This window comes from Sorex araneus, chromosome 1 (assembly GCF_027595985.1).
Source record: "Sorex araneus isolate mSorAra2 chromosome 1, mSorAra2.pri, whole genome shotgun sequence".
Lineage (NCBI taxonomy): Eukaryota > Metazoa > Chordata > Mammalia > Eulipotyphla > Soricidae > Sorex > Sorex araneus.
Genome location: NC_073302.1, coordinates 117,356,818 through 117,500,996, shown reverse-complemented (window position 1 = coordinate 117,500,996; position 144,179 = coordinate 117,356,818).

Here is a 144,179-nt window from a genome sequence, read left to right as displayed (position 1 = left end):
TTTTTTACGTTTTGGGTCACACCCGGCAATGCTCAGGGGTTACTCTAAGTTCTATACTCGGGAATGAGTCTTGGAGGGTCTTGGAAACCATCTGGGATGCTGTGGATAGAATCATGCTCAGCCAAGTGCAAGGCAAACACCCTAGCAGCTGTACTCTAACTCTGTCCTTCAATGTCCATTTTCAAGAGGCTTAGATATATCACTAATTCAGTGTGTCTTTATTCCCTTTTGTACTTGAACAAACTTGAGCTCATCCTATCCTATTACTTTGTTCTGGCTCTTTATATTAATTGCAGTTATTTCCTTCCATTCGCTACAGTCTTATACAAACCCCCCCACCCCGCCTCTTGACAGATATCTAAAATCAATTGCATTTTGTTCCTATTCTTACAATTTTACTGAGTTTATAAGAAGTTTTAGGCATGAATTGCTCTTATATGTCAGGAGCTTAAATATCTCTCACCACATTTCTTATTATAACTATCCACAGACATTTAACTCATAGCACTGTCACACTGTCCTCATCGATTTCATCAATTTGCTGGAGTGGGCACCAGTGACGTCTCCATTGTGATACTTGTTGTTACTATTTTTGGCATATCGAATACTGTCCGGGTAGCTTGTCAGGCTCTGCCGTTTGGATGGAACACTCTCAGTAGCTTGCCAGGAGAGGGAAGGAGGAATAGAACCTAGGTCGGCCACATGCAATGCAAACACCCAACCCTCTGTGCTATCACTCCAGTCCAAGGTTATATAAACAATATTCAAAAATAAAATGATTTTTGGGGGTGTTTTGGGCCACAGCCAGCTGTGCTCTGGGCTTATTCCTGGCAGGCTCTGGGAACCCTGGCGGTGCCAGGGATTGAAACTGAACCCACCTGTGCAAGGCAAACGCCCTTTCTGCTGCATTATTTCTCTGGCCCTGATGATTATTTTTTTTTTAAGAGTCAAATTGAGTTGAGGGGAAGGATACAAAAAGCTGGGCCATGTGCTTTTCAAGCAGGAGCCCCGGGTGGGATATCCAACACCAACATGTATAAAAGGACCATGGTAGTGACCTGGCACTGAAGCAGGACAGTTTCTGAGTCTAAGTGACCACATGAAGTACATAAAAGAAACTTAAATAACAGCTACAAAGCATCAGTGTTGGACACATTGAAGAAATAAAGTTCAGTTTAGCAAGAGGAGTTAATTTTTGTGTTTAGTAAAGAGGTTCTCAGAAGGGCAGGAGGGATAGGATAGTGGGGTGGTCTTTGCCTTGCACATAGATGGCCAGGATTCAATCCTCGGCATCCCGTAGGGTCCCCCGAGCTCTCCCAGGAGTAAATCCTGAATGTAGAGTGTACTTCCGGGTGTGACCCCCAAATAAATCATCACAGCCACCCCCCTGAAAAGAAAAGAAAAAAGAAGAAAGAAAGAAAGAAAGAAAGAAAGAAAGAAAGAAAGAAAGAAAGAAAGAAAGAAAGGAAGGAAGGAAAGATGGAAGGAAGGAAGGAAGGAAGGAAGGAAGGAAGGAAGGAAGGAAGGAAGGAAGGAAGGAAGGGAAGGACGGAAGGACAGAAAGAAGGAAGGGAAGGACGGAAGGACAGAAAGAAGGAAGGAAAGGAAGGAAGGAAGAAAGGAAAAGAAAGGAAGAAAGGAAGGAATGAAGGAAGGAAGGAAGGAAGGAAGAAGGAAGGATGGAAGGAAGGAAAGGAAGAAAGGAAGGAAGGAAGGAAGGAAAGAAGGAAGGAAGGAAGGAAAGAAGGAAGGAAGGAAAGAAGGAAGGAAGGGAGGGAGGAAGGAAGGAAAGAAGGAAGGAAGGGAAGGACAGAAGGACAGAAAGAAGGAAGGAAAGGAAGGAAGGAAGAAAGGAAAAGAAAGGAAGAAAGAAAGGAAGGAAGGAAAGACAGAAAGAAAGAAAGAAAGAAAGAAAGAAAGAAAGAAAGAAAGAAAGAAAGAAAGAAAGAAAGAAAGAAAGAAAGAAAGAAAGAAAGAAGAAAGAAAGAAAGAAAGAAAGGAAGGAAGGAAAGATGGAAGGAAGGAAGGAAGGAAGGAAGGAAGGAAGGAAGGAAGGAAGGAAGGAAGGAAGGAAGGAAGGAAAGAAGGAAGGAAGGGAGGGAGGAAAGGAAGGAAGGAAGGAAGGAAGGAAGGAAGGAAGGAAGGAAGGAAGGAAGGAAGGAAGGAAGGAAGAAAGGAACGAAAGAAGGAAGGGAGGGAGGGAGGAAAGGAAGGAAGGAAGGAAGGAAGGAAGGAAGGAAGGAAGGAAGGAAGGAAGGAAGGAAGGAAGGAAGGAAGGGAAGGACGGAAGGACAGAAAGAAGGAAGGAAAGGAAGGAAGGAAGAAAGGAAAAGAAAGGAAGAAAGGAAGGAAGGAAGGAAGGAAGGAAGGAAGGAAGGAAGGAAGGAAGGAAGGAAGGAAGGAAGGAAGGAAGGAAGGAAGAAGGATGGAAGGAAGGAAAGGAAGAAAGGAAGGAAGGAAGGAAGGAAGGAAGGAAGGAAGGAAGGAAGGAAGGAAGGAAGGAAGGAAGGAAAGAAGGAAGGAAGGGAGGGAGGAAGGAAGGAAAGAAGGAAGGAAGGGAAGGACAGAAGGACAGAAAGAAGGAAGGAAAGGAAGGAAGGAAGAAAGGAAAAGAAAGGAAGAAAGAAAGGAAGGAAGGAAAGACAGAAAGAAAGAAAGAAAGAAAGAAAGAAAGAAAAGAAAGAAAGAAAGAAAGAAAGAAAGAAAGAAAGAAAGAAAGAAAGAAAGAAAGAAAGAAAGAAAGAAAGAAAGAAAGAAAGAAAGAAAGAAAGAAAGAAAGAAAGAAGTAGTCAGGGAAATAGCCACACAGCTGTCAAACTTCTGGCCAATTAAAATCACGAACCCTCTGAACAGACAGCCCCAGCCCGGTCTTGTGGAGCCCCCTTGGGTCTGTCCCAGGTGAGGCAGTGGCCCCCAGGCCTCTCACCTACAGCCTGCAGGTGCTGGTAGGTCTAGAGCATCACGTCCCTGTAGAGCTTCCGCTGAGAGGCATAAAGGCTCATTCTGGACGCCTCTGGGATAAAGCTCATATCCATGTCAAGGAAGGTCACCGTGTCTCCAACAGCTGTTGGGGACACATTTAACTCATAGGCAATAATAAATGAAAAGTTCATAATTCAACTATTTAATCACATTTATAATGTACAATGAGAAATGTACATTTCTTAATGTCTTTACTGAAACTATAAATGAATCAGAGAACAGATATAAACATTTTACTTGGATTGAAGCATCAGAGTCAGGAAATAATCTGTCTTTCAGGACTTGGTCAAAGAGTAACTACCATTATGTTATAAATTGGAGTTCACTAATTTCATAGGATTGCAAATGCGAGGTTAAATTATGTCTAGGTTCTAAATAATCTTTCTTCCCTGGTAGTGGACCTGAAACCAGCCCAAAGTAAATTAAGAGCTACAGTTAAAATAAATAATGACAAAAATAAGACCAACATATTCTTCTGGACAAGGACAGTGGTATTTACCTTGATTGTCCTTCAAAAGTCTGAAATAAGGTCAACCTGCCCTTACTGAAAATACTGTGTCATTTTTCAGAAAACACTGAAAATGAATCAGGGGATCAAACTACAAGGTATTTACTAATCACTCTGGCACCCCTATTCAATACCTACCCTTCCTAAAATGTATTTCCTTGTTCTCTTTTACTAAATTAAAAAGGGAAAAAGAAAAAGAAAAAAGAAAAACACTTCCTATAACTCACTATCAGTGAAAAATGGGTTGATTCCTAAGTGCGTACTTAAGGATAAATGAAGGATTTATATCCCAAAATCTAGATGTTTATGAAGTTACATATGTACAGTTTTAAGGTAGTTTTACATTCCTACTTTTCTTTGTTATGGTCTCAAATTGGCACCTTCCATGCTCCTCACTGGTACCCAAGTATTCCATCTTTAGTTTGAGCTGATCTCTCATTGGTTTTGTCCCAATTAAGTTCTATCCTCCTGTTCTGAGGGTGATGCTTTATGAGTCTATTGCTAGGTACCGTGGCCTAATAATGCTAATGGTCAGTAGTCCAAGGGCTTTTAGTCCCTTTGGTTTTCCTTGGTTCTCCAGCCTCTTGCATGTATGAAAATTGTTGCTTTAATGCAATATACCCCGGCACAGACAAGGGGTTAGGCAGAAACTGCTGTCTTGTTTCACTACAAGATGTTCTCCAAAATCAAGTTAATCTTTGTTCTATCTTACTATTTCCCAACCCCTGAAATTGTTTTATCTATTTCACCGGCTAGCTTTTTTTTTCAAGTAAAATATAAAAGAACCCATTAAATAAACACATTACCTCATACCCTTCTCCTATCTTTTACACCCACAATCTCAAAAATTGTACAAACAAGATAGTTTTATTTCTCTTCGTTTTTTGACAAATCTTTCATTTTCTCAAATGGGCAACACTTGTGTAAATCTGCTTTTTTGCACCAACTCTTGTCTCCTGACTATTAGCTGGTTAATGACCTGGTTTTGAATTTAGCAACCCTGGAAATGTGGAAGGCATGAAGAACTTGAAAACAGCATGACCAAATTCAACCCTTCCCAGATGAGCTGGGAACCACTAAGTACAGGAACTCACATTTTTCTCTCATAACTTCTATTCTCTAGTAAGAAATTAAAATGAGATTTATAATTTACAAGAGAACATTATACTCTATGTATCTCATTGTTCCTTGAAATTGAAGAATCTTCATAAAGGGGCCTGGTGGATCTGAAGAAATTCACTTCCAGATGCTACTCTAAGGACAGGTACAACTTAGAAGAACTGAGGTACAGAAGTTACCAGTTAACAACAGTGTGAGCAGAATGGTTTAAAGTGTACAGGAACTGAGCTTCAATCACATTTCTATGCTGTATTTTCCCCATCCTAAATCCTGTGCAAAATTCCCTTGTAACCTAATGAAGCATCATTTTTTTTGCTAAATTTCCCTCTAACCATGCTAGATATGGCACAAGAATATTGTTCAGGAAACTAAAGTTACAGTAGTGAATTTTCTGTGTGTTATACAATCTGGGAAATGCTTCTTTTCAAAATTTGGGCTCTGGTGCAATCTTTATCAGTGGTAGCATATTGTTATTTTCCTGGAATTATTGTTGGAGCAATAGCACAGCGGTTGGGTGTTCGCCTTTCACGTGGCTGACCCGAGTTCCATTCCATTGCCCCTCTCAGAGAGCCCGGCAAGCTACCGAGAGTATCTAGCCCTTTGAGGCAGAGCCTGGCAAACCACCTGTGTGTATTGGATATGCCAAAAACAGTAACAATAAGTCTCCCAATGAGAGACCTTACTGGTGCCTACTCGAACAGATTGATGAGCAACGGGATGACAGTGTGTTACATATGATATTGTTGTCCTTTTTGACTTGAAAACTGGAAGAACACAGCTTTGTTTATACATTCCCTTTTAAGCTTCCTCTTTGTGTTGTCCTCCAGATGATTATAGTTTATATTGATTTTTGGATGCAGCATTTTCAGTCTCAGTTAGATATTATCTCTTCATTAGTTTTTACTGTAATAGAATGTGCTATATTTATTTGCCAGTTCACATTTAGTTGTACTCAGATATTTATTCTCTGAGTAAATCAGTGACTGAATTATTTCCTTTTCTTTCTTTTTTTTTTGGAGTTAAATATTTGCATCTTAAAACACTATGCATTTTTAGTTGCATGCAGCTATTACCAACACAATAAAAATTAAAAACCTAATTCAGAATTTGAAAAAAAAAGAAAACAAACAACACTTCTGAGCAGAATCATTTGTCCTTGCTCTTTATTTAGAAATCCAAGATAAAATCAGACTGCACATATCTCAGTCATCTTTCCTGTAGTGTGTGGCTAGGTGGGAAGCAACCTGTTAGAGTACCTGTTTTTCATATTTGTGTTTGTGGGGCCAACCCAGGCAGTGCTAAAGGCTCATGAGTGATTCTGTGCTCAGGGAGCATGTCTAGTGGGACTCGGGCAACCATGTTTGGTGACAAGGATCAAATCCAGGTTAGCTGTGTTCATGGCAAGCCCCCTACACACTGTACTATACTATTCCCCATGCCCTCCATTAGTCAATTTGGTGACCAAAAGTTTGAAACCAATCCTTTCAAAAAAGTCTTTCACAGTTATTTTTTTTTAATAAAACAGTTTTATGTTCTTGTGGGCTGGAGTGATAGCACAGAGGTAGGGCATTCACCTTTCACGAAGCTGACCCATGTTCGATTCCTCCGCCCCTCTCGGAGAGGCCGGCAAGCTACTGAGTGTATCGCGCCCACATGGCAGAGCCTGACAAGCTACCCGTGGCGTATTGGATATGCCAAAAGCAGTAACAATAAGTCTCACATTGAGAGACGTTACTGGTGCCCGATCAAACAAATTGATGAACAACGGGATGAAAGTGACAGTGACAGTGACAATATGTTATTGTGCATAAAATAGGACTGGAATTCAGTCAAAGTAAAGAGAAAGTAAAGTGAAATTTATCAGCTACACAGGCGGGGTGGGGGGTTCGGTGTTAGGTACTGTGTTTCTTGGTGGTGGAATATGTGCACTGGTGAAGGGATGGTTATTCGAGCATTGTATAACTGAGACTTAAACCTGAAAGCATTGTAACTTTCCACATGGTGATTCAATAAAAAAACAAAAATAAATAAATAAATAAAAATAAATTTCACTTCATAGTAAAAAAAAAGGACTGGAGTGATAGCACAGTGGGCAGAGCATTTGCCTTGCATCCAGCTGACCTCTGTCCCTCTCGGAGAGCCCGGCAAGCTTCTAAGAGTATCCTGCCCACAGGACATAGCCTGGCCAGCTACCTGTGGCATATTCAATATACCAAAAACAGTAACAACAAGTCTTAATGGTGCCTGCTCAAGCAAATTAATGAACAACAGGACAACAGAGCTTCAGTGCTACAGTCTGAGGATATGATTTATTCAAATTTTAATCTGCTGAAATGTGCTGCCTATAAAACTTGCTCTTGACCAATCATGTTATATTTAGAATGATAGGCAATGAGTGTTAATGCATCCAGACTGTCGTTGTTACACAATTGTGAATTAAATATACTAAGTTTCCATCCTATTATTGTCTACTAATATAGCACAGAGATTACTTTTGCTGTAAACTAATTTCATCTTATTAATGATTAAATAATATATCTGGAATAATTTAAATGGAAATATAAATTTGTTTGTATGGTTAATAGAATCATTCTTATTGTTAAAGCAAACTATAGACACCTTAAGTTATTATTCAGATATCTGTTTTCAACCCTTTTTATTCTTTCTAGGTAACTTCTTGGGTTCCAACTTTTATGCAATTTTAAATGATTTCGAACATATCAAATTTTGGCTTATAACCACAATTCTGTTTTCTAAAAATTAAATTTAAGCTATAATTTCTTGTCATGATTATGCACATTTAATTGTCTATATTGGAAAAGAAAATATGCTACTATGCATTTTTTCTTGAGTATATCAAATGCAAAACTTCTGATTAACTTAATGCAAGTGTTTTTTCTTTCTTTGTAGCATTGATGTCAAACACTTAGCAGCTTAAACTATACTTTTGGTAAACTTTAGTTGGAGGGTGCAGAGAGTTAGTACAGCGGGTAAGTTTCTTGAATTTCATACAGCCGATTCAGGTCATGAAACCTGCTAGGAGCGATCCCTGAGCACAGATCAGGTGTACACCACGAGTACCACTTCACTATTGCACTGTAGCACTATCGTCCTGTTGTTCATCAATTTGCTTAAGAAGGCACAGATTACGTCTCCATTGTGGGACTTGTTGTTACTGTTTTTGACATATCGAATACGTCATAGGTAACTTGCCAGGCTCTGCCATGGGGATGGGATACTCTTGGTAGCTTGCTGGGCTCTCCAAGAGGGATGGAACAATCAATTCTGGGTCGTCTTCGTGCAAGGCAAATGCCTTACCTGCTGTGCTATCACTCCAGCAGAGTACTGCGGCACGTATCACTTCATTTGTCACTTGCCATCCTGATGATCTTCAATTTGCTCGAGCGGGCTCCAGTAACATCTCCATTTGTCCCTGTCACATGGTAGTGTAGCCCAATGATATCTGCTCACTCCAGGAATATGAAAAGCCTGAACCATTTGTTCAGGGTTTTGATGAAGAGCAGCCATGGGGGCTTTTGACGTCCTGTTTATTCAAGTCACTAACAGCTCTAGTCCAGCGGCTGTCTCTAAATCACATTTTGTGTCTGGCCCATATGATTTTTGATGCCTTGGGAAATGAAACAGTGTCCTTGATTCTTGATCATCTACGGATGTCGGGACTCCTGATTCCATCTCTCACTTGAGTGAAATGTGATATTCCAAGCATAGCTTGAAGAGGAACAGAGGAATCGAATCCAGGTTGTCCACATGCAAGGCAAATGCCCTACCAGCTGTACTATCGTTCCAGCCCTCATATTTGTTTAATTTTTCTAGTTTCTAAAACACCTCTTCCAAATCACTTCAAATATTTCTCATACAATGGGAACTTTAACTCAGAAAGTGCATAGAAATAATCCAATCTGTTGACTGGTAGGTTTGTTTACATTTTATCTTCTCTATTATTTTGGAATTTTATTTCTGAACAAATTCATAGATGTAGTTATGAATGAATTGGTACCTAAAATATACCAATATTAGACAATATTGAAAAGTTCTAGTTTTGAATGTGCAGTTTTAAGAGGATTTTGTTAATAATTACTACTATTATTTTCCTCAGGCACATTTCTTCACTTAACATTGAAGATGGCCTTAGTTACTCATATTTACAAAAAGCATATTGACCAAGACTTCATCTTTATGGTTGTAAGAGTAACAAATGAATTCATAGGGAATCAGGTGCTTTACAGAGTGTAGAGCAAAGGAAGTGCTCTGAATAGCCAATTCAACAGTATCCTTATGATCCTCAGTATATAAAAGTAGAGGCTTAAATAAAAACTTAAATCTTGTCTTGATAGATTGAATACATACATAAAACATACTACAAATAACAAAATGAAGTGATTAATTAACAGTTAAATGTTAAGTTGTATCACTTGTTTTCCCGTCATTCATCGATTTGCTCGAGTGGTCGCCAATATTGTGTCCACCTGTCCTGTCGAGTGCTAGTGTAGCCCAATGGCATCTGCTCGCTCCAGGAACACGAAGAAACTCAAACCATTCATTCAGGGTTTTGATGAAAAAGTCTAACCATCTTGTAGGTGGGTGGCCAGGTGGTCTTTTGACATCCCGTGGAACATAGGTCAGGCAAAACCATTGACTGAATATGATGTGGTCAATTTTGTTGTGGAAATGTCCACCAGGAGATGCCTATGTCCAACATTTAGATTCACCCTTCTGGAACTGCGAGTTACATGGATGATCTTGGTCGATACAATTAACTCAGACAGTCTCTCACCCTGTTCATTCCATTCTAGGCTGTGGGTCTCAATGTGAAGTTCTTCAGGTGACATTCTAGGTCCTATTTTGGGGTTAAAATCACTGACAGTGACCTTGTAGAAGGTGTAGTCTTCTTTATAGAACTTCTCCAGCTCCACGTAGAACTTCTCAATTTCATCTTCTTCATAGTTTGATGTTGGTGCATAGATGACGAAAATAGAAACTGCCGGCAGTCAGCCACATCTATTCAAACGTAAGCTTCTGATTAGGGTTGTTGGACATTCGACCGAATCAATGCTCATGGCCAAGTTCATTTTGACAAGGACACTGACACCACTGACACTTCTACTGTTGCATGTTCTGAGGAACAGTTTTTCTCTAGTGTTAAAAATGGCATGATGTGTTCAATGCCTTCTTGTCTCAGTCAATCCAATGAAATGTATTTGATCTTTTGCACTTGCACCATCAGGTCCTCGATGGATGCTTCTGATGCCAGCGTACGTGTGTTAAAAGTGAGAACAGTCATTTTAGTCCTTCTTCGTTTTGGCAGCCTCGTTTGGCCCTGAGATTGTATCAAGTTCTCCTTGTTCATCCTTCTTAACACTGCTGTATTTGGGCTTGTTTCAGGGTCAGGGGAATGAGGCCCATTGTTGTTACTGTTTTTGGCATATTGAATACGCCATGGGTAGCTTGCCATACTCTGCTGTGTGGGCTGGATACTCTTGGTAGCTTGCCAGGCTCTCCCAGAGGGATGGAGGCTTTTAGGGTGGCCTCTACTTACCATTAATATTAAAGAGATATAAATGCTGGTTTTAGAACATGCAGAAAATATTTCACTTATAAAACTGTATGATTAAGAAAAAAGTGAGAAATTGAGAATAAAACTATATAAAATCATAAATATATAATTCAATTCTTTTATAAATCTTCGTGATTCTGCTAAGTACTGAAAATGAAAAATAATGGATATTTACTAGACTTTATTAATGTTGTAGTAAGAAAATTAGTATATTAAGTATATTAGTAAATTTATATATTAAGAGATCTCAGTAACTAGATGATTTAGGGAAAAATGAGGTAAATTATTACTACAATGTAGCAATTCTGTTTCAAAAACATATAAATATCCCAAATGCATATATGTGCATACACACATATACCCCATGTATATAAACACCAAATATGATATGTATATATACATATATACCCCAAATATCTGCTTCTGCACACACATATGTATGTGTGTATATAAAAAATGTGTGTATATATGTGTGTACACACGCACATATATATTATGTATACATACAGATATACCCCCAAAATTGAAAGCAGAGGACTCTATATACATTTGTATTTGCTTGGTATAGAAGAGTTATGTACAATAGCTAATAAAATATTATTTGTTCTTTAATAAATTAGATAATTGTTATACCTGGATGAAACTAGAGGACATCATTGTAAGTAAAATTAGGTAGTTGCATTAAAAACGTACTGTATGTTACAACAAACACATTGTTCCTAAATTCAAGAGTCAAATTAATATGCACAGAAAATAAAATTGTATTAACAAAGGATTGGGAAGATGGAAAGTGGAGTATTGGTTATGGTAAATGATTTAATAATGGTTTCGTCAAGATGCCTTTCTTAGACAATGGTTAAAAATATTATAAGAAAAATATACTTGGTATGCTATAAGAGAAAATAAAAAATGTATAATATAATCAAATTAATCAAAGTTCATTAAACAATCTATTATCAATAAAGAACACATCTGGCCTGTATATGTATGTAGGTATGCACACAGATGTGCATATATTTACCAATTGCATACGTATCTTACCATCAATAAATATAAATGGTTTAATGATACTAACTTAAAAGCAAAGGCTATTGGTTTTAATCAAATTGAGACAACTATAAGATTTATAATAATCATATTTATAATAATAAATCTGTATCACTCTATCACTGTCATCCTGTTGCTCATCTATTTGCTCGAGCAGGCACCAGTAACATCTCCATTGTGAGACTTGTTGTTACTGTTTTTGGCATACCGAATATGCCACGGGTAGCTTGCCAGGCTCTGCTGTGCGGGTGAGATACTCTTGGTAGCTTACCGGGCTCTCTGAGAGGAACAGATGAATCAAACCTGGGTCAGCTGCATGCAAGGCAAATGCCTTACCTACTGTGCTATCTGTCCAACACATAATAAATCTATTTAAAATAAATCTATAGAATGACATATTTTCAAAAGATATGTAATTTAAGTCATTTTAATTTGTTCAATTCAGGGAATAGTGTTTGAAACTTTAATCATTTAATAAAATACAGGCTGACTAGACATTCCAAGATACATTAGAACAAATTGTGATTATTTAACCACAATTCAGAATAAAGAAAAGAGATTTTGTTATTTTATTTGCAGGACAAATTATGAAATAATTAATAACACTGTTTGCAGATAAAGCAAAGAAAGATTTGAGAAAAATCTCAAATAAGATTTGAGAAAAATACATGATTTAGCAGTCAACTTTCTATAGGAAACAAATAAGTAAAAATAAAATGATGATTGATTTGTTGGTGACTAATCATGACAGAATTAGCGTTATGTCATTGCATATACATTTCAGAAGAGCCAAAATACAGCTGTTTCATAGAACACCCACTCAACTTAATCAGAGACATATTAGCTCAGGCAAAAACACAATTCTGTATCAAGTTACAAATCTTTTACAATTTTCTCATTAAAAGCAATAGAAAATAGTAAAAACAATTTTTTAAATAGAATATCTCTGTGTCTTTGCTAGTCACTTTAATTTTTTCAAATAAAGTGACATTTAAAGAATATAAATCTCTAGTAAGTTTCAAAAAAATTATATGGCTCCTAAACATAGATTCTATTCTCATTGTAAATTGGATATTAAAACTTGCTGTGAAGCTGCACATGTTGGGGAACTGCCAAAGTCTTTCAATTAATTGAATCACACTATATTTGGCTCTGTCTCTGGTGGGTCTTATGCTTATTCTGAGCAGGTGTTGATGGATTAGGACATTTCTTTTTGATTGATTCCTGAGTAAATTTGGACAGAGATCCTGACAGCTGTCATATCTGTTTCTCATAACTCCTAAAATCTAAAAGCACCTAAACTATCCTATGTGAAAATACGGAGAACCATCTCGTGTAGACAGTTTTAAAGTTAGTAAGAAGCAGGAAAAAGTACATACTTTTACTTATCTCTATTATAATGCCCATTCTTTAAGAATGAGAAGTGGAGAATTGCCATTTTGACAATATTAATTCTTCCAATCCATGAGCAGGGGATGTCTTTCCATTTCCTTGTGTCCTCTTTTATTTCCTGAAGTAGTGTTTTATAGGTTTCATTATACAAGTCCTTTACCTCCTTTGTTAAGCTGATTCCGAGGTACTTGATTTTTTGAGGCGCAATTGTGAACGGGATTACTTTTCTCAGGTCACTTTCTTCTCTCTCATTATTTGCATATAGGAAATCAATGGACTTTTGGGTATTGATTCTATAGCCTGCAACTTTACTATACGACTCTATTGTTTCTAGGAGTTTCTTGGTAGAGATTTTAGTGTTCTCTAGGTATAGTATCATATCATCTGCGAATAGTGAGAGCTTGATTTCTTCCTTTCCTACCTGAATGCCCTTAATATCTTTTTCTTGCTTAATTGCTATTGCAAGTACTTCCAGTACTATATTGAACAGAAGTGGAGAGAGTGGGCATCCTTGTCTCGTCCCTGTTCTCAGAGGGAAGGCTCTTAGTTTTTCCCCATTGAGGACAATGTTTGCCATAGGCTTGTGATAAATGGCTTTGACTATATTGAGGAAGGTCCCTTCTATACCCATTTTGGCGAGTGTTTTCATCATAAACGGATGCCGGATCTTGTCAAATGCTTTCTCTGCATCTATTGATATGATTATATGATTTTTATCTTTTCTTTTGTTGATATGATGGATTATGTTGATTGATTTCCGGATGTTAAACCATCCTTGCATCCCCGGGATGACTCCCACTTGGTCATGGTGTATGATCTTTTTGATGAGTTGTTGAATTCTATTTGCTAATATTTTGTTGAGGATCTTCACATCTGTGTTCATCAGGGATATTGGCCTGTAGTTTTCGTTTTTTGTGGTGTCTTTGTTTGCTTTTGGTATTAGGGAGATATGAGCCTCATAGAAACTATTTGGGAGGGTTTCTATTTCTTCAATTTCCTGGAAAAGCTTGAGAAGAACTGGCAAAAGGTCCACTTTAAATGTTTGGAAGAACTCGCTAGTGAATCTGTCTGTATCAGGGCTTTTGTTTTTGGGAAGACTTTTGATTACCATTTCAATTTCCTTGATGTTAATTGGACTATTCAGGTACTCCAGGTCTTCTTGATTCAGCCTTGGGAGATTATAGGAGTCAAGGAATTTATCCATTTCTTCCAGGTTCTCTTGTTTCGTGGCATAGAGATTCTCCCCAAAGCATTGTACAAATTCAATGCAATCCCTATAGGGATACCCTTGACATTCTTCAAAGAAATGGAGCAAGCTCTCCTGAAATTCATATGGAACAATAAACCTCCACGAATAGCTAAAGCAATCCTTGGGAAAAAGAAAATGGGAGGAATCAACCTCCCCAACTTCCAACTCTACTAAAAAGTGGTAGTCATTAAAACAGCATGGTATTGGAACAAAGGCAGAGCTGCAGACCAATGGAATAGGGTTGAATACTCTGACATACACCCCCGAATATATGATCATCTAATCTTTGATAAGGGAGCAAGAAATGTGAAGTGGAGCAAGGAAAGCATGTTTAACAATTTGTGCTGGCAAAACTGGACAGCTACATGCAAAACAATGGGCTTAGACCTCCATCTATCACCATGTAAAAAATCAGATCAAAATGGATTAAAAACCTCAACATCAGACCAGAATCCCTAAGGTACATTGAAGATAAGGTCAGCAAAACCCTCCTCGACATTGAAGCCAAAGGTATCTTCAAAGCTGAAACGCCACTGGCCAAGCAGGTGAAAAAAAAGATAAATAAATGGGACTATCTCAAACTAAGAAGCTTCTGCAACTCAAAAGAAACAGTGACCAAAATGCAAAGGCAATCTACAGAATGGGAAAGGATATTTATGCAGTACCCATCTGATAAAGGGTTGATAACAAGGGTATACAATGCACTGGTTGAACTCCACAAGAAGAAAACTGCCAACCCAATCAAAAAATGGGGTGATGAAATGAACAGAAACTTTTCCAAAGAAGAAATCCTAATGGCTGAGAGGCACATGAGAAAATGTTCAACACCACTAATTATCAGGGAGATGCAGATCAAAACAACAATGAGATATCATCTCACACCACAGAGACTGGCCCACATCCCAAAAAACAAAAGCAACCGGTGTTGGCATGGATGTGGGGAGAAAGGGACCCTCCTTCACTGCTGGTGGGAATGCCGTCTGGTTGAGCCCTTTTGGAAAACAATATGGACGATTCTCAAAAAGTTAGAAATTGAGCTCCCATTTGACCCAGCAATACCACTCCTGGGAATATATCCCGGAGAGGCAAAAAGGTATAGTAGAGATGACATCTGCATTTCCATGTTCATTGCCGCTCTGTCTACAATAGCCACAATATGGAAAAAACCAGAGTGCCCGAAAACAGATGATTGGCTAAAGAAACTCTGGTATATTTACACAATGGAATACTACATAGCTGTCAGAAAACATGAAGTCATAAAATTTGCATATAAGTTGATCAACATGGAGAGTATCATGCTGAGTGAAATGAGTCAGAAAGAAAGAGACAGACATAGAAAGATTGCACTCATATGTGGAATATAAAGTAGCTGAGAGGTACAAGCTTGCAATGTTGCGATTCCTGGCAGATATTTCTCTGGACTTAATTACTAGATACTAAAATACAGAAATCCAAAACTATGCTGCTGCTAGTGTGGCCTCCTGACTTCATATCTCTTCATTCTCAGCAATGGAAAACAACTTACCAAATGCTTTCTTTTCAGCAGATCGACTTTAGGGGGGAGAAACTCCAAATCAATAATAGTGATTTTTTTTGTTTAAATATTGAATGTAATCAAAGTAAAGTGAAAGTAAAGTGAAATTTACCAGTTACACATGCGGGGTGGGGGGCTGGGGAGGTGGGGGGAAGGGGGGAGGCATATCGTGATTCTTGGTGGTGGAACATGTGCACTGGTGAAGGGATGGATGTTTTAGCATTGTATAACTGAGATTTAACCTGAAGTCTCAGGTTAAAGTCTCAGTTATACAAAGCTTTGTAACTTTCCACATGGTGAATTAATAAAAGAATTAAAAAAAAAGAATGAGAAGTGGTCATTTTCTTCTAAATGTAACTTAAATATAACTTCTTCTAAATGAACACAATTAAAAACAAGTACAGTGTTTAATTTGCCATTTCCTATCATTTCAACTCACTGGAAGGACAAACTCTTCTCATGGACTGATATTTTCCTTTAAGATAAATATGATGGAGACAATTATATTTAATTCACAAATTATTATTGACTTTGACATGCATAATTCCTTCAAAGAGCTTCTTCTCCTGAAACTATCAAGTGCAACCAAAAAAAAAATACATGCATACCTTTCCTGCTATTAGCACGGCACTTGTCTCATGTTTGTTTGTGATATTCTCTGTAATTGTAACACTGTCATCTCGTTGTTCATTGATTTTTTTTCTTGAGAGGACACCAGTAACGTCTCCATTGTGAGACTTGTTGTTACTATTTTTGGCATATCAAATATACCACGGGGAGCCTTGCCAGGCTCTACCATGTGGGTGATATACTCTTTGTAGCTTGACAGGCTCTCTTTGTAGCTTGGAGATCCTGGTAAGAGGGATGGAGGAATCAAACCTGGGTCAGCTGCGTGCAAGACAAGTGCCCTACCCGCTGTGCTATTGCTCAGGTATTCTCTGAGGGCTGCATAATTCAATTATGACTCTCACAGACACTTTGACTATGGTTCTCTCTGGAGACCTCTGAGGTGCTCACATACAGGCCCGCTTAGGGACGTGCAAATGGCCACAGTGCTTGCACACAGCGGCAGTACTCAAAGGAAGCATGAACATTGCACACTTTTAGTTGTGAACATACACTGCAAGAAATTACATTGTTGGCTGCCATAGAAGCTGCCATATTGGGGCCGGAGTGATAGCACAGCAGGTAGGGTGTTTGCTTTGCATGCAGCAGGCCAGGGTTCAATCTCTGACATCCCATATGGTCCCCCCACCCACCCACAGGAGTAATTCCTGAGTGAAGAGCCAGGAGTAACCCCTGAGCATTGCTGGGTGCGACACAAAAAGAGAAAGAAAGAAAGAAAGAAAGAAAGAAAGAAAGAAAGAAAGAAAGAAAGAAAGAAAGAAAGAAAGAAAGAAAGAAAGAAAGAAAGAAAGAAAGAAAGAAAGAAAGAAAGAAAGAAAGAAAGAAAGAAAGAAAGAAAGAAAGAAAGAAAGAAAGAAAGAAAGAAAGAAAGAAAGAAAGAAAGAAAGAAAGAAAGAAAGAAAGAAAGAAAGAAAGAAAGAAAGGAAGGAAGAAAGGAAGGAAGAAGGAAAGAAAGAAAGAAAGAAAGAAAGAAAGAAAGAAAGAAAGAAAGAAAGAAAGAAAGAAAGAAAGAAAGAAAGAAAGAAAGAAAGAAAGAAAGAAGGAAGGAAAGAAAGAAAGAAAGAAAGAAAGAAAGAAAGAAAGAAAGAAAGAAAGAAAGAAAGAAAGAAAGAAAGAAAGAAAGAAAGAAGGAAAGAAAGAAGGAAGGAAAGAAAGAAGGAAAGAAAGAAGGAAAGAAAGAAGGAAAGAAAGAAAGAAAGAAAGAAAGAAAGAAAGAAAGAAAGAAAGAAAGAAAGAAAGAAAGAAAGAAAGAAAGAAAGAAAGAAAGAAAGAAAGAAAGAAAGAAAGAAAGAAAGAAAGAAAGAAAGGTGCCCAGAAATGCAGGCAGGTGCATGTTTTTCAGCGTGCAGATTGTTACAAAATGCCAACTGTCCAAAACCTTGCTCTCAGCAGACTGGAAACACCTGTAAGGACGATTAGAGGCTGCCCCAAAAGCCTCCATCCCTCTTGGAGATCCTGGTAAGCTACCGAGGATATCCTGCCCGCACGGCAGAGCCTGGCAAACTACCCATGACATATTTGATATGCCAAAACCAGTAACAGTAACAATAACGTGGTCTTCTTGTTCTGGAGCGAGCAGACGCCATTGGCCTACACTAGCATGTGACAGGGAGGAGTGGAGACATTACTGGTGCCCGCTGGAGAAATCAATGAACAACGGGATGACAGTGACAGTGACAGTGAAACACAGAGTCAATCAGTTTTGGTCATTGAGTCTACTAAAATCTTTATATCCAGATATTACTGAAGGTGTCAGATCTCAGATTATCATCAAAGCACAGTTCTTGTTTGGACATTGATCTCTTTTTTATATGCAATCTGTTTTTAGACCTTTGCAAACAAATTAATTTAGAAAAAATATTCTTGAATTTGTTTTTTACCCACAGATTTATTTTTCATTTTTAATTTTAATGTGGAGTGTTTAAAGGACTACAGGCAATGCTCAGAGCTTGTTTTTGACTCTCTATAAGGAATCATTCCTGGAGGTGCTTGTGGAACCATATGCAGTGATGGGAATAGAATAAGAGCTGGTTACATGCAAGAGAAACAACTAAACTCTTGTACTATCATGTCTCCGGTCTCATTTCTTTATTTTTAGTGGGTAAAAATTATGTCAGTCATTGGGGGGGGGCATAAAGAACCTTCCCTTGTGATTCTCAGGAGGACTGAAAACACTCTTGCATAAGTGAGACAACAAAGCTAGTATTCCAATGTGAGAGGCCAAGGGACAATACTGCTTGCTTCTTGTGTATAGTACTAAGGCTCATTTAGGTCACTCTTGCAGTATCCAGGGTCTCCATAGCTACACCCCAGGATGTTCAGGGGACCACTGAGTGTCTAGGATTCATCTTGGGTAGGCACATCTGAAACCAGTTGTTGGGAAACTTAAAAATTCCACCATGCAGTCATTTCATCTAGTATATTGCTTTAGTTTCAAAGATCGGTAGTATGTATTCTCTGTAGCAATGAGAATCAAAATCAATTCATCCACATTCCTCCCTCATGTTTTCTCATACTGGAGAACTGTACCATGGAATGATGTAGGAAACATGAGATAAACTGTTCTGAACATATAATCCAACATTCTTTGGCTTTATTTTCCTCACTTATGTCCTGTTGCTTTGTTGTTCTCTCTTGATTGGGTAAGCTATGGGCCACTGCAAAAATCCAGTTGGTTCTTTCATCCAAAATCAGCCAGATAGAGATTTAACTTACTAAATATTATTAAACATAAGTCCAGGGATTCTGGCTTATTCAGCAGCTGTCAAAATGACTAGAATTTTCTCTATGAAATGATGACTAGCTTTAATGGAGAAACTTAGAAACAAAAAACAAAATTGAAATAATCAGAGATAAGATTTATTTTTGATTTCTTCAGTGGTCAATTTGTTTTGTTTTGTTTTTTCAGTAGGGTCTTTGGGAAGACATCCACCTTATAAAGAGAAATGTTTTTGCGGCAACACACTAATTACCCACAGATAATAATTCCGATACGTGTATTTTCTTCTCATCTTTCTCAATCTTTATTGATCTCTGTCTTCATTCTTTATCTCTACAAATCCTCCACTCAACAATTAATTTTACCTTAAGTCTTGCTCACATCCAACTTCACAGAAACAGGATGTAAAGCAACAGGACAAGGGGTCAATCCTCATTGATAAACCATTTAAAAGAGTTATTCATCTATGGTAATGGAAAGAAGATTCTTAGATGAAGTATCAGGCCAAAGTTTGGGATACATATCCAGTTGCGTTTTTAATGTCTGAGTTAATTATTAATAGTATAATTATTTTTTGTTTATGTGATATCCAGAGATTCATGAATACATATCATTTCATTTTATTTCATTTACAATGAGCCTTTGAAAAAAATCCCATCGCAATGAATGAAGAAAAGCAGAAAAATAATTAGCTCACATATATCATCTATTCCACAAACTTTGAAATAAGAATGATCTAAATTCAACTTCCTTGGATTCTCCAATTTGTTGAATTCTCAGAGCCTCAATTTCAAGTTTATGATTGTTTGAAATTAATATTTAAATACTTTAGGGGGTGAAAATAAATTAAATGATTTGTAAAATTGTATCAAATGGGTTGATATTACAAAAACAAATTTCCACGTACTTTCCTGATATTTGTGTTTTTATCTAAAATTTCTTAGCCATTTTTTACCAAACTGCTTTTTTATCTAGTTTTATTGATTTATTTTTTGTGTTTTATTCATTCAGCAGTTTTTATTTACTAACAATTCATGTGAATTAGTAAATCAAAACAATAGGACTCATGCTCTAAAATACAGGTATCTTCTTGCTCCATTAATCTCTTCCAAACTACCGGGTTACTTTTCTCTATTCCAAAACATGTTACATTGCCAACCATAAGTAAAACAAAAACACGAAGCCCTCTGTTCTACTCTAGTAATTCAACACGACTTGTTTTATAGCCAAGTTTTAATAGTTTGCAAATATTGTCATTTTCCTGACCTCCCATTAGCTTTTCAACCTATTATAATAGAGCCTCTATCCACTACATTCTAATGAAACTGCTTTCTCTGGTTCAAAATTGCCTCTTAGTTTCTAAACATAATGAGATCTTTTTACTTCTTGTCTCTCTTGACCTTGCTGAACTCTTAAATTTGTTGTCCATTAACTTATTCTTGAAATGGTCTGAATCTCTGTGATATATTCTTTACTAGAATTTTTCTCAATTTCCCTAAGCAATCCAGCTAAATATTGACTTTCTTTGACTTTGCCTTTTATGTTTTTTTGAAGAGAGTATTCAGGCTGCATGCCAGCTTACCTTTTATCATTATACTAGTCTTGCTCAATAAGTCCTTCATGTCCCACCAATAGGCATCCTTTGACCTGACTCATGCTATTCCAACACCGCCCCATCACTTCATCCCCAGGACTGTCTATATCTGTTCTCTTTATGTGCTTTATACCTAGCACTGTAGAGGCTGATAGGCAAAAATAGAAATTTCATTAAGTTACCTTTAAGTGTCAAGAGAAGTAACATATATTCACGAAAGTATAATTAAATTTAAATAAACTTTCCAACCATTTCTAATTATTTGGTCCACAGAGACCTTGATGCCCTTTCTGTTCTTAGAATCACCATTTTTTCTCTATTCATTGATGATATTATGCTAGTTGGACTTAGAACGCAGAATGTAGCAATAGACTTAAGACATGATCGTAAGATGTTTGTGTATGAGAAAGCAAGAAATCACTGTATCACTGTTGGCCCATTCATCAATTTGCTCGAACGGGCACCAGTAACATCTCCATTGTGAGACTTGTTAATGTTTTGGGCATATCAAATACACCACAGGTAGATTGCCAGGCTCTGCCGTGCGGGAGAGATGCTCTTCGTAGCTTGCTAGGCTCTCAAAGAGGGTCAGAGGAATCGAACCTGGGTCGGCTACATGAAAGGTAACTGCCCTACACTCTGTGCTATCGCTCCAGCCCAAAGCAAGAAATAACCTATAAAAATTCATCATCTTTTAACCTCTGATATTTGTTGGAGTCCACACCCCTAAGACAATGAATAAAGTTCTGAATACCTAGAGATCGTCTTTGGATTTTGGAGCTAACATACACCTCAGTATTTAGTCTAAGAAGATCCATTTATTGAATGCCTGAAAGAATCTGATTCTGGATGAGATTGTTGATAGTCAAAATGGTTTTCTTGGACCACACAAACCAGCAGTCTCAGTAATGCTTAAATGTCAGTAACATAGAAGTTCTGTCTGGTGAATCTTCAGACTATAATAGTTGGATCATAATGAAGAATACTAGAATTAGGAGGCTAGAAGCCAAAACATGCATTTAAGAAGTAATGGTTCTTTGAGAAACAGGATTCTTTTTTTGCTTTTTTTTCAGATTTCAAGCCTTTATTTCCACTCAAAGCAGAATATAGCAGAATTATATATGAGTGTATAAATGTATAAAGATTATAAAAAGACAAGAAAAAGTTTTCTTTGATCTTCAAGAAATCCTGAATATGAAATAATTGAAAATTCATTATAGTTTCTAATATATTCCACATAAAATACCTTCAATAGCAATGAAATAAGATAACTAAGCTATATTTATATTAAAACTTTTAAAAATAGTCTTTACCTTTGATCAACACTTAAAATTTTTAAATGATAAATTAAAATTACATAAAGTCTACAACTATGAATTTTATAACCTGGGATTTTTTTCACAATAAACCTTAATTTTTTTGTTTTGTTTTATTTTTTTATGGGTCACACTGGTGATGCAAGGGGTTATTCCTGGCTATGCACTCAGGGATTACTTCTGGCAGTGCTCAGGGGACCATATGGGATGCTGGGAATTGAACCCAGGTGGGCCAAGTGCAAGGCAAATGCTCTACTTGCTGTGCTATCACTCCAGCATCTAATTTATTTGTTTGGCTGATTCTTTTTTTTTATTAGTGAATCACCATGAGGCAAAGTTACAGACTTACAGGTTTTCATACTTACATTTCAGCCATATAATGATCGAGTGTCCATCCCTCCACCAGTGCCCATTTTCCACCACCAATGGTCCCATCATTCTTCGCACCACCTCCACCCTGTCCCCTCCACCTCACCATACCTCTGTGGCAGGGCATTCCCATTTGCTCACTCTCTCTTTTTGGGTGTTGTGGTTTGCTACAGACGTATTAAGTAGGCATCTTGTTCGGTCTATAGTCTATTTTAAGCCTGTATCTCCCATCCCTAGTGGGTCCGCCTAGCACCCTTTGCTTGGTGATCCCTTCTCTATCAGAGTTGCTTCTTCACCTAGCATGTGATGTCAGCTTCGAAGTTGTGGAGTACTCTTTTTGGTACTTATCTCTACTATTCTTGGGTGTTAGTCTCCCATTCTGATACTTTATATTCCACAAATGAGTGCAATCTGAGAAACAGGATTTGGCTTGCAAATAGGTCTTAATAGAATTGCTCATCACTAACCGGATTGTATAGAAAGAGTCAAAAGATACTCACAAATGAGCATGGATACCAAAAATGTTATGCAAAGTGGAAGTCTTACCCATTGCAAAAGAGTTGAGTCAACTTCAAAGGCATGAGGAATTTGCATTTTGTAAGTGCACTTTTAAAAATTGACACATATTTCTGCCACATAGTATTTTTTAGTTTATTTATTTACTTGTATTGAACCAGTGTAAGATGCAGTTACAAAATGTTCATGATTGAGTTTCAGTCATACAGTGGTTGATTACCCATTCCTCCACCAGTGTGTATTTTCCACCACCAATATCCACAGTATCCCTCCTGTCACCTTCACCCCATTCCACCCGCTGGCTCTGTGGCAGACACCTCAATTCTTACTCTCTCTACTTTGGGGCATCATGTTTTGCAATACAGATACAAAGAGGCCATCATGTTTGGTTCTTAGTCTACTTTCAGCACACATCTCCCATCCTGACATACCTCCAACCATCATTGACTAAGTGGTCCCTTCTTTATCCTAACTGCATTCTCCTCCAGCACATGAGGGAGGCTTCCAAAGCATGGAGCGTCCCCCCTGGCCTTGGTCTCTACTTCCATAAGGTTATAGTCTCATATTATACATTATATATATATGTGTATATATATATTGTATTATATCCCTTTCATTTCTGACCCATTTCACTTAGCGTGATACTTTCCATATTCATCCACTTATAACCAAATTTCATGACTTCATTTTCTCTCACAGCTTCATACTATTCCATTGTGTAGATGTACCAGGGTTTCCTTAAACAGTTGTCTGTTCTCAGGCACTCAGATTGTTTCCAGATTCTGGCTATTGTGAACAGTGCTGCAATAAACATACAAGTACAGATGTTATTTTTACTGTGCTTTGAATCCTTGGATATATTTGCATCTACTTTGCATCCCTGGGACATATTTCCAGAATTGGCATCACTAGTTCATATGGAACCTCATTTTCTAGGTTTTGGAGGCATGTACCATTATTTTCCAAAAAGGCTAGGCCAGTTGGTATTCCCACCAACAATAAATGAGAGTCCCTTTTTCCCTGCATCATCACCAGCACTGGTTGTTCTTGCTCTTTTTGATGTGTGCCAGTTTTTATGTCTTGTAAGATGATACCTTAGTGTTATTTTGATTTGTATCTCCCTGATGATTAAGAATGTAGAGCTTTTACTGAGCATGCTTGGCATGCGCCAGACCCTGGTTTTGAATTCTGCCGACACAGGATCCATTGAGAAACAGGGTATGTCTCTGCCATCACCACGGGGCCCTGCAGGGGTACCCTGCTGGCTCTCAGAATTGTGTATCCTTACCAGATCCACATCCTCAAGCTGAAACATTGAATTTTCACACCTAGTAGGCCTTGCCTTGAATGTCCCTGAGCCCCCTGTTTAATGCTTGGGGGTCTCCCTTGTCACTCCAGAAATCAAGTCGTGTGAGCCAGTCACTAGTTAATTAAATTTTGTTGAAACATTTGACTCACATAGAAAGCTTAAAGAGCTGCTATACCGCATTCTTATTCAAACACTTTGATTAAATTGGTTATTAAAGTATGCTATTAAACTATTAAAGTATTGGTTATTAAAGTATGTTATTTGGGTGTGGTGGAGATGTTTGAAATCTCCACATGTGATTAAAAGCAAGTGATATCAGAGATGCTGCAGTTAACTGTACCCACCGAGAGAAATGAAAAACACATTCTGGTTGAGTCTTCTTAATGTTTAGAAGAATGAACTTGACCTATTTTTGGTGTATTCTTAAATAATGCTTTTATTTAGGCATTGCGATTTACAACACTGTTAATAGTAAGGTTTCAGACATGCCATATTCTAGCACACACTGCCTACCAGTGTTTGCTTCCCTACACATCTCCTAGTGTCCTGTTACTTCTCCTACCCCTTTTTTCTTTCTCCCTTCATATCAATTTACTTTTATAGACCCATTCTCAGGTTCTGTTCCTTTAGGGAATTTATTTCCTTACTGTGTTTCTTTGTATCCCATATATAAGATAGATTATTCTGTGTCTTTCCCTCTTCTTTTGATTAACTTTGCTCAGCACGAAACTTTCTAGATCCATCCATGTCGCAGATATTTGCAGGATTGTTCTTTCTTATGGCAGAGTACAATTCCTTTGTGTATATGTACCAGAGTTTTTAAAAATTAAAGACAAAATTTTTATCCAAAATAAAAGAATGTAGGGGCTGGAGTGATAGCACAGCGGGTAGGGCGTTTGCCTTGCACGCGGCCAACCCGGGTTCGAATCCCAGCATCCCATATGGTCCCCTGAGCACCGCCAGGGGTAATTCCTGAGTGCAGAGCCAGGAGTAACCCCTGTGCATCGCCAGGTGTGACCCAAAAAGCAAAAAAAAAAAAAAAAAAAAAAAAAATAAAAGAATGTAGAGCTTTTTATTCATATTTCTTTTGGCCATTTTTATTTCTTTTTAGAGGAAGTTTCTGTTCATTATTTTCCCATTTCTGATGTGGTTGGAGATTTTTTTCTTGTAAAGTTTTACCAGTGTCTTGGATATTAATCTCATATCTGATGGATATTGAGTAAATAATTTGTCTCATTCCATGGGCTCTCTCTGTATTTGGTTACTGTTTTTTTTCAAGTGCAGAAGCTTCCTAGTTTAATGTAGTCCCATTTGTTTACGTCTGTTTCAACTTAGTGGTGCTTCATCCTTAACAATACTTTTAGATGTGATATTATGGAGGGTTCTGCCTACATTTTCCTCCATGTACCTTATGGATTCATGTCTGATATTGAGGTCTTTAATCTCAATTTTGAACTTACATTTGTGCTTTCTGCCACATTGTATTTGCCTCCCTATGGGGCCAGAGATATTACACAAGTGATAGGGCGCTTACAAAGCATGTAGTTGACCAAATTCACTCCCTGACACCCCATGGTCTCTCAAACATTGCCTGGCATAGATGAAGAAGAGATTAACTGAGCTTGATTTACAGGTAACTCAGTAATATATTAGGAATCATCTGGAAGTGAACACTTGCAAAACTAGAGCTTCTTAGAGAGTATTTCTGCAAAGCACGCTAGACATAGGCAATCCTCCCAGTGAGCAAAACTGTGCATTACTAAAGAAGTCAGTAATGACATTTTATGTAAGTTTCCTCATTTGTGTATTGTGTGAAATATTGGGGAATGATTATTTGAGTTATATTCAAAACATTTAGCATAGATTCTGCTTTATAAGCATATAATAATTTGTTATTATTACCTATTATTTGTCCATAATATCCCTTGATTCTTCCTATTAAAAATATTTACTGAAAGCTACTTAGAGGGACTAGAACAAGTGTACAGTAGAGAGGGATATTTCTTTGCCTGTGTCCTACCCAGGATCAATCCTTGACATGCTATAGTGACCCCTGAGCACAAGGCCAGGTGTAAGGACTGACTACATCCAGCTGTAGTCAACAAACAAAAAAAACAAAAAATACATGAAAAGTACATAGATATTGAGAAGAAAGTTGTAAATTGGTATTCAGAATTGGTCACTCAAGTTTCATGCTATTAACTTGAAACATTATTTAAATTTGTATGATTCATAGTCAGCTACTATCTTTCAAAGAGTTATCAAATATCATATCATTTTATTTAAAATTATAATTACAATGTCTAATTTTGAAATATTTAACATCTAAAATGATAAATGAATTGTCAGGTTTTTTGTTGTTTTGAGTGAACAAAAGCATATCAATATCAGCATAAAGTGTCATACAGAAAAGGAGAAAAACAAATATGAAAAAGAAGCACCTGAGAATTTGAATTAAATTTACAAAGGATAACTTAAAACTGACATCCTTTTAAAATACCATTATGAAATAAGAATTCACAACAGGAGTTAGAAATGTCAACTGCAAAGAATGAATTTCTTTGCTCTTGTCAAGGTAACAAAAGGCCTAAAATATTGTTTTGAGTACATTCAATCTTTCCACATTTAAAAATATCTCAATGGCTTAAAATTACTATTATCCTAATTTAAAAGAATATTACACTTATACCTTTTATGCTCTCATATTATGGGAAAGCTACAAGCATTTAGCATCTCTAAACTTTTGACAGGCATTGTTACAAATTGAAATAATCTGCCGGGGTGTGAGAAACTCCTTAAAAAGTTTTCTCTTGAAAGGGACATGTGGAAAGAACATTTTCTCTTCCCCTATGGATTTAGAATTTTCTGTGTGAGAACTTTGTCAATTTTACAAACATGAAAGGCCAGTGCTGGAAATAAGAACGAAGTCTGGCAAGGGGGGGAATTGGTATAATCCGTTCTTGATATCAGTGTTCCTTAGTTAATTAAATGTGAAGCCATTCTCAATATTGATATGAATGACAATAATAAATTTTATGGTTTAAGACATTTTTATGAAATTTTAGTTTTCTTTTCAGTTTTCTCATTACCTGGACAAAAGTATCCTAAAGGGCACATAGGCTACGAGACATAAAAATTGTGCATGGTCTAGTTTCAGGGATATAGGACATAAGTAAGGTGCTCTCCTAGCATGGGGCAAGCCTTGGCTTCAATTCTGAAACTGAATGTGTTCTCTTGAGAATTCCAGGAGTGACCATTAAGCCCAGAGTCAAGGGTACCACCAGAACAAAGCTAGGTGTGGTTAAAAACTAATAATCTGTATCTATATTTATATCCCTCTTTATGTATATGTATTTACATATACATCCATATAGAGAGAGTAAAAATATATGAATCCAGAGAGAGAGAGAGAAAGACATTAATTCATCTTCAAAATATCTTTATTTTTAAAATTTAGGGCCTAATACCCTAAAAAGCTACAACCCAATAGCAATATCTGCCACCAGTGCAGAAGAGAAAGGGGAGCTGGGGGACAGATTGTCAGAGAGGATATGAGGTTCTAGATTCAGCTTCCCAGCCCACATGGTTCTCAAGCAGGGCGAGGGTCTGAGCCCTGAGCTCAAGGACATCATCATTCTCAGCAGCAGCAGCAGCGGCGGCAACAACAACAAAACCTATATTTTGAGAAATCACTAGAAAACTTAGCGGAGTTAGAAAAAGTAAGGGGCAAATATTTTGTGTGGACATCCGTAATGCCATGTTCATATAAGAAACATTTCATTTAAATTCCCACAAATAAGTGCAGTCATTCTGTGTCTGTCTTTCTCTTCGGACTCATTTCACTTAACATGATTCTCTCCATGTCGATCCACTTATATGGAAATTTCATGGCTTCATTTTTTCTAACGACTGCTTAGTGACATAATGGGAGACTAACATCCAAGGATAGTAGAGATAAGGGCCAGGAGGATTGCTCCACCACTTAGATGCCGGCATCACATGCTGGGGGGAAAGGCAGCTCAGATAGAGAAGGAACCTCTCAGGAAAGGGTGCTTGGAGGGCTCGCTTGGGATGGGAGATGCGTGCTAAAAGTAGACTATAGACTGAACATGGTCACTTATTACCTGCATTACAAACCACGACACCCTAAAGAAGAGAAAGAGTAAACGGGAATGTGCCTGCCATAGAGGTGGGGTTTGGTTTGGGTGGGGGCTGGCAGGAGGGACACTGGGAACATTGGTGGTGGAGAATGGGCACTGGTGGAGGGATGGAATCTCGATCATTGTATGACTGAGACATAATCACAAAAGTGTACAAGTCTATAATTGTGTCTCATGGTGTTTCATTAATTTTGTTTAAATAAACATTAACTTTTAAACAAAAATGTAATCCTGAAGACAATGCAACACTAAATAAACGTTATTAAAATCATTATGTCCAAAATTTCTTTCCTACTAAGAAAAACGAAATGAGATATTACTGAGCCCGCCCAAGAAATTGGTGATTAATGGGATACTGTGATACTAAGAAAAATTAAATTTACTTCCTAAAATTAAAATGGGTCTAAAATAGTTAAATAAAAATTATAAGGTCCTGGAAGATGCATGCAATTATAAACAAAGTGAAACTAGCTCTGCTTATAGAAAGTATAACCCTAGCATGATAAGACTCTCATGTTTTAGTATCAGAGCATAGTTATGCATAAAACTATAACTTATGGGGTCAGAGCAAGAGCACAGCGGTAGAACAGTTGCTTTGCCAGAAGGTCACCCAGGATCAATCCCAAATACCCCGTAAGGTCTCCCAAGACATTTCAGGAGGGATTCCTGAGTGCAGTTAAGAGTAAGCCCTGAGCACTTCTAGGTGTTGCCAAAAAACATACATATATATATATACATACACGCATGAGTATATTATACTATATTTTATATTATTTATTATATAAATAATTATATATTAATATATAATATATTACATGTGTACATGTATTTGTACATATATTATGTATATGCGTATGTACATGCACATAAGATATAATATATAAGGCCCCAGTCTGCTTTTCCTCTATGATATCTTGACTATTTTTTATCTTGTGTACAGTACTATTGAGGTCATAGTTTATTTCATTATAAATAGTTGTCAATGGAACCTGTTTACCATATACTTGCATATTTAACTTTACTAAAGTGTAGAACTTAGCCTTCACACGTTAATTATATCCTTAGTATTTTTAGTAGTTTAATTATTTTAACTATTAATTTAATTAATACAGAAGTCCCTTTGTATCTTCTGACAAGGGAAATGATAAGGTAAATTTATTTTTCTGTCTGGCTAGGCTAGGTCATTCAGGTTTTGTTTATTTACTTCTTCACTAGTTATTTATATTCAAAATAGTCTCAATAGCTTAGTCTTATAAGTAATTCTTTTAAAAATGATTCTTGAAAATAGTGATTCAGTGATACATTAAATATTCTGTTATCTTCTCTTTTACCCTTTCAGTCTGCAATTTGACATAATCCTGGAGTACACTTGTACATAGTTTCTATTTAGTAGTTAAAAAAAAAACTAAAGACTGAGAGAACTATTTTGAAAGCTAAATATAACTCAATGAAATATAAGGAGTTTAGTTTATATTTATGTTAGAGTTTCTACTAAGCAATTATTAAAGGACTGTCCTGGTACTCCTATTCATTTACCTGGTCAGTTATGATGTCTTTAAATTTGTTTTCTATGAATAAGTGAGTTATAGAGTATATTTAAAGTTGCTAACAAAAGTCATATTTTTAAATAAGTAAGCAGTTAAGGTGTCAAGAAATGTATGTGTCTGCTGTCCTTTCCTATACCCCCAGAGGTCACTGAGGTTCTATGCATTTGTGACATCCAGCAGTAACGAGCTTTTGGCCACTTGAAAGATTCTGTGATCTTCCACTTACACATACAAAATGATAACCCATTTATTGTCAGAAGTTGTATATTATGATTGATTCTATTTCACAGATTCTAGATCTTTCTACTTATTCCAGACACAGCTGAAATAAATTTCTATTGGTTATTTTTCTATTTCTTCTGTTTCTATTTTTTCTATTTCCTCACTCTTTGTTACATACAACAAAGGCTTCGTACAGATTTTAGTATTGGAGACAATATGGCTTAGTTTCCTGTAGCACTTTACACAGGATTGAGTCCAATTAAATATTCCATAGATTGTTTTTTTAAATTTTATTTTTTTTTTATTGAATCACCATGTGGAAAGTTACAAAGCTTTTCAGGCTTAAGTCTCAGTTACATAATGCTCAAACACCCATTCCTTCAACAGTGCATATATTCCACCACCAAGAACCATGGTAAACCTCCCCCTTACCCTCCTGCCACCCAGCTCCCCACCCCACCTGTGTAGCTGATAAATTTCACTTTACTTTCTCTTTACTTTGATTACATACAAACAAAAAAACTCACTATTATTGTCTATTATTATTTGGAGTTCCCCCCTCCAGAGTCGGACCATAGATTCTTAATCAAGAATTCTAGAAAAGCTTTACATCTTCCACAATAATTAAATTATTTGCTGCAGTTTCTTGAAAGGATAAATAATTTGTCATTTTTCAACATTTCGTTTCAAAGTCAAGAATATTGGTCATTAGGCACTGTTTTTCTGATGAACTTCGGAAAGTTTCTGATCCTGTTACTTTCCTGAACAATTCACAAGTGGTGCTGACCTCAAGTTCATTCCAGGCAATTCTAGGTCGACCGGGCCAGTGGTTAAATGCTAGGTTCCAAAGGCATATATTAGGCCCTGCTTTTCCCTTTGGCTCCCAAGTGTTTCTGTCTTTTAGGTGTGTCCCTGATATGTTTATCTCTAAGCACATACAGTGCCATCAGATTTGCAAGGATATTTCATCATAGTAATACATTTTTGTAGGCTATGATATTGATCCTGCCAGTATTTCTACCCTAAAAGTCATAATTTACATACTGTGGTAAATTATGGTTCCCTATATTGTTTCACTTCTGACTTCGTGTCCAATATAGTAAGGTCATACAATATAATAAATTCCTTCAAACTTCTCTGAAATCTAGTTTCTGTAAATTGTTGTAATTTAAAATGCAGTACATATTCATTGATTCCTATATAGTGTACTTAACTAACTTATTGAACAGAAGAAATCTGCTATATTTTTTTTTTCTAAACTCATTCTTCAGCAGGTAGGACGTTTGCCTTGCATGTGACCAATACAGGTTTGATTCCTCCATCCTTCTTGGAGAGCACGACAAGCTACTGAGAGTATTCTGTTCGCATGCCAGAGCCTGGAAAGCTCCACATGACATAGTATTTGATATGCCAAAAACAGGAACAACAAGTCTCACAATGGAGACATTACTGGTGCCCACTCTAGCAATTGATGAACAAAGGGATGACAGTGCTACACTGCTATTCTTAAATTATATCAAACATAGTAAATGTTTAAAGAGCATAACTTGTTTGAATAATGATATTATACACTTTTTTGCATATTGTCTGTATGCTTCATATTACTTTTATTATTTGCTGATGTGAAGCCATATGTGATTCTAAATAAGACTATTATGTTCAAAATATAAATAATATATTTACATATCAAAAGATATATTTTAAAAGATAAAATTTCTCTTTATGGTGTATATATGAATTATATACATATATTGCACAATTACATTGAAACATAATTATGTAAACATAAATAGAATCTAGTTATCTGGATGCATAGTGTAAATATATAGTTATAAATAGAGATGCATGATAAAATAGCTATCTGATTACATGAACTAGAGAAGCCTATATGTTTAGATTTTAAATGTGATTTTCATATTTACTCAGATTTTATTTTAAGTTAGAAAAATCAAAGAAAACATAAATATCCACATCTCTGAAAAATTGTGTTTATAGGAGTATAAGTAGTAATAGTCATAGTGCTTGCAAATTTTGAAAATTGCCTAAATCCCTAAAGACAAGTATATGATCACTGTTCTTTGCAAATGAACCCTAAGATTTTAAGTTTTCAGTCATGAAGATATACACTGAGGGCTCAAGTAAATTTATTAATTACTGTACAAAAAATAGTTCAGTCTTCAATAATGATTAGGATCACAATTAATTACACATAATAATTTATTTTTTGTATCTCTATATGATGTCACCAATCTCTAAAGAACAGGAAAAAGGCTAAACTGATTATTATCACAATACTTTGGTAATAGTTGTCAGCTAATTTTTGGTGGGAAGATATCTTTGGACACAATCTCAAATAAAGACATTATCTATCTTGGTATTAAGGCATTGCTAGATATTGACTTGATTTTATTTTCCCCAAACACTATCATGTCTTCATTAGAATTGCCTTTTTCCTATGTTCTACCATTTACAATAGTGCTCCTAATATTATTTTCATAAAATAAGAATTATTTCAAGGTATAAATCAATGTCCTTGGAATTAACTAAATTTACTAGTATGATTCAAAAGCTGCTGGCTGTACAGAATATTGTGAGTCTTATGAAATAACATTTATAAAATTAAGTTAAATTAGTGACGACTAAAAATCCATGTAGCAATAGCTCAAAGGCACAATTTTACTTTGAAATTTTTGTGATGTTAGCCATAGGAGCCAATAGAACTTATTTTTTGTTTTTTTTTTTCATATAATACACTCAATGTGAAGAGATAGGATAGCAAGAAGGACTCTTGCCTTGGACACAGCTTAGCTAGGTTTGATTCCTGGCACCCATTCTGGTTTGTCAAGTCAGCCAGGATTTATCCCTGAGCATAGAATTAAGAGTAAGCCCTACACATTGCTTTTGTGGCCCCAAAACAAGAAAAAAGAAAACAGAAAACACACACACAAACACACACACATGTAGTGTATTCACAAAAATTTCTTCCAGTTGTTTTAAGAGTGGCCTCAATTAGTTTTAAATTCTTTGTTTCCAAGAAGGGGATATTTCAATCACATTACAAGGCAGTGGTTTCTAATGTCTTGAAGTTGGTTTTAATTATAACTGGTTAATTATAACTTCACACCAGTGCCCCAAAGAAGCAATTGTAGTTTACCTGTTTTGTGACCTTAAGTACTGTAAAGAAACCTTTACTACTACACAATAGAAACAATGAAATATTCATCTGGATCATTGGTAATTGTCCGTGGTCCTTATCTCTAAGCATGACTCCTATTTATAGAAAAATTAAGACTATAACAATCCCCTATAAAATATATTGTCATGTGTTTAATTTGTCATTTAATGTTTAGTATGCATTGTAACTGTAACTATAACTGCCATCCCATTGCTCATTGATTTGCTTGAGTGGGCACCAGGAACGTCTCTATTGTGAGACTTGTTACTCTTTTTGGCATATCGAAAACACCACAGGTAGCTTGCCAGGATCTGCATACGGGTGAGATACTCTCAGTAGCTCGCCGGCTCTCTGAGATGGGCAGAGGAATCGAACCCAGGTTGGCTGTGTGCAAGTCAAACGCCCTACCCACTGTACTATCACTTCAGCCCGTAAAATACTAGACAAAATTCCATGTGTTTGTGCATTTTAGTTTATAAAATAAGCATTAAATTTGTGTCCAGATGTTAGACACTTTGGAAATTATTTATTATAATTTATTCAATAATAAATCATAACGAATAATTCTATATAATAATAAAATTATTATTTTATTATAAATATAAATTAATAAATATAAAATAATGAAATCAATAAAATTCTATATAATAATAAAACTATACTAATTCATTTATTATAACTTAAGTATTTTAGATATCTATCAAGTACTCACATGATTTTATAAATTATGTAGATATCTTCATTCTTTTTTACAGATACACACATTCACTGAATTTTATATGAAAAACTCTTTGAAAAGTATTGAAATGATCTACAACAGAAACTCAAATTCAGCATTTAATGTTATTAAGTGGTAAATGGCTAACCACCTTGATGAAAGTCAGAATTCTAGTAATTGCCTTTAATATGTTTCATAAATGCCCTCTCAATTGGCTTTTGGGACCTCTGAACTTGCCACAGTAACAGGTCACCTTTGTTTACTGCCTCCTAGTATTGAATGACCTTGCTTAGTTTCACTTCATTGAAACTAAAATTGGACAATTCTCTGAAATTTTCTCTCCTATATATTTTTTTGTTTTTCTCTCAAGTACCTGTAATTTTTTTCGATATTTTGCTTTTCCACTTGCTAGGTAACCTACTTACGTAAATAATTGATGCCGTTTTATTTTTTAATCGTCAATATCTAGAATAGGTATTTGGTATTTAATACTGTGATTGTATCAAAGATTATAAATAAAATATAATCGAAAAGGACATAGATATCTTAATATATATTCGTGGCTACAGAATATTTTCTTCTACATATTTCTAGCAAAATTTAATCATATTCTCATAACTTATTTATAATAATATAATTTATCTATGAAACAATTATTTTAGACAGTAAATATTAATTCATATTCTATTTACATGTGACTTTACTATGCTGAAACCAGCTTTCATAAAAGTCGAGTAAAGTAACATACATTACATATTTTTATGAATATTTAATGCTTCTAAATAAATATCTAGTACTTAATTGATATTCTCAACTGATATTAAAACTCAACAGCACAAAATGTAGTAAAAAATTTAAAGGTAAATTTTTCCTGCAATTAGTAATTTTGATTGAATAAATTTCAGAATTATTCAAATCTAACTTAAAATTGAAACGTAAAATCAAAAGCATGCAATCTTTTCTCTCTCTCTGCAAATTCCCACTAACAGTAGGATCAGAAGTATCCAAGTATCCAATTGCTTTTAAAATTCAGATTGTCAAAATTGCCCAATCCACCTCTAAGAATATGTACACAATATTTTTACTTTATTGCTTGCTTTAAAATGTTTTCATTGAAATATCAGATATAATAACATTATAAGTTTCAACCATACACCTTTTAAAATGAATGTGTTTCCCCTTTAATCTTGATCTATGATTTTCCCTTAATCTTGATTTCCCCTTCCTTTATGATAAATTCTCATAGATTCTACAATGCAAAAGGCTACTCTTGTATTATTAAGTTCAAATTTTTTACCTGTATGTGCCAAATATGAATGAAGTCATATGGCATTATTCTTCCATGTGGAGTTTGTCTTTTTTCATCTGGCTTAATTCGCCCAGCAAAATAAAATCAAGCTTCACATGCATTTTCAAATGGTAGGATTCCATTGTTCTTTATCTTATATTATTTATTGGATTAGATTCAACATCTTTATTATACATATGTCAGTAAGTAGTCTCTTGATTTTTTGTTTTTGACTATTACAATTAATGATGCAGATATAATGTCAGCATCATATCCAATTATTTTTTTATTATTTTAGTCAAGACACAGAAATAGTGTAATTAGAATATGTATATTTTCTATGCTTTTATGCTTTCTATAGTAGTTATGCCAATTTAGTTCACACCAACAGTGATAATGATTCTCTGTGAATTCTATTCAACACTCGCTATTTCTCATCGTTTGGATAATACCTATTCTCACAAATATGTGGAGAAAAATTTTGGTTTAAATTTGGATGTCTATATTAAGAAGAGATGATGATCTTTTCATGTGTCTACTCACCATCTGTATCACTTGTTTGGTGAAGTATATACTCTACCCATCTTAATTGAATTCTTTGTATTCATTGACAACTTTTACAGTGCTTTGTAAATTACCCCTTATCAGTTGTTTATGGTGCCTTAAAAGAGTTTTAAATATAATTGAATAAAATGACTTAAAGATAATGAGTAAATGTTCATTTTTACAGAGAATTATAGTTGTATATGGATATGATGAAGAAAAAATAAATCTAAGTTCTTAAAAATGTTCTACAAAGAAAAAACTAAAAGAATCAGACAGGTAATACATGCGGTAAGGCACTTGCCTTGAAAGTGTCAAGGGTATCTGTGACCCTTAATGAGTATCCAGCAGCACATATGGTTACCCAAGTGTCACCAGCATTGACTCCTATGCCCCAAATTCAAGAGTAGCCCATGAGCACTGCCAGATGTGACTCAAAAAAATAATAATAATAATAATAAAGAAAAGTAAGGTAATGAAACCCCACAAATGATACATTTGAATAAGTTTTCATAATGATTCAAATATCTTTTTAATGTATCAGTGTCAGTTTACCTGTCCCATTCACTAGACTATCTTTTGTTTGAGATTTTATTTTAATCAGGCAGAGGCTACTTAGATATAATCACATAAAATATTTTATTTTTCTTCCATGATATTAGGTATAAGTTTCTAAACACCTTTATAAAAAAACTGCAAAATTAAAGTGATTGAAACTGCCTTTGACTTTCACATATCTAGGGTTACCATCTACAGATGAAATTCAATTTGTTCTTGTCCTGTTGATTGTATTATGTAAATTCACATTTTGGGAATATCAAAGAACCTACAATGGAGGAAGGAAATATTTTATATTACTACAACCCCAAGATCTTTTAAAATGGAAATATGCATAAAGATAATGATTAAAACTAATAAAAACCCTCCAGGGTAAACTTTCAATATGTATTCATATATATATGAATATATAGATTCATGGAAATCTATATATCCCCATGAACAGAAAATATATAGAGAAAAAATCAATATTAAAACAAAGAAAATATACATGAGTGGTGAGAGAAATGGTAAACTGGTAGGGTACTTGCTATGCACGCATCTATGGTGGGTTGGAGGATCAGAGTCCAACATTTCCCTGGGTCTGCAAGGAGTGAACCTGGAGTGTAACTGCGAGTGGCCCCAAACTAAACAATAACAACAAAATCAACCAACACTTGAGAATTTTCTTTTAGAACATTATTAATGAACTGTCGTGAGTGAATACCTAAGAGAAGAGTTAGCCAATAGCAAAAACTGTATTTTTTATACATATAAATGATACTTTTATATTTCCCATTTTCCAATAGCTAGGTGGTCACACCCAGGGACTGGCCCCGGCACAGTGTAATTCCACCCATGGCCAACATCCAGAAACTTAAATTGAAGCTCCTGGAAGAGAGCAACACAGAGAGTCTCTTGCCTGTGCACTGTCTTTCCCGGGGCCTCTTGAAGGGGATGGGTTCAAGCTTCCCTCCCCACCCTGAGCAGAGCTCCCGCTGCCTTAGAGACAACCATGTTCAAGGCCCCTCTCCACATGTCCGGACAAGCCTCACACATGAAGGTACCGGCAGAGGAACCCAGGTGTATGGGACCCGGGGCTGAGACCTCGAAGCCTGCTCGGATCGGGACTGGGCCTCTTCCACCCAGACTTCCCATTTTCCAGTAGCTAGGCGGTCACATCCAGGGACTGACCCCAGACTTGCCCCTGGAAAGCTAACGAGAGTTTCCTGCCCACATGGGAGAGCCTTGCAAATTCCCCATGGTGTTTTCATGTCAAAACCAGTAACAATGCTGGGGTCTCATTCCCCTGAACTTGAAAGAGCCTCCAATGTGGCATCATTTGGAAGGATGAGTAAAGAGAAGCTTCTGAAATCTCAGGGCTAAGACTAATGGAGATGTTATAGAGACCGCTCAAGATATTTGATGATCAATAGGATGATGATGATGATGATAATGATGATGATGATGATGATAAATGATACATATCAAAATGAAGCAAATATAAACTATAAGACACTTATTCGCTCCAAAAGGTAAAGAGAATGCAGGTAGTAATGTGTAAGAATGTACATGGTTGTGGGGTTATAATTATGTCCATGAAAAATGGACATAATTATAACCAATAATTATTATTATTGGACATAATTATTACCAATAATATGGCAAACTAGAAAAATGAAATAATAATAACATATTTAAGAAAAAGAAGTGTGTAAGAATGTCTACTTTGTGACTTGTGCACATAGAGCTCCTCTGCTTTCCAGTCACAGAAACCTTCCTATTGGACCCACCATATAGTACTATATCCAGTTTTAAAGGATAATATATATGGGAAGTTTATGCCTTTGTCTTTAAGGTCTGGGGAAAGAAAAACATTAAAATCTTAAGGTTCTATGGATCAAGTACAATATAAAATACATAATCAATCAAGCACATTCTCTAGAGATGTATAGGTAAACCTCAGACTCAGTAAAAAGATTTGAAAAAAGTTCCCAAAAAATGATGTTGAGAATATATATGGTGAGAGCTTGTTGACTGCTTTTTGCTTAACAAGCCTTAACAAAAAACCTGATTGCTTATTTCCATGGATGTAGATTAAATAATTATAATAAGAAAAGAAATGAGATGGCATGACCATCAATATAAAAAAACCTTCAGTTGATATTATATTTTCAAAAGCAGATATACCATAAAGTATTAATTATCAGGACACTAATTAGAATGAGTATAAAAAAGTAAATTCAGTAAATTTATAACTTTCAACTACTTTATAAGAGCAATGTAAACATGTTCAGTGGAAAAAAATGGTTGATAAATTAGAGAACTAAATATACATGTAACTTCTTTCTATGACACATCCACACTTGCACTTTGCCTGAAGTGGTGTTAATAAGACCACTAGAGAAATACTGTGCATAGAATTTTCTTTTTTAAGTATCAAGTGAATTTGCATTTAATCTTTTTGATTTAATCAAGTCTCTGTTCTTTTCACAACATAAATCAATTTGCTTCAAATAAAGTTTAATCTATGTTTATAGAGTGAAAATCTACTTTGGATTAGGCATCTCCTTCTCTGTCCTTTAGAATATATTAAATAGGAATATTCATTTTCTTTCCTATTTTCCATATCAAACCATATATTTAGAAGAAATTTAGGTGTTCTATATCATTTACCAATTTCTTACAGGAATGTAAAGGTAGCTCATTGCACAAAAATTAATTAGTGTTTTACAGATAAGTGCTCTGAAGAGAATATCTCTCTTATCAAAAGGAAATAAGCTGCTCTTTTCTGAAAAAAAAAAAACAAGTGATTCTTTTATCATTATTGAATCAAATTACTAGTAGTAAAGACGGAGCTTAAACTTCTCATGCTTGAACTCCTCTACTCTTCATTTGTAAATTCCTTCACATCTATGTTAGATTTGGTACATTTTCTGTATGACATATTCTCTTTCTTTCTTTTCTTTGCTTGCAGCTTTATTGTATTTTATTTTAATTTTTAAAATGAGTAACTGTGATTTACAGTTATAGACTTACAAACTTCCGTGCTTACATTTTAGTCATACAATGATCTAGTACCCACCCCTCCACCAGTGCCCATTCTCACCACCAATGTTCCCAGTATACCTCCCCCCACCCCCTGCCTCTGTGGCAGGCTCATTCCTTGACTCCCTCTCTCACTTTGGGTATTGTGGTTTTCAATACAGGCATTAAGTGGCCATCATGTTCGGTCTGTAGTCTACCTTCAGCACGTGTCTCCCATCACGAGCAAGCCCTCCTACAATCCTTTACTTGGTGTTCCTTTCTCTATCTGAGCTGCCTTTTCCCCCAGCATGTGAAGCTGGCTTCCAAGTCGTAGAGCAATCCTCTTGGTCCTTATTTCTACTATTCTTGGGTGTTAGTCTCCCGTAATAACACTTTTTTTTTTTTTTGCTTTTTGGGTCACACCCAGCGATTCAGAGGGGTTACTCCTGGCTTTGCACTCAGGAATTACTCCTGGCGGTGCTTGGGGGACCATATGGGATGCTGGAGATCGAACCCAGGTTGGCTGCGTGCAAGGCAAACCCCGTACCCACTGTGCTATCGCTACAGCCCCCATAATATCACTTTTTATTCCACAAATGAGTGTAGTTCTCTATGTCAGTTCCTTTCTTTCTGACTCCTTTCACTTAGCATGATACTCTCTATGTTCATCCATTGATATGCAAATTTCATTACTTCATCTTTTCTAAAAGCTGCATAGTACTTCATTGTGTTGTTGTACCAAAGGTCCTTTTCTATCTTTTTTTAAGTATAAGAGCACTGCTATTTATTCAGCCATTGAGTAAGCCTATTGAATTGGTCATGAACTCCACCCAGAGTTTCTTTAACCAGTGTATAACATATTTTCAATTTTATATATTCTATACCTAAGTTATTTTAGAAATGTTTTCTCTTTATTTAGAATGCCCTATTTCACAGACTATGATGATTTCAGAATTTCATTTTAAAATTGTTATTTTGTGTCTTTCTACACTTCTATTATTTCTTTCAACAAAATTAAAATATCATACTCATTAAAAACATGTATATAGGAATATAAAAAATTAATTTATACGATAGTTAAATATCACATTTGTTATTGTTTCATCCCATATATTAAAGTCTGTAATACTGGTTGCTCTTTGCTAAAATTATTTTTATATTCAATGATTGAATATAAAATAATTATATGATATATTATAATTATGATATAATATAATATAAACATTCAGATGAGCCTCACGCATAGGGGAGCTGGCAGAGGAACCCAGGTGTGCGGGACCCAGGGCCGAGATCTCCAAGGCTGCTCAGATGGGGACAGGGCCTCTTCCACCCAGATCTCCTATTTTCCAGTAGCTAGGCAGTAACACACAGAGACTGCCCCCAGCGCTGTGTAATCCCATCAATGCCCAACATCCAGAGACTATTAAACCAAGCTCCTGGAAGAGAGCGATGCAGTCTCTAGCCCCCGCACCTAGCTGTCTTCACTGGGGCCCCTCAGAGGGGACGGGTTGTGTTTCCCTCCGCTGCCCCTGAGCAGAGCCGTGAGAGTTGAGGACCCCTGGAATCCAGCCACAGCCATGCTCAGGCCACTCTCCACACATTTGGATGAGCTTCACGCATTGGGGAGCTGCCAGAGGAACCCAGATGTGCTGGACCCAAGGCCGAGATCTCCAAGGCTGCTCAGATCAGGACTGGGCCTCTTCCACCCAGATCCCCCATATTCCAGTCGTTAGGCAGTCACACACAGAAACTGCCCCTGGCGAGGTGTTATCCCATCAACGACCAACATCCAGAGACTATAAAACCAAACTCTTGGAAGCATGCGGCCACTGGACATCTAATAGCCTAGTTCTCCCTATTAGAGAACCTGACAAGCTACCAAGAGTCTATTGTCCACTTGGGAGAGCCTGGCAAAATCCCTGTGGGATATTCATATTCAAAATACAGTAACAGGTATATACATACCTCTCGGAGAGCCCGGCAAGCTACTGAGAGTATTCCACTACTATGGCATAGCCTGGCAAGCTATATGTGGCATATTTGATATGCAAAAAACAGTAATGATAGGTATCATTCCCCTGACCCTGAAAGAGCCTCCAACCATTGGGAAAGACGAGTAAGGAGATGCCACTAAAATCTCAGGGCTGAGTTTAATAGAGATGCTACTGGTGCCTGCAATAGTAAATTGTAACAACGGGATGACGGTGATACAGTGATACAATGATTGAATATAAATCAATATAAAACATGGAATTGCAACATTAAAGCAGCTTAACTCTTGGACTTGAATTATAATATTTATTAACAAACAGCATAAAGAGGGCTAGGGCTAGGGCAAAGATTGAACCAAAAATGACATCACAACGGTAGGGGAGGGTCATGAATACTTAGGTGTTATTTTGGGTAATACTTTGTACACCAAAACCATTAAGTTTAGCACTGTTTTAACTATATTACCAAAATAATCACTTGTATCACTTGTTCTCCCATTGATCTTCAATTTGTCCCAGTGGGCACGAGTAACGTCGCCATTTGTCCCTGTTGCACTCTAGTGCAGCCCAATGATATCTGTTTGCTTCAGGAACAGGAAAAGCCTCAGATCATTCATTCAGGTATTTGACAAAGAAATCTGACTATCTAGTTGGTAGGCAGCTGTAAAAAACGAAGGCTCGCTGATGGGCGCGTGCACTCGCGGGCTCTCCGGGCAGCTCTGTCTCACCGCCCACGTTCGGTGCCCCGGAACCCCTGTGTGTGCTGTCGGTCAAAGGCAGGCGACAGAAGGAAGAAGGCCAAACTGGTTGCTCGATCAGTTTATTTTATTCTCTCTCTCCGCTTTTCTCCAGCTCTCGGTCTCTCTCAGGATCTCTGGATCTGGCCCCCGTGGATCTGGCCCCCGTGGATCTCGCCACCAACCCACTCTTACAGCCTCGTTAAATCTCCACCTCATGAGGGGGTTGGGGCGTACGCATAGCTGTGGTCACCATCAATAGGGTAAGTCCTTTCCCTTAGGGGATGCTTCTCCTAGGACTGATTATCTTTCAGCAGGAGGATCCACCCAAGGGCGGAGTCCCATGAATGTGTTTCTCTTCTCCTCAGCCAGCAAACATATAAGAATTCATAATATTAATTATTTTGTATGGACACAATAAGAGATGCATTAAAGCTTATAGAATTGCTCTTCTGGGGCCATCTCAATCTCAGACTACAGTGCTCAGCCCAGATCAGTCTTTCCTATCCCTGGCAGGGTCCTAGTCTCATAATTACTATTGGATAATGACAGCATTTGTCTATGATCAAGCTCTTAACTTATAGTTAAGAATTAGGCACTTTGGCCAGGCCCATCTCGATGCCAGGGTAGCACATAACTCACCGCTTGCCCTGGATCTTTCCCATCCCACGTCGGGGACCCTGCTTTGGGGTGCTAGGAACTGAGGGCAACTGAGGCTTAAGTGGAGAAAGCAGATGCCCGGGAGGGAATAATATTTGAGGCCAATTAATTCCCAAGTTATAAAAATGTAATATTGTCTTCTTGTGTCTATACAAAACAGACATAGCTTTAAAGTAAATTATTCAAAAGGCACAAGAAGAGGAGAAAGGCAATATTAACTTATATAATATAAATTCCGTATCCTAGGACGTTCTGACCTTACAAATTAGCAGAGTCAGATTAAGGGAAAGCCACGGATTAACTCTTTGGGGAAGAGAGCATGGAGAAGTGATTATAGCTAAACAAAGGGATGGGAGAGATTCGGGAACACCTTGATGGGTGTGACTGGAATAAGCCTAAACTCCGGTGAAAACCGGGACAAGCTACTTGTGGCAAGGAGGGAAAGGACAAAGTAATGTCATCCTACAGGCAGCCACACGGTCTTCTGATGTGCCGTGGAATCTAGTCGGTAACAGCTCTAGTCCAGCGGTCATCTGTGAATCCTATTACATGACCAGCCCATCTGATTTTTGATGCCTTGGCAAATGAGACAGCATCCCTGATTCTTGACCGTCGATGGAGGTCAGAACTCCGAATTCCTTCTCTCACTTGAGCGAGATGTGATACTCCTAGCATAACTCTTTTGATTCCTCTTTGAGATACCCGAATAGTGTTCTCATCCTGTTTGTGTAGGGACCAGGTCTCTGAGGCATATGTTTGTACAGGAAGAACGGTGGAATCGAAAAGATAAGCCCACAGTTGGAGGTTCTTTGTCCTCTTAACCACTTATTCGACACTCTTCAAGGCATTCCACGCTGCTCTCTTCCTCCTGTGCAGTTCTGTTGCCAAGTCATTCCTCATGTTGATTTCTCAACCCACGTATACATAGCTGCTGCATTTGGAGATGTTCGTTCCATAGAAAGTAAATCGAGCTTCAGGGACTAGTTTGTTTTTCATGAGCATCGTCTTGTTGAGATTCATCTGCAATCTGACCTTTCCACATTTGTGGTCGAAGTCGGCCAGCATTTGTGCCACTTGGATAATGTTTGGCGTTATGAGAACGATGTCATCAGTGAAGAGGAGGTGGTTTAATTGCCGACCGTCTATCTTCACTCCCATTCCTTCCCATTCTAAGCATCACATGATGTTCTCGAGGGCAGCACTGAAGAGTTTCGGTGAAATGGTAACACCCTGCCACACACCTCTCTTTACATCAGTGATCACTTCCTTGTAGAATGGTGAGATTCTGTTGGTGAATCTGCAATACAGCTCGAAGAGGATTTTGATATACTAAGTTTGAATGCCCTGTTTGGCTAGGGCTTCGATGACTGCTTCAGTCTCAACAGAATTGAAGGTCTTCATTAAGTCAATGAACATTAGACAGAGCAGCATCTTGAACTCTCGGGAAACTTCAATGAGTTTGGTTACTGTGTGGATATGGTCTATCTTGCTGAATCCCCTTCGGAACCCAGCTTGCTCGAATGTTTGTCCTTCCTCTAGTGTTCTGCCTATTCTATTCAGGATGACATGAGTGAACAACTTGTAGACAACAGACAGCAGGCAGATTGGGGATAGTTGTCGATGTCGTGGATGTCTTCCTTCTTGTACAACAGAACGGTCCTAATGGTTTTCCACTGAGATGGAACCTTGCATTTAGACAGGTAGCATGTAAAGAGTCGAGCCAGTGTATTGATGAGTACTGTTTGCAGATTCTTCAGGTGTTCGGGTCTAACACCTGAACCAGACCAGTTGCTGTACGCGTCTTTACCAACAAAATGGTGTGTCGGATTTTGGAAGGAAGGATCTTGGGAAGACATATCCATCCTGCGGAATTGGTACATGGGCAGGTGGACATGTCTGTCAAGGAGATCTGAGTAGAAGCCGTGAATAATCCTCTCCATTGCCTTTCTGGAAGATGTGATAGATCTATCAGGACATCGAAAGGCAGTCATCTTGGTCTAGTAGTTGGCAAAGGACAGGCGAGCGTTGTGAATACTTTTCCCAGCTTCTGCCGCACTGCTGCTCTTCTCTCTTTGAGGTCTTCCTTTATCGCATCTCTGCACAGCTTTGTGAGCTTGAATGTTAGCTCGTTCCCTGAGGCTCACACCAAACCACTTTGCTGAATGAGCTTGAGAGTTTCCGAAGACAGGAGACTGTTTGTGGCTTTCTCACTCTCGTCATTCTTCTCACAGTCATGGAGGTGCTGAACCAGTCAATCATATTCCTCATCAATGTTATCAAGGACGACATCTTCCCAGGTTGCTGCAATATTGTCAAAGACCTCCCAGTTGGTGGTCATTTTGGGAGTTGCATTCTTAGATTTAAATTTTGCAGACCTTTCTCCCTGCTCTGTGAAGTAGAATTTTGCACAAAGGAGACGGTGGTCCGATCCCATTTAGAATTTTAGGGCAACAGCGACATCAGTCAGGCAAAATCTTCCATTGAATATAATGTGGTCAATTTAATTGTGGAACTGTCCACTGGGAGACTCACATGTCCAGCGTTTGGCCTTATTCACCTGACAGCCAAAGAGCCCCCAATATGGCAGCATTAAGAACGATGAGCAAGGAGAGGCTGAAAAAATCTCAGGAACGAAGTAGACTGCCAAAATGAAGAAAGACTAAAATGATTGTCTGTACTTTCAATGCACAGACACTGGCATCAGAAGCATCCATTGAGGACCTGATGGTGCAAGCACAGAAGATCAAGTTCAACATCACTGGTCTGACTGTAAGGAGAAGACATCAATCACATCACGCCATTTTCGACACTGGAGAAGAATTGTTCCTCGAAACATGCGACAACAGAGGTGTCGGTGGTGTCAGTGTCCTTGTCAACACGAACTTGGCCATGAGCATTGATTCATTCAAATGCCTAACAACCTGAATCGGACGTTTACGCTTGTATAGATGTGGCTCACTGCCTGCAGTTTCTATCTTTGTTTTCTACGCACGAACTTCCAACTACGATGAAGAATTAATTGAGAGGTTCTACATGGAGCTAGAGAAGTTCTATAAAGACCACACCTTCTACAAGATCATTGCTGGTGATTTTATTGCAAAGATAGGTCCAAGAAGGTCACCCAAGAACTCCACATTGGGATCCATGGCCTAGAATGGAACGATCAGGGTGAGAGACTGTCTGAATTCATCATGCCGACCAAGACCATCCATGGAAACTCACAGTTACAGAAGGCCAAATTACCTAAAAAAAATAAATAATAATAATAATAAAATGATGATGATAATAATAATAATAATAATAATGTAAAAAAAACTAATAGATATTTGAAACTTAGAAGCTGAGGAAGTAACAGAGAGTCCTTGATATCCCATCACCTCTTTCCATCACAGAAATACAAAGTTTAGACCTGGGAGCAATCAGCATTACAGTTTTGGCTTCTGTGGCCCATGAGCACTGCAAGGGTGGCTGACATTGATGGTCCCCAGAACCACAGGTCCCAGCAGTAGTATGGTCAAACCTTGCATTCAATTGCATGGTTTAACTGACTCAGCATCGAAGTGACCTTTGAGTCCCCTGAAAACTGTGGTCTGCATTCCAATGTTTTTTAAATACAGTTGAATAATAATAAAATAAGTATATGTATAGCAACTCTTTCAAAATATCTCTAACACAAAGGCTTGCATTCCTGTAGACAACACAGATTTTTAAGAAGCTTGATTGAGATCTTAAATGTGACATGTGGATGAGAGAAGAAATGTTTGCTCTTAAATTTCCCTTGACCTTGGGAAAATATATGATTTATGGAAGAATAAAAGAGATAAATGAATCTAAACATAACAGTAAAAAACATCATAGAAGAAACTTTATCACTGCTATCACCTATGTATGAATGTTCATATTCTGCATTAATAACCATATTACCATTGAATTGCTTTGTTAATTTTTTAAAGCACCTAAACTGATAGAACAGGGGCTTGGAGCGATAGCGCAGCGGGTTGGGTTTGCACGTGGATGACCCGAGTTAGATTCCTCCGTCCCTCTCAGAGAGCCCAGCAAGCTACCAAGTGTATCTTGCCCACACGACATAGCCTGACAAACTGCCCGTGGTGTATTGGATATGCCAAAAACAGTAGCAACAAGTCTCACAAGAGAGATATTACTGGTGCTTTCTAGAGCAAATCGAAGTACAAGGGGATGACAGTGATACAATGTTACAGGATACAGAAACTGAAAAGGTAAAAGCATTGACTCTTACTTATTGTTTGAATTAATCATATGAATCATTTGAACGGGGCATTTGTATTCAGTAGATGATAAAAAGATAATGTTGGTATTTTATTTAAATGCTTGGACAACTCAGTATGCACATAATATAAATCACACAAACTAGATTCTCCTGTATTATATTTAAACATCTGATTTGGGGATCTTGGAAATGTTACTTTGCGGACCAGGGATTTTTCTTATATATTTTATCTGGTGGTGGAGTGAATTAATATGCATATAGTGTCGGAATTTTCTTATTATTTTCCATTTTATTTTTTCCATTAAAAAATTTAAAGAAATGATACATTTTTAATCTTTGCATTTTTATCTAACTCGTCAATAATATTATAAATAAAAGTATTTAGTCTGTTGGATGATAAAAATCACTGCTTTAAAAATTAAAATTTTAAATTTCTAAGTATTTATTACAAATATCAAGACTGGTGTAAACATTTCCTTCATAATAAAGATGGTATAATTGTATTACAGTAAACAGGACAATCGAACCCAGAGTATCATCAACTCAAGACATCCCTGGCCATATCCTAGACAACTAGTTGTAGTTTTAAATGCCTAATTTGTATTGCAACACAACAAAAAAGTTTAACATTAATTAAAATTTTCATTTAAAATTAAGAGTATTTTTTAATGTTTCTCAACTTTAATCACAAAGTTATGGATGGCATATTTTAACTAACTACAGTTTTTATCATCCCAATAATCTTTCTCATATTCCTGGGAAGTCATGTCTGATTTTGATAAAAGCTATGTGTTCAGTTGACCAGTTTTGGTGGAGTAGATATTTGAAGTGAGTGGGAAGGAGATGCTCACAAGCTTACTCATTAGAATTGATCTTCAACTATAATATAGGAAAGAGAAGGCTATCAAGTTGAGAAACAGTACTGGTGGATAAATGAGACTTAGGGACAAAAGATCAGTTGAACCAACTGAGTGAATACCAACTTGTCAACAAAATCATTAGGTGATCTTGAATGTGTAGTCCGGTCTAAGTCAAGTTTTTCCAAACAAGGGTAAATTGAGTAGAGATGAACACTCTTTCACCAAGTTCAACAGGACTTGCAAAGCCAGTAACAATTACTAAATACTTAATTATCAAGATTTAGTATTAGTCATGGGCTGGACTGATAGCACAGCGCTAGGGCATTCGCCTTTCACGCAGCTAACCCATGTTTGATTCCTCTGCCACTCGTGGAGAGCCCGGCAAGCTACCGAGAATATTGCACCCACACGGCAGAGCCTGGCAAGCTACCCGTGGTGTATTCGATATGCCAAAAACAGTAACAATAAGTCTCACAATGAGAGACATTACTGGTGCCTGCTCAAACAAATCAATGAGCAACGGGATGACAGTGACAATGATAATATTAGTGATTATTATTATTACTAATAATAATATAATAATTAAATCATTGCAATGATTATGTAATAATCCATAACTGCTAATAAATTGATACTTAGTTATAATAATTTTGATAATTATTTATTTATAATAATATAATGATACAAATTATCAATAATAGTGTTATATAAAAGAAAATATTCAACTGAACGTGTGTATTAATACAATTGCGTAGGGAATTGGTCATCTTGAGACTAATGAACTTGAATGTGTGTCCCAGAGGGAAAAGGTTCTTCTGGTAATTTAGTCCTGTCTTTTATTTTTTAAATGTATTTAGTCTCCATTACCTATTACATAATTAATTCTAACTTAGGCCTTTGTTTAAAATACAATTTTTATGTATTTTGTTGTACATTAAATAAGATTTCTTATCACTGTGTGCTATATTTAATTTTTTCCCTTGTCATCTATTCATATAAATCCTTTCAGAAATCTCTACCTTCTTTGACATCCTTGGCATTCACTTAAATCACAAGTTGGGCACATTAATAAAGACAGTAATTACCTTTGTCATATAATTCTGTTGCTGAAAATGATTTTGTTTGGTTTTAAATTTTATATCCAGCTGTGTGTAGCTTCAATAACTCTGCATCATAGAAATGATTATTAGAAGCCATTTGAATTATTTCTAACAAGTGGCAAAAGATGAATTAACAGTTTCTAAATACCAATGTTTGCTCCTGTGTTGTTAAAGAATAGATGTATCTCTAAATCAAAAATTGACAGCTTTGGCACTAAATTAAACTAATCACTGTTCACATTTACACTGGTTTCTGTCACCTCGGGCTCTATTAAGTCATTAAGATGCCAAGACAATCTTCTCCACAGGTGAGCCAAACCATATCCTTGCCCATGGCAGACTTAATTAAGATAGCAGCTGGATAGTTACACATAAAAAGGAGAAACTCAAGGGATGATAATATTTCTCCAAGAGCACCAGAAATGTTAAACAGGATTTGGGATGAGATTTCTATTAGGTCCATGGGAAAAAAATGACAAAGGCAAATTGATTTTCTACTTCTGTTATGGAGATAATATTTAAATAATCTTACACCGGGATACTATTTTTCCACCAACAGTCACAGGAAAGAAATTGCTATTGGTTTTGTTTTCCTCTTCCAATGAGTATTATTTTCTCTCTTACTATGCCTTGACATATCCGTTGCCAGACCAAGAATTTGGGAATTTTCTGGTAATAGGAGAGGAGGAAACACTAGGTTGTATGAATTGTGTTGTGGCCTCAAAGCTATCACTGGCTCATAATAAGTTGTGTGATTCACAATAGCTTCACTGTCCTCAGGAAGTTAATTGCTCTGACATTTTCTTGAACTCCACAGATACGATAGATATTGTTATAAACCTATAAAGTACAAGAAATCAGATCACTTATAAACAGTTTGACTTTTTGGTTTGAATATAGAGTTAGCCTTTGGAAGCAGACTGTTCTTGATTCATAATCTAATTTTACTCTTGACCTTATTAAATGTCTGCTTTCTATCACATAGGAAATGTTCTGACTCATGGCAGAATTTTCTTTCTTACACAAAATCAAAGAACACCAGAGAAAAAAAAAGCACATATATTTCAAATATTTCTGACACTTGCAACCTTTTATCACTACTCCATTGATGTGGATAAAATTTAGTGTCTGAACTATCTGAACAATAGTCTAACATGTAGAAAATTGTCAACAAATCTATATGGTGATTTCATATAGGCACTGCTTTGAAACAAAATTTCTAGGACACTAATGAAAACAATTGAGAACCCCCTAGGTTCTACAAACACAGACATACAATCAAACTACTGCCATTAAGATGGTGTGATGCTTACTAATAGCATCTACATGGGAGAAATTGAGAAGAGGTAGTCACACTTCCTTAGAGGCTTTGTTAAAGTAGATTCTTTAAAAAAGAAGGTGTTGTAGAAGAATAAAAGGAATTGAAATTCATCAAAGAAAGAAGAAGACAGTAAACAATGCATAAGAATTCATGCCTGTTTCCTCTGAAAACAGGAGAGTGAGACTTCTGAGAAGATGCCATTAAAAGTTCTGCATGTTGAGATACTTTTCAATAGTGTCTTCCACCCAACCATTTGATGCCTTCTCAGGATTTAGTGCTTTTTGGCAAAGAGCTATTTTGGAGTGGTAGATGTTTGCTCACCTACTGAACTTTTTCCAGCTGTTTATCTGTTCCTCTCATTAAACATAATTGGGTTTATGTTACCCTACTATTTGAAACTAAGGTCAATCAAATGTGTGTGATTTAGGGAGAAATCTTTATTGTAACCTTAAAATATGATGACTTAGAAGTATCTCCAGAAACAGGTTTTAGCTTTTGTTAAAAAAAAAACTATATTGTCAGATAAAACGTCCAGAATCAAACCTCTGAAAATTCATTTTATTCATAAGACCCATGATTTTAAAAGAATTAGTGTGTACTTTGTACTAGTTAATTAATTTAGGATCATGTCCTAAGATCTTAAGATGAAGAGTTTCTTTTATAGATACACATTTACACACAAAATATACTATTTATTAATGAATATCACATAATGTTAGTTCAGTTTGCCCTTGACCAAATGCCATCTGGCTTATGAGAGAGTGATATTCCTGGAATCAAAGATTACCATGTCCCCAGCACTGAGTATAGGACTTATGGTTCATTTGGCACCAGGAAACTACCAGACTACGTTGCATGCTTTCTCATGTTTATACGCTACAGAAAACAAAAGGCCAGACCAACCTCATGGGTCCTATTTTGTTCCCTTTCCCTGCACAAGACAACTGAAAATCCCTTTAGCTACTTCCAGGCATGGATCTTCAGTTCAATTGGAAATAGATTTTTTATGTGTACTCTTTTATACATCTATTTCCAATTGAACTGTTTTGTAGGAAGAAACTTATCTATCACCTATTGACCATAAATAGATAAGAAACTTATCTATCATCTATCAGTATTAATCATCTGTTCAACCATTCACAGAGAAACTAGACAGAACATAACACTTTCTTTCATTATAAACTAGAACTTTTTTAGTTCTGTATCTGATTGACTATTCTCTTTTCTTCTAAGATAACAAAGTCTCAGCAAAGTTAATACATGTATAATAAAGAAAAATAAGATTACTATGTATGTAAAATTATAAATAGGATAAAATATGTTTTATTCACACTAAATATTTTCCAAATGCAGCTGAATCTTAACAAAACAATGTTTATGAAAAACAAACTAGTCCATGATGCTCCATTTGCTCTCAACCGAACAAACATCTCCAAATGTGTACCTGGGTCGAGAACTCAACATGAGGAATGATTTGGCACCAGAACTGCACAGGAGGAAGAGAGCAGCATGAATCGCCTTCAAGAGCATCGAAGAAGTGGTTAAGAGGACGAAGAACCAACGGCTCTGGGCACATCTTTTCAACTCCACTGTTCTTCCTGCACCAACATGAATTTGTAGAAAGAAGACAACACAAAATTTGAGAACTCGGGTGTTAACATTTCATTTATTGTTTCAGGGAGGGCCCTCTAAAGTGCTAGAAAAAAAATGAAAAGTTTCAGAATTCAGTATTTCTCCATGGGCTATTAAGTTATAGACAATAATACAAGATTCAGATATTTTTGAATTATCTTACAGAATGGCAATTTATCACTAAAATCCATCGAAACTGAACTACAGTGTTTATAGGAAGACTACTATGAAATCAATGATCCCATGAGGGAGTTCAGCTCTATAAACTTCCTGGAATAGAGTGGGGAGTGAATGAAATTGAAAGAATCACACAATGTGAATTAAAAGTAATAGACTTTGAGAACTAAAAGGAAAAGGGAAAGAATAAAACACTTATTCAGGTAGATTAAAAGAACTTCACATAGAGGAAACAATCAATGAAAATATTTGTGAAATTCTCATGCAAAAGAAATCAGAGAACATAAGAGAATAGAACAAAATGCTAACAATGCTAACAATGCAAGTATCATGCTATACTGGCATGATAAATGCTATTTTACTAACAGAATAGGATATTAGATAAATACGTTGAATAGTCAGGCACATATTAAATCAGCCAAATACTGTCAAATAGTGACAAAATAATAAAAGACTAACAAAATAGATGACACTAAATTTTGATAAAACAGGTCACAAATAATAAGGAAAAGGGAACAGAGGAAAGAAAATGGGAAAAAATTAAAAAAAAAAACAAAAAGACTAGTTTCTATTTAAAAGTTTAAGGAACTTAGAAGTCGCTACTTCATTGTAAAGATAAGCAAAATACTGAACTGAAAAATCAACAAGTCTTCCTAGATTTTTATGAAAGTCAGGTCACATGAATAACCAACACTTCCAATTGGAGATGCACATAACAAGCTACAGAAGTGCCCCAGCTTACTAAAGCAGAAATCCACAAGAAACTTTCAGAAAAGCCATTACCTGGTAGGTCAGCATGAATCCATATGATTTATAGGAGGAAAATAAACAATTCTGTAAATCTAGGCTTCTACTTGGAGTAAGGGAAATTCCTAATTTTGACTCCTCAAATTTGCTTGCCCCATCAGAAAACAAAAATCCAACACTAAATGTTGAGTACAGTCTAAAAAAAATAACTTTTGAATGATTTTGAGTAAGTTTTTCATGCAAAAAAAAGAGCAAGATTATGTTTTGTAAACTTTTATTCTAAAAAAAATTACCCTTTGAGCAATGTGCTGCTGATGAATTTGAAAGCTTATAGAGGGAAATTTAATGTTATGATCGTACTTGAACTGTGAAATAATAGAAATAATCTGTCAACTAAGATATTAACCTTTCATTTAATACCAATTTTGCAATAATATTATGGGTTGAAAACTCCTTTGGATTTTCAAAAGTTGTGAAGAATTTTAGCAACATTGGTATCACAGTAATGGCATAAAAATTTGCTTCAATGCATCAAATGAGTGTCATTTATGTTAATTTAACATTCAAAATAATGGTGATATAAATATCATAATATATGATCTAATTATATAAATCCGGTCACATTTTTATGTGAGCTTATTAAATTGAAGTGATATTCATATGAAAAAAAATTATGTAGAAATAGAATATTAATTATAATGCAAATAAGTGAAGATAAAGCTTGTTTAAATTGTCTTGATCTTCAAGTTTAGAAATTTGTTAGCATATGTGAAGTCATTTATGATTATTATGTACATTTTTATGAACTACATACATTACTATGTACTTCATAGATTACTATGTTCATTTTTATTGGCATAATCAAGGAAAAGTAGAAAATGTTTACTATAAAAAAACAAAATATGATCCTAAACAAACAAACAAAAATACCGTGTTCAAATTGGAAAGATAAAGTCAATTCTTAGTCATATTGAAGTAACCAGAAAAATAAAGAGGGACCTTCAATATGAGCTTGTGCCAATAAAAAAAGGTGAAGCTTTTTAAGTAGATTGCAGTGCTGTAAAACTTTCCAGATAAAATACAAATAAACAAAATGAATTATTTACTGCCTCAAATAGAAGAACAAGCATAAATTGCCTCAAGCTAAAGAATGAAATCTTTAATTTAGACTTTAAGAGTTCTTCACTCAAAGGTCAATGGGTTCAAATTATACTTCCAAAAAGCTATACCGAAGGCTATGTTACTATACACATTTAAAAACTGAAGCTCTAAAAGGAATCCTGTAACGAATAAACTGCACAATAGACAATAGTTGGATGGTTTCTAAAACTCTTAATCCCATGAAGATAAAATAGCATATATTTCTAGCATATATTGATAAGAGAGATGTTTAGATGCAAAGCTGATTGCAAGGTCCCTGAAATTATAATAATATATTATGTAAACTCCATTTGCAACAAAATTATTTACAAGGGATATTTTTTAGCACCCATGAGGTAGGTATACTTTAAAATAATCTTTAAAAGAAATTGCTACTCATAGTCTGATAACAACAATGCTGTTATTTTTATTTTTATTCAACTATTGGTAATTATGTAGTATTAGAGGACTAGGTGGCCATAGTGAAATGTTGAAAATAAAATTATTTTAATCCCTAGCTCCTTTTCTCTATTTAAGACATCTATATTCATGTCAGTATGAGAAGACATCCATGTGAGTTGTGGTTATGTTTAATATTTGATCTGTCTTAAGGTTCTTTTTATTTATAGTTTCTTTTAATTTTTTAAATTTTTTTAAATTTTTGTGAATCACCATAAGATCCAGTTACAGAATTACAAATTTTCATAATTATGGTTCAATCAAACAACGTTCAAGTATCCATCTCTCCGCCAGTGCCCTTTCTCCACCACTGATATTCCCAGTGTTCCACCTGCCACACACCCCCCTTGAGGTTTTTCTTTTCCTTTTTTTTTGCCTCATACCCTGGGTTATAATTTTATAATAAAATAAATTAATTTTTAAATAAAATTGTTATACATGCTTAACATATTTCCAAGGAAATATTTTTGATCTTTTCTAATGATTTATAACAAACAATATAAAATACATTATTCAGGGCATGCTATAGGGGCAGGTTTGAGAAAATTGTAAATAATAGTGATGGGAAGGTGCAATGGTGGTGAAATTGGTGTTAGAATATTGAATGTAATACATCATGAATAACTTGATAAAAATGAAATAAATTTTAAAATAAAATAAACACTATCATGTTTGGAAATTAATTTGGTGTCATGTTTTATTTCCCTGGACTTATATTTCAGTATATTCAGAAAGAAATTTTCTGTCTTTTTTGCATTTTGGGTCATAGCCAGAGATGCACAGGGGTTACTCCTGGCTCATGCACTCAGGAATTACTCCTGGCGATGCTCGGGGGACCGTATGGGATGCTGGGAATCGAATCCGGGTCGGCTGCATGCAAGGCGAATGCCCTACCTGCTGTGCTATTGCTTCATCCCCAGAAATGTTCTGTCTTTAAGGCTACATTAAGAATATTTATATACCAAATCTGAGGGATCAGAATAAATCATATTTGATTAGTGTTTCATGATTTAATTTGAAAACCTGTTCTGGAAATTCTAGTCTATAATTCCTAACATTATAGCCAGCATTTATTTAATTAGTTAGTTAGTTAGTTTTAAACAATCAATACCTAAAGTATCACATCTGATATGTACAGTTCTCAAAAGATTGGCGCCAAGTCAGTGTTCCCAGGTTATACAGATCAGGCAAAACCCAGAGGGGATCTGATGATTGCTTGAGTCTGGGAAGATTGAGTGACCTCAGGCTTAAGAATTCATACTGGTGTGTACATCTCTCCCCCTGTTCTTGATCTCCTCAGGAATTATACACCAGAAATGCTCGTTCAGTTTGACAATTCTTTTTCACTTATGAAAGAGTTCAATTTCTTCCCAGTCAAGAATCTGTAGGTCTTTGAATCCTCATAGAAATCACAGTGACATGGGGATAATTCTCAAGTTATGTAGATCATGAAGGTGCAGTCACTTTGTAGAAAGATGTAGTAATTAACCACAAGAGCAAAAATTACACAACTTGTTCATGCTTTGATTACTTCCCTGAATCTTATCTGTGATTTGTAAATACACAGGCTGTTGTTTAAGAACTAAAGGAAAGAAGGTGATGGGTGGAGAGAGAGTAAAGGTCAAGCCTTGCATGTGGCTGGTCCTAGTTTGATAGCCATAAACACATAAACAGCATTTATGGGAAAGGCACCCAAACACCACTAGGTGGAGCCCTATTGGCTCCTGAGCACTATCGGGATCTGTGCAATTTGTGGCGTGTCAGGACTTTGTAGCCCAGGATCGTCAGCCCCTTGCACTGATCTGCTAATTCAGTAGACTGAGAACCCAGTAGACGGAGAACATCAGTGGGATCCTGGAGATGTTTGAGCATCAATGGAAGCACAACACCCCTCACCACCCCCAACTGTTCCCCCAAAAAACAAAAAGGAAGTTTTAAATCATTAGCACCAATGGGAGAAAGGTTTTGCTAAGAAACTTTTTTATTATTTGCTATAGACTAATTATTTGCTAGGAAAGTAACTGTGCTTCTCTTCTAGATTATATATCTTGTACTGAATATTTCTTCAAATATTCAGGAGGTTATCAGGGGGAAAAAAAAGTCTATACATATTTAGTGGAAACTTCTCATACACATCAATTATAATGACCATTACTTCCACTCTAATTGTGACTGTGCTCTTTATCCTGAATGTTTTTGACAAAAAAAATAAAAGGCATCTGATACTTTACATTGTAGTACTATAGCACTGTTGTCCCTTTGTTCATGAATTTGCTTGAACAGGCACCAGTAATGTCTCAATTGTGAGACTTGTTGTTACTGTTTTTGGCATATGGAATACACCAAGGATAGTTTGCCAGGCTCTGCCATTCGGGCCGGATACTCTTGGTAGCTTGCCAGCTCTTACAAATATACATACATACATACATACATACATACATACACATACACACATATGTATGTATATATGTATATATATATACACAACATATGTGTGTGTATATATGTATATTCTTCCATTGTGGAGATTTGAAACATTTGATATTTTTACAAAAATATTCTTTTTCTTTTTCTTTTTGGGTCACACCGAGTGATGCTCAGGGTTACTCCTGGCTTTGCACTCAGGAATCATTGCTGGCGGTGCTCGGGAGACCATCTGGGATGCTGGAAATCAAACCTCAGTCAACCGCGTACAAGACAAACGCCCTACCCACTGTGCTATCACTCCAGCCTCTACAAAAGTATTCTTGCTTCTGATTACCTATTAAATTACAACTATCACTTGTAGAAAGATATGGCTTCTTAGTAAAACTTTTGAAATGCAATCTTAGACATTTATGAGTTTTCATTCTCTTTTCATGATGAGTAACCATCTACAGGCATAATTAAATAGTATTTCCTGTTGTACTAAGAAAGTAATGATCAGAGATTCTATTTATATGCCTAATCTGTGTTGAGAGAAGAAGAAGAAGAGTAAGTAGGGACAATAGTGATAAACTTAATATATATGACAGAAGACAAAATAAAGATTTTCAAATTTCCATTTAGTTATTTTAAGCATCAATTGAAAATCTATTATAAGGTATATTTAGCTCATACTTTCCCTGCCATACTTGTTGAGAATCTATGTACCCTTGAGTGTCCATGATTAAAAAACTAACTTATATAATGTGGAAAAAATTATACTTATTACTCAAAATATAAGACAGAATCATAAAGGATTTTGAACAATATATAAAGTCACATATATACATATATAATAATAAAAATTAGAAATGCTATGTCACTCATCTGTTTGATGAGACAGATCTGAAATATTTGAGAATAATGTGACATAAAAGCTTATCTCTACATCACATACAGTTTTCTAATTTATTCTGTATAATAAAAGTGATTTTTATAACCTAAGTATAGACTATTTATGTTTATTCCTTGATTAAACTGATTTATAATTATAGAAAAGTGTAGGCAAAGTGGTCATTGACATTAAACCTTCCCATATATTTTATTGCTTTTGCTTTATCAACAGTTTTCATGTATAATTAGATGTTCTTACAAGAGTCAGGAAATTGATATCTTTCTAAAAATATATTTAAAATAATAATGTATTGTAATAGGCGTGGGGGCAAGAGACTCTCCTCTAGGAGCTTGGTTTTATAGTCTCTGGATGTGGGCTCTTGGTAGGATTACAACGGCGCTGGGGGCAGTCCCTGTGTGTGACCGCCTACCTACTGGAAAATGGGGAATCTGGGTGGAAAAGATCCAGCCCCAATCCGAACAGGCTTGGTTGTCTCAGCCCCTGGTCCTGCACACCTGGGTTCCTCTACCAGTTCCTTCATACATGAGGCTCGTCCAAACATGTGGAGAGGGGCCTTGAGCATGGCTGTGGCTAGGCTCTGGAGGTCGTCGTCTGAGGGAGCTCTGCTTATGGCAGGGAGGGAAACTGATGCCCACCTCCTCTGAGGGGCCGCAGGGAAGACAGCCAGGCATGGGGGCAAGAGACTTTCTGCGTTGCTCTCTTTTGGGAGCTTGGTTTTATAGTCTCTGGATGTTGTCTGTTGATGGGATTACACGGAATCAGGGGCAGTCCCTGGGTGTGACCGCCTAGCTACTGGTGCCTTGATGGAGGGTTATATGATCTTTTGCCTCAGTATTGCTCTGCTTCAGCATACAACTCCCCTCCCATCTATGGGTAGGTAGGGTGGGGCTAAAAGTGTCTGTTTTTTACCTTAAATGATGCAGTTAAAACTAAAGATTCATTGTTCTTCACCTGCAGAGTTCTTTATTCTGTTTTTTTCTCCAAAATATTTTACCCTTTTTGTATTCTGTTTAAATTTACTGAAATGACTAGATTTGTTTTATATTCTTTGTATACCCATTCCTATGCATGTAAACATTTTACACTTGTTAATGTCTTATACTAGTAATTTTTTTTACAATTTAGTCTATTAAACTAGACCTAGAAGAGTATCTTCCTCCTTAACACTGATACACCAAAAGAAATCCAAAGATATGAAAATAATGTGGCTATGTGAAATATTATCAGTGTTCATAAAACTAAATTGTTACTAATCATTTACAATTTTTAAAAATACTTTATTTATTTAAAATACTTCCTAATTATAGATAAAGAAATAAAAGTTTCCCCTTATTTTATTTTTAAAATGATTTAATAATTCACTACCTAATGAATTTCATTGAATGATTTATTTTTATATGTTCTCTGATATTTCTGATATTTGCAATTTATAAAGTAGCACTGCACTGTCATCCTGTTGTTCATCGATTTTGCTCGAGTGGGCACCAGTAACATCTCCATTGTGAGACATGCCAATTTGTAAGTGGTTCAGGATATTTCAAAATATAATTATTTTTTAGAAAATATATCAAAATTTAAATTAGCTATTTTTAGTAAGGCACTATTTTATCATTTGCTATCATGTTGATTAGGTAACTCAAATGCAAAGATTGTAGAAATCACTAAAACTCGACAGCAAGCTAGTAGCAGGTTGAAGTTGAATTGAATGTGAGATGTGAAGAAATAAATGTTTATTTGATAACTTTTTTTTTTTTTGCTTTTTGGGTCACACCCAGCGATGCTCAGGGGTTACTCCTGGCTTTGCACTCAGGAATTACTCCTGGCGGTGCTTGGGGGACTATATGGGATGCCGGGGATCAAACCTGGGTCGGCCGCGTGCAAGGCAAATGCCCTACCCGCTCTGCTATCGCTCCGACCCCATATTTGATAACTTTAAATATATCAAATCTAATAAAGTAAATGCTGAAGCAAAAAGTTAGGTATAGAAAATCATAGAAAGTAAATTATAGATTTTTTCCTTTACTCTCATCTCACTTGAATTTTCATCTTATGCCACAACTTATATTTCCATAAAAAATGATTAAATGATAATTCAGTATAATTACATATCTTCCATTTAGTAGTTAGTTGAAAATATGAATGTATATAAAAGGTTTTAAACTCTTTTTAGGAATTTTATAATTGTACACATTATAATAGCTTATAATTTGAGTTCAAAATTTTTAAAGACGTTTGATAGGCTAGAGATATATTTCTAGATACAATATTTTAATATAAATGGTCTAAAATTCAAATATATATTCAAGTATCTACTTAATATTTTAGATTAGTTATTGCATTAGAGATAAACACTTTAATTTTCCACAAAAACCTTAATTTTTCTTTAAACATTATATTTTTAATATTTTTATAGCAGAGTGGATAGAGCATTTGCCTTGCATGCACCTGACCTGGGTTCGACTCCTCCGTCTCTCTCGGAGAGCCCAGCAAGCTACGGAGAGTATCTCGCCCAAACAGCAGAGCCTGCAAGCTACCCATGGCGTATTCAATATGCCAAAAAAAGTAATGGGCTAGAGCGATAGCACAGCAAGTAGGGCATTTGCCTTGCACACAGCCAACCTTAGTTCTATTCCCAGCATTCCATATGGGCCCCTGAGCACCGCCTGAAGTAATTCCTGATTGCAGAGTCAGAAGTAACGCCGGTATGACCAAAAAAAAAAAATAATAAGAAAAACAGTAACTAAACAAGTCTCACAATGAACACATTACTGGTGCCCGCTCTAGCAAATTGATGAGCAACAGGATGACAGTGATACAGTGACAGTGATTTTTAATATTTTTAATTGACATTTTATTTCAAAATTGCAGGTTTGCATTATTGAAAAAAATAGCATACATTACTCACCACATTAGATTCCAGGCAGAGTTTTTAATTCTATTCTTTACCATATTATCGTCACCCCTTTATCTGATTTACTAACACACTCAATTCCCCTTCCTTTCCAATAATTGTTAATTGGTCTTTTAGGCTTTGAGTGAACTCACATGATTTACTATTTTCCGTATGATATGTTTCACTTAGCATAGTACCCTCTAGGTTCGTCCATATTCCTGCACGTGACAAGATTACATTAAAGTAATATTGTAAATGAATTTATTTTATATATAAATTATGAGGGGTCAGTCACATGCTTTGTATACAGTCAACCTGTGGTTGATACCTGGTTTTTAAGCACTGCCAAGAGTGCTTAAACATATCCCTAAACATGAGTCAGAAATAAGCCCTGAGCACAGACAATGCCACCCCCAAACAAAAGAAAAATTATAAGAATTTTTATATAATTGTTACCAGCATGATCATATCTTCACCATGCACTTTTTAGATTATTTATCAAAATCAAATTAACATGAAAATGACTTCTAAGTTGATAAAAACTTTTTTTAGAGTTTTGAAGCTTTAAGACTTGAACTAGCAAAAAAATAAGGTTCATATTTTAAGGGTCCCTAATATGTTATTTTCTAAGAGTTTCCTAAATTACCTGGAATCTTGAGAAGCAGACCATAGCCCAGATAAGTCCAGATGAATCATATCTGTGTCACAGATCTAAATGAACCTCCATGTGTCCCTTCTCCATTGAATTCTTGCTCCTTTTTGTTTCATTTCATTTTAGTTTTTGAACTACCCTCAGCTGTGTTCATGATTTAATCTTGATTATATGATCAGGAATCTCTCCTGGTGGTGCTCAAAGGACAATAGGGGATGCGGGAATTGAACCAGCCTTGCCTGCATGCAAGGCCAGCACCTTAATGTAACTACTGTACTATCTCTTTAGAATGCATTTTGGAGCTCATACTGACTCCACATACATGTCAGATCCTGCAGCATGCTCTAGTATCATGCCTCTGGGGCCGGACCAAATAAGGCGCCAAGACCAAGTCTTGCTTGATAAGAAAATGTGGAGAAAAGATTATACCTAATTTCTAGTTTTTCCATAATACTGCAACTACAGACAACAGAGTGCTTAAAAGATATTATTAAGTTGATCATGATGACATTGACTTACTCTCACATATGTGTCATAAATATTTGTAGTAAAGAAAGGACTATAACCTAACTCAAGCTGACTCCTGTTCTCCCATGGTTCCAACTCCTACACTTAGATGGTGATGTGTAAAGGGAAATGATATGGTCAACACTGAAAAATGTCACATTCTAGGAATGCATTTGTCAGTCGTAGAATTCAAAATTAGACATGTTTCATACTTTACTAGATCTGTATTATAAAATTTTGAACAGAAACATGATTTGGCTGAAAACTCAATAAGACTCAGTGTTCTATCATATTTGAAGATTTGCATCTGTGATCATAATTAACTGGGTTCAAAAACAATCATTGAGAAAATATTTGGAAGTCAATATTTAGCATTGGGATGGTGGAATATGCACAGTAATGAATGATAATTCAATCAGCATAAAACACTTTAGGAAACTTAAAAACAAGAAATGCTATATATTTTGACTATAAAATGCCTGGGAAAGGGGAATTATGAATAATAACATCACTACACATTCTCCTGAGAAACAGAAATTTAGATTTCCAGTAATAGCAATTGAACAATGAAAAACTTAGAGTTCATTCAAATATCTGGAAAAGAAGATATTACTCCTGAACACTGCAGCAAATATTTATGAAGTACATGGCTAACTCTTCTCTACTTATTTTCCTAAACCATTATTGGTAAATCACTATACATTATATTGAGGCATACTTTTGAAAAGACTTCTTAATCAAATAGTTTCTGCAAATAAGTACTATGCACAAAGTGTTTTCCTGGAATACCACAACCATAAGTACCAATTCAGAATTTAATGGGACAAATTTTTAAAATGTCAAAACTAAACTCAAAGTAAAATATGATATTGATCCAATATATAAAATACTCTACTAACCAACAACCATTAGCTATAAATTTAATAACCATTATCTATAAATTTAAGAGCTTAAATCTGTCTTTGTAAATGTGATGTCATAACTTCATACTTACCTGAATTGACTAAACCTTCGATTTATTTTGGTTAAAAAGATCATGACTCTAAACGTGCTGTTTCTAAACATGCATTTCCATATTCACCACATGATTGAGAAGTCCTTTGAGACTAGGACTTTGTTATAAGCATCCATCCACCATTACCTTCATTACCCATCCATTTTTAACTATTTCAAGTATTCTTAGTAGTTTTTGAAGAAGACAACTAAATAACATACAAGAGAGGAAAGAGTATAAAAAGCAAGCATAATTAAAATAATTTTTATGTAAAGAGCCTTTTAGTAATCAATTTACTCTTTTAAATCAAATCCATATTTTGATAATATTTATCAGATAAGTTTTCAATTACATTTTATCATGATACACTGTAACATTGTAACACTGTTGTACCTTTGTTAATTGATTTGCTGGAGTGAGCACCAGTAACATCTCCATGGTGTGACTTATTGTTACTGGTTTTGGCATATCAAATATGCCACAGGGAGTTTACCAGGTTCTGCTGTGCAGGCGGGATACTCTCAGTAGCTTGCAGAGCTCTCCAAGAGGGACAGAGGAATTGAACCCAGGTCTGGCGCGTGCAGGGCTAATGCCCTACCTGCTGTACTATCACTCCTGTCATTATAATATATTATATTTTAATATACTTTATATGTTATTATAGCAACATTTTAGTGTCAAACTTGCTCCAACAAGAAAGATTTATACCTATTTATATAAATATGAAAATTGTAGCAAAACAATCTTTTTTACAATCACCATCATGGTCTTTTCTCTTTTTTATTTTCTTTGCATTAACCAATGCATGACAGAATCAAAAGATATTTATCTTTACACAACTTTTACAATAAATAATCAACTTAATTTTTAAATATAGATTCTAGTAATTATAATATTGCTCATATAAAGTGTTAAAATACCAGGCAATATTTTGTGCTTTGTTTATTGAATAAAAGTATATTTGCTATTGGTTTATAAAACATTTAAATTTTAAACTGCTTCATACTTGAATATGTGCATAGCACCACATTTAATACTAAAAATTTGTACAATTTTAACCCAGACAGATAATTGTTCTGGCCATCAGTGAGTGAAATAAAAAGAGGAAACAAAGATAATTAAACCCAGATTTATTGAGAAGAAGGAGACCTCCCAAGTAGGAGGAATCTCTGGAATGAGTTTGGTTGTCCAATGAGGAGGCTACCTTTCTTTTCCAAGTTATTTTTAATACTTCTGTAACTAAGGAGATTAGCGATATTATTGTTCATCTCGTTAAGCCTACAATGTGCAGGACATTAAAAGAGAGACAGGAAATATATTTAAGATGGCCATTACTTTGCTTTTTACCAGGTCTGCTTCTAAACATGCACGTCATCTCTTATTTCCCCTCACAAATTTCTAAGTAAGTTTTATTCAATAGGAATGATCTTGATTCAAAGGAAATGAAAAACAAACTACTCAATAATAAATGTAATGTTATTATTAAAGTACAAATCCCTAAACGCCTAAATATTATAAGGACAGATGGCTACATATTTGAAGATTAGGTTCTGTTTTATTCTGAATTTTGTTTTTATGCTCTTTGTTTATCTCAACTTTCTGTTAAGATTCACATTCATGGGGCTGGAGCAATAGCACAGCGGGTAAGGCGTTTGCCTTGCACGCGGCTGACCCGGGTTCTAATCCCAGCATCCCATATGGTCCCCTGAGCACGGCCAGGGGTAATTCCTGAGTGAAGAGCCAGGAGTAACCCCTGTGCATCGCCGGGTGTGACCCCAAAAAAAAAACCAAAAAAAAAAAAAGATTCACATTCATAGGGTCTGGAGCAATAGTACAGTGGGTAGGGCATTTGCCTTGCACGTGGCCGACACGGGTTCTATTCCCAGTATCCCATATGGTCCTCGGAGCACTGACAGGGGTGATTCCTGAGTGAAAAACCAGGAGTAATCCCTGTGCATTGCCAGGTGTGACCCATAAAGCAAAACATTTTTTTAAAAAATCACATTCACATTTGAACAGGTAGAAGTCATAGGATAGTCTAATTCTGGCCCTGTCATGTAGAAGCTCTGATTTCAACTCCTTATTTTGTTCCTGTCACAGATAATCTAGTAACTTATTTTCCTTCAAATTTCACTTGTACAAAAAACTTATATCTGAACAAGTTCTATAAATATGCATAAAATGATAAGCAGGGTATTTGTGAGAAATGAACTTAAAGTTTTACATTTCAAAAGGAAAACATTTACAAAACTGCCTGATTCCACTGAGAAAATCTGCATATATTTAATACTGTTTTGACAAAAACAATTTTGAAATCTTGACACTATCTGTGCCTTTTCAAAATAAGTAAAGTAAATAGAAATCACTTTGTAATTTTAAAATATATGATATAAAATTCAAGAGAATCTGTTCTAAACTTATTTAGTTCACATTTTAGATTCATTAAATATATGTATCCTTTATTAAAGTACACAGAAACCATATGTTATATAGAACTTAAAATATAAGCTAGCAATTATAAAACAAAACAAGTAGTATCTGAACCAAGTGGTCAGTAGATATGGAAGACTTCTGGTACAATCCACATAGAAAAATACTTTGCTTTTTTTCTTTCTTTGGTCATATTTTTTAAGATCTAATGAGTAAATGTTCATTCAGTTTGGGAAAATTTCTCTCTAATTTTCTGAATCTGAGACAATAAGAAGAATGATTAAGATGTATATATATATATATATGTATATCACCATAAATAAAATTGGACTGAATACTAATACTAGACAAAGTGAGCTTTCCTTGTCTTCAAACCTAAAGTAATATATTACTGAATTAATTTTTATGACATAAGCAATAAATTCATATTTATTTGTACAAGAAGGGTGACATCCATGACATCGGCAACTCTCGCCCAATCTGCCTGCTGTCTGTCATCTACAAGTTGTTCACTCGTGTCTTCCTGCATAGAATAGGCAGAACACTAGACGAAGGACAACCATGTGAGCAAGCCGGGTTCCGAAGGGGATTCAGCACAATAGACTATATCCACACAGTGACCAAACTCATTGAAGTTTGAACAAAGTTCAAGATGCCGTTATGTCTAACGTTCATCGACTTAAAGAATGACTTCAATTCTGTTGAGACTGAAGCTGTCATTGAAGCCCTGGCCAAACAGGGATTCCAAGCTCAGTACATCAGTTTCCTCCTTTAGCTGTATTACAGATTCACCACTAGGATCTCACCATTCTACAAGAAAATGATCATAGACATAAAGAAAGGAGTTTGGCAGGGCAACACCATTTCACCGAAACTCTTCAGTGCCACCTCGAGAAAGTCATGCAACAACTGAAATGGGAAGGAATGGAAGTGAAGACAGATGGTTGGCAACTATATCACCTCTGCTTTGCTGATGACATTGTTCTCTTAATGCCAAATATCAGCCAAGCAGCACAAATGCTGGCTGACTTCAAAGGTGAGTGTGGAAAGGTCGGACTGCAGCTGAATCTCACCAAGACAATATTCATGAGAAATTGAGAAATGGACTAGTTCCTGATGTTCCAACTTGCCCTCAATGGAATGCACATATCTGAGTGCAGCAGTTATGTATATCTAGGTATCTAGGTTGATAACTCAACATGACAAAAGACCTGGCTCCTGAACTTTGCAGCAGGAAAAGAGTGGAGTGGAACGCCTTCAAGAGTGTTGAAGAAGTTGTTAAGAGGATGAAGGACCTCCGGCTCCCGGCACACACACACACACACACACACACACACACAAATATATATATATATATATATATAATATATATTTAAGTGAATCACCATGTGGAAAGTTACAAGGCTTTCAGGCTTAAGTCTCAGTTATACAATGCTAGAACACCCATCCCTTCACTAGTGCACATATTCCACCACCAAGAATCACAGTATACCTCCCCTCCACCCTCCCAACCCCCCAGCACCCCAGAGCTATTACCTCCTGGACTCGACGGGACATCAAAAGACCACATGTTTTCCCACCTAGGAGATGGTCCGACTTCTTCGTCAAGACCCTGAATGAATAGTTTGAGGCTCTTCGTTTTCCTGGAGCAAGCAGATACCATTGGGCTACACTAGGACGTGACAGGGACAATGGAGCCGTTACTGGCACCTGCTCAAACAAATCGACAAACAACGGGATGATAAGTGATACAAATATAAAAGAAACCTTTGTAATGGACATATTTAGAAAAATTAGCATTCACATGCAAATGCAGCACTCACTCATTTTAATCTGAAATAATGACCAGTTTTACATTGTAGTACATGTATTCTTGTTTGAAGTACTCAGTGTTAAATAAAATTATTCAATCACATCTTTTTAAGCACACAATGACATATTGCCTAACTTGATATTATCCTTTTATTAATTTAATAAAGTAGTTCAATATCTTATCATGTTCAATTAAGAAATAGTTGTATTCATTCATAAAGGTACATTAAGTTTTACTGTGAATTTCGACCACACTTGATCTTCCAACCACAAAACATAAAAGTAAAATCCACAGACTGAAGCCTACATTTAATATCCATTAAGTGACTCCTTAACGTTCACATCTGCTGATGAAATACAGCAGAAAAATAATGAAACCTAGATTGAGTTAGTTAAATAACCTTTCTGGAGTTCAGGCCTTAACCATATCTCAGACAAATTCACTTTTACTTTTAACATTTCAATTCTCATTTAATTCAGTTATTTTTCACATTCCTGTTTTATATTATATAAAAGTGTTGTGCATAATACAGTCATATTAGCCCCATATAATTTAAATCTCATACAATGAATTAGAATATTGAAGAGTTCTTTCCTTACTACATTTGTAGTATTTCACAAGTAACTAACATACTGGACAAAATAAATTTAAAATGGGATAATATGTCATTAATCATACTGGATTTAATAGGAAAAAACTTAATGATATTGGAAAGTTTATAGATTAAGTAGTTATGCAAAATTCCATATAGTAAATTGTATATTTCTTTCAGTTTGAAGAGCTGAATCATTTTCAGATAATATTTTAAATATGTTTTGTCAATTACGTGTCATTCAGTAAAATAACTAAAAGCGTGACTCAGACTGGAGAGAGAGTTGAAAGTAAAGTGCTTGTCTTGCATGTGACAGATTCAGGTTTGATGCCGCATAGTACCAACAGGAGTAATCCCTGAGCACAGAACAAGGAGTAATCCCTGGCCTTTGCTGAGTATGGCCATCAAATAAATAAAGTTTTTAAAATTTAAAATTTGTAATACTACAGAGAAATAACACTTAAAGTATCTGGAATAAAACATTTACATCCATTTGTTGCAGTTCTTTTTTGGTTTAGATTTTTTTACTAGACAAATAAAAATAATTTGTGTCATAGTGAATCTAAATGGTCAAATATTTTTTTATAAATAACTCTATAAAACCAAGATTACCCAGTGTATTCTAAAGAGAAAAAAGTTCTTACTATATTTTTTTAAATACTCTTTTTATTTGGGTGGGTGGATCACACCCAGCCGTGCTCAGGGGCTATTCCTGACTCTGCACTCAGGAATTATTCCGTTAGGTGCTTGGAGAATATATGGAATTTGGGGGATCCAAACCTGGTTGACTGTGTGCAAGGCAAATGCTCTATCAAATGTACTATTGCTCTAGCTCCTGTCCTTAACTATATTATATAGTCAAAGTATGTATAGGTTTTCATTGCAATTCTAGTACAATTGTATTCTAACAATACTGGGTTTGGGGAATTCAAAACTAAGTTTATAATATCTGCAATTGAGCAATTATATGATAAAATACCTATTTTTATTTTTTTAATATTGAAAGTTCAAGTCATTCCTCTTTGTTTTCCTGTTTCTTCCTTGCCTTTCACATGATAATAACCCTGAGCAATTCTAAATCCAGGAGATAATGATAGGACAGCAGGTAGGGTGCTTGCCTTGTATCCAGCCATCTTGTATTAGATTCCTTGTTCTCCAGACTTATTCCCCCCACCTCCATATACCAAGCTATTCTCCAGGACACCAAATGAGAGTCCTCTAATCTGACTCAAACACTGTGCTGTTTATATGGTTATAGTATCAAGCTCGAAGGGTGAAATCCTCAACCAAAAGGACTGCTGTCTTTCTCTTTCAATGTCAGTACAAGAAGTTGGAGACCCCCGGTTTTCATTGTTCAGTTTTGTCAAACTGGACAATGAATAAGAGAATCCAATGACACTTTTTATTTTTGCTAAATTTGTTAAAAACAGCATAAAGAACTCAGGGAAACATGTGCACCAATCTATTAAAGCAAACAACAGACTTAAGATGAAGAACTTCATAGAACGAAGTCTAGGAGGTTGTGATCACATGAACTTCTCTCACTGGAGTTGGCAGGAACCAACCTTCTAAATGTGGGTGGGAAATCCATCATGGAATTTCACTGATACCCAAAATGTGAAAAATTATGAAAGTAGCCTCACAAAAATCACAATAAAATATTAACTCCATGTCCAACCCTTCTCCACAGGAAAGTGAGTAAGGATAAAAATGTCAAGCTTCTTATAATGCCTTCAACTTTCTGGGAATTAATCCCTATTCAAGAGCTACTTAGGGGCCTACTAGGACCCATAATATTCCTATTACTTGGAATTTTATCCTTATAAAGGAGAATTTTATGAGCTATAAGTGTGTGTGTTTTTCAACTACTTTTCTCTAATTTAAAATAACAGAATATTAGAAAACACTAAGATTTACCCCGAGAAACACCATCCATCATTTGATTTTATCTGCTTAGGTATTCTGGGAGGAATGCTTACTCAAAGCAATGGATTGCCCTGCCTTAATCTATTCTTCTTAAGAGGGATTAGTTCTTCGTCTTAGTGCAAGATTTGCTATTCCTACTTAAGATTGTGCTAAAAATTAAAAGCAAATATTTTAACATTACATCCCCAAAGTAAATGGGGATATTACTTTTTCATATTAAAAGATAAAATGTTGCAACAAAATTACTATATCCATTAGGAGATCTAAATTATATATATTTCTGGTAAATACTTTAAAGATTATTTTTTAACAGTCTCATTATCTCGAAGCAAGGTCTGACCTTAGATATATATAGATATATATATGGATATATTATATATATCAGTCATGAATTATGCACACACATAATATATATAAAATGCTCGTGTTTTATATATCATATGTAATGTTTTATATATAACAATATATGTATATATGTATATGTTATATACAACATCATGGGAGAGCCTCACAAACTCCCCAAGGTGTATTCATATGCCAAAACCAGTAACAATGATGGGTCCCTGATCCTGAAAGTATCTCCAATGATGCATCTTTGGGAAGGATGAGTAAAGACAGACTTGTAAAATCTCAGCGCTAGGACGAATGGAGTCGCTACTGAGACTGTTCGAGAAATTCAAAGATCAATCAGTTGTTGATGATGATGATGATGATATAATTTAAGAATGATATTTGGTTTCTGCAGAAACATAAATATATATATATATCAAGAACCTCAGTCAATATAGTAACATGCATCTGTTACTATATTAAATATGCATATGTTGTTATATCAAATGAAAGAAATGGTAGTTTAATTTTCCAGAGAAGTGGTTCTTAAACTAAAAACCATGTAATAGATAGATTCACATTCTAACAATATAAGCATGTCATTTACTTGATTGCTTTCAGAGGAGAAGTATAAAAGCGTTAGGTGAGACACTGAAGAGTAGAATGATGTTAAATTTGTCCAGAGAGTGTCCACCAGGTTTGGGGTGTGGAGTCATTTCTCAGAGTTTAATCTTATAGCAGTTCTTAAGATTGTGATACCCAGAGAAAATGTGAAGTTCAGAATGTGTGTTAAATTGTTACAGTTTGAAGTAGATATTTATACCTTATTTCAAATATAGGTTATAAGAACAACCTCATAATTTTAAATTATATGGGTCCTCTCCTTAGCTGTTTATAAATGTTCACATTACATTTATGCATTTAATTGTAAGACAATAAAGTGAACTCTAAAGAATATAGAAACATCAGTTTTAAGAGCAGAACCACTTTGAGGAGAAGCCTCATTTTGAGAGATGAGGTCCAAACTCTTTAGAAAAGGACTCAGCTATGAGTCTGAGAATGTCTAGATATGCTTGTGGTACTATGCCAGTGAATATTGCATCAGCTGTACAAAATCTGCCCTCAAGAGTGCCAGAGTGTGCTGCTCACTAGAGGTTTCTCTGGGAATGATTGGTGGGAGGTTAACCCAACAAAAGCCCTCAAGGTTACAATAGGCCCCTGGGAAAAGCAGTCTAGGTTTTAGAACATAAATGGGCTGCAAGCATGCACCCAGGGCCAGAATAGAATAGGAGGAAATAATACCAGGAGAGAATAGAGGACTGAAAGATAAGTGTACATGTGCACCCAAGAAAGAAGAGAATAAAACTGTTCAGAATCTTTTAGAGTTAGGGGCAACAGAGACAAAAATAGAACGGAAGAATTGTGACTTTATACTTAAAGGGTGCCTGGTGATTGCTCACGTGATATAACCAGCCTCTGCTCTTCATACACCTATTGAATGTCCATATGTAGGATAACATGGGGTTTGTCCTTTTATCCTTGCTGCAGGGAATTTAGTTTACCTTAGAGCAATGTCCTTTCTGTATAGACACAGGAAGACCGTTGATATTATGCTTTGTAACTTGGGAGCTGATTGACTCCAATAATATTTACTCCCGGGCATCTGCTTTCCTAGCACCCCCAAAGCAGGGTCCCAACAAGAGACAGAATGGACCCAGGGCAAGCTGTGAGCTACCCTGGCATCAAAATGGGCCAGGCCAAAGTGCCACAATACTCAACTATAAGTTGAGGGCATGATCATGGACAATGCTGTCATGATCCAAATGTAAAGAGGAGACTAGGACACTTCTGGGGTTAGGAAGATTAACCTGGCCTGAGGACTGTGCTCTGGAATGTATCGTGAGATGTCCTCAGGAAGAACCAAACTTTATATCTCTTGCTGTGCTCATACAGAATGAAATTGCTAGAAATATTAGAAGTAGATTTACTATAACTATTTAAGCAGATTACTAGCTCACACCCTGACACACCCTTGTTTGGAATCACACCCTTGAGCAGATCTCCTTAGATGAGATTTCCTTAGATGAGATTTTGTTAATCTCCTCAAGAAATGGTCTTACCCTTCTTTGTTGATTTGTTGATGTTAAACCCACCTTTGTGCTACTGTCTTATGTAATTTGCTATATAAACTAAGACTGTGGGGCAGAGAGAGAGACAGAAGAAGAAGACAGGGAAGATAGAAGAAGATCCAGAGAGAGATCCAAAACCTGGAGAGAAGTGGAGAGAGAAAACAAAATAAACTGATCGACCAACCAGTTTGGCCTTCTTCCTTCCATCGCCTGCCCTTGACCAACAGCCACACACAGCGGTTCCAGAGCACCGAACGCGGGCGGTGAGACAGAGCCACCCGGAGAGCCCGAGAGTGTACACGCCCCACAGCGTGCCTTAATTTTTTACATCCATATGTTTACTGTTCTTAATATCTTAATAACTGACTTAATGTCCTCAATGTCTTTATTTATTGAGTATTTTATTAGAGAATCACTGTGACATACAGTTACAAACTTACGAACTTTTGTGTTTGCATTTTACTCATATAGTGACCGTTTACCCATCCCTCCACCAGTGCCCGCTCACCTCCACCAATGATCCCAGTCTCCCTCCCACCACCCCCACCCCATCACCCACCACCCCACGCTGCCTCTGCAGCAGGGCATTCCTCAATGTCTTTAAGGGCTCACATGTTGGGAAAATAAATGGCCAACCTGTGAGCTCATTCATGGCTTCAGAGGTAACCCTAAGACTTGGATGTGTGTATGTGTGTGTGTTCATTTTATCTTCTGCCAACCAATACCCCACCCTCTCAAGCCTGGGCTGGGGCCAAGGGACAGCTTGCCAGGGTTCCGAGAGTAAGCTATATGAAACTATCCCAGAGGAAAAGATGTCTGGGGGAGCTGCTGGGCACTGGGGTCTGCTTGCTGACTTGCATGGCAAAAGGCAGGCGCTGGAGGAGCCGGAAGCACTGCTCAGCTGGCTAGAGACAGACTTGCAGAGCTGCCCAAATCACAGGGTCAGAAGGAATCTCTGGTCACTGGGTATTGCTGGTCACAGGGCACACAGGATCCAGGGTCTAAACCAGCTCCGTGAGGAAGCCATACCTGCTGTAGAAATTTGCCAAGTGAACACATGAGAATGTGCAAGAAATATATTTTCTTTGAGCCCTCAGTATTTTACCAGCACTCTCACACTGATTCAGCACATTTTCAGAAAAAAAATTATATATTTTAAAATTTCATATCCATTTTTTAAAAAATTTTAAAAAATGGATTTATTTATTTATCAATTCATTTTGGCCTTTTTGGTCACACCCAGTGATACACAGGGGTTATTCCTTACTGTGCTCTCAGGAATTACTCCTGACAGTGCTCAGGGAACATATGGGTTGCTGGGGATTGAACCCACCTCTGCTGCTTGCAAGGCAAATGCCCTACCCTACCATTCTGTACTATCGCTCCAGCCCCCATATCTATTTTTATTTTTATCAGGGCTTCCACTGTAGCACTGCCATCTCATTGTTCGCTGATTTGCTCGAGCGGGCACCGTAATGTCTACACATTGGGAGACTTGTTGTTACTGTTTTTGGCATAAGGAATATGCCACGGAGAGCTTGCCAGGCTCTGCCCTGTAGATGGGATACTCTCAGTATCTTGCCGGCCTCTCCAGAGGGATGGAGGAATCAAAACCTGGTCGGCCGTGTGCAAGGCAAACTCCCTACGTGCTGTGCTATTGCTCCAGTCCATCAGCTCTGGCAAACCAGTAAATTTGGAACAGCAAAGCAATCAATAAACAACCGGACACTAATCAAATAAAATGCAAAAGTAAATTATATCATTAATCTTGAATTATTTTATAATACCATGGTATGAATTGCCTAAGCACTTTTTAATTTTTTTATTTAATCATAAAAGCTATTACTGATTTTATGCGTGAAATATGACATAAAAAGTTTGTACAAAATAAAATGGTGTGTCTTTTCCAAATAAGATAATGCAACATTTAACTTTAAAATATATTAGTGAATGCTAACTAAAGATATTCCCCTACTGATTTCTAAAAATTGTATAAGAAAAAGTGATTTGTTATATAGCTTCAAGAACTATAGATACTTAATCATTACATTGTGATTCTGTAACAGAAATTTTGTAATTGAAGAGTTGGCAGCATTTTGAAACTCCTTAAATATTTTTAAGTCACTTACCCCATATGTTTCCCTAATCCCACCAGAAGTAATCCTTTTAGCAAATTTCCAGGATTAGGCACTAAGAACTTGATGTGACCACGAAGATCACTGTCATCCCATTGCTCATCGATTTGCTTGACTGGGCACCAGTAATGTCTCCATTGTGAGACTTTTGTTACTGTTTTTGGAATATCGAATACGCCACAGGTAGCTTGCCAGGCAAGATACTCTCGGTAGCTTTCCAGGCTCTCCAAGAGGGGCAGAGGAATCAAACCTGGATTAGCTGCATGCAAGGCAAATGCCCTACCACTGTGCAATCACTCCAGCCTGACCACAAAGATAATATTAATTAAAAAAATGACATGGCAAATCTATGCCTTTTGCAGAATTTTTACTGTAGCCATTTAAATTTCCCAGTGAAATCTTGCTTCTCTATAAAGTGAATAAACCCTGGTTCAAAAGCTTTTCCTTTCAATATTGGAAATTGTATTGTTTCTATTAGGAGGCTGCAGTAATGTTGCTTAAAAAACATATATAAATATAACAAGATATATTTATGTTAGTGATGTTTCACATTGAGTTTAACTTCCTTTACATTAGAATTCTTTCTGAATCTCAACTCATTTATTATGAAGCTTCTGTTTTAATTTTATTTATTTATTTAAATTTATTTATTAAATTTTAGTTAGTTATTTAAATTTAATTTAATTTACATGTTGGTCGATAATCTTCTGCATTTTAGATTTAAAACAGTCTAGGAGTTAAAATTATAAATTACTTCAATGACCATAGATTACAAAAAAATTTTCATCTTGTAACTTTATCTTTTTTTTTTCTTCATCTTGTAACTTTATTTTTTTAATATAAGAAAGTATTTCTTGGGGCTGGAGCAATAGCACAGCAGTTTGGATGTTTGCCTTGCACGCAGCTGACCCGGTTCGGTTCCCAGCCTCCCATATGGTCCCCTGAGCACCCTGAGTGCAGAGCCAGGAGTAATGCCTGCGCATCGCTGGGTGTGACCCAAAAAGCAAAAGAAAAAAAAAAGTATTTCTTATTATAGAATTCACTCACCCAATATGAGAAAGTCTTTCATTAATTTTAAATTTACTCAAAATTTGTCAAAATCCTGGCAGGAATAGATGACATGCAGAAATTGATGACCTATAATATTTGTTATTTGTTAAGGATCACTGTATCTCTGTCAACCCGTTGTTCATCAATTTGCTTGAGCGGGCGCCAGTAATAACTCCATTTGTCCCTGTGGCGTGCTAGTGTAGCCCAATGGTGTATTGGTGTATTGGTGGCTCTTTCAGGATCAGGAGAATGAGGACTATTGTTCTTACTGTTTTTGGCTTATCGAGTATGCCACAGGTAGCTTGCCAGATTCTGCCGTGGTAGAGATTTTTTTTTAATATGTATTACAACTACTTTATTCTAAATGTATTTTGTACTAACCCATCAAAAGATCTACTTGCTGCATCTAAATCCTTTGAATGGCTTCCAAAATAAATAGTTGCAACTAGAAGAGACTGTATTCTTTCTAGAACACATTCAAAGGATTTATTACTTTATTAGGAATTTTTAGCTTCTTTTGTAAGACATTTAAGAACTACCTTATAATTCTTACAGTACCAAGAATCAAACCTAAGCCTTATAAATGCATAAAACCTACCTTTTGATTATAGGCATGTCTTGTAGATACTCTATGTTCCATTCCAAAACATTTTATTGAAATTTTGTGGGAAATGTTTTTGGCTTTCAAATGCATACAGAATTTAAATGTATACAACACTGTAGAGAATATGCAGCAAGATTGTGTCTAAATAACACTGCAAATAACATATTTTAAAAATGACTTCATTGGGGCTAGAGAGATCCAACAGACTGAATGCATACTTTGCAATGAAGGAGACCAAAGTTTGACTCCTGTTAGGATGGGATTTCAAATGTATTGACAGAACTAAGTGAACCAAAGAGAAATTGTATAGCTTCCCTCACTAGAACTATTAGGGGAACTGCTATGTTTAAGATTAGAAACACATAGTTATGAAATCAGTGGGCTACCGCAGGTGGCTTATATAAAGTGGAGAGAAGAGAGACAGCACTTTCTCCTGATCCCCCTCTGCCACCCCAGTAGTTGCTGGTAAGGTCGTACTTATGAAGTCTATGATGAGCCCCTTATGGTGTGGGTCAGAGTCCCAGCTGCCCCATTAGGTAGTTTTCAAGTCACACCTCGTGTCCATTTGTTCTGTGCTCTAGGGGAGTTAATTGCCACCTCCTGATTTCTCCAGGAGCTGTGGACTCAGGCTGGAGCAAGGGATTGCTCTTTGCAGGAAAAGAAAGCCAGCTCTAGGCCTTACCCAGGACTCCCAGGTCCTTGTCTTCATCACAGAAAAGAATTTTAGGAAGAGATGAACAGTACAGTAAAAAAAAAAAAAAAAAAGTTTTTATTTGAAGGCATTTGAGGAAAAGGGAAGGAGGGAGAGAAGGAGAGAGAGAGAAGAGAGAGAGAGAGAGAGAGAGAGAGAGAGAGAGAGAGAGAGAGAGAGAGAGAGAGATGTTCACAAGAGAGAAAATGGACTTTTCCAAAGGCCCTAGAGAGCTCTAGGACAAATCTCATGGGGGACGATGGGAGGAGACATGTGCTTGAGCACAACATGTGCTTGGCCATATGAGCACAAGCAGCACATGGGCCTGAGAAGTATATGTGTGTGCTTCCTTTGTTCAAGTTGAATTTTATAGGGTTGTACCAAGCTGTCCTGGTGGGCCTTTCTCGCTAGGTAAACATCAGTTGTTTGAGTAGTTGCCATGGAGATAGAGTCGTGACTGCTTGAGGGCCTTCTTTTAAATTTCTTTGTTTAGACCCTATTTCTGTTGGAACTTCTCTCCGAGGGGGTGTCCAGGCTACTCTGAGTCTGTCTGGTGCCAGGTAAAGGTCTTATCAGGATTTTATCCACAAAAGTCAATCCTATCTCCACAAGATGAGTCCTGACGGCCTTAGGACTAGGTAGTGGCTATTCCTGAAGATTTCCATTGCCATAGGGCCACTTCCCTGTCTAAATGTCTGCTTCAGTAATATGCCACATGTTATTCTTCCTCATTACTGCTCATCTAATTGGTGCCATGGATTGATCATTATCAACAACTAGCCAGAGAGCAAAAAAGTCCAGACAGGACACTGATATATAATTGCTATAATGGCACACATTGCTCTGAAGAAAATAACAAAGTGAGAGACCAAGATAATATTTTGTTTTGTTTTATAAATTATAATAATCCTCCCATCCTAAAATATTCAGTTTGAGTGTTTATATTCTCTTGCTTCTAGACTGGCACATGAAACTAAATTCTGCAGATGATTACTTAATTTAGTGAATAAGCCATAGCATATTTTTTAAGTACTTGTAAAACCCAGACTATCTGGACTCAATTGTTTATGACATAGGCCAATGTACAAAAAAGGAAGTAAATGAGCTACTTCCAAGGTTGTAAAAAAGCATAGAAACAGGATAGTGAATACTCAGTTACGGGAACTACAGAGGGATGAGGAGCCTGAGATTTGTTATTTATGCTGAACACGGTAGCTGTGAGGGAAGGATAAAGAGAAAATTAATGTTACATCCAGTAGAGAGACATTGATGACACCAGGAAAACAATTGGGGTTTTCAGATATATTTTACAATTGATAATCTCTCCACTTTTGGGGGGAAGGGAGGGGGGAGGGGGAAGGGTGATAATAGCTTGCAGTGATCAGGGCTTACTCCTGGCTCTATGCTCAGGGATCACTCCAGGTGGGACATGGAGACCACAGGAGGTAACAAAAACAGAACCTTTGTTGACAGCATACAAGTAAGCACCCTACCAGGTATACTACACCTGCAGGCCCTAACATCTCTTGTCTTTCTACTAAGTCTTTCAAATGGCTACTCAAGGGAATGTCAACAGCTAGAGGTCCCTGGTCCCTGGTGTTAACTTCAGTGGCGCAGGTCGCTGGAATTGAGTATAGGCAAATGAGATGGGGAAGAACAGAGCAGTCATGCCTAGCAATAAGGATAATGTTATATAGCTTCTCATTTCTATTTAAAAATTCCTATTAATGATGAGATTGAAATCTGATTCATTCTCTAAAAAAATGCCCTAATTCTCTAGAGAAGGAAATATGCAGAGGATACTAATAATACTACATTAGATCATGGCAAAATCATGTGTTCTCAAAAATAGAAAAGAGAGAAATAGGATAGGAAGTAATGTGGAAACGTTGTGAGATGGAGACAAAGAACAAATCTAAAATTAAAGAAGCCTCCAAATTCATTTTAATAAATACCCATTATTATGACAGGTAATTTTAGCTTAACGTCTCTTCTAAAAGTTTGATGGACACACTTATCATTGTTAATCTCAGCTGTGTTTGAGAATAAAATAGACCTTGACAAAGTTAAATGAACTCTTAACTTCTGAATTAAGAAAATTCCCTTTTAATGCTAGGTGAATATAGTTTGCCATTTTGTACTTTAAATTTTGTGCTTCTTTATTGACTTAGTTTCTAACTTTATTAAAGATTTTTATTTGAAAAATGTTTTATTTATTGTTGAAAACAGCATTAATCTTAATTAAAAAACAATGATAATATATACCCATAGCATAATCATTATTGAAATGTGAAGAGAAGTAAGCATAGTGTCAGTTTAGGTTAACTATTAAGTGAAGATAAATAACTAGAAGGTATTTGAGATGTTGGGCTTTTGCCAAGTTTTCAGTTTTTTAAAGTATATCACTCGTTCTGGCTGCTTGAAAATGGAAGATAAGTAAGGCATTGAATTCCCCTTTCAGTTTTAAAATCTGGACAATTAGAGTGTGAGGTAGGCATTGGAAAAAGATCCAGCAGCAGGGGAACACTGCCATCATAGGGAGAGGGAGAAGGGGACTTGAGGGAACAGTAACTGTACATAAGATACACAGTGTACCCCAAAGATGCTGTGACTTGCTAAATAAACTCAAACACACAAAGAAGTAAGGAGATAAACATAAGAACAGAATATTGCAAGCACTCCGGGAAAGCAAATTACATTTAAGGGAAACCCCATAAAACATCTAATTCATTTATCTAGATAACTATACCAGACAGAGTGCAAAAGCTCAGGATATTCAAGGTGCTGAAGAAAAAGGCTATTCTATCAAGCAGGCTATGTTTTGGAAGATCATTATTTAGAACTGAAAGAAGGAAAAGAGTTTACGTATACAAAAACAAGCAATTCTTCACCACAAAGCAGGTGTTGCAAGAAATTCTAACAGGGTATCTAAAAATGGAATGTAAATCACCTTTTAAAGTATAAGACTCCAGAGTGGTAGAGCATGGATACAGAATTGTGGTGAGTAAGATTAATTACATAATCTTATAATCTTACATAATATTATGTAAAATTAATTACATAATCTTATCTATTTACATAATTACATAAACATAAGCCACACATATGGAAATTCTCATATAAGTATTGAGCTAATTATCAATAAAATGATAATTAACACTTGTATTTCAATAAGTATCTTATGTTAAAGCTGTGAATTTATCAATTGAAAGGCAGAGCCTGATAGAACAGATCAAAATTATTGCTACTATTTAGTTATTACTGTTAAAGTCTAAGATTAAGGTGTCACAATAGATTTTTTAATGACATAGTATTCGAGATGCCAAAAACAATAACAAGAAGTCTCACAATGGAGATGTTACTGGTGCCCGCTCAAGCAAATCGATGAGCAACAGGATGACAGTGACAGTGACAGTGACAGTTCCTCTACTGTTCCGTTGATTTAACATCTGGATATACATACATATATCTACAGATATATAATTTAAAACTGCTTAATATTGTAGCCTTACTAGTTTAATTATTGAAAATCTGTTAAACTTCAAGATTTTTTATAATCTGACGCACTAGAAAAATATAACAAACATAGTGATAAGAGAGAATATGTGACTTTGAAAACTGTTTAAGTTTCCCCATGGAATATTCATATGCCCAAACCAGTAACAATGATCCGTCTCATTCCCCTGACCCTGAAAGAGCCTCCAATGTGGCACCATTGGGAAGAACGAGTTAAGAAAGGCTTCTAAAATCTCAGGGCTCGGACGAATAGAGATGTTACTGAGACCACTGAAGAAAAACAATGATCAACAGGATGATGATGATGATGATGATGATGATGATGATGATGATGATGATGATGATGATGATTTTTTTTTTACAGTGGTTGGGCGTTCGCCTTTTATGCGGCCGACTCGAGTTTGATTCCTCCGCCCCTCTCAGAGAGTCCGGCAAGCTACCGAGAGTATCTAGCCCACACAGCAGAGCCTGGCAAGCTATCTGTGTGTACTGGATATGCCAAAAACAGTAACAATAAGTCTCTCAATGAGAGATGTTACTGGTACCCGCTCCAACAAATAGATTAACAATGGGATGACAGTGACAGTGACAGTGACCTGGCGATGCACATGGGGTTACTCCTGGCTCTGCTCTCAGGAATTACTCCTGGTGGTGCTCAGGGAACCATATGGGATGCTGGGAATCAAACTGGGTCAGCCATGTGCAAGGCAAATGCCCTATCTGCTCTGCTATTGCTCCAGTCCCTATCTTAATCATTTTAATTATATGCATAAGATACATTGAAAACATATGTTAAAGCTTTCTGATACAATGTAATGCGACCCAAATATTAGTGTTCAATATTTATATTTGAAATGTAGGATTTTTTTTTAGAGGAAATTGGCCATTAGCGTGGTGGTCAGAGAGGTGAGCTTATTTCTGCCCTTCTCTGCTAACTAGAACAGCAGTTCAATGCCTCCTATTCTGTCAAATGTTGGTTTTGTATACAAAATAGCTATTGCAAGACAAAAATTGAAGGAGTATAATAATCAACAATATACCTTAGAGCTATTGAATTTCAGTGTTTTTCTCTTTATTTCTGGTAACATGTTTTTAAAAGCCAAAAAATATACATGTATAGAATATACTAGCAGTGAATTTTTATTGCACTTTCCTTAATCTCATATTTCTTTGAATTTATATTTATTTTTTATTGTGGCACTGTGATTTAAAATGTTTTAATTATTATTTTTTATTTGATCACTGTGAGATAAAGTTGCAAGCTTTCATGTTTAAGTTTCGATCATACAATGACCAAATACCCATCCCTCTACCAGTGCACATTCCCCACCACCAATATCCCGGGTATACCCCCCCTTTCCCACCCTCCCCCTGCCTCTATGGCAGACAATATTCCCCATACTCTCTCTCTACTTTTGGGCATTATAGCTTGCAACACAGACACTGAGAGGTCATCATGTTTGGTCCATTATCTACTTTCGGCATGCATCTCCCAGCTCAACTGGATCCTCTAGCCATCATTTTCTTAGTGATCCCTTCTCTATTCCAGGTGCCTTCTTCCCCAGCTCATGAGACGGGCTTCCAACTATGGGGCAATATTCCTGGCCCTTGTATCTAATATCCTTGGGTTTCAGTCTCTTATTATATTATGATTTAAAAAGTTTTTAACAATGATTTTCCATGTTCATAATCCTAGTACCACACCAATCACCGTGCACCCTCCTTGCAGGATCCTCGTGCCCTTCTTTTTAAACTCTCCTCATTCCCAAACACTCAGGTGTTTTTTCTTTCTGTGTGTTGCCTTTTTGCCCCTTTGTTTCTACCTTGCTAAACATATCCAGTTTTTTTTTTTTTTTTAAATAAAGCCGGGAGTGGGAAGGCATACCTAAGCCTACTTATACTTGCAGTATATATATACAATAACAACTTAATGGTTTTGGAGTATAGTTATTAAGGAGCTAACCAAGTTATATGTATGATTTGATGGTTTGTACTAACTGGCCACACAAAAAGTCCCAGAGAGTCACACAAGAGTTCCACAAAGTCTGTCTGAGCCACACAGTGGAGCATCTGAGTCTGAGATCAAGACAACTGGGTCAATGTGTAAAGTCCCTTGTTGCATCTGGGAAATGTGTGGGCGACATTGGTCTCCAGAAGCCACATGAGAAATCTAAGATGTCAATTGTACTTAGTTTGAATTTTCATAAAATATATTTTGTCTTAGATATTAAGGGATTTAAATTAAAAATAATTCATTTTATTTTTTAAAGTGTGTAAGAGTTATTTGTTCTCAAGCAGGAATTTACATACTTGACATTTACATGCCAAAGATCCCTGAAGACCTACAGTATTCTCAAATTTTAAATTGTACATCATATAGGATTCAGAGCCAATAATATATGTCTGGAAAGCAAATAGCATTGTTTCATGATTAGTTGTATAATGTTGTACATTCTGTACAAAGCTTTCAAACTGAAATATACATGATTGCCAATGGTTCAATCTGGAAAATAATTTAATTATAGGAAAACAGGAAGGCAATCTGAGAACTATTCTCTCTCTTTATTGTGGCAAAAAGGCATTAGGTCTTTAAGTCAATAATAATTGAATCATAAATTCAGAGTGTTTTAAATACAGTGAAAATGGTAGAATTATATTTTATTTTAATTATTGGGATCTTTTAGGGCATTTATTCCTTTATGAGCCATACATAGAAGTGCTCAGGGGTGACTCCTAGCTCTGAACTCTGTAAATACTCCTGGCAGTATATGGAAGACTATATGGGATACCAGCCATCAAACAGGGTTAATTGTGCACAATGCGAGCATCTTACCTGCTGTGATATCGATCTGGTATTTCATCTGAATTAAACCTTAATTTAAAATGTAGATAATTCTGTTAATTCCTTAGGAAAATGTATACTTGCTTTGTAGAAGTGATAGGTTTCTTTAAAATTTAAATTTTACCATAGAAATAGAATTCAAAACTAGCGATTACAGGGGTTATGATGTACATCTTGCATGCTATTGACCCTAATATTATTCTCAGTATCAAATATTGTCCCTTTGGTATTACTTGGCATGTTTCCTGTGTAAAAAGCCATGAGTAAGCCCTGAACACTCTTGGGCACGAGAGGGCACCCCCAAAAAATAAGAAGAAAAAAAGTTCCATAACAGTTAAAATTTAAGGAAATGGTACATGGTACATTAACTTCTTTATCTTCTAAGTATTAAGATAAAACAATAGTTAAGATGTTGTCATTTAATAGTTAACAGTAGTTAATATGTTAAAGTCATTTAATTATTTTAAACTATTTTGAATAACATTGATATGTATTGGTTGAATTTCTATTACCTAGACACTTTTATTTAAATTGCTTGCTGTATTAGTTAAGATATTATAATATTTTATCATTAATAAAATTTCAATGGAAGTTGATTTAAAGATATATCATAGATTTTATAATATTTTATATGCTAATTATAACTAAGATACAATTAAGAGTTCATTACAAGGAAGTGAAATTTAGAGTAGACATGCCCTATAATTATTAGATTTTCAAATTAGTGATAATTATAATTTAATTATAATTTTTTAAAATTCCAATGGATAATGGAAGTAGGTTATAACAGTGTTTAGAGAATAAAAATAAGTTTGGAATAAAATATATACATATATATAACAGTATTTGTTTTATATAAAGCTTAAATTCAGAAATCATATCTGCCTCTTCTTAGCCCATAGTAGTTAACATGCCTTTCATTTTTTAAACCTACGTTAAATAGTTTTAAACATATTTAACATAGTTTTTAACAAATTGAAAAAAAAAGTTTGGAAAATATCTAATTCCAGAGATAATGGCAAATTGTCATTTTCTCCAAAAACATAAAGAGCAATGCGCTCTTGAGAGAGGTGTTGCTGTTACCCTGATTCCATGTTTGTATGATTGATATGAAGCTTTTCTTTTGCTTGAAATTCAGGTTTTTAAACTTATTGTTCTATTTTAAACCTATTATCCCCAGCATGTAATTCTCTATGCTAATTTATAACTCCTTCATATGTTCATACTTCCCCTGAATTATTTTTGCTTTCCATTGTTTAAGAATGGTTGTGCCAATGGCTACTTGTTTAGTCTCTCTTCTTTGTATATATCAGGTTTTCTAACTAAAGTTTATTACTCATCTCAAATGACATTTGTGATCTATCTTTTTTTTTCTATTTTGGGTCACACCTGGCGATGCACAGGGGTTACTCCTGGCTCATGCACTCAGCAATCATTCCTTGATGGTACCCAGGGGACCAAATGGGATGCTGGGAATCGAACCCAGGTTGGCCAAGTGCAAGGCAAACGCCCTACCCTCTGTGCTATCTTTCAACTCCCAACATTTGTAATTTATCTTTGCAATCCCCAGGAGAGTCATCTTTATTTTGCTATTTCACATCAGTTCTTGACCGTATTCCATTCTGCTCCACAACTTAGAAAACTCACTTTTATGGGCTGAATACTCTTCCTTGTCTGCCTTTTCAAGGAGTATGTTACCAAAAAATGGTGAAATGGGAAGGATGAGGTGAGAAACTTTATCTCCTGACTTCCTCACTGCAGTTAATGAGGTATATTATTGCCATATCTAAAGTATATAGTTTTCCTTGAGGATATCTTATTTCATAAAATCTGTTCAAATTGTCTCACTGTCCTTAGTAAGATACCTAGTCAACTAAATAAGACATCTAGTTCCAAGATCTTTGGGAATTTAGGTGTAGCCACATCAAAGAGGCTCTGTTTTATTTTATGCTTTCCTTTATACTCCCAATTGGAAAAATGTTCATATTTAAAAAGTCTTCTGAAATTGTTCCTAAATGCACAGCATCTCTTTCTTACTAAGGCCATAATTCATATTCTAATTTTATCAAATTTATCAAATTTTATCAGTTTTTTGCCCCCATGCCTAGCTGTCTTCACCGGGGTCCCTTGGAGGGCTGGCTGGGTTGAGTTTCCATTCTCACCTGAAGAGAACCCTGGCAGCTGAAGACCTCCGAAACCCAATCACAGCCATGCTCAAGACCACTCTCCACACGCTTGGATGAGCCTCGGGCATGAAGAAACCGGCAGAACCCAGGTGTGCGGGACCTGGGGCTGAGATCTCCAAGCCTGCTCAGATCAGGACTGGGCCTCTTCCACCCAGATCCCCCATTTTCCAGTAGCTAGGCGGTCACACCCAGAAACTGCCCCCAGCGCCATGTAGTCCCATCAATGGCCAACATCCAGAGACTATAAAACCAAGCTCCAGGATATAATTAGACATCTGATAGCCTGAACTCCCTTTCAGAGAACATGGCAAGCTACGAGATTTTCCTGCCCAAATGGGAGAGCCTGGCAAGCTCCCCGTGGTGTATTCATATGCCAAATACAGTAACAATGATGGGTCCCCCTGACCTTGATCAATGGGATGACAGTGACAGACAGTGACAGATTTTTATCAAAATCATTATAAATTGTGTTATACTTTCCATTTAAGACTGATTAAATATTACTCCTACTTAAGTATATTCCAAGTGAAATAATGACTTTTTTCCCCCTTTTTTCTCTTTTACTTTTTCCTCCTTTTTGGTCTAGAGGCCACATCCAGTAATGCTCAGGTCTTACTCCTGGCTCTGTGCCCAGGGATCACTTTTGGTGGCCTCAGGAAGCCCTATGTGGAGCTAGGGATTTGAAACCTCTTCGGTTACATACAAGATTACATACAAGGCAAGTTACATACAAGGCAAATAGTATCTTTTAGGACCTGGATATTTATTTTCTTTAATGAGGAATAGTTAATAAATGAAGAATATTGATTGGGAAAATTTGCACAAGACACATTAAATTTGAAAATATGAATTAAAAAACCAAATTATCCCCCAAGTAAAATGTCTTTATAATATTTATTTACTGGTATACTTATAATTTTCCTTATCACTTTCTTTGATTTTCTTAGAATTATATCTTAATATATGATCCTAAGACGATGGAGCTCACAAAATCAATAGAAAATAAATCAGAAATCAATTATTTTGCTCAGAATTACTTGTAAATATAAATTATACATAAGTTATCTACATTTAAAGATTCAAGCTTTCACTCTTTTGAACTCACTCTACAAATATTCTTTAAAATTTTATGAACTATTTTAGATAGCATCTCTCATTTCAATCACAACTATTAACATAAAGTAATATAATGCTAATATTTTTCAAAAGAATATACCAGAAAGTGTAACTATGATTTCTTTTTCCATTTGTTTAAAGTGCATTTAGTAGACCTAATTGTGAATTGGGCTGCCTTGGGACACTAAATATAACTGATTTACTTTATCTAAAGCACAGTTGTACCGCCCTCTGACTGGCACGCTGATTTCCTCCCAGTAAGAGCAGTCTAATTACTGTGACCTTTGGAAAAGGTAGGAGATATAGGGTGAGACAAGTGCTCTCCAGAGAGCGATTAGCAGCAATTTGGTAATAGTGGAGCTCTCTGTATAAAAATCATAAGTTAAAAAGATAATTGAAACCATAATAAAGATCATCCCAGAAAAAGGACAATATAAAATAAAATAAAATAAAAATGAATACTTAAAAATTGATGAACTTCCCTTGCTAAGTATACTACAATTTGAGAGTTCTACTTTTGAAAACACTGAATAACTGCAATTAGATTGCAAGAAAGTGCAGGTCTTTTCAGTGAAAAATAAGATAGGGACACTTCACGTATCAGCATTTTATGAAAGTTTTTGGTTTGATTTTGTTCTCCTCTTTGTCAATACTAAAACCCAGATGAAGGGATACAGTCATATTTGTATGCAGACATCACATGTTTACATTAATAAGTATGTACTTCATTTACATTATGTGTGTATTTATTTATTTACTTTTTATTTTAGGGTCACACCCAATAGCTCTCAAGGGATTCTCCCGGTTCTGCACTCAGAAATGATTTCCGGCTGGCTCTCGGGACCATATGGGGTACCAGGGATCGAACTGGGTTGAGCCATGCACAATGCAAGGCAAGCACTTTACCTGCTGCACTTACCTCTCTACCCTTATAATATAGTTAAAAGTTCCTTCCTCAACTCCTAATTTTTTAAACAACCACAGGATTAACATATTTAACATAGATGTTAATCTACCATGATTAACAAGTATTCACCCAAGGCTTGTATGATTGAAGAATATTTTATTCATAGAGAAAAGAAAGGTTTATGGAAGAGGAGAGCCTAAAGGAAGAAATATAGCAGAATGAAACATTATGCCAGTATTTATTTTACTTCAAATGTGCTTCTTAAAGTTTCTATTTTGACAAATCAGGAAAGTAAAGTAGTCACATTTCCATTTTTCAACAATAAGAACAGCATTGTTGCAGCCTGTGTAGCATCAATCTGTTACTGGATATTCATTGTAAATGATTATCCTTAGCAACTCATGGTACTTTTGACTCTCCTTTATAAACTGAATAGTGGAGTGAGGTTTTGCTAAAATAGTGATTTATGAAGATATAAGATATATATATATACATATAGTACACACATATACATATGTTCTTTTGGAGATTTTGATATAACCTAGTCATGTTATCAGAACTCTCTTGTTTATGATTTTTGACAACCATAATATAGGACTTGAAATTCAAGTGTGATAACTGGAAATTTGATTAAAATTATCTACGTCCTTCCTGATTTACAGTGCCAGTGATTTACAGTGATATGATGTTGACCCCAGGTATGACAGCATCCATCTTTAAGTGGACACGTTTCACATCTCTACAACTCAAGCCACATACATATAATTTTAATACGACTTTGTTGGCAGTGTCCACATTGCCACAAAACAAGAAAACAATTGAGAGCAGTGAAAAGGGCAAGAAAGCAGAATGAGCCATGTAAGCAGGAAGAATAGCAGACAACAGTGCTAGTCTAGAAACTCCTTCATAGAGGAAAGAAGTAGGGCTGGAGTGATAGCACAGCGGGTAGGGCAGTTGCCTTACATGCAGCCAACCCAGGTTCGATTCCCAGCATCCCATATTCCTGAGCACCGCCAGGGGTAATTTCTGAGTGCAGAGCCAGGAGTGACCCCTGTGTGACCTAAAAAGCAAAAAAAAAAAAAAAAGTATAGAAAAAAAGTGGCTGTCCATCTGCAGTGAGGGGGAAGCCCTTTCTCCTACGCTGGATTTCCCTCTCTGGAAATGGCACGAGGATCTCAGGAGTGGTATCTAATAGTTCTCTAAACTATTACGCATTTTGATGTTCACATTAATAAAAATAAAAATAGTCTAATGATAATAATAAATAACAAATTAATAAAAACAATGTCATGTTTTGGGCTGGAGCGATAGCACAGCGGTAGGGCATTTGCCTTGCATGTGGCTGACCCAGGTGTGATTCCTCTGCCCCTCTCAGAGAGCCCAGCAAGCTACCGAACTTATTTTGCCCCCACAGCAGAGCCTGGCAAGCTACCTGTGACAAATTCAATATGCCAAAAACAGTAACAACAAGTCTCATAATGGAGCCGTTACTGGTGCCCGCTGGAGCAAATCAATGAGAAATGGGATGATGGTGATACAGTGAATCTAGATGAAGCCTTTCACACAGACAGATTTTTATCTAACTCTGTCACTTTTGTGTCTATACTGTTAATACATGCAATTACACTTGGTTTCATTTTTGGATCAATGAGTGCCACCCTCTTTTCTAACTCTAGACATCTTTCCACAAGCTAGGGTAATTGAAACGTAACATTTCAATCTCTCGGTATCATTGCAATGTGAAACATCTAACACAATGTTATTTATAATGTTCACCAATGATATGCCAGACAATAACTTATATTTACTAAATTGGAATTATTCTTTTATGAATTTGAAAAAGATTTAAAAATATTATATTACAAATGTGAAAAAAAGTTGAATGTTTTAGGAAGAACTTCTTATTGAATAATTTAGGATAAATGTCTCTAAGTTTTAGAGTAAATTTAATATTAAACTCTAAACACAATTAAGGGGGATAGGGGATATGTTCTATAGCATTATAGATTGCTTCATGACCTCCGGGAGCACAAGACTATTTGAAAGATTGACACATTGAGTATGAGAATAGTATTGCGTGAGATTGGAGAGATAGTACTCGAGTTAAGGTGCTTACTTTACACAAAGACAACCTGGGTCCCATCCCTTTTACTATACATAGTTTCTGAAACACCGTGAGGAGAGATTCCTGAGCCCTGAGCCAGAAGTAAGCCCTGGACACAGACGAGTTGTCCCCAAAACAAACAAAACAAGAAGTGATATTGCTTGGTTAATATGCATTACTATTTTCTCCAGAATATTCAATGACAAAATGAAGGATGTCCAAAATTTCTTTAAATCTTCAAATTACCTGGTTGAGTTATACCTTAGAATTTGGGCTATATATCAGGCAATTACTTTTGTTGTCATTGTGTATTATTTTTATGCATGTTAAGCAATTTTTTTTCTTCAGTGAATTTAAAATATCAGTCAAAAAAGGATTCATGTGATATGTTACTTTAATACAATGTAATGTCATTTAATGATTCAAGGGGAAGACATTTTTATGAAAAGAGTGGAACTGCTTTTCACATTTTCTTATATTTCAATGGGCTGAGGAATAGAAAATATGAACATTTCAAAATTGTAATGGTTAGTGTAGGGTATATAAAACTACTCATTTTGAAAATGAAAAAATAAAGAAACAAAACTGATCATTTTGCCCAGAATTAGTTTTTGAAAATATGCAATGAAAATCAACTTACTTTAGAACTTTATATAAAAAAAATTATGGTTAAATATATAAATTCAAAATGCCTTGTTCTAATTTGATTTTTTCTTTTGATTCAGTTCTAGTTTATCAAGAATATATAGGATTACTATTGCAATGGACAAAACTTTGGCCAAATATTGTCTTCTCTAAACATTCCCTTGTCAGAAATAGATGATCGGTATATTTGAAATAATGCCTGCTGAGTAACTAGGCATCTGTCATACGTGCAAATGAGAAAAAGTCACTAGTGTAAAAAAATTACTATTAACATAGCATCTATTATGTGCTAATGTTTCAAAAAGTAGCAGGCGAAAAGTTAGTTGAGCTAGACATATTTAGATTATTTTGCTGTTTTCGGGCTGCCCAATGAGTTTGAAAAATATGAAAATTTAATTAACTTTGGAGATTAAAATATGGGGAAAATTAAAATTTATTTTTATGAGAATATTAAAGTCTGAATTTAGGATTATTACCCCCCAAAAAAGACATATCTTGTTTGATGAAAATGGAATGGTACAGTCTAATGTGCAACAACTATGCAGAAGGTAATGCAGAATGAAAATGCAGAGTTACTAAACGAAGTATCATTAGAATAAAAATTATTAACATGAACGCTGAGGTCATCATGGGGAATAACTTTTGTAATTATGTAAAGCAATTAAAGAGCTTAATTTAATATTTATGTATATGATCTGTGGTTTATACTTTGTAATGCCATGCTGCCAAGAAGAATATGAGACAGAAACTTTTAAAAATGAGACAAAAATAGAAGTGCTATATATTTACAGGAAAGTATGTTTCTGCTATTTCAGACAAAGACAGAATACCTGTCTTTCTCTTAATATCAATGATTACTTCTCTTTAATGCTAACATTTTCCTCGTGGATGTACAAATATTTGAAAAGGAAAAATTCCATAAGGCAAATATCAGGCACTTCAGTAACGGCTAGTTGTGTTTTAGAAAGTGAGAACAAGGAATAAGATTATCATTTAAAAAATAAATCCAGAAAAAATATGAAATCCTTTGCATTTCATTCCTTTGTATTTCATTGTTTATGTTTTACAATTGTATAATAGAAAAATACAGGAGAGGCAATGGGATAAGAGCTTCCTGTTTCTGACAATGGCATGTAAGACAAATTAATCATTATAGAAAAAGAAAATCTTAATTAAAAATATTTAAAACATTTAAGACTTGGTTGAACAGATATAGCAGAAATATCATACTATAATTTATGTAGAATATGGAGCCATTTTTATCAAGTGGGTTAACTATTTTAATTTTATAAACTGTACATTTAAGAAAATAGTATCACAAGGTAGCATCTAGTAGAAAATAATGCATAAAATAATGTTAAGAACAGTGGATTCTATATAATGCAGGCTTTACTCATGTATATAATATTTGTATTACTATTAAAAACAGTAATTCATAATTGATTAGTCATGGATGCTGCCATAGCAAAGTAGGAAAGCTGATTGAAATCAATCTCCTTAGTTCTTCTAGAAGTTTGACAGAAAAGCAATTTCTGCAAGCAGTTGGGCTTCTTATTTCAAATTTAATAGTAAAATCCTCATTCCTTTTCAAGTTCTTTGATAATTACTATATCTGAAATGACCTGACACATAGAAGGAAATATTGTGAACAAAAGCAGATACCCATGTATACTCAGCACTAAAAGTACAGAAGTGTAACTTCACAAGGAACACATACATAAATATTTTTACTATATTTATACTCTAGCTTCCCTCCCCACCCCAAGCAGAGCTCCCGGCAGCCGAAGACCACCAGAACCTAGCTACAGCTATGCTCGATGCCCCTCTTCACACATCCGGACAGGCCTCAGGCATGAAGGTACTGGCAGAGGAACCCAGGTGTGTGTAATCTCATCAATGGCCAACATCCAGAGAGAGACTTAAAAGCAAGCTCTCAGAAGCACGCACTCGGTATCTCCCTCTGGGAGAAACTGGCAAGTTGCTGAGAGTTTCCTGCCCACATGGGACAGCCTTGCAAACTTCCCATGGTGTATTCATATGCTAAATCCAGTAACAAGCTGGATCTCATTCCCCTGATCATGAAAGAGCCCCCAGTGCGACATCATTGGGAGAGCTGAGTGGAGATGGACTTCTAAAATCTCAGGGAAAGGACAAAATGAGAAGTTACTGAGCCCGCTTGAGAAATCGATGCTTAATGGGATTTTGTGATCGTGATATTCTAGAGCTTCCTTAAAAAACGTAATTTATGCCCAGATAAATCCGGAGCCGCTGAGCGCGAACCGGACCCTCTGCGCCTAAAGACTTTGGTTCCAGACATGTAACACATTCGGGCATCCAGCCCAGCGTCCGATAGCGATGCACTGGGACACCGAACTGGGCTACAACTCTGTGCTGCCGGGGGTGGAATTTTTTCCTCCTCACCCTGTCTTCCTGCACAGAAAGCGGCGGGCTGGCGGCACCCACGTGGCAGGCGCCATCTTCTGTGACTCCAAACCCACAGGTATTCGGTTTTTACTTTTGGGGCTCCCAGGAACTCATGGGAAGGGGGCGTAACCAGCACGCCCTCGACCCAGATAAATCCAGAACCGCTGAGCTCGAATCGGACCCTCTGCGCCTAAAGACTTTGAATTCAGAGACTTCTTACAGCAATGCACTGGGACTGTGAGCTGGGCTATGTAATTTCTGGCAGAATTTTCCCTGGACTTTATACAGAAATCCAAAACCGCGCCGACTTAACATTTATAATTAATTGTCAGCAATGTGAAACGGTTCCATTTGACAGGTCTGACTTGGGGGGGGGGAACTCCAAATAATAACAGTAAGTTTTTGTTGAAATATTGAAAGTTTTTAATGTAGCAGCCACCTCTCTGGACTGTGAACTAAGCAAAAGCCCCACGCTGGCTGACGCGGCATGGCGTACACCATACTATGAGGCGCAGGAAGGGGGATGAGGGGGAAAAAGAAAAAAAAAAAAAGGGAAAAGGAAAAAGGAAAAAAAAAAAGAGAGAGAGAGAGATTTATGTACTTGTAGCAGTGGGGCTACATATCTCTTCATTTCCAGCAATGAAAAACTAATTATCAAATGTAGTAGGTCTGTCTCTCTTGCTTGGAAACTCCAACAACTATAGTGAGTTTTGTGTTGAATTATGGAATGTAATCAAGGTAAAGAAAAAATGAAGTGAAATTCATTAGTTATACAGTAGGGGGTAGGGGGTGGGGGCGAGGGGTATACTGGGGTTTCTGGTGGTGGAATATGGGCACTGGTGAAGGGATGGGTGTTTGAATATTGTATAACTGACATATAAACCTGAGAACTATGTAACTTTCCACATGGTGATCTAATAAAAAGTTTTAAAAAAATGAAATAAAAAATAAAAATAAAAAAAAAGTGTTTGAAAAATAAACCATAATTTTTGAGATTGACCATAAAAGATTTTGTTTTAAAGTTTTTGTAGCTGGAAGTTCAACATCAGCTTGCTTTCTCTGAGACATCCTCCTGATTCCTTGCTTTGATCTCCCATGATCTTTCTTCTGTGTGTTCATTCCTTCAATTTTGTGCATGTCCTAATTTAATCTGAGTACTCCTGTCAGATAAACTGCAACCACCTCAGTGTGCTCAAGTCCCTCTCAATGCAGTGACATTCTGAGATACTGGAATACAACATTTAACATGAGAACAATATTCACTGTTTAAAAAAGAGAAATTAAATAATTAATAGGATTAGCAACGTATTGTGTCTGTTAAAGGAAAGAATCCTCCCCTTGACTACTAAGAATTGGTTTAATCTACACTATCTTTTAAACATGACTTTTAATATTTTAACTACATAAAATTATCATCTTTATGCTTTTTTGTCATATATTATTAGAGCAACACAAAAATTGATGTGTGTATTATCAACATATATTTTAATTTTAGCAGAATTAAACAACAGGTGAATTACTTAATTGAAGTATGACATATATTGGTACATCTATAATTCTTTTTCATTAGTTTTAATATGAAATTGTAATTTTATTTTAAAAACATTTACTATGTCTTTACAAAATGTAGTCTATCTCTTGATTTTTAATTATTTTATCTGAATTATCTTGGAAATATAGAAATAGTACTCAATACTGTATTTTTAAGAATTTCTAATAATATAAGAAATCATGTTTTTCATTTAAAATATTGCTTTCAAAATCAGATCATATCAAGTTTCATAGGTTTTCAAATTAGAAGATAGTTTTCTTTTAAGAGATACAAATCTTAATGATGAGAGCCCAAATGTTTTGGTCTTTATAAAAGATTTGTTACTGATTTATCAGTACTTTATCTTCCTTATTCTTCCATTTATAAACCGGAGACATTTAATTAAACTCTCTTGTGCTCTTTAAAGTATTACCCATAGATGTTGCACCCATACACTGAAGACAATTTCAAATTATGTGACTGTTTTAATAAGAGTGATTGGTATGTTTCATCCTTCTGAAGAAAATGGAGCCAATAGTAGATTGAACAACTTTAGAGTAAGAAACTTTGCTTTTCTATTTCCTCTTTGGTTATTACCAACTCTGAAATAGTAGGTTACCCCAACCTGTGAAATATAAAATGTTACATTTTGCAGGATTATTTATAATGCAATAATTATAAGTTCATAGAACACGACTACAAGAGTCTGGAGACATAGAACACAAGTGCAGAGCTTGTCTTGAGTATGATTAACCTACATTCAAAACTGGTACCATATAGGGCCCCCTAAGCTCCATAGATGATTCATGAGAACAGAGCTGGAGTAAGCCCTGATCACTACCAGGTAGACTTAAACAAATAAGAAAAAAAAATAAAAACATGACTTAAAATATATGAAGAAGAGTGAAATTGTCAGTGTTTATAAGATAAACATGACATCTAAGACATGTGAGAGGTGATTTTTTTTGTTTTTTTAAAATAAAATCAAGAAGTTAGAAAAATTTTGACGTTACTACTTAAAATGTATAAATGCCTTTATCCATGTTCAATGATAAATATAAGTACTGTAAAATATCATATGGAATGAAACCAAAATACTTATTTTCTTCAGTTATAAGTGAATAATTATTATATTAGTATGGTCATTGGTACAGTATATATTGATATTTTGTTTTTCAAAATAATATATATTGACTATTATCAATAACTAATAACAGTGACAGTGATGTATTCATCTATTCTTTAAGCAAAGGAAAATCATTGAAGTTATAGTAATTGTCTTAGCAGATTGTAGAACATAATTCACTTCCATTGCTTTTGATCATTAGAGAACACACAGCCACTCAGTTATGACAACTTAATTATAGGTTGATGGTAAATTATATTTGTATATATTTGTGTGTTTGCTAATCAGAATTCCAAAGCGAAAATGATCCCAAGAGAATTGTTGACCATTTGACCTTACCTCAGCACTTCTTATTTTCTATTGGAAAATTAGTAAGAACTTTCTCTATAATTGTAATTTTAAATGGACTTAATAGGACAAATATAGTGTTCTGATATACAAGAAAAAGGAGTTCATATCTTGTCAGGGTGAAAGAAGCAACCTATTGTAGTTACCACATTAATTTATCTCTAAGATAAGAGTACTTTTGCCTCATTAAAATGAGACAGATTTATATTTTACGTACTGTCAAATTTATTCAAATAGCTACAGATATTCCTAAAACCATGTATGGGTAGGTGAAATTATGAGGTATTGTTAGAAAGAATAGAAATAATTTGAATTTCTGTGCTCTGAGTATGGCTAGGGAAAAAAATTTTAAAAAAAGGAAAAGAAAATGATAAAGGAGATATTAGTATCATGGATTTTTAGTTTTCAAGAGTGAAAGTGGTATTAATGATTATTATAGAAAGAGTAATACTTAAAAGTCTAATTTATTGCTTTTTGGTTTGGGGATCACACTGGCTGTGTTCAGGGTTTAATCCTGGCTCTTTGCTCAGGAACCATTTCTGAGGTTATCTGGGATACCATGAACAGTGCTTGGAATCAAATCCTGACTGGCCATCTGCAAGGCAGGTGCCTTACCCACTGCCAATTTTACTGTCTACTGGTCTTGACATATTTTTGTTTTACCTCATAAATAGCTTATATTTAACAATATTGAAATAAAGTAAATAAATATTTAGTAGTAAGTAAGAAAAGTAGTAAAGATAGTTGGCATTATTTGTTTATGGATTTATTCAATTATTTTTGAGACTATGGATGCAAACACATGCATGTAATACATAAACACATAGATCACATGTTACAGCAAAAATAATTGTTTAACATATAACTTACTTTTTTCATTATTTATATGTTATCCTTTTTTCTGTGATAATTTGAAAATGCCATTCACCTACCTATATAGAAAGCTTAAGATAAAGTGTCTAAAAGAAGAGAGTACTCATTTATTAATATAAATGTAATTTCATTAATTAAGAAATATAATAACTAAGATAGGGATAGTTACATGACTAATGGATATGTAAGAATAATAAATTATATTTGATTTCTAAAAGACATTTATAGCTGCAGAGAATTATCTGTGGAGAGGAATGCTTGGTCTTTCGTTTGAATAATGTTATTTGTTTAAATGGATTAAAGCATGAGTAAGGGATCTAAATAAATAATAGTTCATATATATACATAGAAGAATGTAAGTACATATTACATATGTACAGCAATAAAATGTTGAGTTTACACAAAGAGAACAATCAGCAATTTTATAAAAGTAAGAGTGAATATGGAGCAATGAACCTATCAGAGTAAGATAGCACTTTTATAGAAAAGTAACGATTCAAACAGTATAATTATCTTGCCTTGTTAAGGGACTCTAACACTTTCTTACAATTTTACATACAGCTGTTAATAGGCAGAGATGGAAAGCAAGATAAAATTACAATAAGTTATGTGTTAATTACTATTATTGTGCTTATTACAATATTACAATTTTATAATGATTCAACATTTACCTACCATGATAACAATATCATAGAAAATTCACAGCTGTAAAAATTTGCCAAGAGCAATTTGACATGATTGAATAATTAGTTTGATGAAGAGTCAAAAAAATAAACTTACAACATGAGAGAGAGAAAGAGTAGTGAGGAAAGTTCTTGCTTTGTGCACAGTCGACCCAGGTTTCACCCCTGACTGTGCATATCGACCCTGGAGTATCACCAGGAGTGACTCCTGAGAACAGAGCAGGAGCAAGCACTCAGCTCAGCTGAGATGCCAAAAATCTCCATCCCACACCCAGTCGCTACCAATTACATAGTTCTGCGAGCATTTTATTATTGCTTCAGAATACAAAATAGCAGCATGATGCAATCAAAGACAGATGAACAGATAATAATGATAATAGGTGAAGTGTCGGTGATAAAAAGCAAAATATGGTAGAAAAATTACCCAGAAATGTATTTAATTGTGTACGTGTCATGTGAGGCTACTTTTGAACAAGAGTCTAGTTTAACTAATTTTCTTGTCTTCATTAAGATTACAATGAAGTACTTTGCCAGTGTTGCCATTTAATCTCTATGAATAATTTATTACAGTAATGGCATGTTTACTTATGATGTATAACGTTAAAAAATTCATAAATATTAGGCATATATGAACTAAGATCCAATTACATAAAATGACTTTTAGTAAATGCTGTCTAATGCACTCTTAATGTACTACTAGGCAATAATTTTCAACAAATATGATTCTTCTATTTTGTAATAGAACTCATATATCAATTCTTTAGTGAGTTGATAATTACTAGTAAAAAATGTTATTCAGAAATATTTGCATGCCTCCTAAAGTATTTACATAAAGGGACTCCTTAAGAAATAATTACCAAGTAGAATTTTAATTGCATTTTGATTAATACATACCAAAACATATATTAAGCAAGTAATAAATACTAAGATATTTTGAAATATTTTAATCATATGTTGTGGCTTTACTGAATAAAATGTGTTACTTCTTGCAACAGATTTTGTTATATTTTATACGTAGTATATATTATTATGCAAAATAAAATTATGTTTATTGAAGAAGATTCAAGATAATATTCTGAAGAATTAAAATATGCTTTTATTACTGAAAAGTTGAAAGAGGGAAAAAGAATCAAACTCATTTCATTTCTCTAATGACCATGCTCGCATTAGTATATTTCACATTTTCTCAACATGTCAAAGAGGTATAAACTAAGAAAAAATATAGTGTAAAATAAACCAAATTTAACAGAAACATTTCCAAAGTAGATATAAATTATGCTTCGTAAAAACACAATTAGTAGTAGTTCTAGAATAAAGCAGCCCTTTTTTGTATACCTTTGAAAGATCGTTTTCTTCAATATTTATTCTACATAGTCTGTGTAATGACAAAATAAATGAATGATTGGAGGCAGTGTTCTCTTCCACCCTCCACCTGTGTTCAGTGGCCATGAGCCACCTCCCCCCTCCCCACTCTGGCATGTACCTGCTGCCAACAGATGCATGAAGGAGGGAACAGGGCTGCCAGCATGGTTGGTGATCAGTTGCTGTTTATTCCCTTCTCCCTATGTGCCTGTTCCAGTCTCTCATTAAGATCCCCATTCCAGTCTCACTCTGCCGCTCATTCTCGTCTCCTCCTGTCCCCCACACTGTCTCTCCACACACTGTCTTGCAGCCTTGGTCTCCAGTCCAACCTCCAAGCGTTGGGGGTAGTAACTACACCCAGGTGAGATACCACAATCAACATGTGAAAGCCCTTCCTTCCAGGAATACTCTACTAAGATAAGACAGAGAACTCTGACAGCAGTCAGGAGATCTGCTCCAGGGGGAAATACCACCTAGGGGTGTGTTTCTCCTTTCCTTAATCCAACAACCATTTAAACATTCATCTTAATTTGACTTCTTAATATTACTCATTTTGTATGGACACAGTAACAGATACATTAAGTTTCTAGTGTGGCTCTCCTGAGGGCATCTCACTATAGATCCCAGACTACAGTGCTCAGGATAGATTAGTCTTTCCTAACCCTAACAGGAGACTGGAGCGATAGTATTTGCGATAGTATTTGCCTTGCACACAGCCGACCTGGGTTTGATTACTCCGGCCCTCTCAAGGGGCCCGGCAAGTATCTGGGTCTGAGAGTATCCCACCCACATGGCAGAGCCTGGCAAGCTATTCATGGTGTATTCAATATGCTAGAAATAGTAACAACAAGTCTCACAATGGAGACGTTAGTGGTGCCTGCTCAAGCAAATTGATGAACAATGGAATGGCAGTGTTACAGTGCTGCAACTCTTAAAGGGTCCTAATTCAGTTGTTACTCTTTGGATTATGGCAGAATTTGTCCATGATCATGCTCTTAGCTTATAGGTAAGTATTATGGTTCTTGTCCTGGCCCATTTTGATGCCATAGTAGCTCATTTCTTGCCCTGGGTCCATCCAGTCCCTCATTGGGATCCTGCTTTTGGGGTGCTAGAAACTAAGGGCAACTGAGGTTTAAGCTGAGAAAACAGATGCCCAGGTGTAATATTATTCGGAGTCAGTTAACTCCCAAGTTACAAAAGCAAAGCATTAACTGTCTTCCTGTGTCTATAGAAAAAGGGCATTGTTTTGAAGTAAAGTATGCAAAGATCACAAGGGAAAGAGAAAAGCAATACTTCACTTGAAAATACAAATCTAGAGATTTCTGAGGAATTTGACTTTACAAGTCACAGGTACTGCTTAGGGGAAAATGGTGATTGACTGGTTGGGGAGTAGAGCACAGAGAAGAGGTAAAGGGAAAAGTGTTGGGGTCTCAGCAAGCTACCCTGAGCCTTTGCAAAATCCCCTGCCCCTGGAATCAAGAGCCGGCCCTGTTTACAAAGGCCCAGGGGCTCGTTCCAGTACTCCCCACAAGTAGGCACTGTGATTGTGGATGAGGGACGTGACTGTGACCACCTACCCATACTGATAACCCGGCCCTAAAACCAGGATATGTAAATCATTAGCTGACATCTGTGCCGAGCCCGAGAAGATGAATGTGCCATATGTGAGAAACCCACCCTGAGTGTATGCATAAATACCCCTGTGAAAGGGCCAATAAAATGGTCAAGAAGAACAGCTTGACCACAAGACTCCCCCCTCTGCGGTGGTTTTTCTTGGTTTCTTTCCCAGTTGCAGCGACAGTGTCAGGAATCCTGCGATGAGCAGAGGGCCACGGCAGAGGTTTCTTCCCTGCCCACTCCCTCCCCTTTAGGGAGTCAGTCCTGCGACTCCGGAGGATCATACTCCAGTTTGCCAGGTCAACTGGCAGGGACCCTGACAATAAACAGGAATGGGAGTGGGAGTAGTGGGGGTGCTCGGGAGCACTGTGATGGGTGTAACCCAATAAACCTAAGTTCTCTGCGGCCAGGGAGAGAGGACAAAGCAATGTTATCCTACAGTAGCCCTTTTGTTATCATCTCACATCTATAAATCAATTTATTATTTAAAATAATAGTGTTCATCATACCTATAATGATTATATTTGAAAATATTAATATAGACAATTATTTATGGAGAGGAAATAAAAGATCACTATACTAAATACTCCAGACACATTTATCATAAAATGTATAATGTATATAAATATGGCATCACCATATAAATAAATACATGTTCACAAACAAATTATGTGTTCACTGTATCACTGTCATCCCATTGCTCGTGGATTCACTACAGCGGGCACCAGTAATGTCTCCATTGTGAGACTTGTTACTCTTTTTGGCATATGGAATATGCCATGAGTAGCTTGCCAGGCTCTGCCTTGAGGATGGGATACTCTTGGTAGCTTGCCAGGCTCTCCAAGAGGGGCAGAGGAATTGAACCCAGGTCATTCACGTGCAAGGCAAACGCCTTACCTGATGTGCTCTTGCCATGTACAAATTTATACTATTTTAGGATAATGAATTGAGGCAACTTGGAAAGTCGCAATCTAGATCTCTGGGGGATTTTTGTTTGTTTGTTTTATTTTTTATTATTATTTTTAAAATTTCAAGTCACATCCAGGGTTCTCAGGACTTACTCCTGGCTATGTTATCAGGGATCACACTTGGTAAGTTTGGGGGGAACCATATAGCATAGATCAATCTGGGTTGGCAGTATAATTGATCCAAAACAAAAGCCCTGTCTGTACTATCGATTCAACTCTAGTACCCTGAGTCTCTGTAGGAACTTGATTTTGATCCAGTCTACATTTGTCATCATTATTAAGCAATTCAAACTGCTATTAAACCAATGATTTCATGTACATATCATTTGAATAAGAATTCAGATTAAAGGGACAGAATATCAAACTGGCTAGATTATTAGAATTTAGACTTAGGTGAATAGGAAGCTATCCAGTTATAACTTAAACTAGACAATTCTCTTAGGTCTTCTTATCAAAGACTGAAAATATTAAAAAGAACAAAAGAAACAAAAAAGGCAGATTTGGGCATCTTTGATTTTCTCTAAAGTTTAATTCATGAGAATATATCATATAATGAAGACAAGTTTTCAGCAGCAATTTGTGAAACAAGCAATGATACTGGCATTTTTTAGGTTCTAGATTGTTCATTTGTTTTGTAAACTTCTTAAAGTTATTATTATTTTAGTCCATGATGTATCTTTAAATTGGACAGTAACAATCAAATCTAACATATGAGAAAATCTGTTGTAAAGAAAATTGTTTTATGATTTTTTTAAACATGCCAAGGAATTTGACCATGGCGATTAGATAAACATATGTTTATGTGTTTTAATAATAGTTTCCTAGAGTATGATTTCCATTATTAAATTCATGACTAAAATTTTATCCTTTTATGGGGGAATTTATAACTTCTTGTTTTTGTATTTTTTTTGAATTATAAATTTACACTTATCATTCATAAAGCTGCAAGAGTGAGTTATACCTCAAGCTAATCAAATAAGTCTAAAATCTGTAAGTTAAAAACTTTGAATGGTGAACATACATTATGAATAAAATACTTTTCTTGATGGGGGTTAACACTGCATGTTAAACATGCTAAGTGTATCTGTCAGAAATTGATTCACAGACATAAGTGTACTTTTATTTGACTCTAATATATAACAATGAAACACATGGAATACAGTTTTTGAAAAATTTTATAATTCATAAAAAATTTATGAGTCATTTAGTTGATTGTAGTTAAAAAACACTATGGCATTAATAGTATAATTGAGGATAGTGACTGCAAATCATAAAAACAATTAAAGGCCAAGTGGACATTATATTTGGTTTCACTAAAACGATGATGTTTAGACTATTTAGAACATAAAGAATGAGTGGATATTTCAGAAATATTTAAAAGTCAAAATAATCTGTCATTTATGTGCCTGCAATTTATATTTATCTATTTACACAAACCTGGGTATATTTATTTTCAAAATATAACTCAGGAATAATGTCCCTTAAGAATCCTTACTTGATGGTATATACTATTTTGTCTTTAATTCTCCTATAGTACTTTATATAGTATAAATCAATTTTATAAGAATGCAGATTTCTATTTAAATAATAATCTGTGAGTATAAGGGCATGTATGGATCATGGTCTCTAAGTTTTCTCTATGACAATAAACTATAAGAATTGTTAAAATGAACCTCTTTGAAATATAAAAAAAATGTTACACAGGCTATTCTCTTGGACAGTCTAAAATACTCAAAAGAGTATTTACCAATTCCAAGAGAATTCAGGAACAAAAAGAATCTTTGTTCAATATCACTTCTCATAGGGAAATACAAACAAAATAACCATAAGGTGACTTCTCACAGCTCATAATGAGCATAAGCTATAATATAAACGTAGGAAGAATAAGTGACAGCACAGATGTGGAGAAACAAAGAAGCCTTGGGGAGTTTTAGTCCAGTCCCAAAGGAAAACAGTATGAATATTTCCTCTAAAATACAAAAATGGAACTACCAAATGTTTAAGCAATTTTACCCTAGAGATCCACATGAGGAAAAAAATCCATGTGGGGATAAATGCTCATTAGAGTTGCATGCACAAAAATTTTCACCGTAACATCATTTATACTATCCAAAACATAGAGAAAATCCAATTATTTAAAGATATACAAGTGGATAAAGGAATGAAGACACACATAAAATTCAACTAGGCTATAAGAAAAGATAAAACTCTGGCTTTCCCAACAATGGCAAAAATCAGTCCAGAAAAAGAGGACAAATACTAGGTGGTCTGATTTATATGTAGAATACAAAACAAAGTGAAAGGACAGATTGAAATAAATAAAAACATACCCTTAGACTCAGACTGCAGAATAGATTACCAAATAGAAGGGGAGACAGGACTGGAAGGATAAAGGGACTCCTGTTTTCTGGTGGGACATTAAGATATAAGCAGTGATGCTATAATGTACATTTTGGAAATAATGTAAAATTATAACCTTAATACATATGTAGTCTTATAAACTAATGTGGTCCTATTGAAATCAGTTAATGAAAATGATATAAAGGGTGTGACTGAATGCCCCCCCCCACCCAAAATAAATCTTTGCTAGAGAATGTAGTACCTGGGATAAAGAGAAAGTGCATCAATATTATATACAGATTTATTTACCACATTCCTATTTAAATTTTTAAAGAATTGAATATGCATTATTTATCCAAACAAATTAGAATTTTAAAACAAGTTGGATACTCTTTGTTCAATGAATTCCCCAGGTAAACTAATCTGTGGATAAAGCCAGATTAAAACCACAAAGTTTCTGGCATGCCCCTGGGTCTCGGGGGGGAAAAAAAAAAAAGAGTGTATGCATCATCTGCAGAGCTAGTGGTGTCCATTAAAATTACTGATATAGCTGGAGTCATCATGTGTGTGTATATATATATATATATATATATATATATATATATATATACTAGATTGCTTCTAAGGGTCTCTTTTTCTCTTACATTTGAAAATTCACTTTAGAAGTGTAAAAACAGTAAAACAATAAAAATAGAGCCTCACATAACACACACCTATATGTACACAAATTCTAATCTCTAGGAATATCCTATTTTTAAATTCAATTCAACCCTCATCTTAACAAACTTTCTAGTACAGAAAACATTCTTATCCATTTCACAAATGTGTAGCACCTAGATATATTTGAAAAGACAATCATTTAAGAAGAGTCAGGCAAATTGTACAAGACTTGTGTAGACAGAAAACCAGAGGAGTGACCACCTCTTGAAGTAGTCTGTGTAAGGGAAGATAATTTGAAAATGAGGTGAGACTAAAAGGGACTTACTGGAGCAAGGCACCAGTGCTCTGATCCTTCTATTTCCATGGGAGGAAAAAAAAAAAGTCTTCTTTTTAACTGAAAGAAGTTCAAAGAAAAACATACACTAAATAAGAAACAATACTAATAATAATGTCAGTGAAGGTGTCAAAGACAATACAAAAACATTGTTGGGAGGAAAAAAAACCTTTTTGCCCTGCTTTGAAGGGTAGCCTGTTGCAATGTATATCATGGTTCAATGTGACCTGGGAACAGGATGTTTCTGTCAAATGTGCGGTGACGGTGTGACCCTATCTTCAGAAAACATGCTTGTTCGATCACCCTGTGTACGTGACCAGTTGCACTCTCCCACCATGCTCCTCGACCTATGTAAAGCCTTGATGTCTATCAGTAAAGTGGATCTGCTTTGCAGGACCCCCACAGTGGTCGTGTGCTTATTTCTTATTTCTTGGAGAAGGCGGTGGCAAGGCTAGCTCTTTTCCCCGGATCCCTCCCCTTAGCTGGAGGGAAGCTCCGCCCTGTCCTCTGGACCCTGAGCGGTGGCCCCTTGCTGGAGGAGGGAGCATGCTGAACAGAGGCCAGGAGAAGACCCCGACAAAACGTCACTGATTCTCTGGGAGGGAAACCAGTGAGGCGTCTAAGAGCACTGCATCCATTCTCTCTCTCTCTCTCTCTGTTTCTCTCTCTGTGTTTTTCTCTCTGTGTTTCTCTCTGTCTCTGTCTCTGTCTCTGTCTGTCTCTCTCTCAAGTAATAGTGTTCAAAGGACAGGTTAAGTGAAATTGCTTGTTGTGTTAAGGGAAAGAAAAAGGGCAGCATTAAGTCAGCTTCACTTCTTTTGCTTTTTCCCTAGAATATCTGCTTTGTTGAAGGAAATTTGAAATGGCCACAAAAAGTTGCATAAACGTATTTAGAGTGTGTGAACAGAAGTAGTAGTGTGGCTCTGTTGTATTAGAATGAAGCACTAAAAAAGGCATTATCCAGACTACTCATGAATCACACGAATCACGAAATCGCGTTAATAGTCGATTTCTCGAGCGGGCTCAGTAACCTCTCATTCGTCCTTTCCCTGAGATCTTAGAAGTCTCTCTAGACTCAGCCCTCCAAAAGATGTCACACTGGAGGCTCTTTCAGGGTCAGGGGAATGAGATCCAGCTTGTTACTGGATTTAGCATATGAATACACCATGGGAAGCTTTCAAGGCTGTCCCAAGTGGGCAGGAAACTTTCAGAAGCTTGCCAGTTTCTCCCAGAGATAGAAGTATGTTATAAGATAATCGCTTCTGGGAGCTTGCTTTTAAGTCTCTGGATGTTGGCCATTGATGGGATTACACATACCTGGGTTCCTCTGCAGGTACCTTCATGCATGAGGCCTGTCCGAACGTGTGGAGAGGGGCCTCGAGCGTGGCTGTAGCTAGGATCTGGTGGTCTTTGGCCACCGGGAGCTCTGCTCCGGGTGGGGAGGGAAGCTGGAGCCCATCCCCTTTTAGGGGCCCCGGGGAAGACAGCCAGGCGAGCGGGCAAGAGACTCTCCAGTCTACTATTCAAAACAAATAGTTGTCAGATCACATAGAGCTATCGATGGCTTGAGATTTGCATCATTTCACCAATTCCACTGCCCTTAACCAATTGCTCCAGAAGGTCAGTTTCAGGAGGAAGGTTATGAAAGAATCAAGAAGAATCATTGGAGAAAATTGTGCGGACGATGGATGAGAGGGAGGGAGCACACTTGTATGCAGGATTCCTGGTTTCTATCCTCAGTAGCACGTTTCCCTTAATTCTCCTGAGTGCGTGCTCCCCAGTCCCCCAAATAATAAAACCAACTACCACTATTCAGTCGTAAAATCTCATAAGATGTTTAAAATTGAATTTGATGTTGTTTAATTTAAAAAATTTTAAAGTAACCAAATAGATAGGAAGTCTTCATAACAACTTTACTAGACAATACTTGGAGATCTAGAGAAGAAAAAGTAATAAAATTGTTTCCTGACGATGATGATTAGTTGAGGCAGTTTTATCAAATGACTTTATTTTGTTTTGAAGAACATTTACATGACTTCAATGCACATCTTCTGGTATTTCTGAATCTCCCATATATTCTATGTAACTATTACTTCATCACATGGTAGCACCATGTTTTATAATTATTATAGCTCCTCTAAAATAACCAAATATCCCAAGGAGTATAGTAAGCAACAAAAAAGTATCAAAAGTGTGAAAACCTCTGTTCTTAAATACTGTCATAGTCAGACATCCATGCTTTGACATGCATGAACAAGTAAGATGACCCTTGAACATTTTCAAATGTGCATAATGGTAGGTACCTTCAGATTGCTTTGACTATATCATTTCAAAGTTATACTGTGATGAGACTTATGGTTCATTCCAATCTTCACCAATTACATAATTCTGTATGCATAGAAAATTACATAAGTCATGGAACATGACTAGAACTCAACATGCCTATTGATACTTTCAATGCTTCTTTCCATACTGTTACCATGCACTTACCGGATTAGCTTCAGTAACATCAACTGAGAATGGGATGCCTCCGCCACAAATCAAAAACATTCAGTGAGTCTCATCACTAAACAAATTCACATATGCAGATTACTGAGAGCTAACTTATCCAACCAGAAAGCATGGGCCAAAAAGTAAAACTTGATGAAATACTGAGTAGCACAAACTGTAGGAGAATGAGAACCAGAAGTAGTTGTGATGATTTAAGGTACAGATGTACAGATAAGAAAAGAAAGTTAGAAATAGATAGTTGGGATATGGGAGATGCAGATAATTTCAGAACATCAGTGGTCATCATGGTTATCCTCAATGATTGTTGCATTGATAGGAAAGATATTTATCCATAACAGACCATTAATTGCATGGGAACAAACATAGATACATGGATATATTAGAAAACATACTATTCTGACATTGTTGAAGTTAATTATTATCAAAGTATTACACTATTAAGAATATATTTGAAAAGCACCAATGCAGAAATGCAGAAACTTGTTCCCATAGTGAATAAAGTAAAAAGTCTATTGCTACCACTTATTAAATTTATTTTGTGTTTTTTTGCTTGAATGAAAATGTTATCAATATTAGACTAATATAATTTTTACACTTCCTTCACCTTCTATTTCCTGTACAAATACATTTTCCCTAAAATTGTACGGTCTGGTCTCTCATAGATCCAATTCAATTGTGGGATGGTAAGTCCACTATAAATGACATCTTAGTAAATTTTATTTTCTATGATAAATACAGAAATCTTGATCAGTTCAGAGAAATGTTTCTTTCAAAGAGTTAGCAAGTAGCTAATCTGTTAAAGGTGTAAAGGGCATTTTTAGAAACAAGTTCTTGATGCAAAAAATCATGCTTTATGTAACACAAAAAATGCATTAAATTGTAGACGAGATAACACAGTTATAATGTGTTAATGTTTATACTTTACCTCTACAAATTTATTTTACCTCCACTATAAGAAAAGTACCAAAAGATCCTCTACCACTGTTCTATTACATCACTTCAGTCCATCTCTTTCATCCCCACCCTGTAGTTACTCCCTGTCTCCACATCCCTCACATACATCCACCATGTGAAAACCTCTGTTTAGCATTCCAAGTCCAAAGATATGTTATGACACACTGTCCATTCCCTTGTTTTATTTTTTAGATATGACTTATCCTATAAGTGAGATATCTAGTATTTGAACTTCTCTCTTTAATTATTTCTAACATAATACCCTTTTGTTCAAGTTTTATAATCCAAGTAAAAATAATTATATTTTTCCCTCATTGCTGAGTCCTAGCCCATCGTATAACTATACACCACACATTCCTCATCAGCTCATCTGTCATCTGACAATTGAACTGTTTCCAGATCTTGGTAATTGCAAATAATGATAGAATGAAAGTTGGTGTTAATATTTTTTGTATTATTTTCACATGTGTCAAAAAGTTGAATAGTTGACTATACAGGAGTCCAATTTTAATTTTTTAAGAACTCTTTATTGTGTTTCCAATAGAGACAGAGTAAGATTCCATTCCTTTCTGCAGTGAATGAGGGTTACTTTTCCACACATTCCACCCAATATCCTACCTTTGTTTATAGACCATTCATCCTAGTGTGAAGTGCTATGGCATAGTCAATTTGATTTACATTTCACTGATAATATGTGATGATGAACACTTTTTCACATTTTCAACCATTTGTAGTTCTTCAACAAAGTATCTGTTCATCCCCTTTTCCTTTTATTTTTTTAATGAAGCTATTTGGTTTTAATTAGTAAACTATATAAGGCTTTTTCAAATGTTAATAAACAGTTCTTTGTCATAGGAATGGTGTGCAAAGTTTTCCCCATTCCATGTGATTTTTTTTTAAATTTAACTCCAGTATCCTTTGCAATGCAAACATATTTTGTTCTATGTAGCCCTATTTGTTTATCTTTGTTTTTTTTTCTTTGTAAACAGATTTAGCTTAGAACTTATGTTTTACTTATTGCTACTAGTAATATAGTCAGCAAGAATTTGAGCAGAAAAAGTTATAGCTTCAGTTAGGTGTGATAGCGATTATTCATAGAATAAATATAGTTTTAAAAGTGCCAAATAAAACTATGGAAAATAAATATTTGCAAAATTTAAAAAACAGACCAAAAAACATGTCTGTGGCTGAGCATAAAAGAAGTAATGGACTCAATACCTCAGTTGAGGGGTATAAAATGAATGATGATGAGTATATATCTTCTCTTCCATAGTTTTACTTAAAATTAAAATGGTATTTTCTAATTAGATGCCAACCTTAAGATATATTACATAATCAATATTTATATCTCATATCTAATTTTATAATTCTAAATACATTATTTTGATGAATTGTTTTATAATGCTAAAATATCCTAGCATTTTGTTTTCTCTTGAGGTCACACCCATGTGTGCTCAGGTATTTTTTCTGGCCTCAAACATCACTCACAATGACATTTGAGGACCATAATAAGGTTCTAGGGATCAAACCAGGATTGGCCGATTGTAAGGCAAATACTTTATGTTCTCTACTCTCTGTTGATATGCCCAAATGATCTTAACTTTAATTTTAAGTCCCATAAATTTTAGTTGACTAGATAGTCTACACATTTTGGGAATTGAAATTGAAATTGTTTATAAATCAAACATTATGAAATGTGTTTTATAGAAAATAGTTACCAAGATTCAAAGGTCGTAAATCCCCTGTCCTGCTCAATTCATAGATATAAACTAAAATCCTAAGCTAAGATTTCTATTTGTTACTTACTGAAGACTGCACATCAAAATTCCACTGAAAACAGTGGCTTTGCTTTATTAAACCTATAAACTTATTTGTAAAATGTCATTATATGGTCACAAATGTGTCACTCCTAAAATTCACAAGATAGTAAAATGCACATTAAATTTTAAGTAGTGAAATAGTAACCGAACAATTAGTAAAAATATTCATTTTATGTCTCATTTTACATATGAACCTTTACAAGAGCATTCAATGAAAATGAAATAATCAATATTGAAGAGTCTCCTCTGGTCGGATTTTTTTTTCCACAATAATAGTGTTCTTTAAATACATTGGGATAAACTTAAAATAAAATGTTTAAGAAATTTAGCATATATTTTATTAGGTCATGATATTTAGATTGTAGTAGTATTTAAATAAAATTACACCTGTATATGTATATCTGCATTTATATGTAGAGAGACAAAAGACAGACAGAAGTAAAAATCATTCTGAGTAAAACAATTTAGCTTTAGATTTATACAAAAGCTTTTTAGTTATTACTTAGCCCATATGGAAGTAAACATTACCTGTTACTGAATTTAGAAATACACCTATTTGTAATTATTGTAAAATTAAATTAAATGGCCTATAAACATAGATATTCAGTTCTTTTTTATTGCAATATGTTCGCAATGTTTCAAAAAACAAAATCTCTATATAAAATTGCTGATTCAGATCATGTCAAATTTTTTAAGGAACAGATGTGCAGTTTTTATTGTTTATTCAAAGGTAGCAAGCATATTATTGCTTCTTTAGCGCATTTGCTGAAACAATTATGAAGGTGCAACATTATGTATTATTGTTCCAGACTTTTTTCAAGGGTGTAGTGGAAATTCATAGTGTTTTTATTTTCATTGTAATTTAAAAATATCTTTTAAGGGTCTGTAATTATAGTACAGCAGATAGGGCATTTGCATTGCATGCGGTCAATCTGATTTGATCCCTGTCATTCCATGTGGTCCCTTAGAACCTCCAGTACTGAGCAACAGTGATTCCTGAGGGCAGAGCCAGGAGTAATTCCTGAGCATTGCTGGATATGCTAAAAAAAAAACCCATAATGAATTATCTAATTAAAAATATTTTTCAAATATTGTTGACTATATTTTCATCACACTATTTGTATTGGACCAAGAAATAATTAAGACATTTTCTTTCTTAACTTCTCTCATGGCTAGATTATTTCAGAGTGCTTAAGCCCATATTCATAATTTAAGATAAGAAACACTCATACAGAATTGATCATAGGAGACATCAGACAGTATCCTTTCCTTTTTTAAAAAATTTTAAAAATTTTATTGAATCACCATGAGATAATTACAAGCTTTCATGTTTAGGTTACAATCTCACAATGATCAAACACCCATCCCTCCACCAGTGCACATTCTTCACCACCTATATCCCTGGTATAACCCCCCTTTCCCACCCTCCCCCTGCCTCTATGGCAGACAATATTCCCCATACTCTCTCTCTACTTTTAGGCATTATAGCTTGCAACACAGACACTGAGAGATCATCATGTTTGGTCCATTATCTAATTTTGGCATGATCTCCCATCCCAACAGGTTCCTCCAGTCATCATTTTCTTAGTGATCCCTTCTCTATTCCATCTGCCTTCTCCCCTCTACTCATGAAGCAGTCTTCCAGCTACGGGGAAATACCCCTGACCATTGTATATACTGTCCTTGGGTATCAGCCTCATGTGATGTTATTTTATACTCCACAAATGAGATCAGTCCCTCTAGACAATATCCTTTCATATAGAGAGGGGTGGCCTTACAACATGAACTTCAAGATCAAAAGTGGAAATATTTCTGGTATCCAGTGTGCATAAATTATTTTTATATTTTGTGACTCTGAAAAGAGCTGCTGATTATCAGGTAAATTCTGCAGTGTTTGCATGTAGTAACCTCTATGACTGACTGCAGAATATATCCAGTGATTGGATATCTTTCAGGAATAATTTGAAAATAGATATCTTTCAACTTATGTTTTAATTGAGTTACTTTCCTTTTTGAATTTTCCATTTTATGTGAAATATTAGATGCCTTTCTCTATCATAAATTGATGACATATACACAGACATATATATACATATATATGTATATGACATATATATACATATATATGTATGCATAGGCAATATGACCTTAAAATTGAAGATTTAGGACTTTAGTACTGGTTAGTTTGCAGGAAGGGTCCAGAGCAGATTTTTAAGTATGAAACTCTAGAAAAGTCAATCACATGAAAATAAGAGCTATTTAAGATTGCAACAGTGTAATGCAATCTATGTACAACTATAACTTCAAGTGGCTTCACATCAGCATGAGAAATATGAGGTCTGTAGGAGAGATATGTTTTATATAAGTAGCTGTTTTATAATATTTAGAGAGATTAAATCTTTCCCATACTGTCTCAACTTGGGTAGTCAAAAAATTAATAGCAGTTTGGACATGGTCCAAAAAAAAAAAACTGTCTTTTTAAACAACAGGGATGGAGCTGGAGAGACATATATTGAGCAAAAATAATCATAAGGGTAAAGACAAAGTTTGGAAGATCCCACACATGCTTGGACCTTTAACTTTTTTATTTCTGGAAGCCCCGTGAAGGGAATTTGCTCCTGTTGAAGCTGTCCCCTAAAGTTATTATCATTAATGTTTTAAACAACTTCATTTTATTCTGGCATTTAAATGATTTTAACTACCTTGTTTATGAGAACATTAATTTGTTTTTTTTGTTGAACCTTATTGAACCTCTTTACTGGATTTTTTTTTTTTTTAGTTAAGCTACTGTACTTAGCTCCATGATTATTGTTGGATAACATTGGCTTGCCCTTGCTTCTGCAACAGGGGGTTTAAGGTTTATTAAGCCACTCCTGCAACAGTGCAACTGAGGTACACCCAATTCCATCAAGCATTAATAATCCTTTATTGCTTTTCTCTTTTTTTATGTCAGTTGTGTGGTTTATATAGCAATATGTTTACACATTGCTAAATGTGTAAACAATTGATGCTATGCTTGTAACATAGGAGTTAATTGACTATAAAATAATATTTACTCCTGGGTATCCATATTTACTTGACTTAAGCCTGTTTCCCTTAGTTCCTATCACTCTAAGGTCAGTGTCCCAATGAGCCAGGACAAGCTGTGAGCTACTGTGACATTGAAATGGGCCAGGCCAAGAGCCATAATACTTAACTCTAAGTTAAGAGCAGAGTCATGGACAAACTTTTGTCATGACCCCAAAAGAAGTAACTGAATAAAGACTCTGATTGGGTTGGAAAAGACTAACTTGGTCTGAGGACTATGGTCTGGAAAATATAGTGAGATGTCTCCAGGAAGTGCCGACCTTTAAGCTTTATATATCTCTTACTGTGTTCATACAAAATGACATTGCTAGAAATATTATAAGAAGTAAAGTTACTGTGATGGTTTAACTGCACTACTCGCTGAGGAAAGGAGAAAGGAATACACCTTGAATGGAATCTCAAACTTGAGTGGATCTCCTAGTCATCTGGAGTAATCTCCTCAGATGAGATTTTTGTCTTTGACTTAATCTCCTATAAAAGTGGCTTTAGATCTCTGTTGTTATGATAATGTTCAATCCCACCTTTGTGACCCCACCCTTTATGATTTCTATATAACCGTCCTTTAAGGGGTAAGAGGAGACTAGACGAGGGAATGATGTGCTGAAGATGTTGGAGAATAGACTTGAGGACGAGATGCTGAAGACTAGATGCTAAAGACTAGACATTGGGGATGAGAAGGTTGACAACGAGGTGTTGAAGATGAGGAGAACTGAGACTTTGGAGACTTTGGGACTAGAAAGAAAACTAGATGACGACAATGACTGGAAGTAGAGGACTGTAACGAAAAAGAGGTCTTTGAGGTCCTCAAGGAAACTAGGATAATGGAACTGTGATAATTGGGACTACAACCAAAACAATGAATATGGCTATGCCAAAGGGGAAAGATCGAATTATATGGGGAGGAGAGAATAAATAAACCAACTGCTGACCAGTCTGGTCATTTGAAACTTGAAGTAGGGCCTATAGTTTATTGCTTTCGGAGTTCAAGCGCTAGTAGAATAGGGTTTATTGTGTTTGCTACTGCACTCTTGGGAAAGCTCTGTGCCTTAGAAATATTTTTGAGCAGCAGATTGCTCAAGGGTGTGTGAAGTTTTATTCTTGAAGTACGCATCTGTCTGCTCTCTGATTCCATGTTGTCTTCTTGGCCTTTGTCATGCAATCTTGGTTTATCCATGCTACAGACCAATTTCTATGTGGATTAAGCCAGATATCAGTGTGCATTTACTCTTATCCTGGGAGAAAATATGCAGCAATTCTCCTTGTTTAGTCATTTTGGCCCTACTTCAAGTTTGAAATGAAGTTTAAACAAGTGCAACTCCAGCCAGATGCATCTTGACTTTGCAAGTTGTCTGTAATTATTTACCAAGCTCCTTGATGCAGAACTGTAAATACTATACTCAGCAACAAGCAAAAGCTTTATGTTCCCTTCCCAGTTTCCGATTAGCTAAACAGGAAGGGAAATGTGAATATTTAAATTTTATGATTTCTGAAAGCTTTGCAGTTTTTGAGATTCAATGCCTTTACTCATTTTTGTTGATTTTGGAAAGAATGGAATTGAATGAAAGCTATTACAAGGGAAATTAGAAAAAAAAAGAACCAAATATCACCATTGAATTTAAAGTATTTTTATAATTTGCCTTGAGATCATTTGATTGCAATCATTTGATTGCAAGAATAATTATTGCACATGCAGTGTGAGTGTGTCTTTGTGAGGATAAATAAGATTTTATTATTTGTGCTTGTTCCTATCAAGCACAAGCGTGCAAATATAAATTTTCTTTTCTTCAAAATAACATCACCAGATTTTCTCATTCTGACAGGTAGAAGACTCTGGAATAAATAGACACAGTAGGCATAAAAGTCAAGTTCATCTCAAGTAAATTTAAGTCAAAGCAATTAATAATGAAGTAATGGAATTTTAGATGAGTAGAAAGACTGATATAGATTTTGTCATGCTAATATCCTTGTGTGTAACACGGAATGTCTGTCGTCTAACTTATCCTCAATGGGAACCTAGGCTTCATATATCTATGTAATAACACAGTAAGTCTTTTGACTCAAAAGATCTTATCCACAGTCAGTGAATGTTCTAAGACAGTGAATGATTGGTGAAGAGAGTTAATCTCTGTAATATGATTTATAATCCTGTCTAACATTATTATGCATAATATCCTTAAGAATGTAACATGGAATATAGCAATATTTCATTTTAACTTTTTGGTACTGCTCTTGATTTAATGTAGATATTTTGAAAGTATCAGTCCGTTTCTTCTTTCTTTCAATTGTGAAGTATATTATATCTCTACATTAATGAAATAATTACTCATAGACAATGTAAATTTGTGTAGAAAAACTATAGCATTGTTTTATTAGATTATAGAAACCGAAACAGAAACTCAGTTTTGACAGCCTACCAAAATTTTGATCTTGGATAAATTATATGACATCAGATACCATATCCTCAGTCAAAATAGGTGCTTTATGTTTTGTTTGCTTTGTGTTTTTTGGGGGGTGTACCACACCCAGTGGTGCTCAGTGCTCACTCATGACTCAGTGTTTGAGGGTCATTATTGGTGATATTTGGGGACCAAACTGGAGGTCACCACAGGTAAATCAAGCACCTTCCCTTCTTTACTATGTCCCCAGACCCCAAATATATGTTTAATAGAAAACATGCAATATACGTGGTTAGAAAATACGGAATAAGTAACAAAATTGTGCTATTATTTTCTCTTAAATAACCAGAAAAAAAGAGATTTACCTCATAACTGGGTTTTCTCTGTTTTATGTAGAAAAATGTAAATATATTTGTGTAAAGGCATATTTATTTTCTTATGGCATATATGTTCTTTTGGCATTTTTAGTCAACACTTAATTTCCAATGGAAATTCAGAAAGGTGAGAAAATTACAATGCTTATTGCAAGCATTAAAAATCATTTTTTGAGGAGATAATATAGTTTGTAAGGTGCTTACTTTGTATCAAGCCAATACTGATTTGCTCCTGACACCTTGAATTATGACAGAAGAAATCACTGAGTACAGAGCCAGAAGTTAGCCCTGAGTGTTATGGCTGTGCTCCAAGACCAAAAAAAAAAAAAAAATACATATACATATATATGTACACATATACATATATATACTTTTATTACTGGACTACTTAAAAGGTAATAAATATATCAAACATTTCAAACAATTTACTAATATTCAGTTAGTTAAAAAGTATTTTTTATACTCAATACTTATGTAGGTGTTTGCCTATACAATGTGTTCATCACTATTATATTTAGGGCTATTCCTTAAGGTGTTATTCTTTTGATATTTTATTTCATCTGAAAATTAAAACACACTTTATACGTTTCATCTGTTCAACACTATTCAAGTAAAGCACATTCAAATGGACAGCAAAGAAAATTCATATCTGTATTTTGTAATTTCAATATGAAAATGAATATAGAGATAGTATCAAATATTTCAATAGTTTAAAATCACAAGCATCCAATCACCTTAATCTTGAAAAAGGGACAGATTTGAATTCATTCATTCAAAATGATAATTAATCATGAGAGAGAGGATAGAATACGTGGAACTTCTAGAATAATCAGACACAGTTCACCTGTGTTTATAAAAAGCATCTCAGGATTATGAAATTCAGTATTATTAGTGTGCTACTGTTTTTCTTAAAATATGTTATTATTTGCTGTATATATTTAAGCACTCTATTGCTGGTTATATAGAAATATTATATAAAACCTGTCAATATTACTTGTTTGTAAATATCAAATACATTTCACGTATGTATCCCCAATGTTCAAGTTTAGAGGTATGTATAAAGAAGAACTGGATAGCTGGATTGATTTTCTAAACACTCTAGACTTTCACTCTTTATAGTTTTTGTTATGTAAGATAAAACCCCATTCCTTGAATATGTTCACATATATATACTAAATTATGAATGTTGTTTTGCTATAATTTGATTTAAATTTTAACAATCTTTAAATTTAGTAAAAATGCCTTTTTATTTCAACTTTTGAGAATTTTGTATGTTTTCTGATACTAATTATTTTTGAAACATCTTATAAATGTATATGTATAATGTATATATGTACATGTATAATCTTATAAATGACTATGTAGTCTATAGTCCTCACAATACGCATACTCAGCAAAATAGTCTTGGGAATCATTCAAGTTGTTGAGCATATTGATGTCAATTGCTAATTTTTAGTTGAGTTGTTTTCCACTGTTTAATTTTAGCAAATTTTGCATAACCAATTCACTTTGATCAATGTATCTATTGAATGATAGTTGGGATATTTCCATTATTAAAATTTTTGAATTATTGGCTATCATTATGTTTGTACATATTTTCTGTAAGCACAGTAATTTTTTAGAAACAATACATATGATGAGTTCAACAAATTATATGATAAGTGTTTGCTGAACTACAACAGTCAAATGAGAGCTCAGCGCAATCGTACATTTTGTTTTCCTTTTGGAAATATCTGAGTGTTTTAGTTGCTCCACATCTTTGTCAAGATTTCGTACTGTCATTTTTAACTTAAAAAAAAATGGAACACACCTGTGATGCACAGAGCTTAATCCTGGCTTTGCACTGAGGAGTTGCTCCTTGTAATGCTCAAAGGACCTTATATAATATTGGATATTAAACTTGGGTTAGCCATGCATAAGGCAAAGTTATTGCTCAGGACTTAGCTATTGCTTTGAACTTAGTGATTATTGTTGACAAGGCTCAGGGGACCACATGTGGTACCTGGAATTGAATGTGATTCAGCCACATGCAAGGGAAATGCATTAACTGTTCTACTTTGACTTTTAAAATGTTAAGTGACCAATTTAGATCTCTGGTCATTTTTAAGTTTATTTGTGCCAAATATGAAGCTAAGGAAAGACATATCATTGACTTTTAGTATTCAATCGACTAATACCTTATTTTGAGAACTATAAACTTTATAGTTATATTATGTATATATTAAAATATTTATTAATTACCTAATTTATGTAAAAAATTCAAAACTTGAAATAATTTAAATTTTTTAACAAAATTTATTATTTACAGATCTCTAACTATAAGTATATTTGTTAGCACATTTTGAGATTATCCTTGTATTTTTAATAAATTATATATTCTTGATTAAAATTTTAGACTAATTTGTAGACTATCTTAATGAGACAGATTTCTAAATCTCAGCACTTGTTTTGAATTATTTTTACTACATTATTTATTTTTTTGCTTTTTGGTTTAGGGGCCTAAAAGTTTTATTCCTTGTTCTACAGTCAGTGATCACTTCTGATGGGGCTTCAGGAACCAGATGAGGGACTCGGGATTGAACCCAGGCTGGCCTCATGCAAGACAAGCATACTTACTTAATTTTTTTGTTCATTTGTTTTTAGTTTATATTTCATAATTCTCAAGATTTACTCATGGCTCTGCACTCAGTCATCACTCCTGGCAGATCTTGGGGTACCTACATGGTGCTGGGGATTGAAAACAGGTTGGCTACGTTCAATATAAGTGCCTTACCCGATGTTCTACTGCTCTGACTCTTCTTTAGATAGTAAAATTATATACTTATGACCTTTAGTTTCTTTTGGGTTGAGATGTAAATTGGCATGTTTTCATTTATGTATATTTCTTTATGCATTTGTATATTTTATTTTGTAGACTCCAATGCTATCATGTAATTTTGCAATTTTTTTAAATACACCTCTATCCATGTCTGTGATAAACTCAATAGAAGAATTTATTTTTATAATCCCTTACAATTATTATACTTCATTATGTGACATTTTAAGCTGGTATGTAATAGAAGTTTTACAATATATATTAAAGTTCAGCATGTACTAAACTATGAAGAATAATTGGCTCTTTTTATATATTTTAGAGAAAATGTGTACAAATACTGGAGATTTTCAAGTGGATCATTAATCACAGTGATATTTAAATAATTGAGGTTAGAACATCATAGATTTTGAACAAAAGGTTTTTTTTAAAAATCGTTATTACATAAATAAAGTTTTGATCAAATGGAAATGCTGTAGAATTTACCTTTAGGATTAGACCACATAAGGGTATGGTGCATGAAACACTATATCATCCACTGTTTAAAGACACATTTGCATGCAATAAAATGGTTCCTGGTATGCACTCTAAATTAAGTATGGTGACATGTATATTAAAGATGAGGAGCAAGAAATCTAAGTTCTCAAAAGATAAAATAGCAGCATAGAATTTGCACAAAGCATTATTTTTAAAGGATGATCTTTAAAAACTATTAATATTATGCCCAAACCCCTTAATCCTATAAAATTTCTCTTAGAAGTATTAAAAGCTATTTAATTTCATTAACATTAATTAAGACTTACCAGGTATTTTCATTCTTGTTCTTTCAACAGTGTCATTATTTCATCAAGAAATAAAAGACAATGGAAAAGATTTTAATAAATAAAGAAGCACAGAGAATATAACTCTATTTCTCTACTGCCATCAATGTTTGTTATTTTTGCTTTACATCTCAGAACTATGAGGACAAATAATTTGTTATTTTAAACCTCTGATGCGAAAGTATTTGGTATAGGAGCAAAAACATATAAAAAGAGATCTAATATTGGCCTTAAAAATAAATTACATTTTGTGGACATTTCAATTGATTTCACTACAATTTATTTCACTACAGTTGATTTTACTACAGTCCTTAATTTTCTGAGAACCATATAGTATAGACTTTACTTATGCTAATTTTATACATGTTTTTTATCTGCTGTTCAACAGTTTTATGAATAGCTTCATAAATATCAAATTACTTAAAGGCAAATTACTTAAAGCAAAGGTATATTAAAAATAGACCTTTTAAATAATTGTATGATAAAACGGGCATGAATTTATTATTCATGAGTAAAGATGTCTCTTCATATAATCCACAGTGAACAGGATTAGTCTTGAGAAAATTAATTGAATTCTTTATATTATAGATATTTTCAAATGGATATGTTTTCATAGACACTTATTAGAAATCTGTTTAATTATTGTAAAATAGTTATCACTGTATCACTGCCATCCCATTGTTCATCGATTTGCTCGAGTGGGTGCCAGTAACATCTTCATTTCTCCCTGTCATGTGCTAGTATAGCCCAATGGAGTCAGCTTGCTCCAGGAACACAAAGAGCATGTTGTTACTGTTTTGGGCATGTCAAATATGTCCTGTGTATCTTACCAGGCTCTGCTGTGAAAAATAGTTATCACTAATAATATTTGATAATAGGCTATTCACTTTTAGTGAAAGAGTTTTAAATCATAGGTACAGGAGTATAACTTCAATATAAACAGTAACCAATCATTATTGTAAAATTTGATGAGTTTTACCTAACATATACAATCCTGTAATATAAATCCCAACTTTCAAAGTGCAAACTCTCACCAACAGAGATGTTTCACTTATGATTCAAACCCCTCATCTAGTTACAAGATGATTTATTAGTGAAAGGTCACATTACAACAATATAAGCACGCGGTTTAATTAACAGTAAGTGGGGGAGGGTTATGAACCACTGAGATTAGATCCAGGAAACTGGCCTACTAGCAGGCAGCGGGTCATCCCAGAGTTCTCAGAAATTATCCATTAGCTTTGGGGGGAAAGGTCACTTCTCAGAATGAAAATCTCCCGTGGCTTTTTCCCAAAAGCATCGAGGCCTCAGCATCCTGTAGATGCCAGAAACTGTCTGAAAGTGCCCTAACGTGATACCCAGATATATGACGTATTTCAGGGCTATATTACCAGAACAATCTGTTCAATGTAATTTAGATAGCATCTCAGGGTACAGTGAGATTGTTACTTGTTCTTGCCTTTCACATGTCTGTTTATCAGTGCCCTTGGGGACAAATGTTTTCTTTGATTATTTTTAATAGGCTCCGTACCCAGCAGTGTTGGGGGTGGAGACGAAAAGCAGAGAGTCCAGTTCTGTGTGTGACCCTTGGCCTAGTGGTGCAGGCTTGGTGCTCAAGGCCAGTGGTGCCCAGAAGTCATACAGGACATACTGGCAGCTGTTGGAGGAGATTCATGGCACCAAAGTTTGACCTCAGAGCTCATATGTGAAAGATATGTGCTCTATGATTTGAGTCACATCCCAGCTCCAAATGGTATCTTGTGGGGAATGAGTATCTCCCTAAAAATATTCTGGATCCCTGTGGCATTCCTAGTGATGCTTTGACGACCAGGCCAAGTGACTTAATACTTGGGCCTGGTCATGTCTCACTTCATGGACACAGCATTGCTGGAGGCCACCAGGTGCTACTTTCAGGCCACCACGGCTGCACATAGTGGTGCTCGAGGCCCTTGAAATCTGCACCATGTCTGCTTAGGGATCTATGCAGTTTTGGGGAATAGATTCAGGGTTACGCATATGTAAGGCGTGACTCCAGCTCTTTTAGCTACCTGTTCAGCCACCTACAATGACCAAATTTTGTTTGATAACAGCCACTATCTAAATTGCCCCTAAATTTTAATCAGTCAAAATTATTATTATTATAATATCAGTGGCATGTAATACTTAATGGCATGCTCATATTGTCTCTATTGATCCCTAAGCATCTTGTCTTCTAGCCCCAAGTACAGACATTTATCTTAAGTATAAAATTTAAAGCAAAGACTTACATCAACATATATATGGGTTTTTAATTAAAATATATATGTATTATTTCATATTTAAACAACAAATATATGTATATATTTGGGTTTTTAAATAAAATATATAAGAAACTGTTATATTTATTTTTAACCTGAAATGGCAAAGACTTTAAACACCATATAATTCATGTATATTTATGTAAGTAGTATGACTGAAAAATTAATTCTGACAGTGTTGTCCTGTGTCTAGTAGTGATTGAGAAAAATCAAGGTCACCATTATTTTCATAATTCAAAAATTATATCAAAAATAACCAAAATATTTTATCTGATACTTACATTGTGTTTTACATTGGTTTTGCAAGTTTTTTTTTAGCAAGGCTTTATTTTATCATTGTGATGTTGTGATATACATGTCTGATTATAAATAAGAAGAAACTTCATGAACACTTAATATAAAATATTTATAGCAATAGAAAAAGTTCCCAAGTAATGCCCAAAGCCAAATACTAATAGGATAGACAAGTAATTGACATAGTTTTACCCTCTCACGGGTCTTCATTTCTAATACTAGCTTGAGGAAATTGTTCTTTTAGTATCTTCTCTACTTTTGTTAGAAAAGATTTTGACTTTGCTTTCAAATGTGCTTAAAATTAGGTAATTGAACATTTTTGCCACTATCTCTTATAGAGAAAATATTTTATCAAAACTTACTTAACAAGAATTAGCGTGGAATATTTTATTTTGGTGGGTGGAAGTTTGGTCACATCTGGCAATGCTCAGGGATTACTCCTGAAATATACTCAAGAAATATACCTGGAGTGCTTTGGGGACCGTATGGATACTGCAGTGACCGAGTTCAAGGCAAATGCCCTACCCACTGTACTTTCCCTCCTTCCTAAATGTCCTACTCACTTTTAAAAAATATTATATAATTTGTGTATTATTTTCTATTAATCATACATCAATTACTAGTGTTTTAATCTCCGTTAGTACTGAAAACACTTTGACATTCTATACCATACTATTTTTATTCACCCAAGTACAATATTTTTTAAGACACATATCTTTTTTTATGAATTCATTAGTAAAATGCCTAGTGAAACATTTTATAATGATTCTTAATGTGTGTATCACAGTTCTTTCAATCTCTAATTTAAAATTCTGTCATTATTACTTTGGAAGCATTGATTTTCCCAGTATCGACCTAAGAGTTGACTGAATTTAAAGACTTATTATAATTTGTCATCTAAAAAAGGTAAGAATCCACAATAAGTTAAAGTACTGTTTTAAGTATATCTTCATAACTCAATTTAGATTTTTACATGTTAGTATATTGATTTTAAGAGTTTACCATTAAACATTAGACAATCAATAATAATTCATCAAGAATTATTAATCTTATAAAATTGGTTGGATTATATTCCCTAACATTCAAGATAAATATAATAAAATGATTATAGCTAAAAGCCTTGGCAGGGATTTTGAGGCATACTGAGCATAATCCTTAGGACCAGAAGAAATAGCTCTGGATAGCAATGAAAAACAAAACAAGCAAAACAGGGGAACAGTTTCGTAGAGGAAATTCAGGAAACAAAAAATAGATGAAATGAAGGAAATGAATTTCCATTTATATAACAGTTACAAGATTTTCTTAGCTCCACATCCTCTTTAAACACTTATTTTTTTGTGTTTTGTTCCCAGTGATTTAGTATTTTGGTTGGTGAGGGAATATCTGTCAGTGTTAAGGGTTTAATTATGGATCTATATGCAATGAATGTACCTTTTAATGCTCTGGGTGGTGTGACCTGGGGACCAAGATGGGGTGAGCCTAATGCAAGGCAAGTATATTAACTCTGATTTTTGTCTTTTGGATAACTGTTATTCTCACAGCATGAAGTGATATTTCTTTATCCTGGTTCTCATTACCTTGATAATTAAATAATAAATATATTTTGATTGGCTAATGACCATCTATGTAGCTTTGTTAAAAATATATGATCCAGTTATCTCATTTCTTGATTGTTATCTAAAAGCAAAAATAAAAGTTTTGAAAGAGGTATATACATTCTTAGATTCATTGATGGATTATTCATAATAGCCAAAAATTGGAAACAAAATTTTGAAAATCAATGAATGTCATGCTATATAAAACTACTCATCCTTAATAATGATACACATTTTACCATTTGTGACATAGATATACCTAGGGAATACTATGTCTCTTGAGACAGGTCAGATAGAGAAAGGCACACAGTATATGATTTTTCTCATGTTGTGTTTTAAGATTCGTGATTCGTGATCAGTGATTTGTGTGTTTTAAGAAAGCAAATGATGAACAAATAAAACAGATGTAAACTTTCATAATTAAAGACCCATTAGTGATTAGAAAAGAGTATATAGCAGGTGGCAACCAGGGTAAAAAAAGACAATTGTATAATGGATGTGAGAATTGGACTTTATAAAGCATAAATTTCTGCTATATAACTTAAGATATACTTACGTTGATTTTCAATGAAGGACCTGTGGAACACAAAATGCAATGCAACAGATTATGATTCGAAATGGGTATTATGGAATGCCTAAAATCACCTAAAATATAATCTTAATCATAGCAAATTTTGTTGTTTGTCCATGTTCTAATTTCTGCTATTATACACTGTGCTTTCATTCTCAGTTCTCACAGACTACAGTGTATTTACTATCAGATTTTTACAAAAGATAATTATCCAGGTTTGAGTACTTAAATTGCTATCAAATTTTCTCAATCTAGAGTACAAAATCATTTCTGAATAATCTTTCATTGTTGTGCTAGAATAATAGCCTAGTCCCTTATTGGAACTCAGAAATAGTCACAAGTTGACTCCTATCTACTTTATATCTGAATACATTTTATTTCTATTTCCTTACTCAGAAGTACCACATTACAATTGTTAGAATAACATGTAGACTAGAAAATATAACAATAAATGGTATTTTTGAAAAAGGAAGAAAAACAGTGCAAGTTTATATACAACTTATAAGAATTATAACTCAAATATATTAGTAATCTATTTATAGTACCAGAAATCCAACCTAGGGGCTCATATGCCATAATTACTTTAAATATAAAGTACTATTGAATTTAACTGTCTCTCCATAGTATTACTGCAATTATTGGACCAAGACAGTCTTACAAAAAACATTGTTTTCATAAGGACACTGGTCTTGATAGATAAAAATTGGTGTTGACATTACTTTCATCTTGAACAAACTTTACTTCATTACCTTCCCAGCAAATATTCCGGAATGGTGTTTCTCCACCATTTTACATAACATAATGTGTGATTCATATGCCCATTTTGTATTCTTTAGATGATTGCACTCAATATTTTTCTCACAGATAACTTCCTATGGAAAAAAATTTCCAATGTGTACATGATGTACATGATCTTCCTTCATGCTAAATAATAGATAGAACCTTAATCAGATTCCCTCTTCCTCTCTTCAAGGCATTTTCCTATATTTTGTCCTGCTAACACTTACTTTCTCACTTGCAAGCTGTGTTCTATCAAATGAAGGCCTTATTTCAAATACAGTTCCTTAGTGAGTTTTGGATACTAAACTGGAATATCTAAATATTATGTGAGATCCATTTAGATTCCAAGGGAAAAAGAATTTTATTGTATTTTCTAAATATTGTGTTCCTCAAATAGTTTAGTAATACATTTGTAGCTTCTAATATAAAATTTTCATGGTTTCTTATAGTTTTATTAAATTAATTATGGACAAGCAATATCACAGCCGGTAAGGTGTTTGCCTTGCATGCGGCCGACCTGGGTTCGATTCTATCTTCCCTCTAGGAGAGTCCAGCAAGCAAATGAGAGTATCCTGCTCTCTTGGCAGAGTCTGGCAAGCTACCTGTGGCATATTTGATATGCGAAAAACAGTAACAAGTCTCACAATGGAGACATTACTGGTGACCGCTCAAGCAAATCGATGAACAAGGAGATGACAGTGATACAGTGATATAGTGAATTATGTTTGCCTTTTGTTGGGCACTGAGACAAAAGACACAATAGAGACAGAAATAAGTAAAAAAGGAGTTGAGTGCTCTGAGTAAATTATTTTTTTCTTTGTTAAAGAGACAGAGGAACTGGGTTTCCAAATTATTGTTCCTTTCAGGGAAAATTTTTGGCTTTAGAAATTGCAATGTTGGGAAATGCATTGATGGGTGAAGGGGCAGTTCTCAAGTTTGTTATTGAAAAGCTATAATTTTTTTGTTTGTTTTGTTTTGCTTTTGAGTCATACCTAGTCATGCTGAGGACTTTCTCCTGATTCCACACTCAGCAATCACTTCTGGCATATATCTAGGAATCATATGAAGTGCTGGTGATAGAACCATGCGGTTCTATCCATGTGCAAGGCAAATACCCTAAGAGCTATATAATTTTTCTGTAATTTAATGGCAGAGAGTCTCTTGGACCCCTCCTTGGCTGTCTTCCCTGGGGCCCCTCAGAGGGGGTGGGCTTCAGTTTCCCTACCCGCCTCGAGCAGAGCTCCCATGGCCAAAGACTTCTGAAGCCTAGCCAAAGCCATGCTCAAGGCCCCTCTTCACACGTTCCGATGAGCCTCATACATGAAGGAACCGCCTGGTTCCTCATGCATGCAGAGGAACCCAGGAGTATGGGACCTGAGGCTGAGACCTCTAAGCCCGCTCAGATTGGGACTGGGCTTCTTCTGCCCACATTTCCCATTTTCCAGTAGTTAGGGGGTCACACCCAACGACTGCCCCTGGTGCCATTTAATCCCATCAATGACCAACATCTAGATACTATAAAACCAAGCTCGTGGAAGTAACATCTTATAGCCTAGTTCTCCCTTTGGGAGAACCTGGCAAGCTACCGAGAGTTTCCTGCCCACATGGGAGAGCCTCCCAAACTCCCCAAGGTGTATTCATGTGCCAAAACCAGTAATAATGATGGGTCTCATTCCCCTAACCCTGAAAGAGCCTCTAATGTGGCACCATTGGAAAGGATGAGTAAAGAGAGGCTTCTAAAATCTCAGGGCTACGACAAATGGAATCATTAGTGAGACCACTCAAGAAATTTGACGATCGACAGGATGTTGATGGTGATGATGATGATGTGCCTAAATGAATCTCTTAAAATTTAACCACTTGTTCAGAAAAAGGAGATAAATTCATCCTTAGGTGAAATGGTATTGAAATCGCAAGCTAGCAACATCTTAAAGAAGTTCTAGGAAGGGCATGCTTATCCCAGTTCTGTTTAGCTGACTCAGAAAATTCTGAAACAAGAAGAGTCAGGTAGAAACTGCATCAACAAGCACAGTGCTAAGTTCTAATGGCAGGTTGAGGGCTTGAGAAAAATAGAAACTGTACCTGTCAAGTGACATAAATTTGTCACCTGTGAAATTCATTATCTAATTTATTACCCTAAATAATTATTAGCATTTTTTGAATTAAACACATTTTCACCCTATTTTTAGATTTACACTTGTAAGGTGATTCCAAGTGAAAATCTTTTTCTACTTGAGATGAGAAACATGTATATACTAAGTATAAAAAAGGATTGTTTGACTCTGAGGAAGAAGGATTTGTAAAGCTAGAAGTATAGAATTTCAAGACATTATTAGTATAGAAATAAAATTCAAAATAGTTATGTTTGACACAAAGTCTACACTCATTTTGTTTGTATACTTTTTAAAAAGCCTAAATTCTTTATTGCAATTTAAAATAAGGGCAATTTATCATTAGCAGAAAATTAATACAGTACAGTTTACATGGTATTTATGCTAGTCCTATGAGAAACTGTACAAATACACCTTGAAAAAAAACTATCCATGTTTTTACTAATGGCCTGACTGTTATGTTATATGACAGCATTCCTGAATTTTATTTTTAAGTTTCATAACGATTATATCTTATAATAAAACCCAGTCATGCTATCAGTCATACATATATCCATATTTCCTCATTAATTTTTAGTGATAATTCACATGAAAGTAATAAAAATAATTGAATATTCACATATCAAAACATCAATCAGTGTTAAATATTTTTTCTAAAAATAGAATGTTCTTTAATCTTTGTGTTGTAAAGGAATAAAATTTATTTTATGGCAATTAATAACAGACTTCTTCTAAAGATTCATTATGACAGAGAGCACAGTTTTACATTTTTAATCTGTGAACTTTTTAATAGAGAACATTATTCCTTAATATTATGAATGAAAGCTGAGAAATCTTGCAGCTTTGTTTTTCTGAAAAATGCAATTAGTTTTCTTAGCAAAGTTAATTTAGATAAATATCACTGGATAAGAACCTCTCTTGTTAAGTGGCAAACCCATCTGAATTCTTTGTGGGTATAGATTTCCAATGCTACAACAAGGGACAAACATAAATATAATGAATCGTACGTATGTGCATTTTGATGTTCCCTAAGAGATGGAGAATTTAATTATGCTGATCTAATTATGCCCAAATCTGGTTTGTCTGATTTGATTACAACGTAATCTAGATTTTGTGTAAGGTTACTGCTGAATCGGGACTACTCTAATTTCTGCCAAATCTAGTTTACTTGCTCTTTTCATGACCAAAATTATCTAGCTTGTAGCTACAACAAAATTAACATTTTGTTACATTGGATATTTATATGCATAATTTCTTCATCCCAGAAGCAAGAAAATATAATTTAGAAACTTAAAAGGGTGATTAGAATAAGCAGAAATTGTACCGGGTTTATATAGAGGGCAAAAGAAGAATCTGCCTGTTTTGCAATATGCAAAAAGTATTAACTATTTCAAATGTAACTAACTTCCTAATAAAAGTATGTGTAGTATACCATTACAGACCCAGAATGGCTCCCCATTTGAAGAAAAGTTATAATGTTATTAAAAGCAAGCAATACTAGGTTGGGAAAGGTATATGCAGTGACTTGCAAAGTAGCCTTCATTTCTCCAGATTCTAAGAATTTATTACTAACCTGGGTATAGAGAGCCACATTTAGCTAGCCCTTTTTGTGACTGGCTATCTGCCTTGGAGAGAAACTAAAAGTAAGGAAAGACATTGTAAATTTTCTCTAGGAATGTATAACTGCAGTTGCTTTAAGAATCTGGAAAATTCTTAACATACGTGCCATTTCAGCTTTTCTGAAGGGGCAAGAAGGATGAAATAGTGATATTTTTGGAACGATAGCTCAGTGGGTAGGGCATTTGCCTTCCACGTGATTGACCCTGGTTCGATCCCTTCATCCCTCTGGGAGAGTCTGACAAGCTTCCAAGAGTATTCCGCCCGCATGGCAGAATCTGGCAAGCAACCCATGGCAAATATGATATGCCACAAACAGTAACAAGTCTCACAATGGAGATGTTACTGGTGCCCACTAGAGCAAATCGATGAACAGAGGGATGACAGTGCTAACAGTGCTAAGATATTTTTTTAGGGGGAAGGAAGGCTTGGGGTCATGCTCAGATTTTCTCAGGATTTATTCATTCCTCTGCTCAGGGATATCTCTTGGTGTTAAGTCATACAGAAGACTCAACCTATATCACCCATGTGCAAAAAATGACCTTACCCACTGTACTATCCCTCTGGCTCTGAGCAGTGATTTTTTAAATAATATAGGAAGGGCTAAGAACAATTGATTTTTACTAAATAGGCATACTTCTGTCCAGTACTTGATGTAGAAGATGATATTTTATATGTTTTTATTATCATAATGCATTAGTCTCAAAAATAGTAACACTTAAATGCCATATATTTACATGACCACAAGTGGCAACTTAATGTTTAAGGTACATTTCTAAAAATCAGTCATTTAGGCTAAGGCAATTCAGAAGAATCAGAAGATAGGTTCTTCTGGAAAAAAACAGATTGAGTGTCTATAGATAAATATCTATCCCCTAGGCATGAGGGACTAAAGGTCAATCAAAACCTGAAGGCCAGGGCAGGGCCTGTTACTTAAAAGACTCAGATTACTTGAGATTAGCCATAAAATGTCCTAGAGGCCCAAAATAGCATTTTGTCTAGGAACTTTGCCCTTCAGTATTGAAAGAAGCAATCTTCTTTGGACCTTTGTATGACCTAAATATGTAATGTGGAGGAAATAAAGCCAAAGTAGGTTTATCACTGAACCAGTCTTCCCTATTTGGAAAATTCATCTTTTTTTAGTTGGACTTCCTTTCCTGTCAGGTCAAGTCTCACCTTCCTCTGCTTTTTCACTGATGACTGACATTTTAGCACAGGATATCAATCTCTGCATCACCATTTTCCTTTAGAGTCTAAAGACAAGTAAATAATCCCGATGCATTTTATAAAATTTTGCCGTTTACTCCTACCACTAATTTGATGCTAATTTGTTCATTCATTTAGACTCAGAACTTCCCCAAAGCAGTGACTTGACTTTCACCTGTACCCTTTATAAACATTTATAAAATAAAAAGAGAAAGAAGGATAGAGCAACACAGAGTCATAAAGAGAGAGAGAGAAAGAGTAGTAGGGGAAGGGAGGGAAGGAGGAAGGAAAATAAAGGAAAGAAGGAAGGAAGGAAGGAAGGAAGGAAGGAAGGAAGGAAGGAAGGAAGGAAGGAAGGAAGGAAGGAAGGAAGGAAGGAAGGAAGGATTGTTTCAGTATGTAATTAGAGTTATATAGTGTTGGAATATAGCTCTAAATATGTTAGGCCTGACTTTGGTTTGTCCTTTCTCCCCTTGCCACTAGGAACTTAGGTATATCAGTCACGCCCATAAAAGTGCTCCGAGTCACTCCCATTCCTTTGTTTATCTGTAACCACTTCTACCAGTTTATTTGCTCTTCCTCTAATCAAACTCTGTTAATTTGTAAGGTCAGACCTTGCTAGGACAAGTGTACTTGTATTGTAAGTTAATATTGTCTTTCTCCTCTCTTATGTCTTTTGAATAGTTTACTTTAAAACAATATCCTTTTTGTATGGACAAAGAAAACATTTATTAATATGCTTTGGTAAGATGGGATTTAATTGGCTTCAAGTATTATTCACTCCCAGGCATCTGCTTTCTGGACTTAATCCTCAGCTGCCCTTACTTCCTAGCACCCCCAAAAGCAGGGTCCCGACGAGGGACAGGATGGACCCAGGGCAAGCGGTGAGTTTTGTGCTACCCTGGTATCAAGATGGGCCTGGCCAAAGTGCCTAATGCTTAACTATATGTTAAGAGCTTGGTCATGGGCTTGTCATGTCATGATCCAAAAGCAATGACGAGACTAGGCCCTGCTAGGGCTAGGAAAGACTAATCTGGCCTGAGTGCTGTAGTCTGAGATTGAGGTGACCCCAGGAGAGCAATTCTATAAGCTTAATGCATCTCTTGCTATGTCAATACAAAATGATTTATAATATGAATACTTATATGCTAGTCGGACAAAGAGAGGAGAAACACACCCATGGGATTCCACTCTTGGGCGGATGTCCTGCTGAGAGAGATTCTGTCCTAGTGAAAGCATCCCCTAAGGGATAGAACTTTAATCCCTATTGATTGTAACCACACCTTTGCATAAGCCCCTGCCCACCGCATCTGGAGTCGGATGTGGGGGATTTAAGGTATCTGTATGAGGGGGCTGGGTAGAGTTCCAGAGGAGGAGAGAGAGAGAATGAAGTAGGATGGGGGAGGAAGAAGCAGGAGGAGAATCAGAGGAGAATGGAGAAAGAAGTTTGGAATAAACTGCGGTGAGACCAACCATCTTGGCTCCATCCCTTCCCTCACCCGCGCTTCTCTTTTTATTTTTGTGTTTTTACACAATATAGTTTTTACCTTATCATAAACAAAATTACTGTATAGCTGTCATCCCTTTGATTGATTTGCTCGAGCGGTCTCAGTAATGTCTCCATTCGTCCTAGCCCAGAGATTTTAGCCGTCTCTCTTTACTCGTCCTTCCCAACAGTGCCGCATTAGAGGCTTTTCAGGGTCAGGGTAATGAAACCCATCATTGTTACTGTATTTGGCATATGAATATGCCACAGGGAGTTTGCCAGGCTCTCCCCTGTGCGGGCAGGTAGCTTGCCAGGTTCTCCAAGAGGGAGAACTAGGCTATCAGATGTCATGTTCATGCTTCTGGGAACTTGGTTTTAGTCTCTGGATGTGTGGTACCTAGGGTCGAGATCTCCAAGGCTGCTTGGATTGGGACTGGGCCTCTTCCACCCAGATTCCCCATTTTCTAGTAACTAGGCAGTCACACCCAGAAAAATCATAAACAAAAATGGGTAGAAAACTTCCAAAACACTATAATTACATCTTCAAAATTTATAATTTAATAGTGCTTCTATGTTTTAATTCTCACGCGTATGAGTTTTTATTTTATTGACTAGCAAGTACTGTACATACATAACATCCCAGGGGAGCAGACTGAATTACAAAAGACATACCTGCATGGGATTTCCTCTGTAGTACAAGAAAATTTATCTTTTATCCTCAGAAATAATAACTAGAATGAAAGGAAACAAGTAATAAAAAATAATTTAGTATACCAAGTAGCTCATTTATTGTGATAGAAGTTAAAAAATATGTTTACCAATATTTTGGAAATTTCAATGTAAACCTCTTTTCTTGAGACAACAAATTAATTTTTTTTTTTTTAAAGAATTGACTCTGTGGCCTCAAGAGAACATCACCCTTCTGTATTGACATCAAGTTTACAGCTAAAAAACTTTTAAATATATCACATTCTGTGTATTTTATTTTTATGCTATGAGTCTATATGTGTCTATTGTTAAAGCTTCACTGTTCAAGTGAATTTTTTGATCTGGAGTAAATAGAAAACCTAAAGGATGGTTCATAGCCATTATTATTGTTACATAAAATCTCTGGATTATTGCTATTTAGAGGGAACTATAATAATTAATTTGTATCTCTACTTTTCTTTATAGTAAAACACTCCACTAAGAACTTTTTTAAAATGCACTTTTTATAAAAGCACTATTTAATTTAATCTTCACTGCAATTTTATGCAATGAAGCTATCTCCAGTGCAGGCATAAATGACATAGTGATTTATGCCTCCAAGAGGCTACATAACTGGCAACCATAAATTTGTTAATCTCAAAGTTCTGCTATTAAATATTGTATATCACATAATGTTATTATGTGTCCAGATGTTTGAAAATGTCAAACACATCACTTGAAATGGTGTATTCAGTTTTAATAAAATATAATGAATACAATAAAATTTTAAAGGGAAGCATGTGTGAACCAGAAAACAGAAGTTCTTAAATGAAAGGGAATTGTACTGTTTATGACACTAAAAAGGAAAAATTATTCAAAGAAAATACAAATCAAGCTATTTAATTGCTATTTATTTATTTTTATTTGAGGGTCACACAGAGAGCTGCTCAGGACCTCTGTGTCTGCACTCAGGGATCACTCTTGGCTGTCTTGGGAGACCATAATTGGTATCAGAATGGAGACTTTGCCTGCTGCATACAAACAGATGTCCTATCAGCTGTCCTTTCTCTATGGTCCTCTTGATGAGATAGTGTAACACCACTTAAGGCCACCCACAATGCTTCTGGAAGAAAAGTTATTGAGGATGTGTTATCATACCAAGAGACTTTAGTGTATGAGTTTTAAGAAATCTACATCTAAAGCTAGTTAGGTTAAGCTAAGTCTAACACTAGCTACTTTCCTTTCTCTTGGGTGACAGAACCTTGATTTGAACTGCAGATGAAACCGAAATTTGTGTAATGATGAATGTTTTATAGTTCAGGACATGATTCTTATCTAACCTTTTAAAATACATTGTCATACATTTTTTTCAACTTCTTAATATAATCCATAAATTTGGAAAGAATATTTGTGTAACAGATAAACTTTTCAATGTAAATATTGATTCTCATGCTTTGTTTGCCAATATAGATTTCCAAATATGTATGTAAATGTGACATTAAAGGCTTATTTTTTTCCCAACTGAAAATGATATTTTTCTATGAAACCAGATTGAATATTGCTTAAATTCCTTACCTGCCATTTTGGCATTCATGGACTTTTATTTTAAGTGAAAAGTGAAAGTTTTTGAACAGTCAAGGAAGTATCACTTACAGTCACAGAATAAAGAAATTAACTGATAAATAATTTTCCACTGATTAAACATTTATTATTAGTGATAGGTCTATATTTGACAAATTGATACATTTCTATTACCAGATTTTTTAAAAATGGGAAATTTGACAACATAGAAGGAAATCTCATGAACATACTCTAGGAGTCAGTCCACTTTATTTTCATTTGCAGAAAAACTTTTATATATATATATGTAATTTTCTTGAGAATACTTAAAGAATGTTAGAAAGGTAATGTTTTACAATGTATTGATCAGGTGACAATAATTCCGCTCATAGGTAAGACTTTCATTTTTCTCTATTTACAGTTTGTTTATATTCTGCAATTTGGGATCTGAGCTCTAATTATTTGATAAATCCTAAAGTTGAGAAGATTTCTAACATCCAAAACACAAAAAAGCCCATTTCTACAACTGGTACAGAAAGAACTCTCAAGAAAGAAACGATTTGCTAAACATCTGTCTAGTATATCTTTACATACAAGGTCAAGTAATATTACAAATAGCTGCCAATTTTCAAAAAAAATATGTTTTTAAGACTGTGTATGAGTGTGTCAGTTTTTTTTTTTTTTGTATTAGGAGCAAGAGAAATGCATGATTGGTGCAAGTAAATAAAAAGCAAACCACAATTTTCACATTAGTATTTATACTATATTACATTTTTAAGAAAAGTACATGAACTTATCTAAAAACTTTCTTTTATGGCCTAGGGAAATAGTGTAGCTGGTAGGGAAGCTGCCTCACTGGATTCAATCACTGGAATAACATTTGATCCCCTAAGCCCCAGCAGGACTGATTCCTGAATGCAGAGTTAGGTTTACATTCTGAACACCACTGGGTGTGGTGAATCTGCATCCCCCACTAAAAGCAAAAACTAAACAGATGTAGGTAGGAGTCATCCAAATTTATCTTTATTTTAATCTAAAAGGGCAACTGTAGGTGACGTTTGTATTTAAATTAGTTGCCTTTATTTATTTTTTTCAAATGAAGAAGTTCAGAGTTGTTTAATTAGGGATTATAATAAATTGTATATTATTTAAATTGAAATTTAAGAAAACTTAAAAGCAACATAAGGTTAAATGCTTACATGTACTAATAGGAATATATGTTGTCACAATAGGTTTCCATGTACTTCACTTAGACATATATGTGATATTATGTACAAATTCATACATGCCTAGAAAAATAGATAAATACATGATTTATATAAATTTGTATTATATTTTATTGCATTTATTATGCCTTATATATAATATTTATATTATACTTTTTTAAGCAAAAGTAAGAATTTTTTGTTCTTGCAAAAATAATTTCCTGATAGAGGCAAAAAGACCTTCTGGATACTGCCTAAAATAAATAAAATACATATTCAACAACACTCATAATAAGTAGTGTAAATATCATTTCTAACTAATTCAACTACTTAAATCAATGAGTTCAAGTCGACCTTTTAGACCCGTAGGTTCATTAAAATAAAACTGTTAATTAAAAATTATTTGGGAAGGTGTGCAGTTAGAGAGCAGAGAGGCTGAGATTCTTTCCTTGCACACAACAGACAAGATTTGAGCCCTGAAACCACATTTGGTCCTGTGAGCACAAAAAGGACTGATTCCTGAGAACAGACTCAGAACTAAGCCCTGAGCACAGCCAGGTGTGATCCCCAAACCAAACAAAAGTACACAGGTATGTTTTTTTTCCTTGAAATTTTATATGTCATTTAAATACCCAACTTGAATTAGAATATTTACCTTTGTTCAAGATAAATAATTTAACAGGGACTGGAGAGATAGTACTGTGGTTTGGGTTTTTGCTTTGCACATAGCTTGTCCAGTGTTCTTTCCCCGGTATCCCATATGCTCCCTTGTGCACCACTAGGAGTAATTCCTGAGTGCAGAGCCAGGAGTAACCCCTGGCCAAGTACAGATGCAGGACTAAACCCTTAGCACAACTATATGTGGCTCTCCCAAAACAAAGTAAATCACTGTTGCCTATTGAATAGAATGTCTACCATATCATGCTAAGCTTGACAAAAGTGAAGTTGGGAAAAATTAAACAACTAGATAGAGGAAAAATTATTTTCTTTAAAAAGAAATATTGGAGGGGGCTGGAGAGATAGTACAGCAGGTAGGGCGTTTGCCTTGCACGTGGCCGACCCGGGTTCAAATCCCAGCATCCCATATGGTCCCCTGAGCCCAGCCAGGGGTAATTCCTGAGTGCAGAGCCAGGAGTAATCCCTGTGCATTGCCAGGTGTGACCCAAAAAGCAAAATAAATAAATAAATAAATAAATAAATAAATAAATAAATAAATAAATAATAAAAAGAAATATTGGTAGGAAGGGGGCATTCCAATGAATTGTGTTCGGGGCTTATTCCTGATTCTGTGCTCAGAGATCACTTACCGGGAATCTTTATGGGACCACATAGGATCTCAGGGTGGAGGTAGGGTAAACTGAGTTCAAGGCACACACTTTATCCAACTATAATCTCTTTGGCCCGAAAAATTCAACTTTCTATCTGGTGATGAAGGTATTTTTTTTTGGGGGGTCACACCCAGCGATGCTCAGGGGTTACTCCTGGCTTTGCACTCAGGAATTACTCCTGGCGGTGCTTGGGGGACCATATGGGATGCCGGGGATCGAACCCGGGTTGGCCGCGTGCAAGGCAAATGCCCTACCCACTGTGCTATTGCTCTGGCCCGATGAAGGTATTTTTTAAATGCTTATTTATATTTAACCAAAATCCTGATGATATGTATACACACATACATACACACACACACATATACATGCATGTATAAAGCAAAGCTCCTGGAAAAGAGTGATGCAGAATCTCACATGGCAAAGCCTGACATGAATACCCATGCATATTTGATATGTCAAAAACAGTAACAATAATGAGCCCATTCCCCTGACCCTGAACAAGATAGGGACAAATGGAGACCTTAATGGTGCCCGCTTGAGCAAATCGATGAGCAATGGGATAAGAGTGATACAGTGATATATATGAATGCATAATTTGGCTTACACAAAGCAGTTGCATTTGTTAGAAATAAAAACAATTATACTACACTACCATTTTTTTTTGCTTCTTAAACACAATATACATAGTCAGCTTCGAGGATTATGGTCAAATAAAAATATTTGAGGTTTCATGTTAGTTTTTATGAAAGCCACAATTAGTTTCTGTTACTTGTATTTAAAAGTGTCTCTACTATTATTGATAGAAACAAGGAACATGCAGAAATAAAGCCTGGAAAAAATAAATTACTACAACAATATAAAAATAATTTTGGAACTTATAGTCATTTCTAGTGTGTAATTTACATGTAACTATTAATATAATTATCTGTTCTCTCATGTATATACCCTTAGTGCATTCATCCAATTAACAATTTTGTCTATCATCTATTTATTTATCACTCTATCTTTTTATTTCTCCCATATCAATCTTGTATCATCATTTTCTGATACCTTCTAACTGTCACACATTTACATTCTATATTTTGTGTTGGAAGATGGCACCTACTGGTGAAATTTAAAATTGCTCTGCCTACATCAGTAAGTATGGGGAAAGAAATCCTCAAAAGAATTCAAATTAACTATAATGAATACATATATGAAGTAATATTAAAGATATTGCTAGATATTAAGTTCATATATGCTTAAATTATATGGGTAATATATGCTAACATGTAATGTATATTATATAGGTAAATTATAAAATTTGCAATTTTTAACTCATATGCTTGGTATTTTCATTTTCTGCAGAATTTCATGGTGCATATATTTGCTTTTTAAAAGAATGTTGTTTTCATTATTTTTTTCTGTGATTTCATATTTAAATATCTTTAGCAAATCCGGATTCCTGTCTAGTTTGCTTTTGCTTTGCTTTGTTTCGGGGTCGATCCTAGCTTTTCTCAAAACTTCCTCTGTGTTAGTGTAGAAGCAGGGTCTGTTACATTTAAGGAAGTGCCTTAACCCATGTTCTATCTCTCCTAGACTTTGTTACCAATTTTTTTTTCAAGTAAAACAGATTTTATTGGAGGATTATGGAAGGGGAGTAGGGAGGGGGAGTGAGAGAGAGAGTAATATGCTCAAGAGAGAACACGGGCTTCTCTGAGAAATGGAGAGAGACTCTACATTACACGCCACCATTAGATATGAAAGCATAAAAGTACACATCTCAAGAGGGGAGAATGAGGGTGCCACCTTTGCTCAGCCACATGGGCACAAGTAGCACATGGGCTCAGGCTGCATATATATCTGTTACCATTTTCAATATACCATTAACTCCTGAACTTAGCTGTGTGATTGGTTTGGAATTAAGTTTCTATATGATTTATGGTAATAATTTTATTTGTTTTTGAATGTGAAACCTAATTTTTCCAACACCGTTGCTTGAAGAGACCTTTTTTATTCTCATTGAATAATAAAGTTGTATATTGAAGGAGCCACCTATTATTGTAGGATTTTGCTTTTCACAACCTGTAAATTTTTGCTTAATATGTATACACACACTTATTGATTCTTTATTTTGAAAAATCATGATTTACAAGAGCATTAATGTTATTTTGTGCTTATAGTTGTACAGTAGCTCATCCACCACCTTTGTCAATCAATGCTCCTACAACATTTTTGGAAGGTCTGTTCTTCCGACACACTCCCCTGTCAGGAGCCTCAGTTGTCAGTTCTATTGGCATTGTCCCAGAGTCTGATTTTATTCACTATTCCCGTGTTTCTTGATTCACAAGTGAGCAAGTTCACCTGATATTTCCTTCTGGCTTCTAACTCACTTCACTTACCACTGCAGTTTTCATACCGATCCAACATGAAGCAATACGCAGTGTCTCTCATCCTTCCTCCTGTGAAGAAGAATGGAATGTTCATTTCCATAAACTCAGACCTAATAACCAATAGGTCAGAGTTATAGTCATCTTGAATACCCAGCTGGTCTGAGTTTAACATGCTGTAAGTCTTTTAAGATCTTGCAGGCCTCAGGCTCAGCGGGAAGGTAAAAAGCATGCCCCAGGATTCAAAGTTATGCTTGAAACTTAAAAATTATGCTTCGGGTTAACAGTAACATGAAAAACATGATCACTCACTTCCTGGTTACAGATGTAATAAAAAGGGGTGCACAACCGGGGCTGGAGCAAAAGCACAGCAGGTAGGGCGTTTGCCTTGCATGGGGCCGACCCGGGTTTGATTCCCAGCATCCCATATGATACCCTGAGCACCGCCAGGAATAATTCCTGAGTGCAGAGCCAGGAGTAACCCCTGTGCATTGCCGGGTGTGACCCAAAAAGCAAAAAAAAAAAAAAGGAGCACAAACTTCTCTAGGGCAACCCACTCTGGGTGCCCTCTTGTTCCTAAGTATTCCTGATTTCCCCCTCTCTCTCTATTTCCTCGGAAATAAAAATGTTTGTTTACGTCTGGCCAATGCTAGTTTCCTTATCCCTTGCATTCACCCGAGTCAGAGCCTGCACACTACCACAACCTGATGGTTTTGTTTTTATTTTTTCTTTTCTTATCGGACTGGAGCAATAGCACAGCAGGTAGGGTGTTTGCCTTGCAGGCAGCTGACCCAGGTTTGATTCCTCCATCCCTCCCCTAGAGCCTGGCAAGCTACTGAGAGTATCCAGCCCACATGGCAGAGCCTGCACACTACCACAACCTGATGGTTTTGTTTTTATTTTTTCTTTTCTTATCGGACTGGAGCAATAGCACAGCAGGTAGGGTGTTTGCCTTGCAGGCAGCTGACCCAGGTTTGATTCCTCCATCCCTCCCCTAGAGCCTGGCAAGCTACTGAGAGTATCCAGCCCACATGGCAGAGCCTGGCAAGCTACCAGTGGTGTATTCAATATGCCCAAAACAGTAATAGCAAGTCTCACAACAGAGATGTTACTGGTGCCCGCTTGAGCAAATCGATGAACAACAGGACGACAGTGCTACGGTGCTTTTCTTATTACGTAATTACATAATAATTGATTGCTGTGTATCAAAACATTATTGAAACCCTGGTACAAACACCATGGGTTTGTGGAATATGATTCATTTGATACGTTGTTTAATCAGTTTGCTAATATTCTATTAAGGGTATGTATGTTCACTGGGTAAATTTGCCTTATAGTTATCTTTTTTAGTGATATTTCTGCTTTGCATATCATGATTTTATTGATCTTAAAGAGATTGCTAGTGAGAGTTTTCTATTTTATCACTTTTGGGAAGAGCAGAAAAGCTATATGCTCCTGATTGACAGGAACATTTATCAATAGGAAAATATACCCATTTTCCTATTATAGTCATTTTTTATATAAAACCCACCTCTCTTATAATAATAAAGTCATTCCACTTTCTTCTGTCAACAAGGGCATGGGATATATTTTCTTCTCTGTATTATCATTTAGACTAGAGTGATAGCACAGCAGGTAGGGTATTTGCCTTGCACACAGCCGAACCGGGTTCAATTCCTCCGCCCCTCTCGAAGACCCCAGCAAGCTACCAAGTCTATCCTGCCCACAGGGCAGAGCCTGGCAAGCTACCTGTGGCGTATTTGATATGCCAAAAACAATAACAAGTCTCACAATGGAGACATTACTGGTGCCTGCTCGAGCAAGTTGATGAACAATGGGATGACAGTGCCACAGATTATCAGTTACCCTGTGTGTTAGCATATTAAATCATTGTTTTGTAGAAAACAGATATATGAAAATTCTTAAATTTTCTATCTAGTCTTCCAATCCATGCATTTTGTTGGACAGTGTAACATATTCACTTACAAAAAAAAATTCTTCTAAGGAATGATTTACTTCTGCCATGAAGCATGTTTTTTCCCTCTCTATATCATGATTTGTCTCTCAATTTTTGATTACTATTTTCTTTGTTTCCCATAGTCTATCATTTCTAACTTCCTCCTTCATATTTAGTTATTTTTCTTATAATCATCATGGGGATTGTGATGACTATAAAAAAACATGTGTCATTCTAATTTAAGTAACATTGCCTTTGTCAACTTGGGTTTGATTCCTCTGTCCCTCTCGGAGAGCCGGCAAGCTAATGAGAGTATCCTGCCCGCACGGCAGAGCTTGGCAAGCTACACATGGTGTATTCAACATGCCCAAAACAGTAACAACAAGTCGCACAATGGAAACATTACTGGTGTCCGCTCGAGCAAATCGATGAACAAATGGATGGCAGTGCTACAGTGCTACCTTTGTTTTGTGTCAAGGCTCCCTACTTATCTAAATATTTCCTTTCCCCTTTAATTTGAAATTATAATATATCATATTTTATCTATTTGTATGCCCATTGTTTTATGCATCTATTTTTAAATATTACAAAATTCAAATACGTGTATAAAACTAAAATATTCTTGTACTATATTTTATATTCAATATTTTAATGTTGCTATTTTTTTACAGTGCTTTATTTTACATATAACATTAAGTTTCTGCTCTGTGTCTCCTTTTATCAAAAAAAAATCTGAACAAATGACATATTTTTTAATAAGACAGATACGCTAGTAAAGGACCTCCTTTGGTTTTTGTTTTCTGGAAATTGCACATCTTTTTATCAATTAAATCATTTTATTGTAAATAGCATTATAGTTGGTTCTTTTCTCTACATTAAATACTTGATTGTGTCATTGCACTTCATTCTGTACTCCACACTTTGTGATTGAAAATCAACTGAAAATCTTATGGAAGATTATTATTTACTGGTCAACTGTTTTTTCTGCTAGTTTATATATTTTCCTTAGTCTTCCAGTTTTAGACAAATTGGTTATAAAGTGTAGCAATGTGAATTTCTGTGACTTTATTTAGTATGGAATTCGATATATGAGCTTTATTAAATGTGGGATATTTTCAAGATTTTAATAGTTCAAATTATTTTCTACCCCCATTATAATATTAGTTTTTCTAAGACTCTAAAGATGATTATGATGTAATTCAGGTCCTTTGATCTCTTTTTATATCTACATCATTTTTTTTATATCCTCAGATTGCCTGATTCTGTCTTTTGTTTATATTCCTTAATTCCTTAATCTACTTGCTAAAAACTATTGTGGGATAACACTTGTAAAACTTTGGATTTTAGTTGTTTTACTTTAGCATAAATGTCTATTTCATTCACTCATATTTTCGATCTTTTCCTTAATATATACCTATAGCTTAAAAAATGTTTTATACTTTGGTTATTTTTTTTTCTTCAGTTTTTGGTTCACACCCGGCGATGCACAGGGGTTACTCTTGACTCATGCTCTCAGGAATTACTCCTGGCGGTGCTCGGGGGACCATATGGGATGCTGGAATTCGAACCCGGGTTGGCCACATGCAAAGCAAAAGCCCTACCCGCTGTGCTATTGCTCTAGCCCCACTACTTTGTTTCTTTTACATTTATTTTTCATGGATCACTGTAGGTCCTTGGTCACATATTTTACAATTGTTTGAAAAACAAAGACAGTCTAAGTCAGTGCAATATATGCATCTCCTAAGGATATTTTTGGAAGGCTCCTTTTTTCCCTTTCATTCACCCACAAAGTTCCTGCTTTTTTGTATGTCTATGTGTTTTCTTATCATTGGATGATGAACTTCATCATTCCATACATGTGAAAGTTTTTCTTTTTTCTTTCCCAGATAATTACTCTCTATGTTGAAGTCTTAGCTTTTATATAGTCAGTATTTTGGCTGAATGTTTGAAACATTATTTTTCAATAGCTTTGTGTTCATTCAGTATTTACTTTATTGCTGTCTTCCAACAATCTGACAGGGTTAGTTTGAAGAGGTGTTTTGTTTTTCTATGGATAGGTTGGAATTTAACTATTTTTTTAAGGTTACAATTAAAAGCAGTCATGTTAAGCAGTTTCAGTCAATCCTTCTTCCCAGAAATAGTGTATGGATTTCTATTTCTATTTTCATTGTTCAAGTGTTTTCCAGAATGACCTAACAATTATGAAAGTTGACTATTAAAATAGTAACTACATCATTTGTTAATGGCTTGTTAAATAAATAAATTTATTTTATGTAAGTTGCTTATATAGACTATATTTCCAAAGATTATTATACAAATGCATATATAAATTTACTGAGATAATGATTTTATTTTGTTTTATTTCTGTTTTGTTTTAGGGCCATATCTGGTTGTACTTAGTTCTTACACCTGGATGTATGTTCAGGATGCAACCTTGGCAGTGCTCGGAGATCATCAGAGTACAGGGTGTTAAACCTTTGTCTGCAGCAAAACACATAACTAGTACTGAATCTCCAACACTGATATTAAGAATTTCATGTTAAAATACATTTATTCTTATGTAAATTATAGAATTATGGGTCTTTTATGTTTTTAAGAGAAATGTAGGGTCACTTAGTGGTAAACTCCCTGATCAAGAAAAAGATGCAAAAATATATACATTGCTAGTCATGTTAAATAAAATAATTATTGATTAACTAAGCCAGAAGAGCATTACTGTAGACTCTTATAATGCATACTTATATAATATATGTCAAGAATTTTTTTTTGGGGGGTCACACCCAGCGATGCTCAGGGGTTATTCCTGGCTTTGCACTCAGGAATTACTCCTGGCAGTGCTTGGGGGACCATATGGGATGCCAGGGATCGAACCCGGGTCGGCCACGTGCAAGGCAAATGCCCTAACTGCTGTGCTATCGCTCCGCCCCCTCAAGAATTAAATTTGCCATTTAAAATGTTCCTTTAAAAATACAATGTTTTAAAATATATAATTAGGCCTTATTCTACATATCTACAAAAATATTTTAAATGCCTAGAAGAACATGAAATTATAAAAATAAGTATGACCCAAAAATTTCAACCACTCAAATAAACCCCATATGTACACATATACATACATGCATACCTTTTAAATAATACAAATCACTGTATTGTTATGTGTCTGATTTTTTCCATGAAATTTTGAGGTTATTTATATAGATATTTTTAGGAACAATATTTTGACAACTTTTAAATTCATAGTTAAGTTTTTTCAAATATATGCAAACTAACAAATACAATTATTATTGGCAATACAGATACTATAGGCAGTACAATTAAAAAAATATTCCCTGAAATTTGGTGCTATGTAATCTCACTTTCTCAATCAGTGCATCAAAAGTCATTCATAATTTTGGTAGTTAATATACTACTAGTTTTCTCAAAATAAAGCTTTAAATCATTAAGGTTATGCTGGGCAGAGTTTGTAAAGTATTTCTAGTTAAAATCTGTACTGAAATGTCAGTAAATAAGTAAAATACCTGCTGAATGTAAAAATCTGAAATGAAGGCATCATACCACAAGATGGCAGATTAAGGCCACTAAATTAATGTTTTTTGTATGAGCACACTATTTTCACATATATAGAAAGAGATGCACATACAAATATTTTAAAATAATGCAAACTATATGTAATATAGATATTGATCAGAGCTCAATTATTTGGAAAATATTATTCAATCAATTGTACTTTCCTGTTTTCTTTAATAAAATACACTGTTTTTTCTTTAAAAATACTTTGTATAATTTAAAGAATTTGTGAGAAACCTCAAAATAGTCTTTATATGTAACAAAGATTAAGGTATGTATAATATTGTTCTGTTTTTCCAGAATGATCTAATTTGGTGACCTATGCTTGAATATTCAAGCCACTCAGTGTTACTAAAATCCAAAAAGTAAAAAAAAAAATCCACAAATTTAAGTAAGTCACATCTGCTTTGAAAAACTTTTGTTTAAAAATATTATTTTATTGTTTAAATATTTTGAACATTTATATGATCTACTCTCATATGGACTATTTAAGGCCTCAGTTGTTATTATGTCCTCAATGATACTGATAATAAACCAAATGTACACATCAATGTATGCATCAATGTACTAATTTTATACAACTTTTTTCTTTTTAATATATCAAGGTATTTTAATAAATCTTGAGAAATAGCATTTTCCATTTAAATTGATAAATGTTGCCATTGCATTTGTATATTTCAATTACCTTTAAACTACTAAGACAAACGCAATTTAGAACTCAGAAAATATACTGTGAGGTGATTAAGTTTCTACATACAAATGTCATGATGAGATATTTCCTAGTTTGAAAGATTTTACAAAACCGTGTTTTAATTTATTATTATTATATTATTGTTATTATTATTGTTGTTATTATTATTTTTGGGGTAATAACAAAATGTCCAGTGAGCTAGTGATATATGAGATGTCTGTGCTTATTATTGTTAGAATGAGTGACTGATAAGTTAGAAACTACTTTGCTTTCCAAAGGAAATACCTGGA